Source organism: Lagenorhynchus albirostris, chromosome X, assembly GCF_949774975.1.
Source record: "Lagenorhynchus albirostris chromosome X, mLagAlb1.1, whole genome shotgun sequence".
In the NCBI taxonomy this organism is placed as follows: Eukaryota; Metazoa; Chordata; class Mammalia; order Artiodactyla; family Delphinidae; genus Lagenorhynchus; species Lagenorhynchus albirostris.
Window position 1 is genome coordinate 15372541 of NC_083116.1, and position 144179 is coordinate 15516719.

At 41.3% G+C, this 144179-nt stretch overlaps 3 protein-coding genes across 4 annotated transcripts in view; 2 read left to right on the plus strand and 1 right to left on the minus strand.

The window, feature by feature from the left end:
- Positions 1-30268: 30268 nt before the first annotated feature.
- Positions 30269-82363, minus strand: SLC9A6 (solute carrier family 9 member A6). Its single transcript, XM_060137821.1, has 16 exons — positions 82036-82363; positions 73057-73256; positions 71369-71446; positions 71002-71078; positions 70586-70698; positions 68239-68344; positions 62044-62185; positions 60096-60201; positions 59711-59799; positions 57329-57442; positions 51365-51476; positions 50291-50444; positions 44280-44310; positions 41926-42005; positions 36185-36290; positions 30269-32532 (listed from the first exon to the last, which is right to left on the minus strand). Exons 1-16 carry the CDS (start codon positions 82361-82363, stop codon positions 32260-32262), a joined length of 2109 nt encoding a protein of 702 aa, XP_059993804.1. The 3' UTR covers positions 30269-32259.
- Positions 82364-96610: 14247 nt separating this feature from the next.
- Positions 96611-107676, plus strand: MMGT1 (membrane magnesium transporter 1). Its single transcript, XM_060138360.1, has 4 exons — positions 96611-96744; positions 100534-100586; positions 102923-103026; positions 104632-107676. Exons 1-4 carry the CDS (start codon positions 96666-96668, stop codon positions 104789-104791), a joined length of 396 nt encoding a protein of 131 aa, XP_059994343.1. The 5' UTR covers positions 96611-96665; the 3' UTR covers positions 104792-107676.
- A 28405-nt stretch (positions 107677-136081) lies between these two features.
- The window catches only part of LOC132512961 (integrator complex subunit 6-like), an 11139-nt gene continuing 3041 nt past the window's right edge, over positions 136082-144179 (plus strand). Inside the window, exon 1 of one of the 2 annotated variants that reach the window (XM_060137066.1) lies at positions 136082-136831. In XM_060137066.1, coding sequence (XP_059993049.1) covers positions 136492-136831 — 340 coding nt within the window. In that variant the 5' untranslated portion in view covers positions 136082-136491. The remainder of the gene's footprint in view (positions 136832-144179) is intronic. The other variant, XM_060137065.1, reaches the window with a different exon arrangement.

Here is a 144179-nt window from a genome sequence, read left to right on the forward strand (position 1 = left end):
GAGTTAGGATGGTAATGAGAAGTAACCCTGCCATATACGGAAGAACTTGAGAGAAACAACTAAGGAGGGATGTGGAAGAGTTTTCATTTTGAATATTGGAAGGGCTGGCATTTGGAAGAGGGCATATCTGTTCACGCCCAAGGGCAGAGCTAAACCTGTGGTAGGTGTGATGGTGAAACTGACTTGGGTTCTACTGTATTAAGAAGGAACCTTCTAATGCCAGGGGCTCTGCAAAAGGAGGAGAGCTGGCCATCATGGAAGAGTTTAAGCAGTTGCTAAATGACCTCGGTGTGGAGACGGTGCTCAGAGGAGTCCTGCTGCATTGTGCCTCTTTCCAGATATGAAGAAGCAAAGAATGGCACCAAGGGGAAGGAAGGTGAAATCTCAAAGAAAGGAAAATGTTGACACCTATGTTCAATCCTTGCTATCCATTTGCAATCTCTTGAAAGTAGTCGGTGGGGATGCCTATGAAGGTAAAGCATCACACATTTTTAACTAGAAATGGACCAGAAATAGACGGTAAGGTTGTTGCAACTTCCCTGAGGTGCCTCTGTAAATGACGCTAATATCAACTCCCAGCATTATGTTTTCAGGAGAGAGAGACCAGTTTCAAATGCTGTCTAGCCTCTCCAGTCCATTTACAGGACCACCTGTTAAAAACTTTGCCTTGGGGCTTCCCTGGTGGTGCAGTGGTTAAGAATCTGCCTGCCAATGCAGGCGACACGGGTTCGAGCCCTGGTCTGGGAAGATCTCACAAGCTGCAGAGCAGCTAAGGCCGTGCATCACAACTACTGAGCCTGCACTCTAGAGCCCGTGAGCCACAACTACTGAAGCCCACGAGCCACAACTACTGAGCCCGCGAGCCACAACTACTGAAGCCTGCGTGCCTAGAGCCCGTGCTCCGCAACAGGAGAAGCCACCACAGTGAGCAGCCCGCGCACCGCAACAAAGAGTAGCCCCCGTTCGCCGCAACTAAAGGAAGCCCACATGCAGTAACGAAGACCCAATGCAGCCAAAAATAAAAATAAATAAAATAAATAAATTTATAAAAACCTTGCCTTCATGAAGCAGCGTAGAAGAAAACCCTATTACGACCCTTTTTGTGGACATTCTGTTCAACCTCACTCCTCCTGCCCCTCCCAAACTAAAGTCCACCGATGTAGAAAATCCACTAGATCTTTATACTCACGATAAAGTGATTTTGCTTTCACTGTATTTAATTTAGTAGAGTTGCACCAAACATAAAGGATTATTCCAGCAAGTGTTGGTCAATCTGACCCTGTCCAGAATGCAATTCTTATTTTATTATACGGCTGCAAAAATATTGTCACAAGTATCTGTGACTATCTATAAAGGACATAAAGTTATTAAAACACATTCTCTTACCAGAGCAGTACAAAATATTACATAAACAAATCAAGCTAGAAGCGAGCATATTTCATTTGCTTAAATAGCACGAAGGAAGCCACCGAAGCAAAGCGTCTGATGGGCTAGCAGGCAGCAGGGAGATAATTTCAGTGATGATATGACATGATAAATGGCCTCTGCTGTACACAATTTTCACTCCAGAAAATGATTCACCTCCCACTCCTATCACATTGCTCTTTCCCATTGATGCATATGTCAGTTCTGTCATCTCTGGAGTCTGAACAGGACCAAGTTTGTCCTGTGTGTCTGGAGCTCCAAAGATGTGAAACCATGAAAGAAAAACAAACCCACAAAGCACAGCCTGCTTTTGGACATCTTCTAAAATGTAAATATTATTTGGGTCCCTTTTCTGTGTTTTCGTTGAGAGTCTAAAGATACCCATAGAATAATACTCTTTTGAGACAAGGCAGCTTGAGAGGAGGTGAGAGCAGCCATGCTGTGACCCTGTGGAAGCTAGGTTTGGAGTTCTAGCACTTACCAGATGTGTGAGTTTGAGCAATTCAATTAACTCTTCCTCATCTCCTAAATATGGATATAATATGACTTCCTAGGGTTGTTATGAAAACTAGGTAGTGCCATGCATGTAAGTTGTCTAGCCATACAGTTTGTGTCTATTAAGTGGTACTTGGTATTAGGATTCAGTCATTTAACAAGTATTTATTGAGCACCTATTTGCCCGGCACTGTTCTAGGTGATGGGAACACAGCAGTGAATAAAGAAACCAAAGTTCTTTCATTAATAGATCTTAAATCTAGTGAAGGGAAACAAACAATAAACAGAATAAATAAGTAAAATGTGTAACTTGTCAGAAGGTGATAATTACTGTGGAGAAAAACGTAGCAGGGAAAGAGAATGGGGGAGCTGGGATTGAGTCTGGAGTTGCAGTTTTTGACGGGTGGTCACCTAAGGCTGTGACATGTAAGCAAAGACCTGAAGGAAGTGAAGGAGTGAGCCAGGAGCCAGAAGGCTACCTGGGGGAAGTATGTTTCAGGCAGGTGCAATAGCAACTCCAAAGCCCTGAAACAGAAGCGTGGTGGTGGTGGGGGGTGTTCAGACAGCGGGGAGGCCAGTGTAGAGTGGTATGAACGATGGGGAGAGAAGTAGAAAATGAGGTCAGAGGAGTAATATGGACGAGATCACGTAAGGCCATGAGGGACTCCCTGACAGGGAGTAGGTGCTACATATGTAATAGGTATTCTTATATAAGGCCATCATCGTCACCAGACTCAAATATTTAAAGAATCACCCTTTTCTGGGTTAAAAGCTATAGAAGGCACGAGGGTGGTAGCAGAGAGATTTTTGAAATAACTAGATGAGAGATGATGGCAGTTGAGACAAGAGTAACCGCAGTGGAGGTTGTGAGACACGGTCAGATTCTGGATATATTTTAAGTTAGAGCCAGCAGGATTTCCTGATTTAGTAAATGTGGGGTGTGAGTGAAAGAGAGGATTCAAAGATGACTGCAAGGTTTTGGTGCCCGAGCAACTGGAAGGAGGGGCTTGTCTTAATCCGAGCTGAAGACTATAGAGGTGGGGCACATTCCAGGAGATCAGTAGCTTGTTTTGACCATGTTAAGGTTGAGATGCCTATTAGACACCCACTGCGGGCAGGCTAAGTAGGAAGTTGGATATCCAAGTCTAGAATTCAGGGGGGAGGTCCATGCTGGTGTTAGCAGTGTATGAATTGTGTTAAAAGCCATGGAACTGGAGGAGATCACCAAGGAGTAAGGATAGATAAAGAGAAAGAGGAACTGAGCCCTGGAGCACTCCAATGTTAAGAAGTAAAAGAGAAGAATAGACAAATCCATGGAGATGGAAGGCAGGTTTATGGTTGTCAGGGGCTGGAGGTAGGGATGGAGAGTGACTGTTAATGGATAACGGGTTACTTTTTGGGGTGATGAAAATGTTCTGGAATGAGATCATTGTGATGATTGCCAACTCTGTGACTCTCCTATAAACCACTTAACTGTACACTATAAAAGGGTAAATTTTATGGTATGTGAATTATATCTCACTTAAAAAAAAGAAGTTGGAAAGAAGAGGAGGACTCAACAAGGGAGACTGAGGAGTGGTCAGTGAGGTAGAAAGAAAACCAGGAGAGTGGACTGTCCTGCAAAGAAAGAGAAAAAAAGTTTCAACAGAAGTGTTACCAAATGCTGCTCAGACTTAACCTAGGTTGCAGTTACATCAATGGATTTAGCATCATGAAGGTCACTGATGATCTTGAGAAGAGCCATTTAGGTGGAATGGTGGGGGTGAAGCCTTGACTGGAGTGAGATGGGGAAACAAACCCATTGGTCACTGTTGGAGGATGCCAGGGATCCAACTCATTATTTTGAAAACTGGAAAATAGAAAGAATTAAGCATCCTTCCTGCCTTTCTAGGAAAATGGTACCACTATAAAACCATGTGAGGGGGCATTTCTCTTTATAAAAGTATTTCTAGCTAATAAGTGAAGATGGGATGATAGAATTCTAATATCACCACGTTGCAATCCTCAGTGTAAACCTGTGCATTAGATTAGCAATACTAGCAATAGCTGCTAAAATCACACCAGGAGGCATTATCATACTTCCGTAGCTCCTAATGGAGGCAAATGCCACCACCAATGAAATGGTCTTGCTTTTTTTAAAAAAAAAATCAAACTAAATCTGGTTAAACCTCTAGATTCGACTACCAATGTACAGAAAACACAGGAGACAAAGGAGCATGTTAAATGAAACTACAGGGATGCAGTCAGTGAATTAGAGAATGTGGGGAATTCTACAGGATAAACAACAAGTTCTTTCCAACAAATAAATTCTAAGGGCAAAAAAAGAGATGGAAGTGGAACACTGACAACACAAAATTCTGGCAAGGATTTGGAGAAGCAGGGACTCTCATTCATTGCTGGTGGGAGTATAAAATTGTACAGCCACTTTGGAAGACAGTTTGGTGGTTTCTTACAAAACTAAACACACTCTTACCATATGATCCAACAATCACACTCCTTGGTATTTACCCGAGGGAGCTAAAAACTTATGTCACGTAAAAATCTGCACATGGATATTTATAGCAGCCTTATTCATAATTGGCAAAACTTGGAAGCAACCAAGATGTCTTTCAATAGGTGAGTGGATAAATAAACTGTGGTACATCCAGAAAATGGAATATTATTCAGCACTTAAAAAGAAATGAGCTATCAAGCCATGAAAAGACATGAAAGAACCTTAAATGCATATTAAGTGAAAGAAGCCATTCTTTAAAAAGCTACATACTGTCTGATTCCAACTCTATGACATTCTAGAAAAAGCAAAACTATGGAGACAATGAAAAGATCAGTGGTTGCCAGGGGTTGGGGCAGGGAGTGATGAATAGGCAGAACACAGAAAATTTTTAGGGCAGCGAAAATACTCTGTATGATACTATAATGATGGATACATGTCATACATTTGCCCAAATCCATAGAATGTGCCACACGAAGAATGAACCCTAATGTAAACTATAGACTGTGGTTGATAACGATGTGTCAGTATTCATTTATCAGTTGTAATAAATGTCCCACTCTGGTGGGGATGTTAATAAGGGAGGCTATGCATGTGTGGGTGCAGGAGGTATATGGGAGATCTCTGTGTGTTCCTCTTAATTTGGCTGTGAACCCAGAGCTGCTGTAAAAACATAGTCTTTAAAAAAAATCTAGTAGAAGAATCTCAATATATTGCTTTATACTTTTCTGGATCTATGACGTCTAGAAATTTTTGCTGATACAACTGGAATTCTTATTGTATATCCAGGAAGTCTCGTAGCTTTCATGAAATTACATTTCTAAGGAATTCTCAAGATTAGATTTTTATTACAATGTTTTTCTATTCCTCTTGGACACTAGAACTGATCCACTGTTCAATGGAGGACTCCTTTGGTCTTAACTTTGTATGGTTTCCATTTCCACTGCCCTCTACAATTCTGTGCCTTCCTTGCTAACCATCTTTCTGCCTCTTTTCCATATGTGTATGATAAATTAACGAGGAAGAGACAGACAGATAGACAAACAGACAGACACACACACAGGAATATGAATGGGAGGAGGGAATTTGGAGGCAGTGAGTATAGACAACTCTTTTAAGGAGCTTTAGCATGAAAGGAAAGAGAAAAATGAAAAATGGGGCAGGTGCTAGAGAAGGAAGTGAGTCAAGAGAAATGTTTGTTCACTGAAGGGAATGATGTGGTAGAGCAGAAAAAATGGCTGACTTAGAAGAGAGAGGGGGGAATTGTTATAGCTACATCCTTGAATAGGTAATAGGGGGGTGGGGATCTAGTGAGGAATTGGAAAAGTTGCCCTTAGGTAGAAAACACACCTTTTCCAATGTAACAGATTTGGTTGTGGGAGCTCTGGGAAGTTCTTTTTATCTTCTGCTCACTTATTTTCTCAATAAAATAGGAAACTAGATCACTTACTGAGAGTGAAAATGGGGGAAGAGGTGTCAGAGGCTTTAGGAGAGAGGAGTAGATGTGACGTGGTCTTCCACACGAGTTGGACAGTGAATGTCTAGGAAAATAGTTTGGTTGCCAGGCAACTCCAAGGATGCACTTGTGGCTATTAGTCATGAATTTAAAGTGAGATAGTGTGGTTTTGTATTTTCCTTCAGCCACAGTTCAGCTGCAGGTGCAGAGCAGGGAGAGAGGTGAACTTAACCAGGTTTGGGGTTTTGCCAAGTAAGTATGCAGATGTGAGAAGGGCATTAAGTTGGGGCATACACAAGGGAGTGATTACAATGACTGAGTATGGAGTGCAGGCTCAGTAAGGAGGGGACAGAAGACATCAAGGGGGTAAGGTATGGTGAAAAGGTAGTAGGATCAATGGATGGGAAGTCTCATGGGGTCAAAAGATAGTTGGGAGTGAGCTGGACAGATAGGAGATGCTGGTCCCCCATCTAGCCTTGCAATGAGACATTGAAAGTTTTGGTAGAAAAATTGGTAATGGCCAGGTCTAGGGTATGAATTGAGTGGCTGAGGTGAGGCTGAGGGAGAACAAGATCATTGGAGGAAAGGATGTCAAGGGACTGAGAGGCTGGAGTGGGTACCGAAGTAGCGGTGGTGTTATTAGTGGAAGAGGTCGTGGCTGTGATGGCAGCCCAAGCAGACGTCATTGCTATTGGGAGGAAGGGGACAAGGGCAGCTCTGTAGGGAGTTCCAATGTCTCCCCTTCTGGGAGCTCTTCTTTGACTCTTGTGGTTAAATGAGCCTCTCTCACACCTCTCTCCTCCCCTTCCCGTCACCCATGCATCCCATTACTCTATTTTGTTTTCTTTAATGCACTCATCGCTGTCTGAAAAGATCATGCTTCTTTAGTTATCTTCTTCCCCCTTATTGTCTGCCTTTTCCACTAGAATCCAAGTTCCATGAATTTGTCTTTTCCAGTGCTTTATCCTCAGGGCCCATACAATGCACTTAATAACCGGCAGTTAGAAAATAATGAAAGAGAAGAATGAATGAGTTTGATCATGAGTGTGCTGCCTTCTCAGCATACAGGAGGGCCCTTTACGAAGCCTTTGGAGAGTGGGGTGAACAGGATGCATTCAGGGGAGGGGAAGCCTGTGTCAGCTGGTGATGAGGGTTTCTGTGAAGGGGGTTCCTGCGAAGCGTGGAGGACCAGTGAGGAGTCCTCAATTTCTGTAAAGTGTGGCCACTATTTTTTCCCTTCAGGAGAGTGTAGGCTGTTACATGTTGAGTAAATAAATACAGAATTCATGCGAGTGACTCGCCGTGCACAGCCCACTGTGGGTTCAAGCTGAGTTGTTTCCAGCCAGCGGAGGAGTAACTCGATCTTGGGCTGCCCTCCAACTGCAAAATATTGCCTTTCCTCCGGGGCTCTATCTCCATCTTTTCGCATCCCGTTCTTTTTTATCTCCACTGGCGCCAGTCAGGCTCCACCTCCCCTCGCCTCTACTGAAATAGGCCTGGTCAAGAACACCAGTGACCTCCTGTACCCAGTCATTCCATCGTTTCTGCCTCAATGTTCGGCGGCAGGGTGAGACACATTGACAGCTCTCCCCTCCCTGGAACATTTTCTTCTCTCAGCTGCCGTGAAGATAACCTGGGGTTTCCCCCTATCTCACCAGCTACTCCTGCTCCGCTGCTTGAACTCCCAACGTGGCCGTGAGGGTCTCAGGGCTCAGTCTGTGGTCTTCTTTTCTCTGTCTTCATCCTGCTTCCGGCTATTTCCCTTGGCTTTGCCTCTCCGCTCCCATGGTCTCCGCTGCCAAGACTCCCATCCATCTCCTGACAGCTCTTCCTAGCCAGGACTCTTCTCTGGGCTCTGGACTTCAGTATTTCTGTCCGCCTACTAGACATCGCCTCAAACCCAAACGTCCAGAACAGAGCGCCCTCACCAAATCTCCTCCTCTGTGTCACTCATCTCTTTAAATGGCATCAGCACAGATCCAGTGGCTCTGGCCAAAAACCTGGGCGACATCACCGATTCCTCTTTCTCTTTCACTCACCTCCAGTTACAAATCCCTCATCAAGGCCTGTCGGTCTTACCTTCTAAATAGCTCATGACATGTCTTTGTCTCCACCCATCACCCCATCCAGGCCAGCATCCCCTCCTACCTGGATGGCAGGACTCATGTCCTGACTGATCTTCCTGCCTCTGCTCTTTGCTCCCCCACTGCAGCCAGATCAATAATCTTCTCAAAACATAAATTGGATTATGTCTCTCCCCCACTCAATACCATGTAATGGTTCTTCCATTGTCATCAGAATACAAATCCCCAATCCATGACATGCCCGTGTTGACCTCTCTGGTCTCCCCTGCATGACTCCTTCCCCTTCCTTAAACTCTGAACTTCTCTTGGTCCCTCAGATGTGCATGGTGAGCACGGGCCCTTCACATGTGTTTCCCCTCTTCTCCGCTATTCACCTTCACCCTGTTGACCTGGATAACTTCTCATCTTTCATGTCACAGCTCAAATGCCACTTCCTCCAGGAAGCCCACTCTGATCCTCACGCTCAGCACTTGGGGTCCTTGCTCGATGTTTCCAGAGCTCTCTACATACTCTTCGTGTCATAGCGTCGATCTGACTGCGTTGTAACTGCTGACTTTCTGTCTCTCCATCTAGACTAGAAGCTCTGGAGGGCAGGGACCTCTTGTCTTTTGTTCCCCTCCGGATGCCATGTGTCGAGCTCATAGTAAGCTCTTTGCACCAGCTTATCTTTATACTGGAATATTCCTCACCAGCATCTTTAAAAGTCTGGCTGCTCATCTTTCAGATCTCAGGTCAAAGGTCGTCTCCTCACGGATGCTAGCCCTGACCACCGATCAGAGCTAGTTATCCACTCACTATCACATCACCCTAATTCCATTCTCTGCACTGCACTTGCCTTGCCTGTGTGTTTATTTTTTATCCGTTCATGGCCTATCTTCCCCAGCAGGAATGTACACTCCATGGGATCGGAGACCTTGTCCAGTTTTGCCCCACATTATAACATAGCACCTAGGTTAAAGCTTGGCATGTGGTAGGATGAATGTGGGATGAATATATGTTGGATGAATTGAATGAGTGAACCAATGAATGAATGAATCAATCAATCAATTAATCAAATATAACTCTCAGAGGAGAGCTGACAGTTCTCAAGTGGAAGCTGTAAACTAAGTGAGGAGCTCGTGAAGCCTCCTTCACAAGCTGGGGCCTAAGATGGTCATTGGTGGATGCCTAAGGACCGTGGCCAACATTCGCCCAACATGAATGGCTTCTGGAACTCATGAGAGAAGGACAATTGGGAAGGTTCTTTTTTTAAATTTCCAAATGGGGCAGACCTTTGGTATGGCAAGAAGAAAAAATAGCCCTCAATGTCTCTCCCCGCCATGGCTTCCTAAAGGAAGGGGCTGGCAGAGGGTGGCTTCTCAGAACTTCTGATGGGTGATGGAGGCTGGTTAATTGGTAACAAGTAAGGCCTGGGACACAGATGTCACACGAACACTCATGAAAACCAGTTTACCATTGGCTAGACCCAGGGCAGGACGGAGCTTTTGAACAGTCTCAGCTTTGCTGGAGGGCAGTGAAGAGACATACTGGCCAACAGTCCCTGCATTCCATTGCTGCCCTGCCTCTCCCCATCCCCTACCCTCGCATCCTCCGCCCCCAGTCCTCCAACAGCAAGAACAGAAAGGCATCACTCCACCTCCAGAAGCTCTGGTCTCAGGAACTCGTCCAACTTTACTAAATCGAGCTCTTCGCTTCTGTGAATACTAAGAAGCGAACCTAAATGAGCCCTTTCCAACAGAACTTCTCCCTTGCTCAGCATCAAAATCGAGGTTCTGAGCTTTCCAACAAACATTTCTGAAGCCACCCTCTTTCTTTTTTAAAAACTGAAAACTACACAGCTCTCTCGCAAAGAGCCCTCCTCCCCACTCCCCCTTTGGTGGCCAGCCATGCCAGTTTGGACACCTCCCAAGGACCAGACTTTTTATGCCAGACTTTTTATGAACAAAGTACAAGTTCCCCCAAATGCTGCCTGATTGATGGAAGTCCTGTGGGATTCGACCCTTAGAGGATTGACACTCAAAGGCTGCTTGATTATTAAGTACCTCCAGAATAGACCCTAAGGCCCCCAATATAAGACCAAACTCCCTGAAGTCCCATTTGCTTGCTGTTTCACATATTGCTATAGGCAATTCCACACCTTATGTGCCCTCTGGTCCAAGGGGACCCTGTGTGGTGTTGCTCAAATAATAGAAGACATAATTCCTACCCTTAAAGGGGTCCAGCGGAGCTAGATAATCATACGTGCCAAGGACATACGTGTTAATGAAGACACTTGTAGTACAGACGCATATGGCGTGACCAGCATTCTCTCTTTGTGCCACCTCTGGTGAGTGGGCTGAGCTCTCAGCTGTCCTTTGGGCCCCATGACACAAAAGAGCTGACTCCAGGACATCAGGATCAGGCCGCACCCCGCATCCAGGGCTAGTGATAACAGCTCAAGTTTAAATTCTGGTCCCCGGAACAAGAAAATCTCAGAAGATCCAAAGAGCTTCCCAACCCAAACTACCCCCCAGTGGAGTGTCTGTTAACTGAGTCAACTGGAAATGACCAGCCTTCCCCCCGAGGCCGGGGTGAAGGCTGTGAATCTAGGCGCACAGGGAGGAATTTACACTTGTGGTTCCAGCCTCATCCTCCTTGCTTCTTTTTTTCTTAATTTATTTTACTGAAGTGGAGTTGATTTACAGTGTTGTGTTAATGTCTGCTGTACAGCACAGGGATTCAGTTATACCTATATATTTTTTCCTATTCTTCTCCATTATGGTTTATCACAGGATATTGAATATAGTTCCCTGTGCTGTACAGTAGGACCTTGTTGTTTATCCATTCTGTATACAATAGTTTGCATCTGCTAACCCCAAACTCCCAGTCCATCCCTCCCCCACCCCTCCCTCACCCTTGGCAACCACAATTCTGTTCTCTGTGACTGTGTTTCTGTTTTGTAGATAAGTTCATTTGTGTCATATTTTAGATTCCACATATAAGCGATATAATATGGTATTCGTCTTTCTCTGTCTGATTCACTTCACTTAGTATGATAATCTCCAGGTCCATCCATGTTGCCGCAAATGGCATTATTTCATTCCTTTTTTATGGCTGAGTAGTATCCCATTGTATATATGTGCCACATGTCCTTTATCCATTCCTCTTTTGATGGACACTTAGGTTGCTTCCATGTCTTGGCTATTGTGAATAGTGCTGCTATGAACATAGGGGTGCAGGTATGTTTTTGAATTAGAGTTTTGTCAGGAGATATGCCCAGTAGTGGGATTGCTGGGTCATATGGTAATTCTATTTTTAGTTTTCTGAGGAACCTCCATACTGTTCTCCATAGTGGCTGCACCAGCTTCCATTCCCACCAACAGTGCACCTCTTCGCTTCTTAGTAATCCACTCGATCACACTCCATCACGCAAGCGCATTTACTGTAATGGGAGGTAGAAGTACAGACACGGAGCTGAGGAACTCCCCTCAAAGGACGGCGCCTGAGACTCTGGCAGCGCAGAAATCAGCAAAGCCACTGTGAGCTCAGGAAATGTAGACATTTTGTGTGGGAGGCGGTGGCTCTTGGAAAAACAAAAAAAGAAAGAAAGGACAACCACAGAAAAAGCAACTTGCTGAACTGGTTATCTTTTTGCTTCAGGGCTGGCCACACAATATCCCTGTCACAGAATGAGTTTAAAGGAAAATGAGAAAGCATTTCATGGTCTGCAGAAACCACCAAACTCTAGCCCTGCCCCGGCACAGCAGCCCAGAGCACACAGCACTCTGGGAGACAAGAGGGACCACCAAAGGCTGCCATGCCCACTGTCTCCACTCTCTCCCAGCATCCCACATCCTGGCCCCCAGGGGACTCTTTCCCATCCAGACTTGGCTGTGAGACATGGAACTGGGCAAAGGACTCCCTCAGCCCTTAGCCCAGGCTGTTTTTAGCCGAAAGGGTCCAATGCACCAAGCCACAGTAAAATCCACTGCCAGCAGCCGTAAAGAGATGGGGAAATGCGGGGCGGATGGGAAAGGCCTCTGAAGTAGAGAAGCAGTCCCTAAATAGGGAGGAGAAAGCCACATGCTGAGGGGTCATTTTCTGAGAAATCAAATGGGCCAAGTGCAGAAAACATGCAGCAAAATCCCCCAAAGTGTTTGTAAAATATAACCTCGACTCTCAATTCCTTGGGTGAGGCAAACTTGCCTGTGAAGAATTCGTGTGCGGAGCACCTTTTCGGAAATGACCTTCAGACCCTGCAGCCAATTTCTTGGGATAATCTGAGTGCTAGATGGAATTTTTTAAACACCCGGTCAACATTTGATCCATGGCCACGAGGCACATATTCCAACAAGGCTGTGCTAGCTTTGGGTCCCAATAAAGAAGGTGAAAGGGGTTTTCTCAGGTGTCACATAACTTTCCTCTAAGAGCGCCCCCGTGAGGTCACGCACGCTGGCAGCAGCCTCGGCAGCAGTGTGCAATGTCCCGAGGGAGCCTCTTGGAAGGACAACACTCAGTTAATGAACATAAAAGTTCTGATGTCATTGAAGAAATATGAAAGCTCTGATATGCTTGTTAAAAATCAATCTCTACTTTTTTGTGGTGCCAGGTGTTTGGGGAGGACGGGCAGGGGATGGGGGAGGCCACTAAAGTCACATGCTCTTGTCTTGAGGGGGAGACTTTCTCCATAAGGGCCAGATAGTGGATATTTTTGGCTTCATGGGCCCTGTGGGCTCTGTCACACAGGCTCAATCCTGGCTTTGTGGTGCGAAAGCAGCCGCAGACCATATGCAAACCAATGAGCATGGCTAAGTGCCAATAAAACTTTATTTGCAAAAGCAGCCTGGGCCCGATTGGCTCTGTGGGCTGGATTTGGCCTGCAGTCCATACCTGGTGACCCCTGCCCTCTGCTAAGCAAATGCTCATTTGCAGATTTCTTCTTGTTCAGCATCTCCAAACTTGCTGAAAGGTAAAGGGACAAGCTGAGATCCCTAGACGCCTATAATCACTTTTCTTCAACCATTCTCAGTTTAATCCCATGATGTCATTCTGAAATGCAGTGGGTCATTGACAGGGTCACATTACTCAGAGAAAAACAGGATGCTCGACACCTAAAATATTCAGAACAAGCCCCGAGCTCATCGCTGCAAAAATGCTCTTATATAATGGGAAGCAAGGGAAAAGGGAAGGGAGCCATGGGCGGCTGCCGCTGCCCCCACCCCAGAGCACATAGCCCCTTGCAGCTGTCACTCCAGTGGCCAGATGACTTCATTTCAGCTTTCCCCCGCCCCAAATAAAGGGGGTAATAATCTCTCACTTGGGAGAAATACCATATGGTAGATGCTTTGAAAAGTTGTAAGAAAAGTAGAAATTACTTAGGGGGAAAAAGCTACTTCCAAAAGCATGAAATTTGTCTAGAAAAGGATCAGGCAGTTTCTTTGAAATACCATAGCTTCCTAGAAAATTGAGTCTAAAGCAGTGGATTAGGTAACAAGAGGGGCATTATCAAGGCAAATTGATGGGGAGATCTCTTTCTTGTGTTTACATACCTTTAGTGCAGCCCAAATCCCCAACACTTATTCGCAAAGCCCTCCCGTGACCTGCTCCCGCTGGAATCTCCAACCTCAAGGCCCACCACTCTCTATCTTGTACTCCAGACTCAAAAATACATGACACAGTGACTTCTAATTCCCCAAAGGCCCAGGGCCATGTGGTTTCATGTCTCTGGGCCTTTGCTCATGGGGTTCCTTGTTCTAGAAGGCCCTTCCTGCCCTTCAAAATTCAGCCTCCTTATATGTATAAAATAAATAAGCTACAAGGATATATTGTACGGCACAGGGAATACAGCCAATGTTTTATAGTAATTTTAAATGGAGGATAATCTACAAAAATATTGAAGCACTGTTTTGTACACCTGAAACTAACATAATATTGTAAATCGACTACACTTCAATGAAAAAAGTGAAAATTCAGCCTCCTTTGTCTGTTCCCTGACCCTCCCAAGTATGTTCGGCACCCCGTTTTCTGTGCTACTTAGGGCTCTTTTGTACATATTTCTCCCATGGTATTTACCACACTGTTGAGTCATTTGTTCGATTAAATGACTGATTTCTTCCACCAGATCAAGAGCTCCTTGCTGTCTGATACATCTCTGGATCTCCAGAGCCTAGACAGTGCTGGGTTCGTGGGAAAGAGCTCCATATTGCCCAGGTGTTCTCCTTTGAACCACAGCTATATTTTCCAGGGCTTGCTTAAGTTACGGCTCCAGGTTAAGGTCTCTAGAACACAACAATCTGTAGTCCTGGGTTCCTCAGTGTGAAGCTCCAGTCAACTGAGTCATTGGCATAGTTCCTTCATGAACTTTAACCCAACTCTTCCAGTCCAATTACTGAAAGTCTCCCAGACATCTCCTTCTTATCCTTCGGGTCTCACGCTCAATGTCTCCTCTTCTGAGAGGCTTTCCCTGGACCCACAGTCTCGGGTAGGTCTCCCCATTAGTCTGTCTTGGCTCACCGTTCTTTGGCTTTATGTCACTCATCACAATCTGTAACGATTTGTGATATTTCTTTCTTTGTTTATTGTCTGCCTCTCCCACTAAAGGGTTAGCTCCACGAGGGGCAATGTTATTCAGTGTTGTAGCCCTGGCCTAGAACAGGACTTGGCATTTAGTTGGCATTTAATAAATACTTGTTGAATGAATGAATGCCGTGAGGTCTGAGTAACATAATACACCTCGAATGTCCCACCCGTCACCATCGCCTAGAGGCGTGCCGTAAATGTTTCTTATCGACATCTCTTCAAACACACTAATCCCAGGAAACAGCTAGGATAACGAAGCGGCATTTCCCCCATTACACGGCTTGCAAAAATGCTTCCCTCTGTCTACAGACAAATGAGAAGGGAGATGAAAGCCAGAAAGAAGGCAGTTGTCATCTTTCCTGGACAAATAAGATGTGTGCAGAAGTTGACAGCATTCATGTTTCCTGCAAGGGCAGCAGAAGTTAAATTCCCCACAGCTTAAGCAACTGGGAAAACCAGAAATGTTCACACATCACCTTAAAAGTGGGTCTGACCATACTGCAGAGGGAGACAAGCCCGGAGATTATGCCCATATAAGGCCCTGCAGGCCGCTCCCAGGGGAGCCTGAGATAATTTGGCGCCTCTCAGCAAAGACCAGCAGGACTGCTCTCAGGGCTTTGCTCACCAAGAACCCCAGATCTGCCGTCTCCATTTTCATCTAAACATTTGAGGAAAATTCTATTACTACCCTAAACATTTCAGGCCTCACAGACTTTGAAGGAAGTGCTGAAAATAAATCAAATGCGGCCACGGTGGACATGCTCGCTTGAGGCTCCCTGAGCTGCTAGGAGGCTGGGGTGGGAGGCCAGGGCTCTGGAAGCCACCTGAGTTCAGACAAGGGCTAAGAGCTGCTTCCTTTTCTGCCAGTGACCTATAAGGCCAGGGGATTGGCAAACTCTTCCTGTAAAGAGCCAGATGGCGTTTTTGACTTTGTTAAGGCCTCCGTCATAACTCCTGAACTCTGCCGTTGGGAGTGGAAAAGTCTTAGACCATAGATAAATGAATGTGTGTGGCGGTGTCTCAATAAAACTGTACAGATGGACACCGAGATTTGAACCTCATATAATTTTCCCATGTCATGAAATAGTCTGCTTTTGATTTTTCTCAACCATTTAAAAATGTAAAAGCCATTCTTAGCTCTCAGGCAATATAAAAACAGGCAGGCGGTGGGCCCGATTTGGACTGAGGGCTGCAGCGGACTGCCCCCGGAAGCAGGCAGCCATGCACAAGGAACACAGCCTCAGGCATCTGGCCTCACTTGGATGTTTCAAGCTTACCTCTGCCACTTTCTGGCTAGGTGACCTGGAGCAAGTCGGTGGAATCTGAGCCTCAGTTTTCCGCATCTGTGTAGACTTCCCTGTCATCTGTGGAATGAGGATTTGAAGAGATAAGGAATGGGGAGCACTCAGCATAGCTCTTGGCACATAGTAAGCACTCAGTAAATGTTAGCTACTGTTATCTGAAATGCCCTTTGCTTGGAGCCGGGGTTCTCCCTTCGGATAACCCAAGTGCCTAGCACAGTGTCTGGAATGCGGTAGAGGCTCAGGAATTGTTTGCTGAATGAATGGAACTCAACTGAAATGTAGCAGCTGACATTAACTAACTAACTAGCTAGTTAGCTAGTCGCTAACTAGCTGCCCGGGCTGTCGAGTTTCAGCCTGTCTCACTTCCAGACGTTTAGTTTTGGCCGAATGTCCTGGTTGGGTCATCACTGGGGACAAACGGTTGGTAGCTGCTCAGTAATCACTCGACAGATGAATGAATGAATGAACAGCTACTGCCTAAGCCACGCCTTACGGTGTTTGAAGTCCAAGAAAAGAGATTCCCTTCTCCCCTCCCCTACCAGCCCTGGGGCTCCCGATGTTGCGAGGGGTCATGAGGATGCGGGGGACCCCTCTGAAAGTCTGCTTGGGGAGGCGGTAGGTCATTGTAGGGCGCTACCTGTTTGCCTTCTTCTCTTGCCTCCCTCGGCTGGCCCCCCACGGGGGCTACTGGCCTGCCTACCACCTGCCTCTCTAGGAGACGTGGCTCTCACACAAACTGTTTGGGGCTTTTTCAAGGCAAATTGCTCTCTGCATCTGCATCCTCATCCAGAGGGGCCTTGTTCCAGCTGCTAAGGTAAAAGAGGGGTTAGCCAGTGATTCAGGCCCATGTGCTTCATGGGGGGAAGCCATTTATTTTTCTATAAACAGCATATGGTGCTCATCTACCCCTCCCAAGGAGGCTGTGGGGATTCCTGGCACGTGGGTGATTTTAAGTTTCAAAGATTCTCCTGGGTCCTGGTTAAAAAAAAAAAAACTGCAGAAAAGACGGAAAAGGAAATTATCTTGAGCAGTCCCTAAACCACGAAGAGCATCACGGGTGGATTGGAGGCTCCAGCACAGGCCTCCCTGGAGACAGGAAGGCCCTGGTGAGGCCCAGCCAGGCTGATACGGTGCTGGTTTTCCGGCCGGAGAAGCAGCGCGGGCATCAATGAGCGCACTGTGCTCAGCCTCGGGCGCCACCGAGAAGAGGCCTGTGGGCTACGTGAGCACTGACGAGACCTTTAAAAGCTTCCAGCTTTCCTCTAGAGGAAGTCTTGACTTGGCTCCGGCTACAAATACTGTCAACCACATCATAGCTGTTTCACAAAAGCACTCAGAAAATGGAAAATGTGAAGGGCATTTGTGGGAACCAACAAGGAGCCAAACACAAGCACGGCATCACTTTTCCCACCACCCAAGGAGCCACCTTCCTGAATCTCAAAGAGGCAGAAAGGGGAGTCGGGGGCCTCATGCCCGTTGAGCTGGTGAGCTCCGGAAGGCCCACGAGAGTCGGCATCTCAGAGCCTCCTTTGGACCTCTGAGCCCATGGCACCAGCCATCTCTTCCGATTAAGAGTAGGGATAATATCCGTAACAGCCACCACGGATAGAGTGGTCACTGTCCCCCAGGCACTGGAACTAAGCAGCCCTGTGACCTCGGACATTCACTGAACCTCTCCTAGCCTCAATTTCTTGCTTACCTGTAAAAGAGACACAATAATAGCGCTTACACCAGAGGATGCTTGTGAAGATTCAGCAAAGCAATGCGTGGGAAGGGCTTAACCCTGCCCCTGGCCTATACGAGGTACTCAATAAGCGGCAACTGTTATTATTACTATTCCATGTGAAAAGTATCAAATGATTAGGATCAAAGAGGGAAACGAGAATGGTCTTAACTCTGCCTTCTGTCTCCCCTCACCCTCACTCTTCTCACCTTACCCTAGCTCTTTAACACAGACCCTATCCATTTTCTCCCTATCCCCAGAAGGGCAGCCGGGACGAGGACTGACCTGACCGTCGAAAAGCATGAGCTAATCACTCACAGGTCTGGGTGCCCGTCAACCGCCACTCTGAGCAGACTGCCTCTTTCTTCCTCCCGGCCAGGTCCATTTTCTGCAGTTTACATCTCCTTGACAATGCCACTTTGGCCTGGTTCCACAGGACAACGCACGAGGCACGCCCTGGCAATGTGAAAAGGCGTCAGTTGGCTATCTTGCCAGACTGTGTAGCTGTGAATCAGAAATACCAAGGCAACTGAAAGCAAAAGCCACACCTTCTGTGATGGCCACCAAAAATAATGCCCCCAAAGGTATTTTTTCCCCTTCCTCTTCTGAGTGTAAAGCAGAAGAGAGGGAAAAAGAAAAAATGAGTGGCAGCAACCAGTCCTATGAAGAGAATGTTTCATCTTGGTTCGTGCATTTGTTCATTCATGGCATTCCTAGTGTCTCCTCTAGGCTGAGTAATATGCCACAGGTATGGGGAAAATTAGACGAATAAGACAACGGTGCCTGGGCCCGAGGGGTGCACCATCTACTGGGGGAGATGGACAAAATAAATGAGCAATTGTCATATGGTGTGGAAAGTTCTCTGCTGTTGGGCCCCAGAGGAACGGGCACTGAACTCATCCTGGGAGTATGTTTGTTTTAGTCTGAGAACAAGCCAGCGACAACAACAAAAAATAGGCTTTGATGAAAACAAATGGAACTCAGCAGCCAGGAAACCAAATACAGAGGGCACAGGGCCTGCAAAGGCAGCTCTGGATCTTCTTCCTCTGGGTCATGGTGATTCTGCTGCTATTTCTTGTCCATTCCTGAGCCTGCTGATTGGGCTCTTGCCTCCAACCCTCAAGAAAGAGTTAATCCTTAAGAAAATGCTCACAATACTGTTTTAATTGAAGTATAGTTGATGTACAATGTTTTAGGTATACAGCAAAGTGATTCAGTTATACATATATATTCTTTTTCGGATTCCTTTCCATTATAGGTTATTACAGGATATTGAATATAGTTCCCTGTGCTATACAGTAGGACCCTGTTTATCTATTTTATATATAGTGGTGTGTATCTGTTAATCCCCAATTCTTAGTTTATCCCTCCCCCACCCCCTTTCCCCTTTGGTAACCATAAGTTTGTTTTCTATGTCTGTGAGTCTATTTCTGTTTTGTAAATAAGTTTATTTGTATCACTTTTAAAAATTCTACATATAACTGATATCATATGATATTTGTCCTTCTCTGATTTACTTCACTTAGGATGATAATCTCTAGGTCCATCCATGTTGCTGCAAATGGCATTATTTCATTCTTTTTTACGGCTGAGTAATATTCCAGTGTGTCTGTGTGTATGTGTATATATATATACACATACATACATACCACATCTTTTTTTTAACATCTTTATTGGAGTATAATTGCTTTACAATGGTGTGTTAGTTGCTGCTTTATAACAAAGTGAATCAGCTATACATATACATATATCCCCATATCTCCTCCCTCTTGAGTCTCCCTCCCACCCTCCCTATCCCACCCTTCTAGGTGGTCACAAAGCACCGAGCTGATCTCCCTGTGCTATGCGGCTGCTTCCCACTAGCTGTCTATTTTACGTTTGGTAGTGTATATAAGTCCATGCCACTCTCTCACTTCATTCCAGCTTACCCTTCCCCCTCCCCGTGTCCTCAAGTCCATTCTCTAAGTCTGCGTCTTTATTCCTGTCCTGCCCCTAGGTTCTTCAGAACCTTTTTTTTTTTTTAGATTATATATATATGTGTAGCATACGGTATTTGTATTTCCCTTTCTGACTTACTTCACTCTGTATGACAGACTCTAGGCCCATCCACCTCACTACCAATAACTCAATTTCATTTCTTTTTATGGCTGAGTCATATTCCATTGTATATATGTGCCACATCTTCTTTATCCATTCATCTGTGGATGGACACTTAGGTCGCTTCCATGTCCTGGCTATTGTAAATAGTGCTGCAATGAACATTGTATACCACATCTTCTTTATCCATTTATCTGTTGATGGACATTTAGGTTGCTTCCATGTCTTGGCTACTTTGAATAGTGCTGCTATGAACATTGGGGTGTGTATACCTTTTCGAATTACAGTTTTCATTTTTTTTGGATATATGCCTAGGATATATTTATTTTAAACATATTTATTTTAAACATCCAAAATAAAAATCCCAAATCCTGTATACAGTAGGATTCCAATCTTGTACTTGTTTGTTTCTATATGTGGGAGTTCATAATGCACATACAGAAAAAAGACTGGAAGGAAACACATACAAACATTAACAATAGTTCTCTTTGGGAAGCATTTTTATATCTTCTTGTTTCTTAAATATTTTCATTTTTCTACGATGAACATGTATTAATCTTTGTTACCTGAAAAACAATGTTAATTTTAAAAGCGAAGAGTCTGTCTGCAAAAGGCTGCGTTGCTATGTGATTCTGTTTATATGACCTTCTGGAAAAGGCAAAACTATATAAACAGAAAACAGGTTTGTGGTTGCCAGGAGCCTGAGGTGGGGAAGGGACTACCTACAAAGGGACACATAGGGCTTCCCTGGTGGCGCAGTGGTTGAGAGTCCACCTGCCGATGACGGGGACACGGGTTCGAGCCCTGGTCCGGGAAGATCCCACATGCCGCGGAGTGGCTAGGCCTGTGAGCCATGGCCACTGAGCCTGCGCGTCCGGATCCTGTGCTCCGCAATGGGAGAGGCCACAATGGTGAGAGGCTCGCGTACTGCAAAAAAAAAAAAAAAAAAAAAGGGACACAGGAGGATTTTTTGGAGTGATTAAAATGTTCTGTATCTTGATTGTGGTGACAGTTACATGATCGTATGTGTTTTTCAAAACTCAAAGAACTGCACACTTAAAAGGATAAATTTTATCGTATATAAATTGTTCCTCAATAAATCAGATTTTTTTTGTTAGAGTCTGGATCATTTCTCCAGTTCTATTATTTTTTGAAGAATCTAATGGACCTAGGAAGATAATGACAAATCTGGAGGATATGATCTCAAAAGGAAGATTAAAGAAAGAGATAAAAAAATTTTCATATTCCTCTCAGTCTCTTCAAGTTCAGCCAGAAATGGCTGGGGCTTGAGTTTGGTGTTTTGGTTTTACTCCTTTTTTAAAGTGACTTGAGACCAGGATATATGAAAGACATAGTTTTTCTTGGTATTTAATGAGGTGACTTGAGTATGAATTCAAGTATATGATTTACAACTGGAGTGATAACTTTATGAAACATTTACATCTGTGACAACATCTAATAAAACTTTTTATTATTATTAGAAACATTGCTTGTATGGTTAGAACAGACTGTCAAAATAATCTCCCTTGGACCAGACACATCACAAATTGATCATTTACCTTGTTGCTCTTGCCAGTATCATATCTAAATTCAGGGGACTTCCCTGGCCGTCCAGTGGTTAAGACTTCGCCTTCCAACGCAGGGGGTGCGGGTTCGATCCCTGGTCGGGGAGCTAAGACCCCACATACTTCGTGGCCAAAAAACCAAAACATAAAACAGAAGCAGTATTGTAACAAATTCAATAAAGACTTTAAAGATGATCCACATCAAAAAAAATCTTAAAATTAAATACATAAATCAATAAGTAAATTCAGTCTGATGGAGAATCGAGAAAAGGGCCAGCCACTGACACAATTTTCTTTACAAAGATTGGGGTTTTCATTTACTACAAGGGACACAACATAAAGACTATCTCTGAGTAGGAAACTACATGACCAGAAACTGGCAAGAACATAAGATTATCTGTAGAAGGAGAGAGACATGCCTAGACACAGACCCTCCTTCACACAAAAGGACTTGAGGACCCCCTGTGTGTATGGCATAGGGTTGGGTGCTACAATTCCTGTCCTGAGTGACCAGGGTAGACACTGCTGTTCAAATTCAGTCATATCATTTAAATATTTGAGGCTGCTTTGCCCTTTATTTCATATCGAATCAGATCATTGTCTATAAACACTGACATTAGATGCTGTTATAATTGAGGTAGCATCGAAGCTACTTCCACTTCTTCCTTAGGTAAACAATAACAAGAGGAGATTCTAGAATAAATCAGTGTTATGGAAAGGAGATGGGCAACAGGCTCAATACAGACAGAAGAGCTGTTCCAGTTACTTTTTATTAACCTGTAAATTCTTCTGTTTCTCCTCAGAAGTGGCTTCAGATGTGTGGTACAGAAACTGCATGTACACATGCTCCTGGTTCAGATAAAATCAGTTGAGAAATCACAGAGAAATACCGAAAATTAGAAAATATCTAAGCGATGGGTCCTGGTTAAGGGCAAAATGAAAAGATGGCATGGAGTTTTCTACAGAAAAAAAATTGGCCATGTTAGTCTATTTTATTTACAAACTAGGAAATTCGAGCTCTAGACCCATAAAGCCAGAGGCCCACTGGACATCTCCACTTGGGTATCCCATAGGTACATCATGCTCAATGTGTCCAAACCTGAATTCCTTCCCTTTCCCTGTCTCCCTGCTCTGCTCCTCCTGGGTTCCACATCTTGGTGAATGGAACCACCACTCACCAGTCACTCAGTCCAGAAACCTGACAGTCATCCCTAACCTCCCACTCTTCCTCACCTCCCATATGCAAGCAGTCAAAAGGTCTCCCCTAAACCTGCTTTGTCATTCCCTTACTGTTACCACTGGTCTCCATATTCCTGGACCCAATGGATGCTCTCCTGTCTTTGTATGACTTGATCTCTTTACAGAATTTGACACTATTGGCCATCCTTTCCTAATGAAAACTCTTTCTCCTTTAATATCTGTAACACTGCTTTCGTTTTCTACCAACCTCTCTAGTCTCTTTAAACATCACTGGTTTTGCTTGCTTGTTTGTTGTTGTTTTGTATTTTTTTCTAGGACTCTTCCTATTATATACTTTCTCTTGGGGATCTCATCTGCTCCCAAAGTCCAGATTTTTCTCCTGTGCTCCAGGCTTATATATCTAACTTATCATTTAAGGCTCAATTCAACATGAACTTCCTCAGGAATCACAGAATAGTAATTCATCTAATTACAAGTCTGTCTCTACTACTAGACTGTGAGCTCCCTGAGGGCAGGAACCATGTCTTATTCACCTCTGAATTCCCAATACCTTGCGTAGGCACTCAGATAAAGTTTGTTGAATGAATGAATGGTTAGTAGAATCAAGTCATTGGTCTCCTATGAAAGGTAGAGGTTTGAATCCCCCTACTGACATCCCTACCATTGGGTCAAAAAGAGTAGAGTTCAGCTGGATAGAGTATACTGTAATGAGAGCAAAGTTGCTGGCTACATTATTACCCAGACCAGCCAAATTTGTCCTGGACGGTAACTCTAGGCCAACTGTGAACTCTGACCAGCTGTCTTGAAAACGTAATGTTAGTCATCAAGAGGAGTGGGTGAGAATGCAGCATCACTAACCCAGATGGTGGTAGGGTCTCACCCCAGTAAGTAATCTTCTCCTCTCATTGGTGTCTCCATCTGAGCACCCTTTTGGGGTGGGATTGGTGTCGGCTGAAGAAAACCTTGGGGAGAGGGAGAGGACACTTTTTCTTCCTAGTGTCTCCAGGGGCTACACATCTAACCCCGCCGTCTACAGGGAAAGACTGAGGTAAGCCAATGAAGTTTTCTGTATAGGTTAAGGGCATACTTTGTGAGGTTCTGAGTTTAATATACATTTTTAGATCAGCACATCAGTCCTACAATCTCTGGATGGGGGAATAAAATCCTGCTGAGGAAGGAATGTAATCATGAGTTAACATAAAAGCAATTTTAGGAACTACCTATCGGGATCAACGTTACTTTTTTTTTTTTTTTAATGACAGCTCTCTGTGGATCATCTTTCTCTCAAGGTAGTTCTGAACTGACTTTTCCCAACAACTCCGGAGGCAACGAAGACTTCGTTTTGGAAACATTGGCTGGGTGAGCTGATGACTCACACCTCAGATGAATTAATAAAAGTTAAGAAAACAAAAACCAGATGTTTCCTTCATCTTAATATAGGCCTCTATGCTCTCTTTTGTCAGTTATACTGTCAATTGCTGGTTTCCTTCTCTTGGGGCAAAAATCAATTTTTAAAAAGTTTGAATCTCTCTGCATTTTTTGATGAACTCTGTCCCCACAGTTGCTATTTGGCTCAAATGTCCACAAAGACTGCAGCTCCGGCACCGACGGTTTCAGCAAGCGAATGGCACACAGTGCTTGAGGACAGCATACCAGAGGGCTTTGCACGCTACACTGGATTTGCTAGAGAACGCCTGCAACAGTCTCTGGGGAAAAGCACAAAGTGAAGCAGTCTCCTTGCTCACACATAAACCTCCCCAGAACCAGAAATGGTCTGGCCAACTAGCCGAGGCTTCCTTTCCAGATCCAGGATTCATTCTTTGGCCCTTGACCCTCCCAGAAAATGCTAAGAACTGTATTTTAGAGTGCCCACAACATATATTTTCATTCTCCTGGCCAGACCAGTGGAGGATACACCGAAATCCAGAGTGACGCACTCTTTAAAGTTTCCTAGTAATACCACCCATCATTCCCGGAGAACGTCGGAAGCATTCTGTTTTTTGTGAGGGAAAATCATTTATTTTTTCCTCCATCTATTGTACTTTGCTTAAGGCAATTATTTTCCCCAGACGCCACCCCAAGCAGAAAGCTCCAGGTGTTCTTCGGTCATAATGGGAGAATGGACTGCAAGTCCTGGTGTTTTCCAAGCTTGCATCCTCTCATGCCCTCCCAACTTTCTCATTCGGAGCCCTGAGCTGCTTTCTCTCACTCCTCTTTTCCTGCTTGGGTTCCATCTCCCCTCACCTTCCAGAGGCAAATTTAGATTTGCACCTTTCCTGCCTACATTTCTGAACGTCTTTGTCAAAAAAGGGATTCTCTAAAACTGCAGTACTATCAGTCCACACACCCATTTGCCCAACCCAGATCGCTGGGAATCATCGTAACCCACTTCACCCCTCACTCATTCACCGCATTTAGTCTCCAAGTCCTGTTGAGTCTATTGACATGTCTCCTGCGTTTGTTCCCTCCGCTCCATTCCTCCTGACGTTTCTACAGTCCAGGCCACGCCCTCTTTCACCTGAACCACCATCCCTGTGTTCGCTCCTCCTCTGTCCGGAAAAGCCATCCTTCCCACTGCAGCCACAATGAGAGTGATCCTTCTAGAACCCAAATATGGTCATGTCTTCCACACACTGCCACTCCCTGGTCAGATAGTGGGTGTGGAGGCCTGGGAAAATCCCTTACACCAGTGAGTAACATGGAAGTGTCCGTTAAAGCTAGGCTAAAGCCACAGAAATGGCAGGGCATTCCCCAGCCTCCTGACCCCTCTCCCAGCTGGGCATTTATCATCCGGACTTTCCTCCATCCCAGTGCCATGTTGCTTGCGTACTTGCTAGTCTCCCTCACTGGACGGTGGACTCTGGATCTTGTTCAGTTCTGAACCCGCAGCACCCTGCACAGTGCCTGACACAGAGCAGACATTCAAAACTAAATAAGAGACAAAATACCCTCTCCCTCCAAGGCAATGTGTTAGTTACCTACTGCTGCTATAGCAAATTACCACAAACATAGTGCCTTAAAACAACCTGCACTTGTCCTCTTACGGTTCTGTAGGTCAGAAGTCCGACACAACTTCACTGGGCTAAAATCAAGGTGTCGGCCGGGCTGCTTTCCTTCCAGGGGTTCTGGGGGAAGACTTTGCTTCCTTGCCTTTTCCAGCTTCTAGAGACCGCCTTCCTCTCTTCAAAGCCAGGAATGCAGCATCTGTCTGCCCCTGCTTCTGTTAGCCATCTCTTTTTCTGAACACAGCCAGGAAATGTTCTCCAATGTTGTGGGCCCGTGTGATTGGACTGGGCCCACCTGGATAATCCAGGATACTCTCCCCATCTCCAGGTCAGCTGACTAGCAACCGTAATTCCATCTACAACTGTCTCTTTGCCATGTCACTATTCACAGGTTCCAGGCATTTGGGTGTGGACATCTTTAGGGTTCATTATTCTGCCCACCATAAGCAGTAATGGGTAAGGGCCCTGAATCCCATATAGCGGTCCCTTTCTAATGCTTTTTACATGATTGCAATGCTTTTACCTAATTGGCTGCAGCTGCCTTTATATCAAAACCATGATTTAAGTCACCTCTGTGTTCCTAGTGCCTGGTCCAGGGCTCAGACCCTGTGAGGTGCTCAGTGTTTGCTGACTGGAAGTTAGGAAGTAAAATATTGGTTGGCTGGAATGTTTAAATAGCAGCTTCTTGGTTCCCCTTAGAAAAGGGAGCTTTGATTGTTGGTCCCAAGAAAGTGTTAAAAAAACAATTTTATAGCACAGTCAGGGGGTCCTATCGCCATTATCTTGCTTTCTCACACTAAACCAGCTCTCAGATTGGAAAAACAGTCAGCTTCCATTATCTGACAGAAGTCTTCCAGATTTTTCAGATGAAAAAACAGCTCACATGCTTTCTGCCTAGTCCACATGGGAACACAGCTGTATAGGAAATTCAAGCGAACAAAAGAAAAAAAATCATGCAATAAAGCCTTGTGACTCCCCAGGCAACCAAGAACTGAATACTTCTCAAGCAATTTTGGTAGGATTAGTATTTAAACACACAGTGAACAACCTCAGTTCCAACAAATCTGGAGAAATTAAGCCTTGTTTCCAAGAAGCGCTCACAGAACTTTCAATGCGTTTTTCCATCACGGCGAAAAGAAAGAACTTGCACAGCTAAGCTGCATCTCTCGAGTGGGATCCCACGCCCACTGGACAGCAGCAAGTTTAAAACGAGCAGGACACCGGGGGCAGGGCTCCCAGGCTGCAATGGCGGTACGGGTGCCTGGTAAAGGAGAGGGGCTCTTTCACTCAGCAGACAGAATTGTCCAGAAACTATCAGGTCTCATGGAGTTCAGGCTCCAGCAATGACAGCCCCGGCTAAGCCGGTTCTCAGAGTTCAGCCTTCACCATGGCAACCGCTTGGGAAACCTCCAACTTGCTGAACTGGAGATTCTGAAGGAAAGTCACCCACAGCAGAAGCACGGTCTTCAGAGAGTTTTCCATAGTTTATTCATATAGCACCTCATCAGCAAAACCTGACAGAATACTCAAGCTCAATGTCAAGAGCCTTCTGAACCCCGGTCAAAACGTTTCAAGGTACATCACTTCACCTGGTCCCCCAAACAGGCCTGGCAGCTACTTGCGGCTGGAATCATACTCCAGTACCTACCACAGGGCTGGCACGTGACAGCAGCTCAGTAAATGTTTGCGGGATCCGTGAGCTGTCATCATTTTATAAAGGAAGAAACAGCCTCAGAGAGGCTCAAGCAGCCTCCTCAGCATGCCGAGCAGCAGGCAGGGCTGGCCTCCGGCCTCTGGCTTTCCCACTCCACCATGCTGGCCTTCTAAATCCAACTCAGTAAAGGGCAGGAGGACGTTTCGCTCCTTTTCGACAAACATTCATTGAGCGTCTACCCTAAAGCAGACCTTCCCACCACTCCTCGCTGTCCTCTGCCTGGGCAGTTCCTTCAAGCCTTGGTTTTAGTGTCACCTCCTGAGCAAGGCCTCCTCGATGAGCCCTTCCACAGCCACCGGGCCACCACCGCCTCGCACCCAGTACCCTCTATGCCGTTTCCTGTTTGGTACTCATCCCCGTCTCTAATTACTTGATGTGCGTATTTGTCTATTTATGGTTGGCCTTCCCCGACTGGAAGCTCCGTGATGGCAGGGTGCCGGCTCAGGCTTTCTGGTGACGCCATAAGATGAGGGAGATGAGGCCACTGAAACAAACAGCCAATGTGCTCTCAGGTGCATTCATAAAGATGTCCAGAACAGTGGACTTCCGGCGCGTGTCTGAAAGACAGGGAGGCGATGGGGTTGTCAGCACGGGGCGGAAGGACTCAAGGAAGACACACCAGCTCTTCTTCTCCAACGTCTGAAGGCTGCGACCCAGAAGAGGGCCGTGGACTTGCCTCAGAGGAGCAGTGGGAGACGGCTGGAGGGACAAAGTTGCAGGGGCAGGCTTGGGTTCAAGGTGCTCCTCGTTAGGATTGTTGGGTACTTCCTGTCTTGCACACTGATGTGTGAGTACTAAGAGGGTGGCCGGCATCCATTTTATTCCTCCCGCTATGTAAATAGCGCAGTACCTGGTATGTTTGTCACTCCATAACTATCTGATTGAATGAACGTTGTGTCGAAGATCGGTTACAGGCGGAGGCTGTCACTGTTCACTCTGCCTGGAATGTTCCTCATCCCCCCCGCCACCGCTGCCTGTCATCTGCTTGACCCTCTGGTTACTCTGTGGTCTAACCTTAAATATCCCGTCGTCAGGAAAAGCTTCCCTATCCCCCATCACCGAATTACAGGGCCCTCTCAGAGCCTCCTGTATTTTTCCATCGTGTGATGATTGTATTTGACGTTATTTGCTGGTTATTTGAGGTAGATATTCCCCTACCCGAAGGCACTCAGTCTCTCTTGCCTGAATGATCCCCAACAATGCCGTGAGACAGCTGTTGGCATCCCCTGTAGAGTATGCTCTGTGAGAGCAGGAACTGCTGTTACTTGCTGCTATAGCCATCGCGTGGGGCACAAAGCAAGTACGCAAATATTTCTTGAATGAATTAACTTTACAACTAAGAAATTGCTGAAGGCTCAGCAACATGTAAGTGGTCGACGTTACACAATAAGCCAGCAGTAGAGTCGAGATTTGAACCCAGGTCTGTGTAACTCCAAACCCTGGTTTTTTTCTACTACACCAAACTCTGCGGGTGTAGAGCCATTGTTCAGGACCTCACGGTCTGCCATAAAAGGTGGGCCCCTTGGTGGAAATGTTGGAAGGCAGAGTGTGAAGGCATGGCACCAGCCAGGTTGCCTCACCCATGGGCTCAAAGAGATACAGGAGGGCACTTCACTAAGAATTCGAGAAACTTCCCAACCAGGGGAACTTGTGTCTGGCAGCCAACAGTGAAGCAGACGGAAGGACTGAGCTGAGACTTCATGCCCTACCCTGGCCTGATGGCAAGCAGGTGGTGGATGGGCAGCAGGATGGACGTCTGCAACTCCTTTCATCATCCTTCTAGTTATACTCAAGATGGACTAGCCCATCGCGTGCTATTAGAGCTGGGAGAGTAGCAGGTAACAAATCTAGACTTTGGATTTGAATCCTGGATCTGTCACTTACTAGCACTGTGACAACTTCCCTCCACCTGAGTTCCCTTATCTGTGAAAGGAGAATAACACAAAGCATGATTAAGATTAGATTAAAATGTGGATGAAAAGAACACCTCCTATATACACTGCCTGGATCTAAGGGGGCTCAAAAAAATGAGTACTATTTTTATCATTCCCAGTTTATTTCAAGCCTCATACCCCAATGCTGCATCATCTGTGTGCAGTACTTCCTGGCAAGGACTTTCTGATTAAGTCAAGACATCTACATTTTCATCTCCTTACACCTGTGCACTGAGTCAGGTAAACAAATAGACTTGCTCAAATCTAATGCAGGGTTTTATTTGTGAATTAGGAAACATGCGTTTGTTCAAGAAATGAGCATCAAAGCTGCTGTCACCAAACCCCAACCTACAAAACTTCTTATGTACAAAGAGAAAGACCTGTCTTTAACTTGGAAAAAGGACTATTTGTGTGATCGTGCTCTCAACCCAACTTGCAACTGCCTTTCTACCTAACTGGATACAGAATTTACTCCCCCCATATAATGGAACTAACATTTTCATGACATTATCCACCACTGAGCTAACAGGCTACAAATCAATGTAACAGATTCGACTGCTTTGAGTCGTATTTCTTAAATGGTCCCATAAGCAAATACATCCAGCCTCACACATAAGCACCAGAAATTTGTCACCCCGTAAGTTACGTTCCGTTAGGTTTCTGTTTGTTGCTTTTTAAAACATCAGTCTTCCCCCTTTCCCAGTAGGTATATAGGTAGAAAAATAAATGAAGTCAGCACTCTTCACTTCTCACTAGAATAAACTGTGACTCAAACACTGTGAGTGGTTATTTGCAAGGCTATAATTTTTTTAATGACAGATTTTCCTAAAAGAAACCACTATAACATCTGTCCAAGAACTCCAAGGGAAAACAAAAAATACATAAAAGATTAAAAGTCTATTACTTTAACAGCACATTGCCAAACACGGACAACTAGGATAAAATGTCAAGGAACCTTAAAAAATAACTTGAAAAGATGCAACGTTCAAGTCATTCAAACGTGTAGGGTCCACAAAGAACAGAAAAACAAGTCCGAGAACAGTTCTACTTGTGCATGATGGGAACTCAGACTGTACCTCATCCAAGTTCATTCAGGTGTCTCAAACCAATAGATGTATGAGCAGAGTTTGTTTTTTCTTCTTTGCTTGGAGATGCGCACGCAGATTAGAGAGGAGAATCTTCCAGATGCTGATGTAAGCGCAGCAGACTTGGTTCCCCTCTGATAAAGTACGAAGGCAGATTTAGTTGACTCAAACTTTATCAGTTTCCCTAAGAAAAGGTCTTATGCATGCTGAAACAGACGAGTTACTGAATTTGTCATGCTAAGTATTTACAGCAATTTTCATAAAGTGAGCTCAGTAACTTGACAGGATAAAAAAGGTAGTTGTGAATTTCTTATATAACCTTTTACAACGTGAATGACTTCGTGGGTAAATGACGCTGAAGTTCAAAGCCCCTCAAACACACATTAACAAGAAATTATTGACTGCATGAAGAGGCACACATTGTAGAAAATGCACACTTCACGGGGTTCCTGCATAGCAGGAAAGTCACTACCACTACATAACAAATGGCTATGCCAACAGTTAGAGCTGCCACTCAAGGGTCCAACAGTAGAATTCCCTCAAAATCGCAAGGAGTGTTTGCATCACAGCAAGGAAACCTTTGGGAAGACAAGTACATATTTCGTTTGCAAAGATATTTTGTGTTGGACAATTTGAACATCGCATAAACAAATCCGTTTTTGAATTGGGTACGATTTAAGGCAATGCTACTCAGACCTGAGGGGGAAAAAACCCACAGAAGTTTCTAGTTTTCTTCTGAAACTTTGATGGGTCAGAATCAGTGTCGGAAAGGATCCCCCCGCTAAGATTCAATGCACCATTAGGTATCTGCAGCTTACAAAATAGGATCCACTTGCATACTCTGAATACGAAATGGGCAATGTTATGTACTCTTCCTTGAAAACTGTAAAAAAACAAAACAAACATGGCAGCTTAGGTATTTCATATTAAAATGTCACATGAGCTTGAAGACAACTACACCTGGTGCACACAAAGGAGCAACCGCCCTCACAGCAAGCTCTCCGCAGCGCTGTACTTCTCTCATGACTGGCTGTGGTGTAGTGTGGAACCGTCATGGATTCATAAATTAACTTTTAACATCAACTACAGACTAATGAATGACAATTAGACACAAGTAAGTTCAAAAGTTTTACATTTTGCTCCTGTTTGGCTGCTAAAGAGCAGCGATTTAAATTCATATAAAAACTTCTGACCACAAAGCTTGCTATACACATAAAGTACATAATCAAAAAGAAAGCAGCAATTGAATTTCTTATTTAAACTTATCTGGTATATATTATTTACATATTTGGGGGGAGAGCTCTCTGAAACCACCATGCTCCTTACTCCCCTTCCTGGCCTCTGCCCCCTCTCTGCCTGCCCCAGCCCCTCCAAATCGAAATCAAGTGCTCTGAACTATATACAACTGTACTTTGGCTAAGTGGGCTGGATGGCGCGACTCCTTCCCAGGTCTTGGAGTGGAAGAAAAGAAACAAAGTCTTGGAAGTCATGTGCAGCCTTCTTTTCCGAGTAGCAGTGTACTGTAGCCAACAGATCTGTTCTTTTCATGGCAAGGGGGGCAAAGGGCCCCCGCACTTCACTCCCCAATCTGAATGGGGCAAGATCCAGAGCCACTGGCCTCTTGCACCACAACAGGCCACCGGACAAAAAGGAAAGGAAAAGGTCACGACAGAGGCAGCAGCAATCAACACAAGTTTCCCGACAAAGGAACTTCTCCTGCTAGCACTCCCCCCTCTTCCTCTCCCTCCCCTCCCACAAATTCATTGCCTTAAAATTAATTCATATCACGAGAACTCGGTACTCTGGTTAAGTGTCAAGTAAATATAAGAAAGAGTAAATCTGTCACCTTGTATACTTGAACTGGGACATAAAGCTGGGACACACGACATCACTGAAATTAACTTTCTAAAACAGATCCGGTCTACATAGTGCAGCCAATAAAACGTAAGAGTTTGTTCACAATCTGCCTTGTACAGGGTATTTATAGTCTTTCGATGCCATATAAATAGCATTTATACAGCTTAAACATTCAGAGACATGCACTGGGACTTTTTAGGTAGTACGAATTTCTTCACAATCACATGTGCAAATTTTACAGATCACTAAGTGAGTAATGAGTAAGCTTAGGCTGGACCGTGTCTTGTATTATCTAACAAATTTAACGGGGGTTCAGAGTCATCCATAGGAAGAACCAGGCGTGTTCCCCGAATGACCAGTTCATGGTCCCCGAATGCAAGTTCCCGATCCAGGGCATCTTCAGAACTGTTTCCCATAAATCTCCTAGGGGCACCGGACGATGCTGATTCAGTGTTCACGGTAGAATCTCCATACGTCAAACTAATATCACCATCATTGAGAATAAGATCGGAGTCATCATCTTTCAACTGTTCCTGGTTCTAAATTCAAATAAAATAAGTTTTGCGAATTGTTATGAAATTCAAGAAACATTTCCAATAGCAGAATGTTCAAGGATGCCCTATTTAAAAAGCTTCAGGGGCCGCTCCCTGCCCTCAGGATAAAGTCGAAAGTCCTCACCTTGGCTTAAAAGACACTGTGCGACTTGGGCCCCTCAGCTTCATCTCCCACCACCTTCTGTTTCTCTGACCTCACCCGCCTCACTGTGTGCCCGAAGACTGAAGTGCTGACAGCTGCCCCAAATCTCTCGTGCTTTCTCTTACGTCCTGTCCCCTCTCCCCTCCTTCATGTAACTAGCGCCTACTTATCACTGAGGTCTTGGCTGAAAAGTCACTTTCTCCCAGAAGTCTTCCTTGATCATCCAAGGCTAGCTTAGGGGTCCTCCTGTGTTCTCCCCTAGCGTCCTGTACTTAGTCTTCTCCTTAGAGTGGCACTTACCCCTTTGCGTAACTGCTCAGGCAGTGGTCTGCGCCACACACACACACACACCCCGCACTAGACCCTAAGTCCCTTGTACGCTGTACTTCAATCACCTAACAGTTTAGGGGCACAGAGAAAGTATTCGCTAAATATAAGTTCAATTGATTGTTGAACAGATTTATATAAATGAAGCTTTTACTGCCGTATCAACAATACCTAGAAATACTGAACCCTCACTACACACTTGTCACCCAGCTCAACGGGCGTTGGTTCTAATGGAAACTTTGGGGCCAAAAAGAATATAAATAAAGTTCCAGAAAAGGGAAAAATGTCTAGCATATATAGTGCCACTGTGGCAAAATAAAAAGTGTACATGTGCACAGGAAAGTCTAGAAGGTATTCAACAAAATGATGATAGTTAGCTCTGCATGACAGAATTGCTAGTGGTTTTTATTTTCTTATGTTTTTGTACTATCTGAAATTTTATTATAATGAGTACATATTACTTTTAAAAATCAGAAAGTCATTGTTTAAAATATAGAGTAAGAATTATTCTAAATACTCATATTGATCTAGCAAAAAAAAGTCTGTGACTAATACTCCTTGAGGGAAGTAGAGCTGACAGAAACATCCTACACTCAGCTCTCCTATCCTGTGCGTGTTTAAAATCTTTAAATTTGTCTAAGATGGTCAAATAGACTGAGGGCACGATTGGACAAAAATTTTTCAACTTAAAAAAAATTTGCTGTTGCTAGAAATTTGCCTAAATACTCAAAGACAAAGACATGTGAATTAAAAACCAAACAAACCCATTCCACCAACCAGCCATAATCCCTTCCTGCCCAATCCAGTTATAACAGTTAAGTCTAACAAGCGTGTCTATCGCTTAATTCAGCAATACTCAAAGCTCTGTGGCACCTTCACTCGTCAGCAGGGGCTCTTCAGCACCTTCTAATGACTTTATTAAGTTTCAGGTTTGGGGCAATATCTACCAAATTTTAAAATGCATATGACTTTTGACCCAGCAACTTAACCTTTAAAATCTATTCTTTATAACTTTATATTCTTGGGTAAATTTATATATACAAGGATATTCACTGTAAACATTGTTTGTAATAACAAAAACACAAAAGGAGGAACAATGTAAAGGTCTAGCCACAGGAGACTAATTAAATCAATCTTGGCAAAACCACACTGTGCAGCCACCAATAGAGAGAAGGTAAGGGATCTCATGGACTCTTAGAAACATATCCATGCTGTATCATTAAGTGAAAAAAGCAAGTAGCAGGACAATACTCTTATTATGATCCCATTTGTGTAAAACAATAAAGAGAGCTATATATACACATATAAGTTTGTGTAGATAAACTATAGCAGAGAGTATCCAAAATAAACCCTTAATAAAGACTGCCTCTGGGGGATGGAGGTGGGAGAAAGAGAGCGACTTTTATTTTTCACTTTGTACGTTCCATACTGTTTGACTATCTGGCTGCAAGCATGCTACTTTTATAATTTAATAAGTAGTTAACATAGCAAAAAATAAAATTAAAAAATTAAGTTTTATGGTTGTTACGGGTTACATGGTATCTCCCCCCCGCACCCCCCCCCAAGAGATGTGAAATCCTAACTCCCAGTACCTGTGAATGTGACCTTATCTGGAAATAGAGTCTTTGCAGGTGATCACATTAAGATTAGGTCCTTGGTATGGGCCCTGAGCAAGTATGACTGGTGGGTGTCCTTATAAAAAGGGAAAATTTGGAGACACAGACGCATACGCGCACACAGGGAGAATGCCAGGTACAGATGAAGACAGAGATCTGTGTGATGCATCTTCAAGCCAAAGAATGCCAAAGATGGCCAGCAAACCACGAGAAGCTGGAGAGAGCCCTCGGAAGGCCCCAACCCTACTGGCACCTTGACCTCAGACTTCTAGCCTCCAGAACTTGAAACAGTAAATTTCTGTTGTTAAGCCATTCAGTTCGGGGTACTCTGTTATGGCAGCCCAAGGAAACGAATAGAACAATGCCGTATTTTGCTATCCACAGGACACACAGGCATTGTGGAACTCTTCTGGCTTTTGGTGATGGCGAGTGGGTCTTTGGAATCCCAGAGCCAGACCTCAATGACTTAACTGACAAAGCTGGCTGACCCCTCAGCACAGAGCCACATGGACTAACAGGGTAAAGAGGGAATGGGGGCCGTGCTTGATATGGGAGCCTGGGCAAAGTGGCAGGGAGGGACAAGACAACACGGGGTGTTCCCCCCAGCCCACCAGTAGTCTGTCGGAACTGTGCACTGACTCAACATAACACAACGCTGCAGGGTGCTCCTCCCTGACCCAGGTGCCACCCCTGCTAAGACTCCTCTTCCCCATCCATTCTCTGTGGGATCTGCTCGAAAACACCACAGAGGCGGTCACAGGGAACTGGAGGGTGCATGTCTACACTGCTTTACCACAGCCTCATCTCTCAACTCAAGGTGTTGCATCAGAGTAGTCAAAATTGGTGGGTTTTGTTAACATGGGTACTTTATTTGATGCACCAGATTATTTTTGAAGGGTTGGGTTAGAAGTAAAGGTTTTTAAAAAAGAACTTGAAAAATTAAATGTTCATATTTTAAAATAAAAACTGGTTAGCATTTGTCATTTCTTTCTTTGTGGCAATACCTGCTGAATCACTAATCTTATGTCGGCAGCTAAGGAAAAAATATGGAATCTAGATTATATCTAGATATATCCATGCCTCCCAGCGATACGGTACACAGGTAGATAAACTTTCCCTAATACCCGAAATAAAAGAGCATCTGTTGCACTTTAGGGGCATCAAAAAATGTTTTAGTAATCCTCTCCACATGACTGTGACGACCCTGATTTATAGATTACAATATACGCAGTTAGTACTAAGCTCAGGCCACATGCTGCAAATAAATGAAAACCAGCATGGAAATAGAATTATTTACTAAAATCACTGACAGTAAGATGAGATGCTATTCTGTATCTTTTTTCAAATGACGGCTCAAAGGCGGTGAATTATATTTATAGATTTCAGTGCATTTTCTGGCTGAGCAAAATATGTTTGTATTCCTGCTTGTGGATTTTATACCTTAAACGCAAGCAAAGCAAAACAAAACAAAAAACCAGTAACCCATCCACAGAACAGAGAGTTTTAAATTTAACTTAATGAAGAACTTAGGTTCTGGATAAAACCAACTTACCTCATAAGCCTGGGGGCTGGTTAGGCATCTCGCAACGGGTCCACAGCAGGCAGGGAGGGTTGTCGTGAGAGGAGGCCCACTGTGCGTCAGCAGAGGCTTCAGATAGCTGTGCCAGTTAAGGAAGAGCTGCGTTCCTTTCTTTACCAATTTAAAAGAACAATCTGTTTGATAACAATCACTGTCACAGTGTACCTACCAATTCAGATAGCAAATGTTGTCCCATTTCATGACCCTATTATGCAATGGGAGGGAGATTTTATTATTATCTCTGTTTTACAAATATGGAAACTCAGGCTCATAGAAGTCAATGATCTGCCTAAAGTCACACAATTAAGTAAACGGAGGACCAATACTCGAACCCAGATTGGCTTGATTCCAAATCCTATGCCCTTTCCACTACATCATATTGCCTTTCTGATTTTACTAAAGCCAAAAGGAAGACAAAATCGCTCTCAATTTAGCGCTGAAGGAGACACGGAAGAAACTAAAGAATGGTAAGAGCCTAAAAAGAGATTAAATATTCCAGTAGTAGAATATAGCAATAAAAATGGTTTTAATTATTTATTGTAGACTCAGCTGGCCTCTTCAATGAGTTGAAACCTTAGTATCAAAGGAAACTCAATTCTAAAAACATTAAAAAAATTATGCATCATGAGGTCCTCTGTCATAGACTCTTATTTCAGTATTCATCTATTCTCCAAAAATAAAAATAAAAACAGATGCAACAATATATTTGATACTCAGAAGAAAAAAAGAGGGAATCATGAGAAAAAGCAGAAAAAGGGAGAAAGACACATACATATTTGCTACTTTCTAAAATTACAACTTAAGGTTGTTCTCAATTAAAAATGAGGAGGCCAAAGAAATTTACATAAATTCACGTATTTATAAACTCTAAGATTAAAGTACTTCATATAAACACACTTACATAGCTCATAAAACATCTTGTCACACAAAACCACTGAAAATCTGGAATGATGAATTCTACTAGTGCATTAAGTACAGAAAGTACCAGATCGTAGTTTAGTGGTACTTAACAGACTAGTACAGAGGCTAATAAGTCTTGGTATTTAACTCTATAAAAACAAATTCCCTAAAAACTAAAACTTACCAAGTATTGACAAAAGGAAATCTGAATAGTCCTGTATTTATTAAAGAAACTAAAAACCTCTTCATACAAAAAGTTCCAGGCCCAGAAGGCTTCACTGGTTAAAATCTTCCCAGACTTAAGAAATACACAAACTCCTCCAGAAAAATAGAAAAAGAGAAAAATTCTTCCCTACCTGTTTTACAAAACTAGCACAATCTTCCTATAGAAACTTGACAAGGACATTACAAGAAAAAAAAATCACGACCCAATACCTCTCATGGAAAGACACAAAAATCAGACACAAAATACTAGCATATTAAATCTAGTGACATACACAGTGAATAATATCATAATCAAGTGGGATTTGTTCCAGTAATGTAAAATTGGCTTAACATTCAAACAATTGATGAAAATCAGCAAGATAACACACTAAAGGAGAAAAAATAAATACACGATCGTCTCAGTTGATGTAGAAAAAGCGTCTAATAATATTCAATACCTATTTATGGTAAGAACTCTTAGCAGACTAGAAATAGAAAGGAATTTTCTTACATTGATCAAGGATATCTCAAAAACTGACAGCTAACATCATACTCAATGGTGAAATATTGAAAAATTTCCCCCTTAGGTCAGGAATAAGACAAGAATGCCCGCTATCATCACTTACATTTAACATTGTACTGGGAATGTCCAGCCAATATAATAAGACATAAAAATAAAACATTATTATTCACTTGGTTATGTGCATAGAAAATAGAATCTAAAAACTATTAGAAATGTAAGTAAACTTAACAAGATTGCTGGATACAAGGCCAATATATAAAAATCCAATTGTATACCTATATATTAAGGGCAAAAATGTAGAAAATAAAATAAAATGACATACCATTTACAATAGCACCCAAAATACCAAATATATAGAGATAAATATAATGAAAGATGTGCAAGACCTGTCACTAAAAACTATAAAACATTAATGAGAGAAGTTAAAGAAGATCTAAATGAATGGAGGATATACAGTGTTCATGGATTGGAAGACTCAATATTGTTAAAATGTCAGTTCTCTCCAAATTCATCCACAGATTTAATACAAATTCAATAATTTGCCAGCAGCTTTTTTTCTGTGTGTGTGTGAGCATGAGTGTGCATGTATGTATGGAAAATGACAAGTTGTTTCTAAAATTTAGATGAAAATGCCATGGACCTAAAATAGCTAAGGCAATACTAAAGAATGACAAACCTGTAGAATTTCTCCTATTGGATAGCAAGACTTATTAAAAAGTACAATAATTAAGAGAGTGTGGTATTGATGTAAAAATAGACAAAGAGAAAAGACGGTCCGGAAACAAGAGCCCCCCGACTTATATGGCCAAGTGATTTACAGCAAAATTTCCACTGCAATACAGTGGGTTAAGGATGGCATTTCCAATAAACGGTGCTGGGTCAACTGAATACTCGTATGGGAAAAAATAGGTCTTGACCCACACCTCACACTATACACAAAAATCAATTTGTAATGGATCGAAGACTTAAATGTGATAGTTAAGACAATCATATGTTTAGAAGAAAACATAGGAAAATATCTTCATGACCTTGGGATATAAAAGATCTCTTAAGACACAAAAAGCACTAACCATAAAAGAAAAGATTAATGAAATAAACTTCATTAAAATGAAGAATTTCTGTTCCTCAAAAGACAGGATTACAAAAATGAAAAGGTGAGCTATAGATTGGGAGAAGATAGTCACAATACATATAACTAACAAAGAACTCAATTCAGGAATGTAGAAAGAATTACAAGTAAATAAAAAAAAGATAAGACAGTTCAATTAAATAGTGAGCAAAAGAACCGAACAGACACACTTCATAAAAGAGGATATCCAAATGGCCAATAAACATATGAAAGGAAGCCTCATCAGAGGAATGCAAATTAAACCACATGAGATATCACCACGCACCCACTGAAATGGCTAAAATTTCAAATGCTGGCCAATGCCAAGTTTTGGAGAAGATGTGGAACAACTTAACTTGCTGGTGGGAGTGTAAATTGGTTACAACCACTCTGGAAAACAGGTTGGCAATATCTATTAAAGCTAAACATACACTTGCTCCAAATTCCATTCCTAGGTATATACCCAAGAGAAATGAGTGCCTATGTTCATCAAAAGATGTACAAACAGGGAATTCCCTGGTGGCGCAGTGGTTAAGAATCCACCTGCCAGTGCAGGGGACACGGGTTCAAGCCCTGGTCGGGGAAGATCCCACACGCTGCGGAGCAACTAAGCCTATGCGCCACAACTACTGAGCCTATGCTCTAGAGCCCGCAAGCCACAACTACTGAGCCCACGTGCTGCAACTACTGAGCCCGTGTGCCTAGAGCCCATGTTCCGCAACAAGAGAAGCCACCGCAGTGAGAAGTCCGCGCACCACAATGAAGAGCAGCCCCCGCTCAGCGCAACTAGAGAAAGCCCTCCCGCAGCAACGAAGACCCAACGCAGCCATAAATAAATAAATTAATTAAAAGATTATTTTTTTAAAAAAAGATGTACAAATGTTTAGCTTTATTTATAATCGTCAAAAGCAGGAAACAACCTAAACGTTTATCAACAATAGTTTCTGAGATATCCTTAACCAAAAAAAAAAAAAAAAGAAAACCCCCAAAAACCAAAACCCCGTAGTATATTCATACTATTTATGGAACACTACACAGCAATGATAAAGAATGAATTACTGGTACAGGCAACAATATAGATAAGTTACACAATGTTGACTGAAAGAAGCAAAACATAAAGTAATACATAGTATATAATTCCATTTATATGAAGATCAAAAATAGGTAAAACTAATCCATGTTGCAAGGAATCAGAACAGTGGCCGCCCTTTTGGCTGTAAGGCCTTCAGGGAAGTCATTACTGACTGCAGGGAAAACAGGGAGCCTTCTGGGGTGCTTGAAATGTTCTTCGTATCTTTATATGGGTGGCAGGCACACAGGTGTATACATAAGTCAAAATTCATTAAGCCGTACCCTTAAGATTTGTATACATTACTGTATTTAAGTTATATCTCAATTATAACAAATGAACAAACGGACTGCACAAAGGAACTGAAATCTAGAATGATGAATGATTAATTATACTAGGGCACTAGGTATTAAAATTACCAAGTCTTAGTCTAGTAGTACTGAGTCAAACAATTCTTGGTGGTCACTTCTATAAGAATATAAAAAAATATTATTCTACTCTTTCTCTACATTAGGATCATTTAATTATTTTGTATATTATGCAGAAAATATACAAAACATTTATGAAGGAAAAACTAAACAATTTTTGTTAAATCAGAAGGATGAAAAAAATCCCAAGAGATATGGGAGTGGCTTATACCCAAAATGCTGATAATGGAGCCAAAAGTAATGACATAATCATTAAACAATTTTTTTTTTTTTTTTTGCGGTACGCAGGCCTCTCACTGTTGTGGCCTCTCCCATTGCGGAGCACAGGCTCTGGACGCGCAGGCTCAGCGGCCATGGCTCACAGGCCCAGCTGCTCCGCGGCATGTGGGATCTTCCCGGACCAGGGCATGAACCCGTGTCCCCCGCATCGGCAGGTGGACTCTCAACCACTGTGCCACCAGGGAAGCCCTCATTAAACAATTTTAAGGAGCCAGGATCTCTCTCCCTCTAATAGGAGTCTTAATACCATAGATAAGCGAGTATTCATGTTCCCGTATATTAATTTTGAGTCCTCGTAAAAAGTGAATGTAAAAATCTAGCAAACAGAATATAGTAAATAGTAGCTTCTAATGATAATTGTCAAGCGCATTTTTTGTAAACATAGAAGGTTTTGATCAGAAAGTCAAAAGCAAGGGAAAAACATTTTACATGGTTGTCCCAAATTTGCTTCAATGGAACATAAACCAGGTTTTGATTCCCTTACTGATAAGTCTCAGCCAGAAAGAACTCCATGGTCCCTTTTTCTAGTTCAACTTTCAAATAAGAAATTAATTTTAATAAATAGTGAGTGATAAAATGTTTTTTAAAAGGCATGATTTAAACAGGTTATTATATATAGCCCGACCCAAAGTATAGCTATGAAGAAGACTGTTACGATAGGACAAGAAGGAAATTGGTAAACAATGAAGCACTGGCATTCTGAATGGAGAGGAGAATCTCCCAGTCTGTGGAAAGGTCAGAGAAAAAACGACATCGCTGACTACTGCGGTACCTAGCATCACTGAATTTCTCATTCTCATGTTTTTTCCTAAGGCAGTCTTTCCTCTTTTACTCTAACAAGCACACGGACAAACACCAACAAATCCCTTTTGCGGCATTCACTCGATTAGCTAAAGGACAATAAATATTAAAGTTTGCTCAATAAATAAACCTATATATCAAAACAAGTCTATCATAAGGGCTCCTGAGTCCCTGCATACAGCAAGCTTCTGCAATAACCAGTCCTTACTGGTTCCACGGGTTTTCAGAGGATTCATCTGTGTGGGTTTCCTCTGGTAACCTTCTCTACTACACTGAAGGGGAAAGGGAAGACCAAAGGCAGGTTTTATATTCCAGTTCAGGAAGAGAGTGGTCAAAACCGTTGTTCCATTAAACTCTAGCATCCACGTCCACACTGCCATTTTTTTTCTCAGTTAAGGATACTTATGATCAAAGTTATACCATATCCGGAAAAGCCAGGCACTCTCTGCTTTGGTAGTTCTTCTTTCACTTTCAGGAATACCCTGCAAACAGATTATAAATCAATACATACACAAAGATAAAAACACATTTAGTTAAGAGTCATTTCTTTGTAGAATCAGGAACATAGCCTACCGCATACGAGATACTCTCCAACATGGGTAACATGAGAAATTTAATAGCTTGTACACTGCAGCTTGGGAATAAAAAATTGAAGTGTTTTTCTGAACACTTCTATTACTCAGGCTGCTTACTGATTTATGAGTCTACTGGCATTTAAAAAAATCAGTGTGGGATAATCCATCCCCTAAATCTGAAAGGCTTACACCCATGTGAACTGCACCTTAAGTAGAAAACATCCCATCAACATCCCGATCTCTGGGAGTTGTCATGGGTCCCAAAGTTAACTGGCATTTTCAAAGTTGCTACTATGTTCTTAGAACACTAGCAAAATGTAAGTAAGTAGGGAAATTCCATGTTAAGCCTGACTGGGTAGGAGGGAAAAGTAACAGCAAGCAGCTTCAAAAACAGCTCCCCCAAAACATCAACTGGGTCCTTATGTGTAATATGATGCGGTCGGCCAGCAGTGGCGCTGTTAGGCCACCTGGTTCCTCTCGGCTCTGACACGAACTAGTTGGGCAACTCCCTCTCCCTCCCTCCAGCGGAGTTTTTTCATGTATACAATGTTACTCGAAGGCGCTATCCAGCATGAATGTTCTATGTTTCCGGGACTTTCGAAGAGTACGGAGTTTAGATTCTGGCTTTTGGTTCCTGTTCTTCCTGGTCTTCGAAATAAATGAATCTTCCTCTCAACATGTATCAAAACACAGACAATATAAAAATGTTTGAGAACACTGTATGGGCTTACAAGAGCGGAGAATCACCCATATTTCCTTTCACATCAGGAGGCATTGGTTTGTATGTCTCCGCTTTTTGAAGAGCGACGAATCTGTAAATCTCACATGATCCTCTCACCACATGAGCACCTGTACACCCAACTCCCACACGCTCCGTAGTTACTAAAATCTTCCTCTGGGCTTCCCAGTGGACACTCGAAATACTGAGTAAACAATATACTGAGCCAAGGCATCCATACGGTTTTGAGGGCAAGGTAAAAATGAGATTTTTTTTCCTGGATGTCACAGCTGCTACTCACCTACCTGGCTCTCTCCCTGTCACTCCATTTCCATTTGTCCTCTGTGGCGACAGAGGGGACATAGCAAGTGGAGACTTTCGCAGATGGTGATCAAGCACTTGTCCGAGGGCCTGTTTGGTAACTCTTCTTGTTTGGCCGTGGGGGTGGAGGCACTGAGGAGCTATTGCCCCTTGGAAAGCACCCCAGCAGCTCACCGTCATGGGAATTTATCCAGCCTTGTTGTACAAATAGTGCAAGCCCATGAAATTATACTTTAAGGTTCTGACCACAAAAGGGGCAAGTACTTACTATGTCACGTACACACTCAGCCCTCAATAGCTAGCAAAATTAGCATTCAGGAAATGAATCTGATAAAAAACATTTTTAAACTACACTCTGAAGACAAATAAACCAGGGCTTGTTTCAGACAAGAAAAAGAACTGTGTTTTTAAAGAGATGCTTTCCATCTTCAAAAACCTCATTTCTGTGATTCCCCATCTCATGTCTAGGGCAGAGGCATATAGTCAGTGGTGCTCAGAAAGCATTAACAAGTGGCGGGAAAATACCAGAAAAGGGTGGTCAGTCTAGGGAAGGCACTGAGTCACACTGCATTCAGTCTACCAGGTTCAGGTTCAGAGGAACAACTGAGAAAGTGACACATGGAAGTAAGCAAGGAAACATGGGCAAGGCTGAGGCACGGGGTAAGAAAGCACATTCTCCTGAACAGGCAGGAAACACTGGCTGAAGAGTCCAATGCTTCTGGGCAGTTCTCAAGGGCAGCTGCTGGTCATCCAATTTGAAAGTTACACAGGAAGAGCAGCTGGAGTGGGGCTTACATCAGAGACAAGCCTTCATGCGCAAACCAAAGTGGAAAAAGGCTCCCCGTGCCAGAGCAGTCACTTGAAAACCCAGGAGCACTTAAGGGACTGCTCTCGTCTGTGGCCAAAGCCCAGGTTGGCCCAAAGATAGGAGAGCTGCCACCCTTGATAACCACACGCTGCCTAAAATTCAGTTTTGTCTCTATCGAGCAGTGAGAAAAGCCAGGAATGATGTCAGTTAAAAGCTGATGCAAATAGGACAGGATCTAAATAATAGTGACATGAAGTCTACAGTAGATTTGTTTTCTTTCCAAGCGACTACACATTTGACAGAAATGCCAGAGACAACACAAATGCATATTTACCAAATGTTCTTGGTCTGAATCAACACCAACCCTAAAGGAGAAACACAAAAGGAAAATGAGATCTTGCAGTCAAAAGAAAAATTGTCTATTCACATATGGGCACTGTCAGGCAACTACTTTTCTCAACGCAGAAGCTATGAATGCTTAATATTTTCGTGCTTCTCGATGGCTGGTGACGTAGACTTTTGGCTCCCACCACTCTCCTTAGCACGGCTTGGACCCTAAGGCAAGCAGGGTCTACTAATATTCTCTTCCTGCAATCCAATCCCACTTACCAGTTTCAGAAAAAGAACTTTTTCTTCTGTAAGTCCACTACAAGCAGGAGTCAGGGAAAGCAGCATTGCCCCAGTGGTTGAATAAGAACTACAACGTAGTTCCAAAAACAAGGCTGGCCCAATGCAGTTCCAGGAGGGAGCTGCATGTTTTCGGACCTCTTGGCTCTCACGGCAACATCCTCTTATGACTGCAGAGAGGGTCCAATTACAGGGGTTTTCCCATAGGCTAATGGACAGACATTAGCCTTGGTTCTTCAGAATTCTTTCTTATCTGCTTTCCGTATCCCAGGGAACAGCTTCATTATGAAGAAGCTCTCTTTGACTCCTCTACCCCCTCAGCTCGAGCACTCACCAACCCCGCTCATTCTTCCCCTAAACTGTTTCTCAGGTCTTCTCTCCTTTCCAACTGCTCAAGCTCGGGCCTCATTCTGACTCGTGGGGTCTGGAGCAACTGGCTGTAAGGTTGCCCAGCTGCCAGGCTCTCCTCTAGAGTTAGCCATCTAAAGCAGAGAACTAACTCACTGGCTTGTTCCCTGGACAAAAGACTCTGAGAGCAGCTTGCAACCCAGAGGGTCAAGTCTAAAGTCCTTTGTGTGGCATGCAAGACTCTACAAGCTAGCCTCCCCCGCTGCTCCAGCCTAGCTTTCCCCTCATCCTCGCCCACATACCCGCTGTTAGCCAGACCGACTGCTCCTCTCCCCAAATCCTGTCCTCCCCTGAGCTTCCACGCCTCCGCTCATGGTGTTCCCTCTATCGGAAATGTACTGCCCCTTATTTTTTTTTTTTGTCCTCCTTTTTCAAGTTCCAAAGGAACCATTCTATGGCCCCTTCAGGCGGGACTTTTCCTTTGTGCTTTTACAGCACTTTCTAGATTCCTTTATTATAATACTTAGCACAGTATAGTTATTTACCGGTCAGTCTCCCCCAAAAGACTGTGAGCTCCTTGAGGATAAAGGCCATGTCCCAATTCATCTCCGTATCCCCAGAGTCTAGCACAGTACCTGACACACAATAGGTGCTCAAATGTTTATCGATTAAGGTCACTACTACAGACAACACAGTAAAAATAGCAGTGTGAGAAGCTGTAGCAGGAGCAGCCCAGTAACACCGAAGGGAGGAAAATGATGCACGACCTTATCTGGAAGGCAAGTGAATCAGGGCCAAAGACTTGAAAACAGATGGCCACGACCAGCTTCAGAATTGAAAGAAACGCTCATTTCTTCCTTGTTAAGATGGCCAGAAGCTGTTTAATATCTTCTTAGCCAGATTAAACTCTAATCACATTTGTGTATCTCAAGTGACATCTAGTGGTCTTGAAGACAGCACATTTGGGTTTTTTTGTTTTTCTGGTTTTTTAAATAAATTTTATTTATTTATTTATTTATTGGCTGCATTGGGTCTTCGTTGCTGTGTGCGGGCTTTCTCTAGCTGGGGTGAGCGGGGGCTACTCTGTTGCGGTGCGTGGGCTTCTCATTGTCGTGGCTTCTCTTGCTGTGGAGCACGGGCTCTAGGCGTGTAGGCTTCAGTAGTTGTGGCACGTGGGCTCAGTAGTTGTGGCTTGCGGGCTCTAGAGCTCAGGCTCAGTAGTTGTGGCGCACAGGCTTAGTTGCTCCGCGGCATGTGGGATCTTCCCGAGCCAGGGCTCGAACCTGTGTCCCTTGCATTGGCAGGCAGATTCTTTTTTTTTTTTTTTTTTTTGCAGTATGCGGGCCTCTCACTGCTGTGGCCTCTCCCATTGCGGAGCACAGGCTCCAGACGCCATGGCTCATGGGCCTAGCTGCTCCGCGGCATGTGGGATCTTCCCAGACCGGGGCACGAACCCGTGTCCCCTGCATCGGCAGGCGGACTCTCAACCACTGCGCCACCAGGGAAGCTCGGCAGGCAGATTCTTAATCACTGCACCACCAGGAAAGCCCCCTGAAGACAGCACATTTGTAATTCTCAGATGGAACAGTACTGGAGGCCAATTCAAGGTAATAAAATTTCTCAGAGCAGTTATTATCTGCCAGGCACTGTGCTAAGCACAGGGCATAGACATGAATTAGACACGGCTCTGCCCTCAAGGAGCTCACAGACTAGTGGGGGAGACAGATACAACTAGAGCATAATCCCTAAGGGCTTTGCAATCCAGGAGGGCTGGGTTCCAATCTGACCTCATCTCCTTTCTAGCTGTTTGAATTCAGTCAAGTTATGCAGCCCTATGAACCGCAGTTCGATCACCTGGAAAATGGGGATGACAGACCCCACACAGAGTCGCTGCAAGGATCAAACAAGAAAATGTGTCTAAAGATTTTAAAACAGTGTCCCATACATCACTAACATTCTCTAAATGGCAGCTCTTATAACAATATCATTATTACAAGGCTGACCAAAACACGTACTGTAACAGAGGTACTCCATGCAGACGGAAGAGTGGTGCTGAGAGAAAAGAAGAGGGCAAAAGGAGGAGGCGTTTGAGCTGTGCCATCTCCTGGGAGTGAAAGAGAATTTCAGGCAGAGGCAACAGTGTGAGCAAAGGTTTGGAGATGGAGAAATGCAAAGTATGTGTGGTAAATGACAAGGAGCCAAAGGTGACTGTCACAGACTATGCGAAAGGACCTACGAAGAGCTGGCTGGCTCTCACTCACTGAGGAGCCGTTGTCCACGCAACAGGACAGATCATGTCACTTTCTTGCTTTCAAATCCTACAAGATTGCCAATTTCGATTTTAAAATCCAAACTCCTTACCGTGTCCTACAGGACCCGATAGCAGGGGTCCACAAACTACAGCCCACAGGCCAATTCGGTGCACCTCCCGCTTTTGTGAATAAAGTCTTGTGGGAACACAGCCACGGCAACTGATTCACATATTGTCTATGGGACTTTCATGCTGGAGTTGAGTAGCTGAGACAGAGGCCATACAGCCTTCAAAGCCTAAAATATTACTCTCTGGCCCTTTACAGGACACGTTTGCCAACCCCTGCCCCTAAAGGATCTTGCCCACCTCGTTTCCTACCTACCCTTCAGTCACTGTAGTCCAGCTAGGTGGGCTTTGTTCCTTTCCATTCAATAGGCTACATTTGTGCCTACCTCAGGGCCTTTGCACATGCTCTCCCCTCTGCCTGGACTGCTCTTCCTCCTGCTCACCATTTAACTGGCATCATCTTGTCATTCAGGTAGACTGAGCTCAAATCTAACCTCAGAGAGACCTTTCTTGATCTCCACCTATAAAATACATCTATCCCCAGCTACTATCATAGTACCTTGTTTGCCATCATAGCATTTAACATCATCTAAAATTGTCATCTTCATTTATTTACTTGCTAGCTTACTATCTGTCTTCTTCCACCACAGTATAGACATTATGAGACCAGGGACCTCTTCTATCTTATTACTACCACTGCACCTCTCCAGACCAGGGTCTCTTAACCTTCGCATTACCAACATCTTGGTCCAGATCATTCTTTGTTGTGAGGGCTGCTCTGGGCACTGGAGGACGTTCAGCAGCATCCTTGGCCTCCCCTCTTAGACTGTGACAATCAAAAATGTCTCCAGGCACTGCCAAATGTCCCTGGCGGGGGGGATCACCCCCAGTTGAGAACCACTAAGTTAGAGAACCATGGCACATAGTTGGTTCTCAATCAGTATTTATCGAATGAATGAATAAAAGGCTTTACAGACATTAATTAGCTCACTGAATCCTTACAACAACCCTGGGAGGGAGGTACTGTTACACACGTCACAAACAGGGAACCTGAGGCTGAGAAAGGTTAAAGAACTTGCTCAAGATCACAGAATTACTAAACACGTCACAAACAGGGAACCTGAGGCTGAGAAAGGTTAAAGAACTTGCTCAAGATCACAGAATTACTAAACGAAGGGGCAAGAACTCAAAGTCAGGTCTGATCCTGCATGAATTTTAAACCTGGAGCACTTTTTAGTATCCTCACAGTTGTACTAGACAAATTTGGGGGGAGGTAAGAAAAACTTAAATTCCAGTCTCTGTCTGAAAAGAGGCCAAAAAAACCCCCCCAAACAGCAACAACAGTAACAAGAGTTAACCTAAGACTGTAAAGTAATGGATACAACTGAATGCCAAACTATGCTACAGGACAGGCAAGATGGAGCCAAAAAGCTTGCAAAGCTGGTGAGGTAAATTCGACTTTATGTGAATAGGTAGGTTTTTGTGGGGTTTTTTTTGGCGGGGGGTAAGCGTGGGTATTTGGTTTGGTTTACGTGGAAGGCAGTTAGGGAAGAGAACTGATTCTACTTAAACACTGAGACTCCACTTAAGACTGTTATTTTTCCTAAATTATCTCACATTTAATTTTGTTGTTCTTAGTAGAATAAGGAAGAGCCTTCATTTACAAGCTCTTGAGGAAAAAAAGGAGTTTAATCCTTCAAAAATGGACCACTCTCATTTCTTGATGCAGCATTCTAGGAGAAATTAAGTGAGACTGGAGGCTCCTCTGTCCACCACTTAATGATATGTATGACCTTGAATAACTTAGAAACTTTCTAAGCCTCTATTTCCTCACTTGTAAATGGAGCGATTGTCATTAGACAAATACGTAAAATGTACCTAGCACAATGCCTAGCACATAGTAGGTGCTCAACAAATGCCAGGTCCTCCCTGAAGTAATAATCAGGGTTACAAGAACATTATTTTGGTGTATTTTCAATTATCTACAATAACAGCACAGGAATTGTAAGAAAGGGATTTGAACAGTAAAGGGAGAGAAAGGCAGTAACAACGTTCAAAGTCTGAGCGCCGGCTGCAATTTAGAGTGTTAAGAGAAAGGCATAATAGAATGAAAAAAAATGGAGAACAGATTCTGTAAGATGTGAAATACTGTTTTTTCTAATGAACCTTACACATGCTGGAAGCTCAGTAGCTCTTAAGGTCTATGAAGTTACAGCCAAACACAGAAGTAAAATCTACGAAGGCTTTAGCAACATACACTGCTATACCCATGGAAACAAAGGCAGAACTCTTGAGCTACAAGGGAGCTTTCCAATTGAATACATTAACTAGTGTACATTCAAGACTAAGACGTCACAACCTTGGCCTTGGATTGTCAGGTCAGGAACCATGCTGATCATGAAGATGAGAAAGAATGACAATATCCAGTTGTGATTGGGGTTGGGATAAACCGGACTGCCTCATATACTGCAAATATAAGAAGATTTTTGATCCGGTCTGGTAATACGGATCATAAACCTTAAATAGAGGCATATCCCTTGACCAAGCAATTCCACTTTTTAGGAATGCATCCTAAGGAAATTGATAAGTGCACAATGGTGTATGCATTTACAAACGTTCACACTCAGTAAGAGCAAAATCCTCAATTGTTAGCCATAACAGCAAAATCCTAGAAACAATACAAAAGTCCAATGGTAGGGATTTGGTTAATAAATTATAATATATGCAGCCACTAAAATAATGATATTTACTAACATAAATGTCTATGCTATATTACATTTAAAAATCAGTTTACAAGAGTACCTGAAGTGTTGCCCCTTTTTGTTAAAAAAATATGTAAAGCACAGCAAGAGGTCTAGCAAGACATCCCTCAAAAGTGTTAACAACAGTTTTTATTCTTCTTTTGCATGTTTTCCATTTTTTTCTGTGCTACATGTTATATACTTTTTAAAAGAAACGAAATATTAGAGACCTGTCAAAGCTCAAAATTGTCTCATGATTAAAACAACCCATATTATATTTTAATATTAAAATGAGGGCCCCTCACTACTTACCTTATATGCAAGCATGACAGCATGGCGGTGGTACCACCACCAAACACCCACACAGTAAAAAACACAATCAGAAGTGTGGTGCTGAACATCATTTGGCGGGCGTAAGTGGCAGTATCTCGAATGGCCAAGGCAAATGCCATTGCACCACGAAGGCCTACAAGGGAATGGAAGGACAATGCGAGCTTCATAAATTCAGAGAAATAGGGCACATTCTGAGACCTTAGAAGAGCATGAACAAATACGTAATATATTTTAACATACAAAAGTATACACAAACAAATACAAAAAGAATTAGCAGATGATACAGGCATTGATCGTTTAACAATTTTTTGAAATCTGTTTTAAAATTTACTTACACTAAAGTTCACTCTTTTGGGTGTACAGTTCCATGAATTTTGACAAATGTATAGAGGTGTGTGACCACTACTACAAGTGAGACACAGAGTGGTTTCATCGCCCCTCTCCCAAATTCATTTGTGCTACCCTCATTTTAGTCTAACCTCTCGTCACCCTATCAAACCCTAGCAACCACTGATCTGCTCTGCATCGCTGGGCTTTTGTCTTTTTGAGAATGTTGCGTAAATGGAACATATGGTATGTAACTATTTGAGCCTGGCTTCTTTCACTCAGCATAATGCCTCTGACGTCCATGCATGTTGTTGTGTGTATCACTAGTTTGTTCTTTTTAGTGCTGAGGAGCATTCCATGGCATGGATGTACCAGTTTGCTTATTCCCTCACTCACTGGAAGACAGACAGTTGGGCTGTTTCCAGGTTTTGGCAATTACAAATTGCCGTAAACATTCACATACAGGTTTTTGTGTGAAAATGCATCATCTTTACCTCCTCCACTACACGTGACATAGTTCCGAACTGGGAATTTGGAACCAGAACATGAAAAAATCCCCATAGAAGGGAATGGCACACTTTTAAAAAGAATTTTCTACTGGAGGTTGCAACTTTAATATTTAAGGGAGTCTCACATTATCAGCATATCATTTCCGTCCGAAATCAAGTTGGTGTATACACTGTGAGTTGTTTCTTGGAGTAAGCAAGAGAGGGAATTATAACTTACCAGCAAACATCATCATGTGTTGAAAATTTGATCCAATCTTACTTCTTCTACCCAAATTAAGTAGGAGGGACAAGGGATAAATATTGGCAGCTCTTCCCAAGAAAATAGCAATCTAAAATTATTAATAGGTTAAGGATAATTCTTTTCATTATTAACATTCTTTACACTATACCTTCAAGATGGTGAAACACTATCTTAGGGAGCTCAGTTTCTAACACACAGTCTTTACTTATTTTTTTAATTTAAAAATTTTTTTAACATCTTTACAAGAGTATAATTGCTTTACAATGGTATGTTAGTTTCTGCTGTATAACAAAGTGAATCAGTTATATGTATACATATATCCCCATATCCCCTCCCTCTTGTACCTCCCTCCCAGCCTCCCTATCTCACCTCTCTAGGTGGTCACAAAGCACCGAGCTTTTATCCCCCTGTGCTATGCAGCTGCTTCCCACTAGCTATGTATTTGACGTTAGGTAGTGTATATATGTCAATGCCACTCTCTCACTTCATCTCAGCTTACCCTTCCCCCTCCCTGTAACAGTCTTTAGATTCCACTGTCTGACTCAGCAACGTCCAATGGAACTTTCTGCCACGATAGTATTATAGCTGCACTGTCCAACATGATGAGTGCCTGAAGTGTGGCTAGTGTGACTGAAATTTTCATTTAATTTCATTAACTTAAATTTAAATAATTACATGTGGTTAGTTGCTACCAAAATTGGACAGTGCAGGTCTAAGATATAGGATATTCATTAGATGAATAGGAACATGTTTAAAAACAGAGCTTCTTTGGCATAACCTTAAGATTACTAATATAACAGTCTAGTTCATCTTAACTGACAGTGTTGGTAGGGGGAAGAGTAATACTGGCTAAACTTGCCCTTGCTTCCTCAGAACAAAGGGCAGCTCAAACACCTCATACCACTGAAATTCCTGCTAACCTTGATGTACTTCTCTGAGTTTACACTTTCACCCTGCTTCAAAGGGAAGGCTTAATTGGAATTAAGAATGGTTTTAACTAGAAACCAATTTTAGTGTCTTTTTCTCCAGTTTGCTCTCTATAGAGACTCTTGCTTTAAAATACAATTTTGGTTTCAGGGGTTACAATACAGTCTCCACCTCATTTTCTGAAAGGAATATAAAGGAAAATCTAAGATTAAAAACAAAAGAAGGTGGGGGAAAAAAAAGAAGGTGGGGGAAAACAGTGCTGACCTAAGTAACTTTGGAAATGCGTGGAGTTTGTAGGACTAAAGGCAAAAGGAACTGCAGATAAGCATTACATGCTCATTGATAAAGTTGCTTCCCATGGGAGCACTGGGTAACAATCCTGATATTACTATGCATGCTGGAATGGAACAGTTAAGTAATGGATGGTAGAAGGTGGGAGCCAGGTTTCCCACTATTGGAATGGGGATTCACAGATCAGCAGGGGAGGAGGCTAGAATGACCCATTTGGTAACGGATTAGAGTTGGAGACATTGGTATCTGGCTTAATAGAAATACAGATGGCTACCTATGTAAATATTTATAGATACACATATATTCAGGAGCTAATATATACATATATATTCCTCCTCTGTCAGCTGGAAGGGCTTAGAAACCAGGACACCCAGTAGCACTGAGCATACCTAGAGCCCAGATCTTGGTTTCTAACACCATTCCCCAATAAAAGGAACCAGGGCTCCTTGGAGAAATGGCTGATTCTAGGGCTGGGGCAGAAAATATATAAGATGAGCCTGAAGCACCTTATAGTTCCAGAAAGTGAGGAAGCACTCACAGAAATTTAAACAAAAACAAAACAAAACAAAACAAACACAAGGGACACCGGAGCCCACTGAAAGAGCTTCTAGTGGCCAAAGCTGGAACAGGTCAAGCAACACAATTTTAAAAGAAGTACTGTATTATAACCTGAAGTATAAAATAAATATCAATGAGTTCGTACTGATATAAATACGTGATAGCTTCAAACAATAAATGGGGGAGAATAGAAAAATCTCCCGTGGAAAGAATTTCAAATAATTTTCTAGATACTCTGTCTTCGAGGCGGTGGAACTGAACTCCCCAGTCCCTAAGTGTGGCTCCCTGTAGTGACTCCCTTCTAAGCAGTACAACATAGAAAGGGGGGAAATTGAGGAACTTTACAATGGAGCAACCTGACAAACACTATCTAGGCTAAGTGATTAAGATCCAACACAGCCAAAAATAAATAAATAAATTAATTAATTAAAAAAAAAACGAACAAGAAGTAGTGAGGCATAAACTTAGGGGGAGTTTTCCTGGCACATTCCAGGCTAACTTACAACCTAGGAACACGACTTCCGGGAAGGCTCTGCTGCCCTAGTAACCAGACTTGGGAATGGAGAAACGCTGCAGCCTTTTGGCCGTTTCCTGCAACAGCAGATTTAAACACAGTGCTAATGGTCACTTAATATTCACAATAATTGCAGACCCATGAATGACACCTCCCCTCAAAAAAATTGGGGGGTCAAAAATCGACCAAAAATTTCCAAAGAAGGCAACCTTTCAAGAAGACAATTTCAAGAGGCATATTTTACTCACATGTTTTCTTTTCCTTTTTTTTTTTTTTAACAATAAAGGGCATGGAAAATGCTCAATATCATGAATTAAGAAAGACAGGCAAATCCCACATTATTAACATGCTGATAAGTATGTGCCCTTACCATGATGTGATGAGAATGGTACATTACTTCTGTGGTCTTCCTCCCAAAGAACACACAAGCCTGGTCTAAACACGGGGAAAACATCAGGCAAATTCCAGTTGTGGGACACCCTGAAAAATACCTGACCAGTACCCCATCAAAATTGTCAAAGGTCATCAAAAACAAGGAATGTCTGAGAAACTGTCACAGTCAACTGGAACCTCCAGAGGCATGATGACTCGACAAAATGTGGCAGCCTGGATGGGACTTTGGATGAGAACAAGGACATTAGGGAAAAACTCTGGGGATCTGAATAAAGTATGAACTTCAGTTAATAATAATGTCTCAAGGGCTTCCCTGGTGGCGCAGTGGTTGAGAGTCCGCCTGCCGATGCAGGGGATACTGGTTCGTGCCCCGGTCCGGGAAGATCCCACATGCCGTGGAGTGGCTGGGCCCGTGAGCCATGGCCGCTGAGCCTGCACGTCCGGAGCCTGTGCTCCGCAACGGGAGAGGCCACAACAGCGAGAGGCCCGCGTACCGCAAAAATAAATAAAAAAAAATAAAATAATGTATCAATATTGGTTTATTAATTGTGACAAGCATGCCATGCTAATGTAAGATGTTAACAATAGGGGAAACTGGGTGTGGGGTATATGAGAACTTTCTGTATTCACAATTTTTCTGTAAATCTAAAACTAGTTTAGAATCCAAAGGTTATTAAAAGTAGTGCTTCTCTGAAAAAAAAACAATAAACAAGAAAATAAAACAGTAACAACAAAACATGTGGGTCAATGTGGCAGTGACCGCTAGTTATATCCCCAATATCTATTTTTTCTTCCCTCAATAGTAGTAGATACTCCTCCCCATCACCTCCAATTTTCATCTGAGTATATAGACACCCAGCCTCCTCTGCTGGGAGGTGTAGCCCATGGGTGTTAGGTGGAAGTGATGTGTGCATGTTCTGCTGGGGGTGAGCCACCTGGGACCCTAAGAACAAGGGCAACTCCCTAAGGATGCTCGTAAGGCTGCTTGGGTCCCTACTGACTTTGTGGAGCAGAGCTTGCCACATCACTCCAGACTTTCCCATGAGAAAGAAACACATTTCTATCCTCTTTAAACCTTGGTTAACTTGGGTCATTGCCACATGAAACCAAACCTATATCCTAACAGACATAGCCAGCAAGAGAGCAACTCTCTCCTGGTAAGAGTCAATTTCCATGGTAGGATTCTGTATTGAGGAACTTCAATTCCTAACAGACTCAGAAACCTATAGAGAATATTTAGCCTTGTTTCTGGATAAGTATAGTGGATCAAACCACTTGACTGCTCAAAAAATTTCTCATAGACTAGCAGGATATGAAGTTACTGATCTCATGGGAGTCTTCCAGCTAAGGTTCTTCTCTTATGAATAAGGCTTTATCATTTTTTGCCTGAAGTTAATTCTCAGAAGACTAAGACTGCAGAATGGCATTTCAGTAATACTTCACTTTCTAACACAGATCCTACTTAGAGCTTTAATTAAAGAAATATTTCTGCCAATCTCTTTTGGCAGAATCTTCATTCTGAGGTGTTTTTTTAAAAACAGTACTTCTTTTGAAAATCACTAATTCGAACATCTCTCTCTCTGACCACAATGTTTCATGTTCACCTATCCCGGATAATTCTTCCACCTCACTGGGACCTCCAGTCCAAAGATCTTGCTACTTTTCCATCAGTCAGTCCGCTCCCTTCTTCACTTCCTTTTTTAGCCACATCTTAATAAAACTCATTCCAATACCTTGCATTCACTTACCCCTCTGTTTTCATTGCACCGACCTGACAAAACACCAAACTCAGACGGACTCAGCTATCTATTTTCTCCACGCTTACAGCTAAATTCTCCTGGACAAAGTCATACAACGGGGCAGATTGATTCTACTGTTAATACTTATTCCTCAAACTCAAATGGGTCCCTAACACTGCTCAGCGATTCTACTGCATTCCTTTGGTCAACTCACTTTCCCACTCTTGCAACCACTATTTCCAAACCTTCTTCTCAAAACTCCTATCACCTATGGGAGCCAGCCTCCTAGAGGGTTCCCTAGTATTCACACCCTTGTATAGCCTCTGCTAACACTGTACCAGGTTTTGTCTGTGTGACCAATAGAAAATGGCAGAAGGGGTGATGGTACATCACCTCCAAGATTAGGTCATAAAAGGCACTTTGGCCTCCATCTTGGTGCTCTCTCAGCTCACCCACTCTGGGGAAAGCTATGTTGTGCGCTGCCCCATGGAGAGGTCCACGCGGAGAAGAACTGAAGCCTCCAGCTAACAGCCATGTCAGTGAGGTTGGGGTGGCTCCTCCATCCCCAGTCAAGTCTCGAGAGAGTGAAGCCCCAGCCCAGAGCATGACTACAACCTCAGGAGGGATCCTGGAGCCAGAACCAGCCAGTGAAGCTGCTCCTAGATTTCTGACTCTCAGAAACCATGTGAAATAAGGCATGTTTGTTGTTTTAAGCTGCTAAGTTTTAGGGTAATTTGTTATATAATAGATAACTGATAGGCCACCTGCTCCTATCTCACTTTCAGCAGATGATCTCACCTCCTACTTTACAGATAAAAATAGAAGTAATCAGACAGGAACGCCATCTTGCAAATGTACCCTCATCTCTTCATACCCTACCCTTTCCTGGAACAATGGCGGAGCTGTGCTCCCTCCCACTGAAGGCCCGTCCCTCCCCACATGCTTTGGGTTCCATCTCCTCCTGCCTTCTCATGAGGCTGGCACTATTGATTGCTGTCTTTCATGTAATCAGCTTCTCCTTTTCAGCTGGGTTTTAAAAACTCAACGAGAGAGAGAGAGAGAGAGAGAGAGAGAGAGAGAGAGAGAGAGAGAGAGAGAGAGAGAGAGAGAGAGATGGGGGGAGGGAGGGAGGGAAGGAAGGAGGGAGGGGTGGGTGATCCTCCTTCCATCTTTCATCATCTTTCAACTACTGCCCTGTGGCAGACTGCAAACTTCTCCCCACCAGCCAATCTCTCTTTCTTCCCTTCAGTAATCAAGGACAAACAGTTTTATCTTTTGGGGTTGGCAGAATGGCAGGAGACTTTTTTTCTGTCATTTCAATCTGTTAGTATTATTTGTGTGATAAACAAAAAATGGAAATAGAATAGAATAGATAAAAAAGTTGAAATCCTGATTTGCTTTACTCAGAGGAAAATTTTATATATTTAACTGTATTCTTATCAATCACCCCTCCAGAAAACCCATGCAAATCTCAATTTAAAAAGAAGTTTCCAAAATGGAACACATAATAAAGGATACAAATGCTCCTACCACAAATGTTGGGTTAAAGACATGATTCTGGAATGTGAACAGTGTCAGTCCCATGTAGGAGAAGATGAAATTCTCTGCCAAGAAATTGAGAAGCTCAAACAACTGAAACGAAATTTTAAAAGGTTAGTCCAGTAAATAAAGTTACATAATTTGAAAACATGAGTACTACTAAGATATTGAAACAGATACTTCAAATATGTAACGTTCATGTATATCCCCCCAAACTCATGATTCAGAGGGGAGCAAATGTAGAGATGACATTTTTCTGGGCCCACAGAAAAAGCCAGAAATGTTACCCCTTCACTTCCCCAGTCAGCTTCCCTTCTTCAATCCCCATATTCAGTCATTCTTGTCCTCATCCTGCAAACCCTGCCAATTTTTCTTTTGCAATGTTCTTTGCTGTCCCTGCCATTGCCTTAGTCTAACTTTCATCAGTTCCCACCCATAATGCTGTGAAAGAGCCCTAACTGGTAACCCTGCAATCCCTAAAAATATGGCAGTTCCAAGACACGTCCCTCTTTACGGGCTGTAAGATCCAGTTCAAATCCTTTTATCCTGGCACAGAATGCTTCATGACGACTCTCACAACAGCACCTTGCCATGTGATTTCACTTTTTACATGGGTCTCAGCCCTCACTGAGGGAGTAGGGCTTACACATTATAGCCTGGTGCTCTGTACCCTCCCCTGCTGCCTGCCCACCTCCACCTGTTCACATCACTGTGATGAAAAGGCCACAACTAGAAGCATGAAAATTACAAAAGAAGAAATCTCATTGGTAAAGGCAAATATACAATAAAGGTAATAAATCAACCATATATAAAGCTAGTAGGGGGCTTCCCTGGTGGCTCAGTGGTTGAGAGTCCGCCTGCCGATGCATGGGATGCGGGTTCGTGCCCCGGTCTGGGAAGATCCCACATGCCGCGGAGCGCCTGGGCCCGTGAGCCATGTCTGCTGAGCCTGCGCGCCCGGAGCCTGTGCTCCGCAACGGGAGAGGCCACAACAGTGAGAGGCCCGCATACCGCAAAAATAAAATAAAATAAAATAAACATGGTGGGGGTAAAATGCATTTGAACTTAAGAGCTCAGCAAATATATGCACCCCACTGTTCACTGCAGCATTATTTACGATAGCCAAGATACAGAAGCAACCTAACTGCCTATCAATAGATGAATGAATAAAGAAGATGTGGGGTGTGTGTGTGTGTGTGTGTGTGTGTGTGTGTGTGTGTGTGTGTGTGTGTACCCAATGGAATATCACTCAACCATGAAAAGGAATGAATTCTTCCCATTTGCAACGACACGGATGGACTTAGAGGGTATTATGCTAAGTATAATAAGTCAGAGAAAGACAAATACTATATGATTTCACTTATATGTGGAATCTAAAAACCAAAAAAAAGAAGAAATATAACAAAACAGAAAAAGAGTTACAGATACAGAGAACAAACAGGTGGTGGCCAGAGGAGTTGGGGGTGGGGGAAGGAAAGAAATAGGTGATGGAGACTAAGAGGTACAAATTTCAAATTGCAAAATAAATGAGTCATGGGGATGAAATGTACAGTGTGAGGAATACAGTCAATAACTATGTAATATCTTTGTACAGTAACAGATGGTAATTAGACTTATGGTCATCATTTTGAAATGTATAGGAAAACCAAATTGCTATGTTGTATAACAGGAACTAACATAGTGTTGTAGGTCAATTATACTTCAAAACAAACAAAAAAACTCATAGAAAAGAGATCAGATTTGTGGTTACCAAAGGCAAGTTGTGGGGAGAGGGGGAATTGGATGAAGGTGGTCAAAAGGTACAAGCTTGCAGTTATAAGATAAATAAGTACTAGGGATGTAATGTACAACACAATAAATAGAATCAACACTGCTGTATGTTACATATGAAAATAGTTAGGACAGTAAATCCTAAGAGTTCTCATCACAAGAAAAAAATTTTTTTCTATTTCTTTAATTTTGTATCTATATGAGATGATGTGGTCGTCATTTCATGACGTATGTAAGTCAAATCCTTATGCTGTACACCTTAAACTTAGACAGTGCTGTATTCCAATTATATCTCAATAAAACTGGAAGGATAAAAAGCCGTAAGACAAGGGAAACAAGGAAAGGAAGCTAACTGACTGACCACTGGAGCCACAATAATAACAGCCCCTGGCTATTCTGCTGACCTATCTATACCCTAAAAGCTGTCACCCTTCAATCTGACAATCCCATCTATCTCTGGAGTCAACAGAAGAGGAGTTGAAATGAGCAGACATCACTTTGAACAGAACAAAGATTATTTTTCAGTAAAGAAAAAATTTGTTTTGCTGCAAGGAGGAAAAGTTTATTCACAAACTATAAAGTTTCTCTTACCTGTTTAGTTCTATGCTGAGACTCCGTAGACAAATTATTGTATGTATAATGGGCCTGTGTGATGCCACAAAACAATACTGCAACCACACCTATAAATACAACAAGTTCCAAGTTCACATAAAAGGAGAGTTCCCAACTTCTATACGGAGGCTCTTATTTTATAGAAGTAAATTAGATGCTTAGTGTTAAAATTTTCGGTTGTGACTTACTTTGTTGAGAGGAACCGCTTCCATTGAAAATCTTTTACATTCTAAAGTGACAGCATAAATCCCAACCCTAACAAGTGTGTTCAAACACTACAGGGGTTGGTCCACACACAGAAAAAAAATCACTGGCTAAGTCCCTCCTTGTAAGGGTTTACAATTAAAAGGAAAAAGTAACCTACCTGTGAAACCCCATGCTTCAGCCAAGAGGAAGGTACTCCAGGACATCAAGAAGAACAGGCCTGTCTCCAACAACTGGAACTCTCGTAATTTGGTGAACTTTGTCACGTAAGACTGTCAAGGTTGATAACAAGATCTCATAATACAGAAGTGTGACTAGAAAAAATAGTAGTCGAAGCAAGGCAAGCATAAAAGCAAAAGAAGGGTTCTCCAGTCTCTAACACAAAAGTCACAGAATAAGGAGGTACCAAAGCAAAGAAACTCTGAATACAAGCATTGTACTAAGGAGTCAGCAGCCTTCCCTTCCACGAGAAAGTCCTATAGCTTAGTCCATCCAATTGTTTTACGGGTATCACATGCCTTGCTAGAAACCACACAGTAAAGAATAGACATGACAGTAAAGGACAGGAGTGACAGATCAGATACACAACATGCCAACTCTATTAATTTGTGACCCAAAGCGAGACGGCTTCCATAATGATAGCAATTTATATCTATTAAGAAATATGTCATTTCCATGAGATTTCATGTTCATTTAATCCTCTAACACCTCTGTGATGTGGAGTATTCCATGATGAAGAAACCGAGGCACGTCCCTCACTCATACTAGTCTAACAAGTATATGTTACTTGCCAGTGGAAGGGCCCGTGTCAAGCTGTGGCGAATCTCAGGCTGGAGTCTACATTCTCTTCAACAACTGTGTACTACAACACAAAGATTAAGTTCCTCAAGGAACTTATGCTAGGGAAGAAATCCTGGTCCTTCTTCAGAACCCTTTTCACTGTCCTTTTATGCCTCAGTTCGTCTGTAAAAAGCCCGAAGACAAGTTTCTTCCACCACAAAACTGAAGTATAGAAAATGAATATATTCTCAGAAAAAGTACTTGTTTTATATGAAAGTACCTTAGAAGTTTTAGAGCTGGAAGCCCTTTAGAGATCAAGCCCCACTCATCTTCCCTGCTGTCCCAGCCCTCTACCTTCCTACACTGAGGTCCCATGAGGTGAAGTGTCAATGCTTCTATATCAGAAGCTCCAAAAGGCAGAGGCCACGTCTGTCTTGTTTATCTTTGATACACAGGGCATAGCATGTGGCATGTAGCAGGCAATCAAGAAATTTTTTTGAAGAATGAAACACTGATATAAAAAGGAAAACTGAAGTTCCAGAATTTTAGGGATATTTGCACTTAAAGAATCCAATAACAAAATTTAGATCCATTTATTAAACTATCATTTTCTATTATATTTTAACTTATTATATTTTAACTTAAAACTACAATGAGTAAAAAAAAGAGGGTTGTTTTTGAATGAATACAAGATTGACTTACTCAATATTTCTAACAGCAAATTAGTGGCAGTGCATAGGACTCGAGAGCAGAAGGTTAAAATCGGTGACAGCTGAGATGAACTCCCAGCTATCCTAACCTGGGAAACTTATTTTGTTCAACTGGCATCGAGGTCATACATTCCTATTTGTCCTATTAAACGAAGAGCAAAATACTGCCAGGATGAACAGCCGTACAGAACAAGCAGAGGCTCTTTGGAATATATCTACCTTTATATCAATTTAGTCTACAACCTTAAAGTTCACCCCCATATAAAGCAGAAACTAACACACCATTGTAAAGCAATTATACTCCAATAAAGATGTTAAAAAATAAATAAATAAATAAAGTGGATGGATCTTAAAAAAAAAAAGTTCACCCCCAAAGGGTCACTGTGTCCAATTAGAATTCTGTAGTGAGTGTTTGAGGGCATGAAGTCCTACACAAAACAATGAAATTCTTTTATTTATTGGTAAAGATGATTGCCTAATGTTTTCAAACCAAGTACTTGTTTATAAGGTTCATAATTATAACACTATGTCAATTATGGAACTAGTGGAGACCATGGAACACAGTATTCAATGACTCTGTGAGGTTAACAAGAAAAGATAAATAGAATAAAAGGATATTAAAGCTGTCACCACTCCAGTAGCAGCACCCATCGCGAAAGAGCCACTGAAGATTCCAAGGAAAATCCCGATAGACTTGAACATGGCTGTGACATCAAAGGTGTGGCTGTTGTCTCCAGCTGGCTGGTATGCTACTATTGAGCTACGAAAGAGAGGTGGTTCTTACTTCTAGAGGCAACTTTTACTTTTAAAACATTATCTAAAAAAAGAGTAAAATAAATTTTAAAAAATTACCTACTGTAGAGCTTGAAGATGAAATCAGAGGGCGTAAAAACCAAAAACTTTGGATTTGAATTGCCAAAATAAGGTTGGACCAAGCCTTTTCCTCCAGCCTCAAGATACTGTGCAGTACTATTCTTTTGTGACTCTGTTTATGACTTACCGGTACTGAGTGCCTGAAAGCCCTAATGTACTAATGTGAACAAACTAATGAAAAATTCCCCGTATTTCCAACAGAGGCATAAGAATATAAAGAATATTGTTCAATACTCAACCCGGTCACATTTTGTTTTTCCTGTGGGAAAAAAAAAGATGACTAAAGTACCCTTTCAACTTTTAGAATACCAGAATGGGCCCAATGCCTCCTATCTATTCATTCACTGAAATGGACTTTTATAGATAAAAGGGCTTGAAAGGCCTGCCAAGGAATTAGAATCCACTTGACAGTACTTTTAGCATACCCAGCTGGATCCTCCACCTCGAACTTCTGAAAGAAAGCCACTCTGTAAGAGGCCAAGACAAGCAATTAGAAGGGACACTCTCCATCTTGAACTCACAGTTCAAACCTAGTCTAAAAATACTTCTTTTAGAACAGTCGCCCCAGGAAGTAAATACAGCGGAGAAAATCACTGTTGCTAGTGGGTCTCTGGCAAGAGCACCTACCATTACTAAATCAGTTCTCATCTCAGTTAATTGAGGTGCCAGTGTTTTTATAATAAATCCAGACTCAAAGACATCATGCAAGTCATGTCGAAGAAAAGAAGCAGAAAAAACACATTCCGAAGAATATAATGAATTCTCCCTGTGGTTACTGCAATGTTTTTTATGGTTCAAGGCTAAAAAATGGCCTTGCTATATACCATGTTTACCAAGTTCTCTTCATACCTCGCTGGTTAAACTAAAAAACAGAACAAAACAAAATAAAATCTAAGACCAAGCTAAAATTTCCTAATTTTACCTATTTTATTGAAGTATGACTCTAACATGAATTTCTGGTAATGGCATCTAGAAATTTCTGAGACTCAATCTGAATTGAAAAATTTAAACATTTGCATTTAAATCTTCAAAGTGACCAGATCATTTTGGGACTGGTAGATTTGATATTATTTCAGTGAATAGGAAATGGCCTTTAATGTCATGCTATCTTACCTACATATAAAGGGCTCCACCACTGTAAATGAGATTTGACTACATTATAGCATGAAAATATAGTGGCTGGCTGGAGAAAAGAAAGGATATTGCTACAATAACCTTCCTCCCTGGCGATAGTTTTCAAAATGCCGGCAAGAACAAAATATCGATGCCATGCCTCCTGAGACTGCTTTCCCTGGATTGGTTCATGGAAATTCAAGATTCACACTAATCATTATTTTATTCTTTAATCACTAAAATGTATAAGAACACAGGAAAAGCATGGTGGGCTGAGAAGAGATGACAGGTTTGTTTTCTTCCTTTTCAGTCAAATGTTGGCCTCTGGATTGAAATCTTAATTCATCTTTTCTACATCAGTCAACATTTTATCTTGAGGCAGTAGCATTTTTATGAATACTTAAAAAAAATCCTGAGAGTAATACAATGTACAATTTAGGGGGGAAAAATCACCCCATCATTCCACTACCCTGACAGATCTATTATTTTCCTTTTGTATTTCTTTCCCCTCTTTTTGTTACATGCATGCTATTTCATGTTTAGTTGTAATCATAGTGAACATATGGTTTTGAATTCTGCTTCTTCAACTGACAATGACATAAGAATTATTACAGTCTAACCATGGTTTTTTAAGACTTCAAAAATGATCCAAATGGACATAACATAATTTATTTAACCATTTCCTCTCTGTCGGACATTTAAAAGTTTTGCTTCTATTATTTTTGCTACTATAAATAACAGTGTGAAAGAACTTATTTGTGCTTTCTACAAATTTTGGACGATTTTCCTGTGCTACATTCCTAGAAATAGGGTATTACTATACCTATGGCTCCTTTTACATGTTGAACAATGGCTTTCAAATAGATGTGTATTACATTTCAGGAGGGAAATATGACTACATCTCTCAATGTTTTAGTGATCATATCCATTGGCCTAGAAATTCTACTTCTAAAAAATATCCTACAGAAATACTCTCAAGGATTCACACAGATTTACACATAAATATGTTCACTGCAGTGCTATTCGCAATAGTACAATATTAGAAAACATCAAATATTAATCAACAGGGGGTTGGAGAGGTAAATTTGTAGTGCATTCATACAATGGGATAATGGAGGTATTAATACAGTACAATGTCTATGTGAAAAAAGCAAGTTACAGAAAAGCATGTATAGTGCTATGCCTCTTTCTGTTTAAAAGTTAATATATTTATATGTATGCTAATATCCTAATGGAAAAAATCTGGATTAAAAACCTTAATAGTGGTTATTTCTGAGAGCTGAAATTTCAGGAATTTTCTACTTTCTAAGTCAACTACTTTGAATATTAATTTTATTATCATAATGATAAAATATAAAAGAGTAGGTAATACCAATTTCAATGTCAACAACAATGTACAAGTGATATAGTTTTACAACTCCAGAGTGTCTCAATCCTGGCATTATTGATATTTGGGGCCAGATAATCATTTGTTGGGTGGTGGGTGCTATCCTGTGTATTGAAGGATATTTAGCAGCACCCCTGGCTTCTACCCACTAGATGCCAGTAGCAACCTCCTCCCATTCATGATAACCAAAATGTCCCCAGACATTGCCAAATATCCCCTGGTTGGGGGGCGGGGGGCTGCAAAACTGTCCCCGGTTAAGAATGACTGTACTAGACCATTACCAGCAGTAACTATTTTCACTAACAATTTTTTTTCTTGTTAACTGAATAGGTAAAAATGGCCACTAATTTAATATGTATATCTCTGATAACCAGTAAAGTTAAAGAGTTTGTCAGCCATGTTTGTTTACTCACACTTATATTCTATAAAATGTAAATGACCCTAAAAACATATTTTAAAGTAGTATGAATTTAGGTCTATAGGGTAATCATGGTATATCCATTCAGAGGTATGCTATGCAACTTAGACTTCATCTCTAACTAGGTATGTATGACACTGTATCAGTACACACAGCTCTACCTCATACAGCAATATATGAGGGAACCAGTTTCACTCCACCCTCACCAGATTAAAAGCATTAACGTTAACAAAAAAAAAAAGTCACTGCTAACCTAACAGGTCAAAAAGCAAACAAAAACAACTTCCAACATAAATTTCAAGAACAGATGTCTTAACCTGTTAATTGCCAAGCAGAAGTCCTTCAGAAAGGGGCCCCCCTCTTTGTAAAAGGCTGTTTCTATAGAATATACACATTAGAAAATCATCAAACAGAAATCAACACAAGGTAGACTATTTCTATCTAACGTACTTTTAGAGGCAAATGAAAGATGATGAAAAACATAACGCCGAGCACTCCAGCTAGTGACCTCCCATAGCCAGCAACATCACTGGTTTCCCTTCATCTTTTGGGCAGGAACTCATTTGCTCACTTCTATTAAGATACTTACACAGCTAATGATTCCCCGGGTATGATACTCTTTAGATACAGTCCTTCTCCACCACACTTCCAGCAGACTATGGAATGAGTTAACTCATCGCCTGTGAATCTAGAATAGTACTAGCTATGTACCATCCTTAGGAAAATTGAGGAAAGAATCACTTGAATCGTTCTCTACAAGGCTTAAATTCTCTCACACGACCCTGTTTGAGAAAGGTTGCAACAGAAGGACAAGAAGTCCTTTCCTCTTTGTGAGAAGTGTAACGGAAAGGGCATTCTCTTTCTAACACATTTATTCTTCACCAACACTGATACGTACACCCCCAAGCTCAAAATTTTCCCATGAGTTTTCTTCTTTTAATACTATTCAACTGTTCTTAAAGTTGCAGGAAATAAGTTACTTTATTAATGGAAAAACTAAGGCACAGGGCACATCAGCTTAAGATAGGACCAGAAAGGAGATTTTTCTGACTCTTAATCCATTAGGGCAATGAGGAAGGAACACGTATTAGTAAATGATTAAGTAGCAGAATAATTATCTAGGATGGCGAATTGATGCTAAAAGTAACTGCCTGTACCCTATTCTCTTCGTCTGGTAGCACTGGTGATCTTACATGTTCTTATGTGCTGAAAACTTCAACAATCTTTGTAGCTTCATTTTTTTTTATAACATATAAGTTATAACCACACTATCCATTTCTTCCTCCCTTCAAACAATAGAAAACTTTTACTTTGCACCTGTCATCCTTGAAGGTACATACATTTAGTATCAATATTAGTTCTAGCCTTTGGGCTTTATTTCTTAAATTAAATTTACATTAGTTGTAGACAGCTGCAAAAAATCTGGCAATAAATATGGTGGAGGGGGTAGAATTTATATACATTACATTCACAAAAGAAGATTTGATCTTTTGCACATCTTCATAAACAACATTTAAGGGATTAGTGTTACATCTCAGAAAGGATAATTTTCACTTTGCTGTTAGACAATGGGGGCAATCAAGCTGTGTAAACCAGAGTCAGTGACTGATTACTCTTTTATAGTTAATGAAGTGGAAATTAAGGAGAGAAATAAAAGTAAGGAGGAAAGGTGAAGGGGTTTTACTTCTCTCTTGTAGAAAGTTCTGGTGTGGAGTAAAGGCAACTGTCTATAGGGTTAGATATTTGCTTAGCAGGACTGAGTTGGCAGGACTGAGTTCCTCAGAGGTTCAGACCCATTCTTTCACCTGCAAACACCTTCTGGTAGCATGTATAGTAATTTCTATAACTAGATTAAAATATTGCTCATTTTCATTATCTTTAAAAAGTGTATTATTTAATACTTCTAAAAATTAAAAAGTTTCTGAAATGATTATGTTAAATAAGAGAAATATGAATTAAACTATGAGGTATTTCTCAATCATCAAATTGGCAAAGATACCAAAGTCTGACAAATACTCTGTTGGTGAAGCTATGAGGAAACAGGCACTCCCACAATTTGGTGGTTAAAATGCAAAATAGCATAATACCTTTGACCGGCAATTTAGCAATGTAACAAAATTACAAATGTATTTACCCTTTAAGCCACTCATCTCACTTCTGGGAATTTATCCTACCAATATACCCGTGCATATATAAAACAGGTTAAGTTCAAGGTTAATCACTGCAGCATTATTTGGGATAGCAAAGAATTGAAAACCCTTTATGATTCCACCAATAGGAGACTGATTAAATAAACTATAGTACAGTTCATAGAATACTATGCACCTGCAAACAAAGAATGAGAAAATTCCTTGTTTTGATACAGAAAGATCTCCAGAATATAGTTATGTGAGAGAAAGTCAGGTAGGTATAGAACATATACAGCATGCTACTTTTAAAATAAGAAATAAGAGGCAAATAAGAATATTTATTCATATGTGTGCTTACATTTGAATAAAGAAATACTAGGATACACAAGAAACTAATAAAATGGTTACCTATGTAAGGGGCTACGGGGACAGGTGGATGAGGACAGGAGTAAGAACGTGACTTTTCAATGTATACCCTTCTATATCGTTGTGATTTTTGAACCATGCGAATATATATGTACGCCAAAAATTTAATTTGATGAAAAACTAAAACGTCCATGTTATAATATTAAAACAGAATACAAAATTATACATACACTACAATCACAACTATGTAAAAATACTATGCATAGAAAAAAAAGAATTTTAAAAAATGTCCTAGAATGTTTACAGTAATTGTCTTTAGGTGTCAGGAGTACATATCATTTTTTTCCCTTCCTTTTCTTCCGTGCATTTTCCACGTTATTTATAAGTATATATTTCTTCAAGAGGAAAAAAATGCTTCAGTTTTTCAAATGTTTCCATTCATAATGCACTTCACTCAATAAGTGACTTTTGGTTCTTAGAACCCTAACATTCAATATACAGAATATAATAAGAAAACAAACACTTACGAAGACAGCACTATGGCAACAGCATCATTGAGGACACTTTCACCAAAAAGAAGTGCATAGAGTTCAACATCAACTTGAAGCTCGTGGAATATGGCAAGAACAGTCACTAGCAAGTAGAAAGAGTCAGAGGAATATTAAGACATTACAAATATAACATTTTTCCCTTCACAGATGATCGTAATAGCTATTTAGAAATTCATTCTTCATCTCAGAATTCAATCCTAATAAACATTCTCTTACCATATCAAAGATTCAGTAATTTTATGTCAATATTTTTCTTTTCCATAACTGTGTACCTGTAATATCTCCCTTCTCTCTCTTACAAACACCTGAAAATAACCTTGGAGGACTGAGTTGACCTACATTCTTCATGCAAATGCTAATAATCTTGTCTTGTACATTTCTTTTCCATAAAAAATACATGCAGAATTTCTTACAGACCAGGTGATCATTAATCTTTGATGAAGAAAACTATTATGAAAAGCATTTCCTGCTGCAAACTTCATTTTTTCCTCGGAGCCTTACAACTCACTTCTATTTGACTTACAAATTTCAAGCACACCAGTTTAGCAAAGACAGTAGGAAATGAAAACACAAGTTTGGTTTTCGGTTGGGATAAAATTTATGACCAGAATTACAGCTGCTATATTTAACTTAATAAGAATCCAATCATCAGGCTATTACAGCTTGAGAAGAAAAAAAACTTTCTCTTAGGAAACAATTACATGAGAATTCTTAGAAAATCAGAAGAGACTGAAGTTGCATTATAACTTTAATTGCTGAGTCACGTACAGCTCGCTTGCTAAATAAACCCAAGCAGACATGAAAGATTATTATAACCAGAGTTGGGAGAGCCTCTTCAAATGCCAACCAAAAAACAGGAAGCTTGTATTTTAAAAGATAGAGTTTCTACTGCAAAGCATTTCATCTGGAATATCCTGATATCAAAGCTAACCAAGAGAAGGAGAAAAGGAGGGCAGGAGCAATGCTGTAGAATTTTAAAAAGAGAACCTATGGCTCATCCTTCTATCAAGTGAACAACTGCAAAATAATAGAATTATTATATGGGCAAATACCTATATAATTCAGAAGAAATATAACTATCCAGCTTTATATAAGCAGGACAGTTTTGCTTGAGCCATCCAGGCAATACTCCCACCAAAACAAAACCAGTTTTAAGTAATGTAGCCAGTCCAACTGACTCAGGTTTCTCATAGATTTTGAAAAGTCGAGGACCTTGCTTCTAGTAAGAGAACACGGAAAACAGAGACCACTGGCTTCCTGCAAAAACCATCCCAACTTCATACTGATAATGGGAACAGCTACAAACAGTAAGGGGGCAGCCCTGACTATCTTTAAGGAGGCGATTTGCTTTTCAGTTCTAAAAATGCCAAACTATACAAATACCTCTCTAAAATGTCCTCTGAGCTTCTAAAATCATCTCTTATAGAGTACAGAGCATATTTTCCTACTTTCTATAACACCCTGTGTTATCAGAGTTAACATAGGAATTCAGAGATAACCTTTGACTATGCTGGATGATAATTAAAGATTATTAACTTACAAGGTCCAAGGGTAAAAGAGAACAAACCTCTACCAAGGATCTAAAATCTAGCATCAGTAAAAGAAAACTTGCATCTTTAGTTCAAAAAATGCAGTCTCTGCTCTTCAGCCTATATATTCTCTAAGTTCTTAATCTGAATGTAGCTGTGAAGCTCACCAATACTATATTAGAAAAACTACAATCTAACTTATCTAACTCAATACAATTAAATTCATTCTCTAGTCATGCTAATATCAAAACTATTTTATAATCCAAAAGCCAATTTTAAAAACAATTCTTTAATGTATATTACTGCCCACCAATGACCCCAAATCACACTTGTTCTAGCACAACAGCCTTCTAACAATCATTTTAAAACTTTTTTTCTTACTCTTAAATGCAGATAGCTGAATGTAAACAGATTTTTAGGGATCTGTTTTCTAGAGGCTTGAAAGGAAATGTATAGTTATTACCCATCTTAACTAATATAGTTCATCTTCTATACCCAGTCACTAGGGATAGAGACCAACCTGAATTTCTGAAGAAAATACCTTACGGCCCTCATTTAAACATCATCAAATTGTGGACTAGTAATAGGAAATACAGTAAAAAGAAACAAATGTGTGCTTAAGCCAAAAGGAGCCATTAATTTTGTTTTTTTCCTCCACAGTTGGAAAGTATAGTAAGATGGGGAGTACCTAATCCTGAATTCTACACCTCAAAGGAAGAAATACGTACATGTGTGTTGATGGAAAACCACTGTACAACTTAAGTACTTAAGCTCCACACTCATGTAAAACATACCTGGATCAGTTGCTGATACGATAGCACCAAACAGCAGGCAATCTGTAAAGTAAAAATCTCCCGCAAGTTGTCCAGTTACTTTCATCAGTGTTACACAGCCATACATTATTGATCTGTTCAATAAACATATGTCTACTTTAGAAAAAAAATCAACTGTTAAAGAAGTTACAATACAGTAAGAACAGAAAGATGGGTCTACTGTAGTACTTTGTGTCTAATCCCAAATTTACTGCATGTCATTTAAATATGGTAACACCTTAGCCTTAAGGAAAATTCAAACAACTTATCTGTGTGAATACATTTTACTGCAAAAGTTCTTGGACACATTCGAGAATACAATACTGCAGAAGTCAAATATGTATTATTGTAAAATGATAATTTGAAGGCTAAAAGTGTTTTAAGCTTCAAGTACTTACCCAATTACGAAACAAGAAATTGCGGTTCCAAGAAAAGCATACGCTAAGATAGACCCAAGGTTTCGAAAGAAATGTCTCTGACGGAAAAAAAAAAAGTTACACCGTGTTAGAATACTCACCAATTATTTAAAAAAGAAAAGGTTTTCTATTCTAGTGTGCTATGCTAATATTAAATGCATTATTCATTCAAGGAAATAAGTAAGAGAAAGAATTTTTGTATGGGCATAAACTTCAGCATGTCAAAAGGATAGGAGAGGGAGGAGGGAGAGGAACCTGGAAGGAACTGCCTGTTTCTGAAGGTGTCGAAGATGATAAAGTCCATGGAGTTTAAGGCTGTTCAAAGTATATGAAATACAAAAGCACTTACTCTTTTCAGACTATATCCCGCATAAAATATGATAGGAGGAAGTAATATGTTGAAAAATACTTCTGGATCAAAAGTAACCTGTTAAAATAAAGAGTTCTTTTAGATGAATTCCCTCAGGAGATTTCTTATTACATTATCAAATGAGCAAAAAGAAAAAAAGATTAAATGTTAAACTGGCAAAAGGCAAGAATATTACCACTGTGGTAAGTGAAAAATATTTCATATAGGATAGCTGTTATTCCACTTCTCAACCAAATGACAAGGAGATGATGGCGTTGGAACAATCAGTTAAGTCCTATCTGTGCAAAGTATCTTAAAATACTATGATAGCAAAAATTTTTTAAATAAGAGAAAGTATGAACATGTCTGCTTTAAATAAGAGACCCAAAACTGGCAACATAAAATTTGGGGGTACAGCATTGTTGTTGGCAAGAGGAAACAGACTTCTTGCATAGGTAACATCTCTAAAGGTATATAACATAATATTGTGGTAAAAAGTTTCTGCACAAGTCAGATTTCTAGTCCTGACAGCCCATTCCTTTTTTTTTTTTTTTGCGGTATGCGGGCCTCTCACAGTTGTGGCCTCTCCCGTTGCGGAGCACAGGCTCCGAACGCGCAGGCTCAGCGGCCATGGCTCACGGGCCCAGCCGCTCCGCGGCATGTGGGATCTTCCCGGACCGGGGCACAAACCCGTGTCCCCTGCATCGGCAGGCGTACTCTCAACCACTGCGCCACCAGGGAAGCCCCAGCCCATTCCTTTTAATACCTATTTCCTATAATAATACAGACGCCCCCTTCTGTTCATAAGGCTGTAGTATTTGACATGAACACAGAGCAGCTACACATACTCATGCTAAAATTTCATTTCCTAGAACTCTTAAGGAACTGGAATTTTCCACAGGTGGAAAAAAACCTCTTGCTGCAAAGTAAACTGTAAGTTCGTATGAAATTTTTAAAAGCATTAAAGATGGTCAGGAACACAACCAAGTAGCTATAAAAGCCAAGTCCTGCCAATGTAGAAGGCAGAAGTGGAGGCAAATGGCCAAGGGTGGGCGAAAACAGAGACATGAGCAAAGAGGCCCTGAGAAGCTTCAGGATGGCAACTATGGGGAGGACAGGAGAAAGCAGCTCCAGGAATGTCTGGAAGCCAGTAAGACTGCAACCCAACCTACATCAAGCTTCACGCACACCATGGTACAGTACCTGATACTCAGGCTGAGGCCCCTGAAGTTGTGCCAGATTATGAATCAAAGAAAGATTAACTTGTGCTCAGCACAGAACACAATCAAGGCAAGAAAGAATTCAAAAAAATATTAATGGAATATTTTAGGTATTATCAAATAAACTCAATGTGCTAAAGTACTATAAAACTCTAAGGGCCATAAGCCAATTGAAAGAAACACTTATAAATTCTGCTTCACTCAATACTGGTCACCATTTATTACAACTGTAAACACTACAGAGTGAAACAAAAAGGGTTGTAGTACTTAGCCTCAATCAGAAAAGCAAACTATAGACATGTCAATTTCCTTAGCCTTGCATTACATTCGTTAATTGAGGTTTTACTCCATTTGAAAAGACTGATTATTCTAAATATCATTAAAAATGCATTATTTTTCTCCTGAATCACTTTGCTGCTATTATATACCTTAAAAAAATCCAAAGATTCCCTTTAACGAAGAACTTACCTTTCTAAGCATTTCATTATCTTGAACGTTATTGAGCTCATGTGAACTGATCTCTCCTTTCAGCGTATACTCATAAAATTTTCCACTAACATTTACCAATAAGGTAGTTGGGCTTGACTGCACTTCACAGCTCAGGGTCACATTATTCACATCACTTGGAACATGAATGCCATATCGAAGCACAAGGCCCACCAAAAGACCTGGAAATAATAAAAGAATAATATAAGCTCTTCTTTCAGACAGAGACTACTTCTTTTGTACCCCACACATACCTTTGAATTGATAACAGAAAACCTCTTATGATAGTCCCTTGTGATTCTAAACTCATTTTTAGACCAAATGAAGTTACATTTTAAAGTATTACTAAATTCACAAATCTAAGAGTTCGATATTCATATAAGCCAGTGGGACAGGAAGGGAAAACATTCCCTAGGGTAACAACGTGTATCATTGCGTCCCTAGATCAAGATATAAATAAGTGATTAGGAAGGTAACAAAATGAGGAAATACCTTCAAGTCATCTGTACACAGAATATGCTCCAAGGTGTCCCAACCTAACTGTGTAATCATGTTAGAAATGTGTTTACCACCTCCATCCATCAATTCACAAGACTTAAACACATGCATTTTTCAAGTTATTCCTAAATCACATGGCTGGCCAAATAACACAAATTTTACAAATGGGAAAGTCAATAATTTTTCTAGATTGAGTTCTTCTAATACTAAAAGGTGAGATTTTAATTTTAAAATATGTTTCAAAATCAAAACATGGAACAGAAGTCCTGACTTTGACACTATGATGTCAATGTATTGCTGGAATTTTACTTAGATCATCATATTGACATTCAAATATGCACAATGATCTAGGTACTATAAACCTATACTGATCAAAATGTTTAATAATGATTTTATTGAGATATAATTCTATACAAAGTTTACCCTTTTAAACTGTACAATTCAGTGGCTTTTAGTATATTCACAAAGTTGGATATTGATCACTACTATCCAATTCCAAAACATTTTCATTGCTCCACAAAGAAACCCTAGACCTATTAGCAGTCACTCTCCATTTCCCCCACCCTGACTCCCATCCCCTGGCAACCACGAATCTACTTTTTCTCTATGCCTATTCTGGACATTTCATATAAGTAGAATCCTACAATATGTGACCTTTTATGTCTGGCTTCTTTTACTTAGCATAATGTTTTCAGGGTTTATCCATATTGCAGCATGTATCAGCGCTTCATTCCTTTTTACGGTCAAATAATGTTCCAGTGTATAGATATACCTCAACTGCAAATTGAACTCAAACGTCTGGAACTTTCCTTAACTCCACTATTAGTGGCATTTTACCTTCCTGTCTCCTTTCTCCTTTCTCTTTCACCCTAACCAGTCAGCCTTTCTTTTAATATATATGATTGGACTACTATGCTAAGTAGGCCCCCAGGGTTCACAGATGAAAACAAGGTCCCGCCTTCAAGCAGCTCTCAGTCCAGTTGGTGAAAACAGACTGAATAAACAATTATAACACGATATGTGTGTGTGTGTGTGTGTGTGTATATATACACACACACACACACACACACACACACACACACACACACACACACACACACACACACACACACACACATATATACAAGGTATTATAAAAACAGAAAAGATGTACCTAAGGAAGCCTGAGGGAGTGGGACATTAGGAAAGTCTTTCCAGAGGTGTCACCTAAGCAAGTAACAAAGTAAGAGAAAATGGTTGTCCAGGTAGGAGGAATAGTAGTACATACCCAGTCAAGGAAGAGTGAGAAAACACAGCCCGTTTAGGGGATCATAAATAGTTCAGTATGGCTGGGATATAAAGTGGCAAGAGTTGAGGTGTGAAACAAGAGACCTCGCATGTTGGGGAAGGGAGTGTAGACTTTGTCCTGAAAGCAAAAGGAAGCCACAGAACCATAGATGTCAAAGGGCTTGACATCAGATTTTTATTTTAGCAAGACTGGTCTAGACTACAGAGGTTCAGAAAGGCCAGATAGAAGGCCACTGAGGTCATTCACGCACTAAGAGTGCAGGGCCTAATCTAAGAGAGCAGAGATAGGGAGAGAGGGGGATTTTTTTTAGAAAGTATTATCTTGTAGAAGGATGTGGTGACTGACTGGACTGGGAGGAAGGGAGATGAAAAACTAAGAGGAACCTAAATTGACTTGGCAACTAGGTGGGTAAGCTGGCCTAGGCAATCGGGGGGTAGGAGGGCCAGTCAGTGGGACAGGGAACAGACTTACAGGGGGAAATGCGCAGCTCCGTTTTGGACATGTTGAGTTTGATGTACCTGTGACACATGCACAGTTGAGTATGTGGGATCCGGACCTCAAGGAAGGGGGTGGATCTGGACTGGAGATATACACTTAGCAGTCATAAGATGGTTGAAGTGAAGCACAGATGGGATTACTTAGGGAGCAAACAAAGCGGGAAGAGGACTATGGATATATGCTCGGAGTTTTATGCCAAAATTAAGGGGTTGGTAGAGGAGAAGGAGATGATGAAGGAGTCTAAGAAAGAAAAGCCACAGGAGTAGGAAGAACAGAGGAGGAAGTGGTGAAAACTAGTAAATGCTGCAGCAAAGTCGAGGAAGACAGGCATTAAGAAGTGTCCATTGGGTTTGGCAACAAGGAGGTCATAGGTGACCTTGCTAAGAGCAGTTTGAGTGAAGAGGTGGGAGCAGAAGCCAGAGTGGGAAGCGATAAAGCAGAAACGGGGAGTGTAAGAGCAGTAGTTGGCTGAGAAGGGAGGAGGAAGCAGAGATGAAGGATCCTTCTGGTCAACTTACAGTCACATGTATTTTTTTTAAGTGAGCAGCAACGAGTAACTGGTAAACAGTACAATGACATCGACTCTAAAAAACGTTTTAACAAAGGTTCAGATTTAAAATAAATGAAAGATAAAATATTTGCAAATCATATCCTGATAAGGGGCTAATATCCAAAATATATAAAGAACTCATACAACTCAAAACCAAAATAACAATCTGATTAAAAAATGGGCAGAGGATCTAAATAGACATTTTTCCAAAAAAGACACACAGATGGCCAATGGTACATAAAAAGATGCTCAATATCACTAATCATCAGGGAAATGCAAATCAAAAGCACAATGAGATATCACTTCACACCTGTTAGAATGGCAATTATAAAAAAGACAAAAAATGGCAAGTGTTGGCAAGGATGTGGAGAAAAGAGAACCCTTATGTGCTGTTGGTGGGAATGTAAACTGGTGCAGCCAGTATGGAAAACAGTATGGAGGTTCCACAACAAATTAAAAAAAGAGCTACTATATGATCCAGCAATTGCACTTTTGGGTATTTACCCAAGGAAAATGAAAACATTGACTCAAAAAGATATATGCACCCATATGTTCATTGTAGCATTATTTACGATAGCCAGGATATGGAAACAACCTAAGTGTCCACTGATGGATGAATGGATAAGATATGGTACATATACACCATGGAATGTTATTTAGCCATGAAAAAGAATGGAATCTTGCCATTTGAAACAACATGGATGGAGCTCAAGGGCATTATGCTAAGTGAAATTAGTTAGACAAAGAAACACAAATACCGTATTCTCTCTCTTATATGTGGAATCTAAAAAAAAAATAAAAAACAAAGCTCAATAGATACAGAGAACAGATTGGCGGTTGCCAGAGACATGGGGATGGGGATGGGGATGGGAGGTGGTAGAAATGGGTGAAGGGGGTATAAATTCATTTAAAATTTAAAAATAATAAATGAAAGATACACTTTGAAAATATCTCACCTCCAAAAAAAGAAACAAAATTAAAAAGTGATGGCTGGATATCAACCGTGTTTGATAAACATAACCTGGGAGAGAAAAGGCTATCAATCCATAGTCATCCTGCCTATATGATATAGGGACAGCTCTTTTCTCTACTATCTCACAAGACCTTCTAATTAAGATGTTCAGTAGTAGTAAGTTGTCCCATTACATTTATGTGTAAAAATCACAGTTAAGCTACTACAAACAGTAAAAATATCAGCATAAATTCTTTCCATATCCCCAAGCTTGACTGTGTAAGGAAGAGTACCCACTGGTTCTACCACGCCCTGACCCAATGCTGAAATGTCACTGGGTGCCCTGAGGAGGGCTCAGCACTTGGACAAATCTGAAACACACACCTTGGCAGTTAGAACACCAGCAAGGAGAATAATTACTTAGGTTGGAAAAAATCAAGATCCTTTTATAAAAGCATCAGACAGCTGAAAAATTGGAATTTCCTTGAATACAGTTGACAGATCAAGTTAACTTGGGTTCTGTGAAAGGTCAAATCCTAATCACAGAGTTAAAGCAATTCTCACTAAACAGAAAGTACACAAAAGGAGTGCTTTGTTAAGGGGATAAGGCAGAAAATTCTAGCCTCCTACATAGATAGAGGCACAAAAACTACTGATATCATGAAATTTAAAATTATCACTAACAGGCAACAAAGAGTACAACCACAAAGAGATATCTTTCACAAAACAGAGAAGTCCCATTCCTCCTACACATTCCTGACCCTCTTGTGCTGGAGACCCTCCCAGGGATACAGAACTCAGTATCACCCAAGGCCACAACACTGTATGAGCAACACTGTATGAGCCTCACAGTGGAAATTGGTTTTCTAATGGATTTCAGCACATTCTTCCAGATTATCACACTAGAAGCCTCTAATAGTCAAAAATATGGAAGGAATATCACTGGGGTATTGAGTGTGGCCAAAATTGATAAGATTTCTACAGATTAAAAAGTACATGTATGTGTGTGTGTATTTATTTATGTGTGTGTGTATATTGTGTGTATGTACATATATAACACTTATCTACTTCTTGAAGAATGCTGTTAGATTCTGTCTGAAAAGCTAATTGAACTACTACAAATCTCTCAGTCATTATTTTCTCATCTATAAAATGGGGATAAATGACTTGCCCAACATTACTTGGCATTAAGTGGCAAAACCAGAACTGAAATCTGGGTTTTCTATTTCCAAAGTCTCTATAATTTTCTAATCACCTCCTTGCTCTCTCATCACTACTAACTTGCTCTCTGGTGGTTATGTCTCCATTCTCTCATAAGCTTCCCTCACAACTCACCTCCAAAACCCTTGTAACTTTAAGTGTTAACTCCCTTCATATCCAACCTTATTAAATTTACAGTAGAGTGTAGGAGAAAAAGCACAAGTTTGGAAGGCAGACAGAAGTATGAATTCTGGCTCTATCAAGTTCTAGTCTGTGATCCTAGGGTACATAACTTCTCACTGAACCTCAGTTTCCTCATATGTAGTGATGATAATACTAACCTGTTTTGTCTTTATAGATAAGTTTTATCTCTTCAACATGAGGCAATATGGTTTAAGGGGCTAAGAGAATGGGGCTCCTGAGGCCGATTGACTGTGTTTGAATCCTGCCTTAATACTTACAAGTTATGTGACTTCGGGCAGGTCATTTAACCTCCCTGTGCCCCAATTTCCTCATCTGTAAAATGGGAAAGATAATAGTACCCGTCTCACAGGGTCGTTATGAGGTTTAAATGAGATGATATTTGTTGAGCACCTAAGCAGTATCTAACACATTATAATGCTCAGTAAACACTACCTATTCAGTCACTAGATTGTAAGTGCTTTGAGGACACGGATGATGACTCATATCTGTATTTCTCATCATATCGCATACATCAAAGACACTTAATAAATATTTATTGATAAATCGCATTAGTTAAACCTAGGGCTCTGGATGCTGTAGTTTAAGGCATAATAAATATTGCTTCCCTGTCTTCTGATTTTTATACCATCTGTAAGCATACTGCAGTGAGTGATCACTTTTCAGACTTACTAACGGTGACTCACTTTTAAGCTTCTTAAGCAAGCTAGCCCAATGAACAGAACACTTGGGTGCTTCGACATTGTAACTGGGGCAATTAGGCTATATTACAATCTAGAAACTGACCACATTGGCAACTTAATCTCGCTCTCTCTTTTTACCCCAGCTTCTCAAAAAAATAAAGGAGAAGCTTATTTTAAGTAGCATTTTTCTGGGATTTAGATAGCTAAATCATCAGTGGGCTGAATCCTGGAGGTCTGGACATTCCCAGAGTAAGAAGCCCTTTCATCTGGAAGTCAAGCTGAAAAATAAAGGTCTTAAAATAATACATTAACGTAACAGCTATAATGGTACAAGAGTCGTAAAAATAGGTAAATGGCAGATGGTAATTAGGATTAGAAAATGTCCATTTCCATGGCAGTAAAAATACTTTGACCCAGCCCCATCTTTTCTCAAACTGGACTTGGGAGTTGGTCAGGAGGCTGTTCATCCACAGCCCCCATCACCCATATTGAGAAAATGAGACAGGCTAAAGAATGCCAAGTCGTGGCAAATCAACCCAAATCGACTCACAGATAACACTCTTTCTCTTTATATTCCACAAGAGATACCCTTGCTTTTCCTTCACAAAATACCAACACTAAGGTACTCCATCACTTTTCATTAACTTAGAAACATCAGAGAAAGCAATCAGTAATCCCATTTTTCTCCTTTAGCCCAAGAGTTAGAGGAGGTTAATGATTATCAACTACCAAAGAGCAAATATTTTCAGGGAAATTCTAAGTCCCTATTTGACTTTTATAAAAAATACTATATCTGCCTCTTAACTTACAAGACTGAATAATTAAAAGAAATATTCTGAGCCTAATCTGAGAAAATGCAGTTATAACAGCAATAATAATAATAGTATTGCAGCTCTCATTTAATGAGCATTTACTTAGGGGTCAGGTACTAAGCTAAAAACATTTCTTCCTCACAATAATGCTACTATCATTGTTCCTAACTTATAGATGACAGTGTAAGAAGGTAAGGGACTTGCCTAAGATCACACAGAGTTATTGGCATAGTAAGGCAGGAACCCAGGTCTGACTCTAAAGCAGGGGTTGGAAATCACAGTGATGGTCTGTTTTTGTATGGTCCAAGAGCTAAGAATGGCTTTTAAATTTTTAAAGGTTTACAGAAAGGAAAAAAACAAAACAAAGAAAAAAATGCAACACATTTTCACAACACAGAGATTGATGTGATCCACAAAGCCGACAATATTTACTCTCTGGCCCTTTACAGAAAAAATCTGCAGACCTCTGGTCTAAAGCCTTACATCTTTAACCACTTCATCACACTATATCTCTCTACAGGAAAGAGGTTTCTGTGATCAGTTCCTTCTTTTAACACCGTAATACTTACTTGGCATTTAATGGAATTTAAGATGCCTTTATTTTCTTTATATGACCTGTCTACCCAAGAAGGATAAGTTCCTTGAAGGTGGGGATCATATACTTCTTTGTATTTTCTGTGCATAACATAGTAGGCTGAGTAGCAAAGGTTTGTTGAGGATAGTAAATAAATCACAGGTATACAGAGAAATTATATAGAGATATATAGCTTATCTGGCTAATTTAGCTTAAGGAGCACTGCAAATAGAATGCAAAAAAACCCCCATGAAATATGAAAACCACCCAATATGTCTAAAAACTAAGAATCCTAGGGAGCAAAGGTATCTTGCACACAGGCTTAGAATTTTATTACCTTACAAATGAAAAATAAGCCTGAGTTCCTGCATTTTCCTGATGGACACAACTACCTTTCCTTGCTATGCTACCCTTGAGCTGCACGTTCCAGAAGCCTGTATTTACTGGAAAGGGGCGGGGGGGGGGCATGTGTGGAGAAAGGTCCTTTTGTGCCAAGGCTTCTCCCACCTATCTGCAAGCCTGAGACACAAAGCTCAACAAGCTCATCAGTTTAAGCCTGTTCCAAATGAAGATAATCTTCGCTCGTGTACTGCACAGAAAGGATTGTTTGTCTGCCCTCATCTCTCCAGCCATATATGCCTCCGCGGTCATCTTAGATTAAGACAGTCAGCAATATGCATCTTTTCCTCTCATGAGGCCAAAATGCCTCCGAGTCCATGGTTTGATTTGCCCTTCTCTCCTCATGACCAAAAAATAAAGATAAATAAGAAACCTCGCAAAGAAAGCACACTAAGACACAAGAACTGAAGCCATTTACTCAACGATCTGTCAATAATCTTATGCTACCAGCAAGTCACCCATAATACCGCATATGCGTGGTGTTCCTAATTACTGTTTGGCCGAACTGTCCTGATCATCCTACAGTACAACATGCTGCTGGAAGATCTTTACCTCTTGTCCTCACCGCGGCACGGCCTGAATTAGAAGAGGCAACCATACGTATCCATATCAGATATTACAGGCATAGTACAATACATCAGGACGTCATCAAAAATGCCCTAAGCTTTCTTCGGCTTCTTTCCTGTTCAGGTTTTTACTTGGGGTACACGGGAGTCAGCTTTTCATTCTCAGCCTCCAAAGGACAGGGCGTAGCAAGATCTGGGTGATGGGGACAGGTGGACTCTGGCTCCAAAAGAACGTCAGATGCTGAGCAGCAGAGATACTACTGCAGCTTCAATGGACCTTAAACGAACTGACACCCAGAGAAATGGATCGCTATGCTGGCTTCCCCTCCCCCAGTCCTCAGCCTAATCTGAGACACCGCACCCACTCCCTTCCCATCCTCAGTCCCAGGTCCCGAGCTCGGTAGGCAGAGGCGGAGGGGGTGGCGGGTGCGGAAGAAAAAGGGGGTGGGGTCGGAGGAAAAAAAGGTGCGGACCGGCAGAGGAAAGGGGGGCGCGAAGCGGAGAAAACGGGGGGCGACGCTGAGGAGGAAACGGGGTAAGGCAGAGAAACGAGGGGCGTAGCAGAAAAAAGGGGCGCGAGGGAGAGAAACGGGGGTGGGGGAGAAAGGCGAGACGGAAAATGGAAGGAATTGGAAGGGGAGCCGAACGTAGGCCGTGCAGGGCCAGGAGAGGAGGCGAGGCAGCCGGGTAGCAGAGAAGGGGGGGAGCGCCAGGGGCGGACACGGGCTTGAGGCACTTGCCATAAATCATAGCCAGGCCGGTTTCGTGCAGGAAGCGGGCCCGGCGGTGCTTGAAGAGCCAGATCGTGAGAATGGTGAGCGTGAGCAGCAGGATGAAGATGAGCAGATTGGCGCTGTCCTGCCGGTGGCTCTCCTCCGCCTGCTTCTCTGACACGATCTCCTCGTCCATGGCTCTCGCTTCTCCGCCAGCGCCGTCCGAAGCCCCGGCCCAGCGAAAGACTCCCACTGCGAGGAGCAACCAGAGCGGCAGCGTGAGCCGGCGGGCCCGGGGGCCACCGCCGCCGACGCCGCGGCGGAGGGGCGCCCGCAGCCAGCCGCGCCGAGACATAACTCCCCCCGCCCCCGGCCCCGCTCCTCACCCGCAATCGCCGGCTGTCGGACCACTCCCCGAGGCCTCACGGGAAAGGGGCGGGGCCCCAGGGAAGCCGTCGGAGCGCGCGCCGCCGCCGCCGCCGCCGCTGCCGCTCTTAAAGGGGACGCGACACTCCCAGCGCGCTGGGCCCCAAGCCTTTGGCCTTCTGTCCCCCACTGCACCAGCTCCCCGCTCAGGCTCCGCTGCCAGGCAATGAAAGACCGTCGAATCTAGCCCACTGCCTTCTGGAAAAGAAACCTGGGCTCAGCGTAATCAAAGCGTGGCAAATTGCGCTCTGTCTAGTTCGATCCTATTTTTAGAGCTCTCAGGGAAATCGATCTTTCATAACCCATCTCAATATTGTCCCCCAGTGTCTCTTAACAGGATAAGAAGTTGTCCTCTTGGGAAGGGCCTAAATCTCCATCTGTAATTTAAATCGGATTCTGCTTGTTCTGTCCTCGTAGGGAAAAAAAACAACAGCACTGTAGTAGTTCACAAATAATTGACTCAAAGGTAAGGATTATGTGTGTGTCTGTATGCTCGGTTTTCTCTACACGTAAATTACCTGGTGTGAGTCATCTCTTGCAGATAAACTCTTCAATCTCACAAAGATTCAATCGGTTTGTGCTCAAATTCACCCATGCTCCAAACACTCCCCTCCCTCCCCAGGAAGAAATCTTTTGTGCTGTGATCAGTTTCTCCTTCCCCTCTTGCTCCTTTTCCCTTCTATCTTAAAGCAGATTTCCCCAGCTCAGAAGCCACCTTTGACACCATATCTCATCTCTCTTCCTCAAAGGGTATTTTCCCTGTTCTCAGCCTCTCAACCTTGCACACCAGAATTTTCACAGTCCTCACCTCTTTGAGAACAGCGGATTTCTATTTTCTCCATTCTCCTCAGATCACTCATTAGTCTTTGTGGGCTTTTTGTTCCCTCTAGACTTTCTCTAGAATGTTTCATTTCTACCTCTGCAGGAATGAACTCCAGATCCCAAGTCCTGACCTGCCACCCTCCCTTCAGGCCTCTACCTGTTGGATGCTGAGCATATCCTGCTGAGGCTCCTACCAATCTCCAAAACTAAAAATGTTTTTAAATGAGCTCATTTTACCCCTACCGATATATAGTCTTTCTCAATTCTTTCATACCATTGATGATACTAGCTATCAATCCAATTCCTATCATTCTGCCTAAAAGTCATGACTCTCAAACGTTTTGGCCACATTACGGCCATATAACCTCTTTGCTAAGGCAAACAACATCCAGGCAACTCCCAGCTGTCCCAGTGTGGATTCACTCCCATTAACCAGCTCATTAAGTTCTGTGAGGATGGTGAGCTAAAAAAAAAAAAAAAAAAAAGTGCTGGAATGGTGCTTAAGTCCGAATTCTATCCCTGTTGGGTCAGGAGCTGTGCCAGTGACTGAGCCCAGTCTCTCCTCTTAGTACCTGGGTCTGCCTGTCCCTTCCCAACCTCATGGCTGCCCGTCCCCTATACCCTGCCTCCAGCCTAACCTCACTGCCCTGTGTGAACAGGGCTGGGCTGTGTAGAGACAAGAAACCCAAGTGAGGATCCTTCCCAGTCTCCCCACTGCCCCCCCGCCCCAGACCTATCTCTGTCACACCAGAAGACCTAGCAAAGAAGTATCCCCGCTTCTTCAGGCCTAACCACCCAACCCAAGGCTGTTTTGCCCCGGCACAAAACCATTTTTCATTCTCCTAGTGTTTGGAGCTCAAGAAAAAACCAAAACAAAACGAAAGTCACAGATTGCTTGCCTGGCGGGAGTTAACAAACGTCTCCAAGCTCCAGACTCTACCTCTGTTTACTGGCCCCAGCGATTTAGTATCCCCACTCTCACCCTTTCCCCAGCAACCTCGTTAGAGCAGAGTTCCAGGAGGAATCTTGAGAGGCCGATAATTTTATCAGGCAGGCCAACTCCATGAGCCCTTGGCTCCCCTCAGAATGTACTTCTTTCTCAACCCAACAGTGCCCTGTGTGCCTCTCGCCCTCCAGTTTCTCCTCTCACTACTGCTGCCCCCTGCCAAGCCTTGTCATGTGCTTTCTGGAGTACCCTCCACTAGGAACAAACTGCCCAGCCCTCTCAGTTGCTGCACGGATGCCCTCTCCATCTCCTCCTTTTCCCGGTACCTGAATCTTGCTCAGGACATCACAAGCTCTGCCGCTGTTTCAAGTGGAGGCTGCTTATTTCCTCACCACTCCACTGTCCTACACACCCACACACACACACTCACGCTCACGCCCTGTATCAGGTGGCCTGAAGGAGGAGCGGGAACTCCGCTCACTCCCCATTGATTGTTGTTCCAGGCTCCTTACTGCTCCACCCTGCCTCGAAGCGCTAACACCCTCTCCTTTCCCGGTCTTCTAACGACTTCCTGGTCTCTCTTGCACTTTCACCAAGCACTTGGGTATATGCTTCACAGCTTCCTCTCCCCTCCCCCCCACCGCCCCGCACCTACACACCTCAGCCCCGCCTTCGATGCTCGTACAGGTAAGTCACACGGAGTTCGAGACTTGCCTCCTTTTTTACTGGGAAAATCAAGATCCTCAGGAAAACAGTCCTCACCGTCCTCACCGTCCTCAGCCTGCGGTCTCCCTTCAATATACCAACAGTGCCCACGCGTTCCTCCTGCCCTCCAGCCTCAGTGCTAGCGCTGTTCCCTCCTCCCTTATGAAACGTAAGCCCCAGTCTACGCTCCGCATCCCGCCACCTCCTTCCTGCCTCTTCTAGGACCTACTCCAACTGTCATCTCCCTCCACCATCTTCAGCGGCTCCTTCTCCACCCCCTTCCTGTTCTCTAAAACCGCCTTCAGGTCTCTTTTAAGAAACAGCACCCCGCCCGCGCCCCTCCAGTCCACACGCCCCTCTTCTACCGCACCATTTCTCTCCTCCCATTTCTCTCCTCCCGTTCAGACCGAGCTTCTCAAAAGAGTCGTCTGCACTGCCGCCTGTTTTGGTATGGCATGCTTTTGACATTTTTTAGTGGTTGAAAAGTAAAATCGAAAGAAGACTGTTTTCTGACACGTGAAAATCCTGTGCGATTCATATCGCAGTGTCCACCAGTAAAAGTTGACTGGACACAGCTATGCCCATTTGTTCACTGATTGTCTGTGGTAGCTTTGGGACTACAAGGCAGAGTGAGTGGTTGCAAAGGAGACTGTGTATTAATCTCCAAAATTTACAAGCAGCTCATGCAGCTCAATATCAAGAAAACATAAAACCCAATCCAAAAATGGGCAGAAGACCTAAATAGACATTTCTCCAAAGAAGATATACAGATTGCCAACAAACATATGAAAGGATGCTCAACATCACTAATCATTAGAGAAATGCAAATCAAAACTACAATGAGGTATCATCTCACACCAGTCAGAATGGCCATCATCAAAAAATCTAGAAACAATAAATGCTGGAGAGGGTGTGGAGAAAAAGGAACACTCTTGCACTGTTGGTGGGAACGTAAATTGATACAGCCACTATGGAGAGCAGTATGGAGGTTCCTTAAAAAAAACTAAAAATAGAGCTACCATTCGACCCAGCAATCCCACTACTGGGCATATACCCTGAGAAAACCATAATTCAAAAAGAGTCATGGACCACAATGTTCATTGCAGCTCTATTTACAATAGCCAGGACATGGAAGTAACCTAAGTGTCCATCCACAGATGAATGGATAAAGAAGATGTGGCACATATATACAATGGAATATTACTCAGCCATAAAAAGACAGGAAATTGAGTTATTTGTAGTGAGGTGGGTGGACCTAGAGTCTGTCATACAGAGTGAAGTCAGTCAGAAAGAGAAAAACAAATGCCGTATGCTAACACATATATATGGAATAAAAAAAAATGGTTCTGATGAACCTAGGGGCAGGACAAGAATAAAGACACAGACATAGAGAATGGAATTTAGGACACGGGGAGGGGGAAGGGTAAGCTGGGATGAAGTGAGTGAGTGGCATGGACATATCTACACTACCAAATGTAAAATAGACAGCTAGTGGGAAGCAGCCACATAGCACGGGGAGATCAGCTCGGTTCTTTGTGACCACCTAGAGGGGCGGGATAGGGAGGGTGGGAGGGAGACGCAAGAGAGAGGAGATATGGGGATATATGTATATGTATAGCTGATTCACTATAAAGCAAAAACTAACACACCATTGTAAAGCAATTATACTCCAATAAAGATGTTAAAAAAAAAGAAAATATGAGGGGAAAAAAAAAGAGAGAGAGAGAGACTGTATAGCCTGCAAAGCCTCCAGTATTTCCTGCCTGGTCCTTTACAGGAAAGGTTTGCTGACCTTTGCCTCGGCCTCTGCCAATCATTACTCTACACTTTTACCAGAGGGATCTTTCTGAAGCACAAGTCTGATTATATATATCACAGCCCTGCTCCAAACCCTCCACTGACCCCATGGCCTTCAGTTCTGGCTCCTTAGCTTGGCACATGGAGCTCCACACATCCTGACTCCAGACTGTTTCTTCACCATATATCCTGTGTTTCTCCCCCAAATATATTGTGCTTCAGCCTTTCTGAACTCCTTGTAGTTTCCTGAAAGCTTCATGTGCTCTCATGTGTCTATGTACCTTGCCATGTTCTTCCTCTGCTTGAAGAGTCCTTCAACGCATTCCTCACCTAACTAGCTTCTCATCTGACAAAACTCAGTTTAAAGGTCACCAAGATTTCCAGGATACCCTCAGGCTGAGTTAGGGGCTCCTTTTATGGGTTTCCAGAGCCCCGCCCTCTCCCCAGGCAAATCTCTCTCTTAGCCCTCCTGAAATATTATGTTTGATTGAAATGTTTCTGATGCCACAGGTCATGGGTATCTTGAGGGCAGGAACCAGGCGTTACTTATTTCTTTACTGACAGCCTCTAGCCGAAGGCCTAACCAAAACAGGTACTCAATACAACATATCTGAGCATCAGTGAATGTCTCTTCAATTTCACTGAGTACCAAGGAAATCTCCATGTTTGTAGATGACATTAAATTCCCCTAGGTACCTAGGTTCAGTTCAAGGATAAAAGAAAGAGGACTTTACTGTACTGGGTACATAGTAAGTGCTCAGGAAGGACTTAATAATTGAAAAGTGTACATAAGTTTAGGCCAGCGTTTGCTGCAGTCCTTGGTTCTTTGGAGGTGCGTGATAAACATTGAATTAATTAATTCATATGTTGGGGGAAAGGCTGAAAAAGCTAAGTTGAGGCCGTATTGTGGAAGGTCTTAATGCCGCAAATCATTTTAACTCATTCATTTCCCTGCTCAAAACCTCTCCAGTATTAATTTGGCAACAGAAAGGGGGATAAATGAAATGCAGAGTGATGGGCGATGGGGGAGGCCAGTTAAGAGGTTGGAAAGGTAGTCTTGCTGAAAAGCAGTGAGGCCTTAATTTTTGGGATGCAGTAGGAATGGAAACGGGAGGCTGGGTGAGAAAGCCAACATGGAGGGTGGTAGGATAACCTGTTTTAGCAGCTGATTTGGTGAGTGGATGGGGAGCGCTTGAGGAAGAAGGATTGAAAGATGACTCCAAGGTTTTGAACCTGGACAACTGGAAAGCATAAGACTACTAATAGCATTAAAATGGGAGTCAGAAGGTAGAGCTCAGCTCTGGACAGGTTGGATTTAAGGGACTGGTGGGATATCCAAGTGGAGGTATCGAAATGGGTGATTAAAAGCTGGGGTCTGGAGTTCAGGAGTGAAGTCAGGACCAGTGACAGAAATTGGAGCTATGTGCACAATATTGAAGCGTGGGAGTCATGTGTTCTCCAAAGAAGAGGGAGTAGAAAGAGAGCCAGTACTAGGACAGTAGTATAGGGAAAGCCTATATTCAAAGAGTAGAAGGAAGAATAGAAGGTCACACATATCAGTTAGAACTCAACATAATTATGCTGGAGTTTTCAGTTTATTTCCTGAACATACCAGCCCAATGTGCTAAAAAAGCAAATAAGATTTTTGGTGTCATTTTCAGTGTCAAGGCTATTTGAAATGAATACTCGTATTAACCTCAGACAAGTAACCTAGGATACTTTATGCAGATGTACTAATGAAACCCCATGAGAAATATTAGTGGATCTGGAAACAGTCCAGAGAATAGCAATTAAAATAATCAGGGCTTCCCTGGTGGCGCAGTGGTTGAGAGTCCGCCTGCCGATGCAGGGGACACGGCTTCGTGCCCCGGTCCGGGAAGATCCCACGTGCCGCAGAGCGGCTGGGCCCGTGAGCCATGGCCGCTGAGCCGGCGCGTCTGGAGCCTGTGCTCCCCAACAGGAGAGGCCACGACAGGGAGAGGCCCGCGTACCGCAAAAAAAAAACAACAAAAAAAACAGAGGGGTGGAGCAACTGATGTTTTAGGAAAGACTAAAGGGATACAGAGCCTGTTCAGCCTGGAAAAATAGCTAGAAGAGTCAACAGGAGCATCAACAACAATAACAATGGCTAAAATTTATTGAGTGCTCCCTGTGTGTGAGATTATTGTAAACAACTTGTAGGCATCATCTCACTCGATTCTGACAACAATCTTAACAGGTAAGTACTATTATTATTCCCACTTTACAGATGAGGAAACTGAGGCACAGTGAAGTTAAGTAACTTGTCCAATCTGCCACAGGTAGTAAAGGAGAAGCCAGGATTTCAACCCAATCTGATTCTAGGGGGAGTGGCCAAGATGGCAGAGTAGGAAGACCCTGAGCTCACTCCTCCCATGGGCACACCAAAATTACAGTTATTTGTGGAGCAACTATTGATGAGAAAGACCAGAAGACTAGCAGAAAAGATTTTCTACAACTAAAGATATAAAGACGGAACCCCCATGAGACAGGTAGGAGGAACAGAGACCCAGTATACTCAAGACCTGTACTCCTGGGTGGGCAACCCACAAACAGAAGGATAATTACAATTGCAGAGGTTCTCCCCAAGGAGCAATGGGTCTGAGCCACACATCAGGCTCCCCAGCCCGGGGGTCCTGCACCAGGAAGAGAAGCTCTCAGAATGTTTGGCTTTGAAGGCCAGCAGGCTTACTTTTGGCAGAGCCAGAGGGCTATGCGAAACGGAGACTCCACTCTTAAACGGCACACACAAAATCTCACACACTCCGGCACCCAGGGCAGAAGCAGTAATGTGAAATGAGCCTGGGTCAGACCCGCCTGCTGATTTTGGAGAGTCTCCCGGAGAGGCGGGAGGCAACTGCAGCTCACCCTGGGGACACAGACACTGGCGACAGCCATTTTTGGGAGCTCGTTCTACCACGTGGACACTGGTGCTATCAAGTGCCATTTCGGAATTCTCCTTCTAGCTTATTAGTGCAGGGACCTGGCCCTGCCCCTGCTCACCAGCTTGTTGGCACCAGTACTGGGACACCTCAGGCCAAGCAACTGGCTGAGAGGAGATATAGACCCACTCACCAGCAGGCCTGCTGCCTTAAGAACCCCTGAGCCCACAGCTGCCCCGGGACCCAGCCCTGTTCACCAGAGGGCTCAGGAGCTGGCCTTGCACACCAGTGCACTGGCACCATCCCTGGGACGCCCAGGGCCCTGCTCCCAGAGACCCTGGGACCTGGCTGCACCTACCAGTGGACTGGCAGTAGCCCTGGGATCAACTTCACCCACCAGTGGGTGGGCACCAATCCTGGGATTCCCCAGGGCCCTGGCCCCACCCACCAGGCTGACACAGTCCTCAGGACCTGGCCCTGTACACCAGCAGGCCAACACCAGCTCTGGGACACTCTGGGCCCCTTAGCCAGTGGCCTGGGATCTGGTCCCACCCACCCGTGGGCTGACACCAGCTTTGGGACTTCCAAGGCCCTGCAGCCAGATATCCGAGGAATTGGCTCTGCCCAACCAGCAAGCTGGCAGTAGCCCTGGGATCCTCTGGGCCCTAGCCCTTCCCAGCAGCAGGCCAACACAAGCTGTGAGACGCCTTGGACTGCTCAGCTAGCCACCCCGGGTTTTGGCCCAACTCATCAGCGGGCCAGTGCCAGCTTTGGGACACCTTGGACACCACAGCCAACCTTGTCAGGAGCCAGCCCCACCCACCAGCAGGCCAACAGCAGATCTGGGAGCCTCGGCCCTCCAACCACCCAACCCAGAACCTGGTTCTGCCCACCAGTGGGCCAGCACTAGCCCTGGGACCCACTGGGGCTCTCAAGCCAGCAACCTTGTGACCTGACCACACCCACCAGTAGCCTGCAGTCTCTGCACAAGTCAGGACCTGGCAACCAATCAGACTGGGGGCCAGCCGTGCCTACCAGACTACCAACCACAATAGAAGGACCCACACATCTCACATAGGGGGCACCCCTAGAGCATATAGCTCTGGTGACCAGAGGGGAGTGTGCTGCTGGGACGCATAGGATATCTCCTACAAATGGCCACTTATGCAAGGTCAGGAAATGTAACCAACTTACCAGATACATAAAAATAAATACAGCAAATTAGGTAAAATGAGGTGACAAAGAAACATGTTCCAAACAAAGGAACAAGATAAAACCTCAGAAGAACTAAGTGAAGTGGAGATAGGCCATCTACCCAATAAAGAGTTCAAGGTAATGATTGTAAATATATTCAAAGAATTTGCGAGAAGATTGGATGAACAGAGTGAGAAGTTAGAAGTTTTTAACAGAGTTAGAAAATATAAAGACCTAAACAGAGATGAAGAATACAATAATTGACATTAAAAATACACTAGAAGGAATCAACAGTAAATTAGATGATACTGAGGAACGGATCAGCGAGCTGGAAGACAGAGTAGTGGAAATCACTGAAGCTCAGCATATAAAATAAAAAAGAATAAAAAGCAATGAGGACAGGGACTTCCCTGGTGGTCCAGTGGTAAAGAATCTGCCTTACAATGCAGGGGTCACGGGTTCGATCCCTGGTCAGGGAACTAAGATCCCACATGCTGCGGGGCAACTAACCCCCATGCCACAACTACTGAGCTTGTGGGCCTCAACTAGAGAGCCCACATGCTGCAAACTCCAGAGCCCACGCACTCTGGAACCTGCACACCACAACTAGAGAGAAGCCCGTGTGCCGCAACAAAGAGCCCGCACACCTCAGCGAAAGATCCTGCATGCCTCAACGAAGATCCCTCGTGCCGCAACTAAGACCCAACGCAGCCAAAAAAAAAAAAAATCTTAAAAAAAAGCAATGAGAACAGCTTAAGAGACCTCTGGAACAACATCAAGCTACTAACATTCACATTAAAGGGGTCCCAGAAGGAGAAGAGAGAGCGAAAGGGACTGAGAACATATTTGAAGATATAATAGCTGATAACTCCCCTGACCTGGGAAAGGAAACAGACAACCAAGTCCAGAAAGCACAGAGAATCCCAAAAAGGAACCCAAAGAGGACCACACCAAGATATACTGTAATTAAAATGGCAAAAATTGTACATAAAGGGAGACTATTAGAAGCAACAAGGGAAAAGCAACGTTACGTACAAAGGAACTCCCATAAGGTTATCATCTCACTTTTCAGCAGAAACTCTACAGGCCAGAAGGGAGTGGAATGATATATTTAAAGTGATGAAAGGGAAGAACCTACAACCAAGAATACTCTACCCAGCAAGGCTTTCATTCAGATTTGATGGAGAGATCAAAAGTTTTACACACAAACAAAAGCTAAAAAAGTTCAGCACCGGACTTCCCTGGTGGTGCAGTGGTTAAGAATCCGCCTGCCAATGCAGGGGACACGGGTTCAATCCCTGGTCTGGGAAGATCCCACATGCTGCGCAGCAACTAAGCCCATGCGCCATAACTACTGAGCCTGCGCTCTAGAGCCCGCAAGCCACAACTACTGAGCCTGCGTGCCACAACTACTGAAGCCCTCGCGCCTAGAGCCCGTGCTCCGCAACAAGAGAAGCCATCGCAATGAGAAGCCAGTGCACTACAACGAAGAGTAGCTCCCACTCGCCGCAACTAGAGAAAGCCCACGTGCAGCAATGAAGACCCAAGGCAGCCAAAAATAAATAAATAAATAAATAATAATTTTCGTCTCTCAAACCTCTAAAAAAAAAAAAAGTGTTCAGCACCACTAAACCAGCTTTACAACAAATGCTAAAGGAACTTCTTGAGGTAGAAAAGAAAAGGCCACAACTAGAAACATGAATATTATGAAAGGAAAAATATCATTAGTAAAGGCAAAAACACATTAAAGTAGTAAATCAACCATGTATAAAGCTAGTAGGAAAGTTGAAAGACAAAAGTTATAAAATTATCTATATTTGCAATAATTAGTTAAGGGATACAGAAAACCAAAAGATGTAAAATATGATATCAAAACAGTAAATATGGGGGGAGGGGAGTAAAAAATGCAGGGTTGTTAAAATGTGTTTGAACTTAAGAGATCAGAAGCCTAAAATAATCACATATATAGATTAAGAGGTACAAACTTCCAGTTGCAAAAATAAATGAGTCATGTATATGAAATGTACAGTGTGGGGAATCTAGTCAATAACTATGTAAAATCTTTGAATGGTGACATCATAACTAGACTTACCATGGTGATCCTTTTGAAATTTATAGAAATGCCAAATCACTATGTTGTATAACAGGAACTAACATAGTGTTGTAGGTCAATTATACTTCAAAACAAACAAACAAGGTCATAGAAAAAGAGATCAGATTTGTGGTTACCAGAGATGGGGGCTAGGGGGAGGGGGAATTGGATGAAGGTGGTCAAATGGTACAAACTTTCACTTATAAAAGATAAATACGTACTAGGGATGTGATGTACAACATGATAAATATAATTAACACTGCTAGGTGTTATATATGAAAGCTGTTGAGAGTATCCTAAGAGTTCTCATCATAAGAAAAAATTTTTTTCTATTTCTTTAATTTTGCGTCTACATGAGATGATAGATGTTCACTAAACTTACCGTGGTCATCATTTCATGACGTATGGAAGTCAAATCATTACACTGTACACCTTAAACTTATACAGTGCTGTATGTCAGTTATATCTCAATAAAACTGGAAGAAAAAAAAATAATAAAATAAAAAATAAACCCAATCTGATTCTTGAGCATATGTTCTTAACCACAGTAGTATATACCTTCCAGCAAAATAATCTTAAAGATATGAATCAAGTAACCAGTCTTTTAACTAAGATTCAAAACTCAAAATACCAACACACCACTTAATGTTTTAAGAGGAAGACACATTGCTTTGTTGTTTGAATTTCTTAGACTAAGCAGAAGAATAAAAAAATATATATATATATATAAACACTAGTTTATATAGTAGTAAACCTCTAGAATTTGTGATCCAGGGGGGTTGTAATAAATAGCTTGAAGAAAGGTTTAGCATCTACAATAGATATATGGCTCCTATAGATACCTATAATAGTCAGGAATATATTTCTAGGGAAGGTGGGTTTTTGAACTAAGTAGGAAAGGACAGAGCGTGCTAGGTAGAGGGAGAATCTGCTTGGGAAATGGGTACATGGATGTGGTGTATGAAGTTACTCCTCCAGTTGGGTGGCATGTAACAAAGTTAATTAACTTGAAGACAATTCTGGGATTGCAGTGCTTTCTCTATTCAACCAACTATCCTGGGGAAACAGTGATGAGCCTTCATAAACAACATCTCCATCTCCATAGGAAACGCTTTAGAGATGGTTATCCCCACCTTTAATAACATCCACATCATTTATCCACTGTGCATGTGGACGACGGCTGTTTCTTTGGGAAAACTAAAGGCACTTCTTGGGTCACCCAGGAATTTAAATGCTCTTTCTCATGAAGTTTGACTTTTGTTCTAAGAGCTCGTGAAAACACTGCTGCCATTAGCTGTAACTTGCACCTTTGGGATTAACTCTAACGTAGAGAACACTGCATGAGTGGACCCAAGGTACTTAGTAACTGTGACTTAGTAAATTCCTTAGTAATTGTGACTATGAATATCTTGGCCTCCTTTCAGGGTGGAATCTATAGATGAAACAAAATCCTACCTCATGAATATGAGTTAACCATTTATTTCTAGAAAATGTAAAACTAGGTAGCTTGCACTCAGTATGTATTGGTGGCTTATACAAATACCAGATTCCTTTCTGGCTCTCTCTTTTTTCTATAACCTCATCTTTTTAAAAGAAAATCACCAGATCTCAGCTCCTTTAAGAAACCTCCTAATCATTTTCTGCTTCAGATAAATTAACAGAAGTAATTTAATAGGGTACCTGAAAAAACTAATTTCAATTTGACTATTATCAAAGCCAAAACAAAGTTTTAAGATTTTTTTTGGATCACCTATGTTTTCAACCTTGTCACCTCCCAGCGGTGGAGAAGGAAGCACTTTCCTGTTAAGTGCAGAGAGATTATTTCCTGGTTCGTCCTGATTGTGAGGTCTATAAATAGGGCTACATTTGTAAGGAATACAATATACTGCACTTGACATTGATCAAGTACCGTGTCAACTCTCGGCTTAGAGGTGAAGAAATTGGAGAGGGCCCAGAGAAAAATAATGACTATAATTAAAGGTTTGGAAAATGGGATCCAGGACAAAAACTATATAGGTAAAGTTGAGGAAATCTGATGACTCTTGGATGCCTTCTTTATTTTCTCAACGTTTTCAGCTTTGAGGAAGCTCAAGTATATCGGAAAATGCTTATCATCAATCAAAGTGCTACCAAAATCTAAGGGTGTGTACAAGTCCACAGGGATTTTTGAATCCACTTCAAAAATAATGGACGGACTCTCTATAGAGATTCTTTCAAAGGAGGATACATCCCTCTCTACTTCTTTCCCATAATTCATTCATTCATTCAGCAAACACTGAATGCCTATCATGTGACAGGCAACGTTCTAAGTATAGACAGAAATCTGTCTTCTTGGAACTTACATTCCTGGAGGAAGAGAGCTGGTAAACAATAGTAACACAACAAACATAAAAAATAGGTAAATTATAGAGTATGTTAGAAGGTGATATAAAAATAGAGCAGGTGAGGGAGATCAGGAATGGAAAGAATGCAAATTTAAAAGGGTGGAGAGGATACGTGTCTAGTAGCCAGTAAGAGTGAGCAAATTGATGCAGCTAAAACGAATTCTGGCAGGGCTAAGGGCAAAGGATGGTGGTCACACTTTGCATTTACCTTGTGATATGCAGTTTACAACATTGTGCCAACCAGTCAGGAGGCACTGGAGGAGTTGGTGGAGTTTGGAAAAAGGGGTGAATTCTGTTTTGGCCATAGTAAGTGTTAAAGGCCACAGGATAGAAATAAATGATCAGCAGGGAGTTGGAAATGCAGGTCTGGAGCGCAGGAAAGACATTTGAGATAGAGATGTCGACTTGGAATCACTAATATTGACGATGGCTGAAAGCAGTGGGTATGAATAGGTGAGCTGGCCAAAGGAGAATAGAGTGGAAAGAGGTCAATGTAAAATGTCTATAGTGTAGTGGATGAAGACAAAGAAAAAAATCGAGAAAGGAGAGTATATTTTATCCTGATCAGAGAGACAGAAGATGGATGGGCCTTTGTTGTTAGCATCACTTTATTCCTCTCCTTTCATTTCTCCCTAGTGTAAACTGGTTCTCTTCGTGACGAAAACACTCCCGCCGCGCTACACCCTTTTGGGCGTGAATCTTTCTCATAGACCTTTTGAAGGTAAGGAGAAGGGAACTAACTTTTACTGAGTGTCCCCCGCGTGCGACGTGTTTGCGGCTCCAAATGCCGGGTGGTTTTCCTCTACACCCCACCCGCCCCCTCGCTTTCACACCCTTGCCTCCTTCCGCGGTTCCCAGTAGTCTGAAGTACAGGAAAGGTCCACAGAAAACAAAGGGCACAGCTTGAGGGAAAAACAAAACAAACAAACAAAAATTCCCAGCCCCGGGGTAGGGAGCCAGCACTGACCGCCTCTAACCACCACCTGCAGTGCCCAGGGTCTCTCTGCCCCGCCCGGAACTCTCCACAGGCCCCACCCCCTGCCCCGCGGCCCGCGTTCATTTGCTGGCGCCCTTCCACTCCACTTCCCCATTGATCCGCTTGCGCCTCTTCTTTTACGCCGTCCGCTCAGCTCCGCCCCTCGCAAAGCGGCAGCGCGGCGGAGGCCCTGCCCCTCGGTACTCGCGGACTGTTTTCCGTGTCGCTTCCCCTTCTTCCCGGCATCCCCGTTTCCGCTTTCTCACGGCTCTTTGGTTTTCCCACCTCTCAGCCGCTTCGCGCCCAGGGGTTCACTGACGTCATCTCTCTGCGCTGCGCGGACACCCGCCGGTGGAGGAAGGAATAGCTCCGCCGCCCTTCGCTTCTTTTGTTGGGCTGCTACTCCTCCGGAGTCATGGCGCCGTCGCTGTGGAAGGGGCTGGTGGGCATCGGCCTCTTTGCCCTAGCCCACGCGGCCTTTTCCGCCGCGCAGCGTAAGTGCCTGAGGGACGGCGATCGCTTCCGTGCGGGACTCCGGGGGCGGCGTGTGGGCGCACCCTTGAGGGAGTGTAGGACCGCGTGTCCCGGGAACGGTCATTTGAGACCTTAGAGTTTGGGGTGGCTGTGAGAAGCAGTGCGGGGCTCCCCGGTGGAAGGCTTGGAGTCTGAGTTTGAGAAGAGTGGGGCACCTGGGGTTGCAGCAGGGTTGGAAGTGGGTGTTGGGGAGAGGGCTCAGTACGGGACCGGTGGGCTGCAGGGTAGGCAGAGAGGGGATCTATCCGGGAATCCGGGACAAGTGATGTCAGATCCAGCGTGGGGCTGGCAAAGTTTCAGATCGAGGACCTCGGATGCTCATGGTCCCATGACAACTAGGTGGACAACGTCTTGGGCACTCCTGGGTTGTCCAGGCGGACTGACAAGTTAAATGACCATTTGCCTCAGGGAGGCACTGTGATCCGGGGCAAAGAGCACTGGACTGAGGGGCTGGTTCTTAAAAACTTGCTTTACCGCTAAATCTGTGACCTTGGGCACACCATGCCCCTTCTCTGAGGCTTCACTGAGGTGGATTTTAATTCTTGCACTTTCTATGTCAGAGAGTGATTGGGAAGTTTAAATGAAAAAAAAACAAAAGTGCTTTATCACACATATACAATTGTATTGTCAAGAGGAAACTTGGAGTCCAGCAGAGGATGCAGTGCAGTGAGACAGCTGATCTGTTTTGAGGTCTACCTTCTCTCCGAGACCAGGAGTTAGCAAACTCTGGCATGTGGGCCAAATGCAGCCTCCCTCCTGTTTTTGCCATGAGCTAAGAATGTTTTTAGATTTTTAATTTGTTGGGGGAAAAAAGCAAAAGAATATAATTTTATGATCCATGACAATTATATAAAATCCAAGTTTCAGTGTCCATCAGTGAAGTTTTATTGGCACACACCCACGCCCATTCGTTTAGGTATTGTCTGGCTGCTTTCTAAGGGCAAAGTTGAGTAGTTACAATGGAGATAGTAAGGCCTGCAAAGGCTAAAATATTTATTATCTGGCCCTTTACAGGAAAAGTTTGCTGAGCTCTTTCCTAACCTATAGAGCCCATAAGGGCAGGGACAATGTGTATTTTGTTCATTGCTGTAATGTCAGTGCCCAGCACAATGTTCCCAACTAGGTACTCAATAAATTTGTTGAATGAAGGAAAGAAATTCAGAGTTGAACTTTATTCCATTACTTGCTACATTACTTTCCATCTTCAGGAATAAAGTAGCAAATGAAATGTGAATTCCTCAAAGCTCCAATTGTTTTCAAGATAAAACGTTTCGTTCTATTTATTGTACATAATTAAATGATCCAATTATTAAAATTACTCTTTACATACAGGTATTATGACAACATTTGTCTGGCAGAAATTCAGCTTTATTTTTTTTTAATTTATTTTGAAATTTTAGATTTACAGAAAGGTTGCGAAGATAGTACGGAGAGTTACTGTATACCCCTCACTCAGTTTCCCCCATTGGTAACACCTTACATTACTATGTTATAATGTAACAACTAGGAAACTGACATTGGTATACTACTATTAAGTAAAGTCTAGCTTTTATTTGGATTTCACCAGTTTTCCCATTAATGTCTTCTTTCTATTCCAGGAATCAATCCAGGATATCATATTACATTTAGTTGTCATGTTTCCTCAGGCTCCTCTTTCTGTGACAGTTTCTCCAAAGCTCCAATCTTGAATGACAACAATAATAATAGCTAACATTTATTAAGTGCTTACCATGTGCCAGGCACTGAACTAAGCATTTTACGTGTATTATGTAATTCAATACTACCAAAAATCCTGGAAGGTAGATATGATTGTTATTATCGTCTTTGAAAGATGAAGAAATTGAGACATACTGCTAGGAAACTTGTGCAAAATTACAGAGATGATAAATGGTGGGGCTGGGTTTCAAAGACAAGCAGTTGGATTCTAGAGCCTGTGTGCTACACTGCTTGGTAAAATTCAGTCTTGAGTAATTGCTTGAAATTGCGCTGTGCTTAGGTGCTAGAAGGTGCAGTGATGTCCTGAGGGAGTTCAAAGTCAAGTGGAGAAAGAAGTGCATCAAGCAACAATCACCATAAAGTAATATAGATGCTATGCTAAAAGTATGTAAAAATACATGGAGATGGGAGTAGTCATTTTTCAGGGGGTGGGGGGAAGGGGTTAAGAAAGGTACCTAGAGTCTGGCTGATCAAGTGTGGTCTTTAGCCCAGCATCTTGGAAATCATCTGGGAGCTGGTCAGAAATGCAGAAATTCAGACACCGCCACCCCAGATCTATGGAATCAAATCTGCTTTTTAATAAGATCCCCAGGTGATTTGTATGTACATTCATTTTAGAATAGCTTCCCTAGAGGAGATTAGGATACAGTGGTACTGCGTCATTTTCTACAATAGACTTTAGCTGTAAAATCTTACTGTCCTAGAGCAAGGAGATAGATGACTGAAGTCCAACCCCTTCATTTTACAGATGAGGAAATGCCCTGCTAAAGCTGGAGTTAGAGTCAGATTAGGCTTCATGCAAAGAAGAAAGGTAGCTGGGAATTGAACAGGCAGTAGGAAGTTAGCCAAAACCTATTTGGGTATTGGTTTGATTTTTCTTTTACACCTGTCCTTATGATGAAACCTGTGAGATAAAGCTTCAGAAATGTCTCTAAACACATTCTCTTTTAAGAGTCAGTGCATGCTCACTCACAATAATTTGAGATTTTAAGCATGTTATTAAGTAGGGATTGTGCAAGATTCCTCTAGAATTAGGATTTTGTGTTTTTATGTGAGGTGAGCATGCCTTGTGGCATTTGTCACTGCAGTGGGACCTCTTTATAATCCTCATGTTGGAAAGAGACCAATATTTACCTTTGAGGCTAATTGTGTCCTGTCAGATTGTGGCAGCAGGTAGCACCCTGGGGTGCTGTGCCATGCTGGTCTTTGCCGTGACGAACTTTGTTATGGCAGAGCTTCTATCCTGTGTCTCATTTGATCCTCATATTCCCAATTTACAGTTGCAGAAATTTAGGCAGTGAAAAGATAGATACTATATTTTTTTGATTCTCAGGCACATTCCACCTCCCACTCCTACATTTTAACACTCTGAAATTGAGATACATGTTACAATCCACGAGAGTGTCTTACATTGAATGAGATTACGATAAATTGAAGAGCTGGTATTATGATCTCGGCTTTTCAGCTTCCAAATCCTGATCCTTTTCCTTCATACCTTGCTGCCTCCTGAGGCTAAGGCAGTAGCAGAATTATAGTTAAATAATATAAGCAGCAATTGATGTCCCGGAATTTCTCCTATTCCAACACCCCCCAGCATATTGTCTCAGGAAAAACATTTCCATAACAATATTACTTTGTCCATATTATGTGATGGTGGTGCTATTTCAGAGTTGAGATTTTTTGTAGACTTAATTTTTAAATAATTGTGATTTCTTTGACCAGTTAGTGAAAGAATTTCAGAGAATTCTAGTTTTCCTGTAGTAATGAAAGAAAAATTATGTTTAGGTATTTCTTCCTCATATTTGCTCACTTTTCACTCTTCTCCTGTTTTATAAGGTGACAAAGCAGGTCATGATGGGAATAAAGTAGTTCAAGATCAGACTGACTGCCTTAGAAGATAGAGGTTTTTGAGGAATCCGAGATTAGCATTACTTTTTGTAGCACATGTCAGTTGCTTCTTTGGTATATAGATTTGCTTGCATTTTAAGAAAAATGGGCTACAGTTTCTTTAATGGTATGCTTCTGGTTTATAGATCGTTCTTATATGCGATTAACAGAAAAAGAAGATGAATCACTGCCAATAGATGTAAGTTGGTCATTTATATTCCATTAAAATATATATAACCGAATCACTTTGCCATATACCTAAAACTAACACGATATTGTAAATCAACTATACTTCAATAAAAAATATATATGTATATATATTTTAAAAATCAGCCACATAGCTTAACATATATTTTAAATTTGTTTTGGTTTTTTATTCTCTTAATTTTCCAGAGATGAAATAGCATATCTGTTATCTACATTTTGTCACTCATTATAAAACCCAAAGATTTGGAAACAAAAGATTTCTGTTTGGTTTCTAGAACTTAGTTTATTTTTTTGGCCATGCCGCGCAGCTTGCAGGATCTCAGTTCCCTGACCAGGGGTCCAACCCGGGCCCCCTGCAGGGGAAGTGTGGAGTCCTAACCACTGGACAGCCAGGGAACTCCCTAGAACTTAGTTTATAATAGTCTTTCTAGAAGTTGCTCTGTCTGTAGTCTGAGATGGACTTAAGTTGATTATTTGACTTTATTTTTTTTTTAGAAAATTCCTTTTATACATAAAGTTTAAAAACAAGTAAAACTAACAAAACATTGTTTAGGGACAGATACATAGGTGGTAAAACTAAAGAAAAATAGGAAGTGCTTTTTTTTAAAGCTGAAATAATATGTGAACTTCACTCACAGTTTTTTATCTTTATTGGATTTTTGTTTTGTTTTTTTGCCTGCGCCGTGTGGCTTGCGGGATCTTAGTTCCCTGACCAGGGATTGAACCCGTACCCCCTGCAGCGGAAGCATAGAGTCCTAGCCACTGGACTGCCGGGGAATTTCCCCTCCCCCCTTTTAAAAATCTTTATTAGATTTTAAAGAACAAAAGTAGTAAGTTCTTTGTAATAGAATCAACCAGTAAGTGTCAAAAGTAAAACTGACCCCATACAATTAAAAAAAAAAAAAAACTGACCCCGTTGCTCACAATTCTACCTCTACTCCCAACAGTTTGGAGTATATCAGTAGTTTAGTTTTCTTCTATGCATAAACAACATTATCTTTGTGTATGTATAGTTTTACGTAATCAAAACACAGAGTGTTTCTTTTAAAAAAGTTATGTGTATATATGTATACTTTCATAACTAGCTTTTTATTACTTAACAATTTATCTTGACGTATTTTCATGACAACTCATAGATTTACCACATCCTTGTTAATGATGCCTATGATTGCATTGTATGAAATGGGTCTTGGTACACTGGTGGTGGGGATGTAAACCAGTATAACAGATGACATTAGATTTTAGTTTAGAAAGAGTAATAGCTTGTGGCTAATTTTGACTTTAATTGTCATAATTAAAGACATGGTGGATGTGGCTATTAACTCATTCTCCCATCACCTTTGTTTTGTGGTAGATGCGTGCACACACACACACATATACACACTCATTTATATCTGTTTAAAATAACTTTCTTGTGTTTACAAATGGGAAAATTTGAAAAATACAGAAAATCACAATCAAGAAAATAAAATATGCCTGTAATCCCATGTTGGTTAATATCAAACATTGCAAGTTTTTGCTTGCAGAACCTCTTTGGAAAGCAGTTTCGTATTACCTAATAAAGTTGAATTTGTGTATACTCTACACCAGTGGTTGCACTCCCGTGTGCCAGGAGACATACACAGAGATATCCATCCTGATGTTGTAGAAGTCACAGACAGGAAACAGCCCACATAGCCATCAACAGTAGAATGTATAAATTGTGGGATTTTCGTGTAATGAAATACAATGAAAATGAATGGACTACAACTATGTACTTCAACAGGGAGGAATCTCACCAAAAAAAAAAGCTCAAATGGGCAAAAGTAAGCAGTGTATGTATTAGAGGTACATACAGAGCTGGTAAAATTATAAATAAAAGCAAGGAACTGATTAATAAACAATTGGGGACAATAGTTAACTGGGAGGGAGGGTGAAGGATATAATTGGAGAGGGGTACCTGGGCCTTGAAAGGTACTGGTAATGTTCTATTCCTTAAGCTAGGTGGTGGCTGAGGGGTGTTCTTTTTATACTCTGTGATATTTAACAATAATACATTAAAACATTCATAGTTGCTCTTAGAAGCTGGTAATAGTTGATAACTGAGTTCTGAATGGCTTGGTACCTGTTTTTGCTATTTGCGCAAAACCCAGAAGTATCTTTGCAGCCGATTCACAGAACTTATAGAAGATACTGTTTTGTCTGAGTCCAAATCATTTAAAGTGAGACTCCTTGATAAGATCTAGAAGAAATACCTGTTAAGAGGCTAGAAAGAGATGGAGAGAAAATTGTAAATTTTTATAATAATATTTGTATGTTGTTTAGTAATTTCAATCTTTATACTCACAGATAGTTCTTCAGACACTTCTGGCCTTTGCAGTTACCTGTTATGGTATAGTTCATATTGCAGGGGAGTTTAAAGACATGGATGCCACTTCAGAACTAAAAAATAAGTAAGTCTTTTTCTTTTCATAGGCATTTAATTTCATGGGGGTTTTGCTTCATTTACATAATTTAAAATCTATGTTTTTTATGGTACATAAAAGTCGGTTTTGTTTTTACATTTCGATTATGCAGTTTGTATGAGTAACGAGGTAAAAAAATTGAGGCAGTGTTTGATGTGACAGGAAAAATGGAAGTTGAATGACAGATTATTGACATTAGAATAAGATGTTATGTTATGGTTTCTTAAATTACTTGTTGGCTGGTTGGATAGATAGGTGGATGGAAATAGATATATAGGAAGATATTCCCTCAGGAATTTTTTCCTTCTTTCTTCCCCACCCGCCTTGCTTCCCCCTCTCCTTCCTCCCTCCCTTCCCTCCCTTCCCTTTTCCTCTTCTTATCCTCTTGACCCAGCTTAATCTTTGGAAGATTAAGAGGTTTTCTGTTTCCTCTATCACTTGAACCTAGTCTGTGACATAAACTCTGCTCTTAGGCCCTTTTCTATCCTTGGACTAAAGTATATTTGTTATTCTGCTTTCTTTTTTTCTCCTATACTACTTCTAAGCTATTTTCATGAGCTTTGCTTGCTTTTCTTTTCTGTATTTCTGAATTGCATAAAATCATCCTTTAGCTTTATTCAATTCCGTCTCTGGACTTTACCCACCTTCTTGATCCTAGAAATTTTAACACAGTATTTCCTTAGAAGAATTCACAATAAACATTTATGTGTTAGAGGAAATTCATCCTCTTTTTACTTTTACTTTTTAATTTACATTTTAAATAGTCACATCTCAGGCTTCCCATTTTATGTTGGGGTATGCTTGGATTTTCAGGCGGGCTGACTTTGAGATTTGAGTTTTTATCAAAAGAAAAGTTCTCTTTCCTTCCAGGAAATTAATATTTAAAAACAAACCAATACCAAAAGCCATACACTTAGGTGTTTGTGAACTTTTTTTTAGACTGCATGTATCTCACTGGAAAGATGAAAGGATACTCCACTATCACTACCCACTACAGTTCTTACAAAGAGTCTACCAAGAATCACAGGCAAGGGGCTTAGAAAGAAAGAAGTAAAACAGAATGGCATTAAGTAGGTGGTAGCAAAATACATGAATTTAGTAGGTGGTAGCAAAATATACGAGTTTGGACAACAGCAGGTACAGAAGGGCCAAAAGGAATTTTCCGTTGTACTTGATTCTTGGAAGACAGATCTGTACAATTATCAGATGGCTTGAATAGTGAGGGCCAGGTGAGAATAATCAAAGTTATAATCTATGTACTGTTTTTTTTTAAGGACTATTTGGCATGGGCTAGTGTTAGATTTATAGAGGTGATTAAAGTTGAGCGATTATTTGTGTTTTCATAGGCATCTTGGAAGGAATGCCTGAATTAAAAAATTTGAGGGTTTTATGTTGCATTTCCGGGTTTCTTATTTTCCTTGTACAGGAAGAAAGTGAGATACAGTATGTTTACCAATTATAGTCTGATTTTATGGATTTAAACTTAGTTAAAACTATAATCCATAGCAAATTCATAATTTATTAGAAGCCTGCTTATTTTCAAATAAGCTTTTATAAAGGTTTATCTAAAATTGATGCTTTTTTTCTTTTAAGGACATTTGACACATTAAGGAATCACCCATCATTTTATGTATTTAATCATCGCGGTCGAGTACTGTTCCGGCCTTCGGATACAACAAATTCTTCAAACCAAGATGCATTGTCCTCTAACACATCATTGAAGTTACGAAAACTTGAATCACTGCGTCGTTAAGATTTTTACAAATTATAATAACAGAATAGGACAGGACACAGAGCTGGAATATTGGAGTTTGGGGTACAAAACACTCCCCCCCATCAGTATTTATATTGATCTTTCAGACCTAATTAAGAAAGTCTATGACCCTTGTTTATACACTGTTAATCAAATCATTAATGCAATATAAGTTATCTGTGAAATGAGTCTTTGATCTTTCATAGAGAGAGAATTCTTTTTTCATCTAAAACAAATTCACATGTTTTGTAAAAGTCACTGTTTTGAACACATTTCTTTGAAAAATGATGGTTTTGTAATTATTTATTTTCTTAGATTTCTTTTCTTTTGCACTACAGTTTTTAGGATCCTTTTGGAGATAGTGTGACTACTGCATTTTGCAGCGTGAATGATAGTAAAATGGTCTTAAGTTCTTAACAACAAATGGACTTCTCTAAAGAGACCAAAATGGTGACTTATCAGTTTTTCTTATGCCCCCTAAAAAGTGGCTCTGCTTCAGCAGATACTTGCCAGTTTTTAATTTACCCATTACTTCTCACCCTACCCCGCTCCCATATACCTCCTAAAATCAGTCTTGTTTCATCCCTTCTCTGGGGTTCTGTGTGCAGCAAGCAATTTTTGTGTCAGAAATCCTTTGTCGTAACAGATATACTTAACGAACTCAGCTTGCTGTAAAGCTACTTGTGTTCTCTTCATTTATTGGTAAAAAATGTCCCGAATTGATCATGTAGTGTAAGAATAGTTGAAGATAGACCAAAAAGACCATCCATGAATTAATTATCCTGCCTGTGTAGAATAATAGTAATCACTGAGGAAAACTGATTACTTGTCATTAGCCAGTTTAACTTATTCAAAATCTGTTATTTTATTGCATACTAATGAATTACTAAAAATAAAGGAAACCTCATTAAAGGTAGACTTCAACAGAATTGGGCCAAATATGTTTTAAATATTTGGAACTCATGTCTTTAAAAATAATTAAGGTCATTGAAGAAATTGTTTCATAGCTTCTGATTTGTTTTCCATCTTCATTGTATGTTGCTGAAGGTGAGGATGAGAGTACAGAGAAGAATTTTTTTAGAAACAATAATTTCAGTTTTAGGGGAATTTGGCTAGCTCTTTGATCTGCAGGAAGCTTAACATTTCTACATTTCTTCGTAGAAAACATTGCTTTTGTTGAATCATACAGGTATGGAAACATTGCTTTTGTTGAATTGTATAGGTATAAAGGGAATAACTGTATGCAGATTTGAAAAGGAAATGTGCTTTAGGCAAGAGTCATGAGATGTCCTTATCCTTGAAGGCATTTTTTCCTATTAGTAATGAACCTCAGCTCTTCTCTTCTGCCTGGTAACACAGCCTGAAGTACAAGATTATTTTGTCATCGGGTTTTTATTCATTGTTTAATTTTGTTTTGCCAACCCAATCTGTCTGTGGAACACTGACTCTGCTCTCTAAGGAGAACAAAGTTAGAAATCTGTTGAAAACCTAAAATAATTTAGAAATGAGTTTAAAATGTGAAGTCAGGGGTTAAAGTGGTTGTATTTAAATCAGAACAGTGTATGAGAAACAAGCTCCTTACATCAGGCCTGTGTACCGTTTCCTCAGGTATGACTTGATTCGCAAGAGCGTCTTATTTTCTTCTCTTTGGGGGCCTGTCTTCCTTTCCTAATATGTTTTAATAATAACTTTACTGAGATATAATTCACATACCTTACCATTCACCCATTTAAAGGGTACAATTCACTGGTGTAATATATTCATGAAGTTGTGCAACCATGATCGCAGTGAATTTGAGAACATTGCCATCAGCCCAGAAAGAAACCCTGTGCCCTTTAGCGGTTACCTGTCTTTTTCCCCCAATGCCTCCCAGCCACTAATCTACTTTCTGTCTCTGTAGATGTGTCTATTCTGGTCACTTAATATGAATGGATTCCTGCAGTATCTGGGCTTTCATGACTGGCTTCCCAAATATGGTTTTGTTCTATGTGGAGTGAGAACTTCTCTTGAGAACTGATTGCTGTAAAAGGAAGTGGTTTGTAAAAATCAGTAGATGTAAGGAGGGAGGGTCACATACCTAACAGGTTTCTCAGTCCGTCTTATGCTGAATAGTTTTTTCTCAGAACCAAGCATTCATGATATGTTACTACTTATAATATTTTTGTCTAGTCTCTAGAATGGGTATTGATATGGATAGCCCAGTCAGGAAAGTCCTGCTAAATATGATGCCAAATAACGTGGCAAATAATTGACATAGCAGTCTTCAGTTGTGTCTAATTTTGCTAGGAGCTTGTATACCTCTGATCAGGTGAGCTTCCCAAATTTTTTCTTTAATTTCCTCCAATGAATTTATGCTGTCTTTTAAAAGTAGGTACCATAGGATTTGGGTGATTTGGGTGCTTCATAACAGCGCTAAATGGATTAAGTTCAGAATTCTATTTATACTACTATGAGGCAGTACTAAGGTAGCCAAAAATGTAGTCATGCGAGCTAGTTAAGCCTGCAGTTGACTGTGATTTCAGTGACATTCAGAAGTGTGTACTGTTGAAGGCTCTCTAGAATATCGGAAGACTTAATGACCAGGGAACCAGCCAAATGCTATGGCCCTAGTGGGCCAGCTGCAGAAAATGCAGATTGGTGAATTAGAGACTGTGATGCTCTGTAACTCCCTAATGATTGTTTTCTAAGCATTGTGGCTTATTTTTGAGTGGCATGACAGCATCCCCCTGGTTGTATGTGGCCTGTTTCCATGATGTACTGAGTAGTGTTGTTTGTTGTGAGCATCGATGCCTGTAACACCAAGCTAAACACAGTCTTTTGGATATGTTTCCTCTCTTTAAATGACCTTGCCCTGTCCAATAAATAAATGATTGTCTCACCCTGTTTTTGGTAGTGGTTTTTTTTTGTTTTGTTTTGTTTGTTTGTTTGTTCGTTTTACTTTTAATCTCATTTTCTTCTGTTTCTCTGTCCCCAGAAAAACGTAAGATCTAATTTTAATGACTGTATTTTTTCCAGTGTGATGCTGTTTTACTAAATTCAGTGGATACTTTACTTTTCATTGTACATGTAAAGTCTTACTGCAATTTTATGTTTTTTTAGAGTTGAAATAGAATGTGTAATCTCATTTATATTTATATTTATGAATTATCGAATGCCCTTTGGAGTATAAGAATATTGGTCTTTGAGTAGCAGTGTCTAATCATTCTAGCACAAATGTGTTGTATAGCCAAACTGCCATGACAAAATGGGAATTTATACTTAACAGGAAATCATTATGATTAAAGCATCAGGGGACAAATCTAAAGTTTAATGGAAATCCAAGAGGAAGTTCTGGTTCACAAAGCTTGGCGTTTATCTGCAGTATTTTGAAAGATAGCACTACTAGTATTCAAATCTACACAGGAATATCTCAAACTAACCTACTAATCAAGTATTCTTTTAAAAGGAAAAAAAGAAAGATAATATATGCACATGGCAAAAACCCCAGATGGTACAGAAAGGCATGAGGTTAAAACCTGCTCCCTTCCCTCCTCCTAATACCTCTCTCCAAAGGTCACCAGCTTTAAGTGTCTTGTATATTCTTTCAGGAAAAACGTTATTTGCCAGCAAATATATACTTAAAAAGTTTTTACATTAATGGAATCAGACTGTATACACTCTTCTGTACCTTGCTTTTTTTGCTACCTGTGTCTTATAAGATCTTTCTGTATAAGTATGTACAGAAATACCTCATTCTTTTTAATGACTATGTGGTATTCTAATATATGATGTGTAATAAATGTTCAAACATTTATGGGCTTTCAGGTTGTTGGCAATGTTTTACTATTGCTAAACCATATTGCAGTGAACTTACTTGTACATATAATGAGATTAAACTAACAAGGTTACTTCCTAGCAATAGAATTGCTGGGTCAAAGGATAGTTTTCATTTTCAGGTCAGTAGTTGTTGCCAAACTGATCTCCAGAAATCTTTGCCCAATTATGCTTCCACATATAATGTATAAGAATAATTATTTATGAGGCTTTTGCCAATACTGGGCCCTCAACTTTTTAAAATTTGATCATGTGAAAGTGAATAAATGGTATTTTGCATCTTAATGAAGTTATAATGCATTTTAACGAAGGAGATGGAACACATTTTCATGTTTATTGGTTACTTATATTTCATTTCCTGTGAACTGTGTGGTCATGTTCTGTTTTCTATTAGATGATTTGTTTTTTATTAGTTTGTATGAGCTCTTTGTAAGCTAAGAAAATTGGTCCGTTGTCATATGTTTAATAATATTTTCCTGAGTTTTATTTATTTATGTAGTTAAACTTATCAGTCTTTATGACTTCTGGGATTTGTGCCTTGCTTTAGAAAGGCCTTCTTTACATTTAAGAATAAATTTAATGTATTTTTCCAGTACTTTTAAGGTTTTTTTTTAACCTTTAAATCTTTGCTTCATTTGGAATTTATTTAGGTGGAAGGAGTGAGGTAAGAATTCAAGATTTTTCTCTTCCAAATAGCTATCTGGTTATCCCAACCCTATTTGTTGACTTTTTTCCACATTGATTTGAAAAACCATCCCTCATACATTGTTTCCATATACATTTAGATTTGTTTCTGAACTCTGCAGTCTTTTGCAAAAATTACCAGTCTTTTAAGTTATTACGCATTTTCATATTTGGCATAGCTAGTCCATACCACAATATTATTTCAGGATTTTTTTCCCAGTTATTCTTGCATGTTTATATTTCTAGATGAACTTTAGTATCATTTTATCCAATTCTAAAATCCTATTGATATTTTTCCTAAAATTTTATTTTGAAAAATTTCAAACTTACAGAAAGTGTGAAAGAATAGTTTGATGAGTGCCAAAATACTTTTCATTTAGATTCACCATTCCTAACATTTTGTTACTTTTGCTTTTGTTCTCTCCAAATGTGCCTCTTTCAAAACCCTCCTGAATTGTTTGTGGTGAGTTACAGACTTCATCATCACACTTCATCACATCATGACGTTCCTAAATATGTGAGCATGCCTCTCCTATGAGAGTGAAGACATTTTCCCATTTAACCACAATACCATTCTCACACTTAAGGAAAGGATGAACCATCTAATCTATTCAAATTTACCCATGCATCCCCAGAATGACTTTTATAGCTGCCCCCACCAAGGTTCACAAATTACATTGGTTAGTTTGTCTCTCTAGTCTCTTTTAAATAGTCCTTCTACCTCCTTTTTAAAATGGTATTTTCTAAATAAACTTATTTTTTAAAACTGTTTTAGATTTACAGAAAAATTGGGAAGATGGTGCAGAAAATTCCCACATAGCCCGCCTCAGTTTCACCACTGGTTAACATGTTAGCATGGTACATTTGATAGCAATCCTTGAACAGATATTGCTACATTATTTTTAACTGGAGTTAATGTTCGGATTTCCTTAGTTTTTACCAAATGCCCTTTTTGTGTTCCAGGATTCCATCCAGGATACCACATTGCATTTTTAAATTTCATTTTAAAATATTTATTTATTTATTTGGCTGTGCCGGGTCATTTAGCTGTGATGTCTTCTTAGGCTTCTCCTTGGCTGTGACAGTTTTTTAGACTTTCCTTATTTCTGGTGACCTTGACAGTTTTGAGGAATACTGGTCAGGTATTTTGTACAATGTGCCTCTACTGGGATTTGTCCAGTGTTTTTTTACCATTATTAGACCTGGATTAGGTGTGCCATTGTTATCATACCCAGGGCATACATTTATTAACATGAATTATAAATGTTGATTTTTTTTTTTTTTTTGGCTGCGCCACGCAGCTTGCAGGATCTTAATTCCCCAACCAGGGATTGAACCTGGGCCATGGCAGTGAAAGCGCGGAGTTCAAACCGATGGACTGCCAGGGAATTCCCTGTTGATGTTATTCTTGATCACCTAAAGCAGTGTTTGTCAGGTTTCTCCATTGTAGAGTTACCCTTTCCATACTGTCCTCTTTGGAAAGAAGTCGCTGTGCACAGCCCACACTTAGGGAGTAGGGAGTTATGCTTCATCTTCTTGAGGATGGAGTATCTACATCAATTATTTGGAATTCTGCACGGGAGGTATGTCTCTTCTCCCCCACTTGTTAATTTATTCAATATTTTATTTATATGAGTTTGGCTCATGGATATTAATTTATTTTGTACTCTGGGTTATCATGTAATACTACTTCATTTTGTTGCTGAAATTGTTCCAGTTTTGAACATTGGTAGCCGTTTCATTTGACTCTTGTGTCCCTTTGACATCACTCCCTTTGACACCACTCCCATTACTGTGGATTTTTTCCCCAGCATTTCTTACTTTCTGGCACTACGAGATGTTCCAGGCTCATCTTGTATATTTCCTTCCCCAGTCCTAGAGTCAGCCTTTTCTCCAAGGAACCTGGTTCTTTTTATTGGAGAATGGTATTAGAAACCAAGATCTGGGCCCTAGTTGTGCTCAGTTGCTCCTGGGGTTTTGTCTCTTCAAGGCCCTTCCAGCTGACAGAGCAAGGAAATATATGGGTGTGTACTAACCTGTACCTATACACATATGTATAAATATTCCTATATGTAACATCTGTATTTCTATTAAGTGAAACACAAGTTCTTACTGATGTTTGATCCACCACCACATGTATCATTCTAACCTCCTCCCCTTGCTTATCTGTAAACCACCCCAACACTGAGAGACCTGGTTCCCACCGTCTGCTACCCACTTACTTGAATTGTTTAATTCCAGTATACAAGTGCAGTGTTTTCAGAATTGTTAACACGTATTCCCATGGGAAACAACTTTTTCAACCAAAGCACAGTGATTGTGTAAGGTTTTTTTTGCCATTCGTTTTATAGACTCCACTCGTTTCCAAAGTTACTTAGGTCAGCACATTTCCTGCCCACTCTCTTCAGTACGTTTGTTTCAAAAATTTGTAATATAGTTAGATTGTTTTGTCACATTCTGCATTCTATCCTGGGATTCCCCTGACCTAAATGATTTTTTAAAATATACATCAAGTTTCACTTTTTGTGATCTAAAGTTCAGTGGGTTTTGACAAATCCATGTGTTATGTATCCACAATTGCATTATCATATAGAATAAATTCACAGCCCTAAAAATCCCTTGTGCTTCACACGTTCAACGTCCTCCTTCCCCTGAGCCCCTGTTCACCACTGATCTTTTTATTGTCTCCATGGTTTTGCCTTTTCCATAGTGTCATATAGTTGGAGTTATACCGTATGTAGCCTTTTCAGACTGGCTTCTTTCACTTAGCAATATGCATTCAAGTTTCCTCCATGTCTCTCTGTGGCTTGATAATTCATTTTTTAAATCTCTGAATAATAGTTTCTTGTATAGATGTTCCACAGTTTGTTTATCCATCACCTATTGAAAGACATTTCCAGGTTTTGATGATTACGAATAAACACTCACATGCAGGTTTTTTGTGTGGACCTATTTTTTCAAATTAGTTGGGTAAATACCAAGGTGCATGACTGCTAGATCATATGGTAAGATTATGTTCAGCTTTATAAGAAGTTGCCAAGCTGTCTTCCAAAGTGGCCTTACCAATTTTGCATTCCCATCAGCAATGAATGACTTCCTGTTACTCTGCATCCACGCCAGCAATTGGTATTGTCAGGTTTCAAATTTTAGCTATTGTAATAGATGTGTAGTGATATCTCATTTTAATTTACAGTTCCCTAATGACAAAGGATGTTGAGCATCTTTCATATGTTTATTTGCCATCTGTATTTCTCTTTTGGAGAAGTATCTGTTTAGATCTTTTGCTTAATTTTGAAATCCGGTTGTTTTCTTACTGTTGCATTTTAACAGTTCTTTGTATATTTTGAATACAAGTCCTTTACAGATACGTGTTTCGCAAATATTTTCTCCCAGTCCATGGTTTGCCTTTTCATTCTCATAACAATGTCTATCACAGAGAAATTTTTATTTTACTACAGTCCAACTTATCAATTTTCTCTTTCATGTATCATGCTTTTGGTATTAAATTTAAAAGCTCATTTCCAAACCCAAAGCCATCTAGATTTTCTCTTATGTTTTCTTACAGAAGTTTTATTGTTTTTTATTTTCAATTTAGGTCTATGATTCCTTTCTAGCTAATGTTTGTGAAAGATATAAGATGTGTCTAGGTTCTTTTTTTCATACGGACGCCCAATTGTTACAACACCATTTGTTGAAAAGACTCTGCTTTCTCCATTGAATTGCCTTTGCTCCTTTGTCAAAAATAGGTCAACTATATATGTGTGGGTCTATTTCTGGGCTGTCTACTCTATTCCGTTAATCTACATGTCTACTCTTTTACCAATACCACACTGTCTTGATTACCGTAGCTTTACACTAAGTCTTAAATTTGGGTAGTGTGAGCCCTCCATCTTTGTCCTTATTTGTCAGTATTACATTGGCTATTCAGGATCTTTCATCTTTTTCTATAATCTTTAGAGTCAGTTTGTCGATATCTACAAAACAATTTGCTGGGATTTTGATTGGGATTGCTTTGAATCTATAGATCACATTGGAAAGAATTGACATCTTAATAATATTGAATCTTCCATTTTGTGAACATGGAATATCTCTACATTTATATGGATCTTGTAGTTTTTCACATAGAGATCCTGTACATATTTTGTTTGATTTATATGTATTTCATTATCTTGGTGCTATTGTAAATGGTATTCTTTTTTAAATTTCAAATTCCAGTAGTCATTGTTGGCATTTAGGAAAGCAACTGACTTTTGTATATTAACCTTGTATCTTACTCCTTTTTATCATTATTTTAAAAATTCAGGAATGGATCTTGAATTTTGTCAAATGTAATTTTGGTATTTATTGAGATAGTCGTGTTGTTTTCTTCTTTTACCTATTACAATGGTGAATTATAAGAATAGACTTTCAAATGTTGACCCAGTTTTGCATTCATGGGATGAAACGAATATCCATTAAAGATAACAGCTTGCTAGGATTTTTGGTTTTTATGATTTTCTTTAATGTTAACCCTGCCTTTATAATACTTTCTTTAAACCACATGTTCACTACTGAAACTAGATTTCTGCTAAAAGTTGGGTTATTTCTTCCTTTGTTATTAAGGGTACTGACTTCTTTCTCTGCCGTAATTTATATGCCTTTTTTTTGCAGTCAAACATTTTATAATGTAGTATTTGGTTCATACAAAAATGTATGGAGCATATATGTAAGCTGAAACTTAACAAAAGGGACTTGTGTAAACTCACATCAAACTTAAGAACAAGAGCATTACCAATACTATTGCATCAACCTTTTCTGTTATGTTTAGTGGGCTTTTTTGTGTGTCCTCTTTAAGAAATATTTTCCTATTTTTGAAGTCTTAAAGATATTCTTTTCTAACTTCTTCTAAAGTCTTAATTTTTCTTTCACATTTAAGTACTTAATCAATCTGAAATTTTTTTTGTATATGGTGTGAGGAAGAGATCCAATTGTATTATTTTTCACATAGATTGCCAATTGTCTCAGCACCATATGCTGCAAAAAGAAAGTCTAGTCTTTCCCCAGCGATCTTCAATGACACCTCTGAAATGTATCACATTCCCATATATGCATGAGACTATTTCTGGGCTCTGCTATTCTATATCATTGTTCAGCTTGTGTACCTCTGCATCTATATCACACTGTCTTTATTACTAAAGGTTAATAATAATAAGTCTTGAGATAGTAAGGCAGATCCCCCTAATTTGTTCTTCTTTGTGTTTGTCTTGGCTATTCTTGGGCATTTACTTTTCCATATAGATTTTAGAATCAGCTTGTCAAGTTCCATGAAAAACTATTGGAATTTTGATTGTAAGTGTGTTAGATTTATACATTAAATTGAGAGGCAGAGGAAGTGGACACTGAGTCTTCCTACCTATGTGTAGACCTTGCTTTAAGTCTTCTCTGGTATCTTTCAATAAAATTTTATAATTGTCTGCTGTTATTAGACATGTTTAGTTATATTCATTCCATACATACACACACATTCTCTCTATATTTCATATATGCTATATATATTCCTATATATATATATCTTTAATATTTATTTATTATATAATCTTGCTAATTTTAGTAATAGCTTAAAAAACTTACATTTCCTGAATTTCTTGTTGCTGTTATATAGAAATACAGTTAATTTTTATGTGTTGATTTTATATCTATTCTCTTTGTCAAATTCTTTGTCTGTAGACAACTTTGAGTTTTAAGTTTAGCCAAATAACTTATTTACCTTTTATTGTCTTAGGGTGCAAGCTAGGGATTCTTGGAGTGCAGTGTTGAATAGAAGTGGTTGACATCCCTGTCTTGATCTTGCAAGGAGTACTTCTAATTTTTCACAACTAGGAATAATGTACACTATAGATTTCTGGTAGATTCACTTCTTAACAAATGCTTTTAATTTTGTCCTCATGAATAGTTGTTGCATTTTATCGCTTGTGTTTTCTGCATTGATTAAGATGATTGTATGACTCTCCTCCTTTATTTGTCAATACAGTGTGCTGGTTATTCATTTCTTGCCTCTCAGCTCCAAATTAATCTGTTTGGTCTGATCTGTGGAAATGGTGGGTTCCTTTAATTTTTGTTTTTTCTTCTTCTTGTAACAGTTGTCACAGAAGTTTGTCTGTAGAGGGCGCCAGAGACATTGTAAGGGGAAAGTTTTGCTTCTGGGTCCTGGGTTGCTGGCACAGAGGGTTCCTGCTGGGCACCAGGCTTCTCCAATGCCAGGCCCCGCACTGCACAGAGCTTCTCCACTGCCAGGCTGGTGCAGGGCATAGTGGCCAGCAGCACTCGATGGCCAGCAGCTTCCCTTGAAACCCTCTCAGGCAGTAGTATACATCAGACTGCTTCTGGTGAGACATCTCTGTATACAACATTCTCAGATACCCCAGAGGCAGATTTCTAGAAATTTCCACTGGTGTGGTACCACAACTTTACTGCCATTCTCTGAGTTGCTTCTAGTTTCCTTCAACAAGGTCAGGATTTCAACCCTTGGGTGGGGGTAATACTTTTCCTTGGGTGCTTTACCCTGCAAGGGGGCTCTTTCTTGTGTGTTCTCAGTCTAGGGGGTGGTACTATTCCTTGGGCGATCTATCTCAACCCTGGGAGGGGGAACTGTTCCTTCGATACTATAGATCAGCCATGGGGTGGGGGGACTCTTCTTGGGTGACTATCTCTCTCACTGTGGGAGAACTTTCCCTCGGGCACTGTCTCTCAGCCATGTTGATGAGGGGGCTTTCCTTGAGCGCTCTCTTTCAGTCCATTGAGGAGGACCTCTTCCTTGGGTGATTATCTCAGTGCTGCGGGAGGACTTTCCTGCAGGTGCTCCCCATCTCAGCTATGCTGGGGGAAAGGGTTTTCCTTGCTTGCTTATCAGCCATGTAGTGGGGAGTCTCTTCCTTGATTGCTCCATCTCAGCCCTGGGTTTGGGGCTGTTTCTTAGATTTGGGGAGGAACTCTACTTTGGGTGCTTTATATTAGCCCTGGGGCGGGGGCTCTTCCTTGGATGCTCTATCTTGGCCATGGGTGGGAGGTGCTTGAGTGCCCTGTCTCAGCCCCATGGCAGGGAGGAGCTCTTCCTAGGGCCTTCTATCTCAGTAGTGTTAAAGGAGGGGCTTGCCCTTGGGTGTTTGATCTCAGCTCCAGCCAAAGGGATTCTTCCTTGGGTGCTTCATCTCTAATCCCAGAGGGTGGGTTTATGGCACCACAAAAATTCTTTGCCACACATTGAGTCACAGCTGGGTCTCTCCAACAAGAACTGGATTTCAGCCCTTTTGGAGGGGAGTATTTTCCCCTTACGTTCCCTCTAAGCCCTGGAGAGGACTTTTCATTGGGTACTCTATTTCAGCCAAGTTATGGCACTCTTTCTTGGGTGTTTATGTCAGTACTGGAGGAGGAAGTTTCCTTGGGGACCCTATCTCAGCTATGCAGTAGCAGAGCTTTCCTTGGGAGCTGTTATCTCAGCCCTGGTGGGGGCATTTCTTTGGGTGCTCTAACTGTCCTGGGAGTGGTACTTTCCCTTGAGTGTTCTTTCTAAGCCCTAAGGGTGGCTCTTCTTTGGAGCTCTATCTCAGTCCTGGCAGGGATGGGAGAGGCACATTATATCTGTACTCATGGAAGAGAGCATTGGTATTAAGGTACAGAACATGCAATAATGCTTGTCTAACAAAAACTAGATATAATTGTATTCCATCTACCCCAATCCTTAGTTAATAGATTTTTTCTTAATCTTTCTGTGCCTTGGTTTCCTCATTTATAACAATGAAGATGGTAATCACGCCTAACTCATAGGGTTCTGCAGAGGATTAAGTGAGTTAATAGATGTAAAACATTTAGAATTGTACCTGGCAGGTAGTAAGTGCTCAATGAAATGTTTTCACCCTCTTTGGACTCTTCTATTATGGGAAATGCAAACATTCTTTATCATGACTCTATTCAAATAATGGCGGGGGGGGACATAGTCTTTGTTATCCTTGGATGATAACAGCTTAAGGATGGCCTTCTATACTTCTGATCCTTATCCCCCAACATTGAAAAGTACCCCCCACCGATCCAGCACCTAGGTGGACATATTTGAATCTCCTTGTGTTTGGGGGTGAGGGGACTTACATTTTCAAACCACCCGACCCTTCACCATCTATGTGTAGCACTGGGTAAAGTGGTAATCAGTATTTGTTACTGATGAGTTTAAAGTATAAAAGGACACACACACAAAAGAATGACTTTCTCTAAAAAGGGTTGATGCAGAATGAGTTGTACTTCTTCAATGGGTAATTATGCGTTTGTTCCCTTTTGGTTGATGAGAGCTGCTGTTTCCGCAAACATTCTGATTAATCATGGTTGTACCATGTTTGGCTTTGGTCAACACCTTGCATTTTAACTTCCTTATTTTACTTAAACTGGATTAAAATCAAGTTGCATTTCTGAGAACAGAGTGTTTCTTGGGGGATGGCAAATTTTTGCCCCATGATTAAAATCATATTAATGGTGCAAACGCATGGTTGTATACACATTTGAAGACTTTGAATTTTGTGATGGTTGAATTTTGTGATGGTTGTATTAATGGAATATGTTGATTGATTTTTTTCAGTGAATGATGACTGATGAAGCTGATGACTTTGCTGCAGGACTTGAAAACAAAATGAAAGGTCCTAAAGAACCCAGTAGTCTTTCCTCATCTAAGAGAAGGTAGAGTATGGCCTTGCTGTTAATGAAATAGGAAGGAAAATGGTAATTATGTCTTTGAGGAACAGAGAGATATGAACATGTTTGCAAGTGGAAGAGAAAGAATCTAATAAGGTGCAACAATTTGGAGTTGCTGCAAGTGTTAGGAGGATGGAGCAGGTTCCTGAAGCAGTAGGAGAGGATGGGCTCAACAAGAGGATGGGTCTGCATGTTGTCACCTCCTGTTCATATTCTAATCCAGAGGAGTCTGGCTTCTGCAACCTCCACTCCACTGAAACTGTCATGTCAAGTCCCCAGTGTCTGCTCCATGTTGCTTTTAACTTCTCAGCAGTATTTGATATAGTTTTTCACTCACTCGTCCCTGGAAATCTTCTTGGGTTTCCAGAAACCACATCTCCCTGATTTCTTCCCTGTTTGCCGATACTCTTTTCATTCTCCTTTTCGAGTTGTTTCTTTTCATTCCCACCACTAAATATTGTAGGGCCCCAAATCTGGATCCTGGGCCTTCTTCCCTTGAATATACTCTCTCCCTAGATGATCCCACATAGTCTTAGAGCTTTAAATATGATGTGTATTTCAAAATTCCTAAGTTTATACCTCTAGACTACAACTTACTCCTGAACTCCAGACTTAAATTCAAATACGTACATGTTATCTCCACTGGCATGTCTAAGAGACATTTAAAACTCAATGCATTCCATGTGTTTAAACTGAACTTCTGAACTCATTCCCCTGCAAAAGCCTTTTCTGCATTACAGCGTTTGTTTATTTTTGCTTTTGTTGTCTGTGCTTTTAGTGTCATATCTAAGAAATTATTGCCAAGTCCAATATCATGAAGCTTCTTCCCTATGTTTTCTTCCAGGAGTTTTATAGTTTAGGTCTTACATTTAGGTCTTTAATCCACTCTGAGTTAATTTTTGTTTATGGTGTAAGATAAGAATCCAACTTCATTCTTTTTTTTTCTTAATATTTATTTACTTATTTGGCTGTGCCAGGTCTTAATTTCTGCATGTGGGATCTTCGTTGCGGTATGTGGGATCTTTAGTTGCGGCATGTGAACTCTTAGTTGCAGCATGTGGGATCTAGTTCCCTGACCAGGTATCAAACTTGGGTCCTCTGCATTGGGAGCACAGAGTCTTAGCCACTGGAGCACCAGGGAAGTCCCTTCATTCTTTTTATGTGGATAAGCAGTTTTCCCAACACCATTTTTAAAATTTTTTTTTATTTTTTGGCCATGCTGCGTGGCATGCGGGATCTTAGTTCCCTGACCAGGGGGTCAAAACTGCGCCCCCTGCAGTGGAAGCGTGGAGTCTTAACCACTGGACCACCAGGTAAGTCCCATTTTTTTGAAGACACTCTTTTCTCCATTGAGTAGTCTTTTTCTTTTTCTTTTTAAAGATTTTTTTTGATGTGGACCATTTTTTTAAGTCTATTGAATTTGTTATAATATTGCTTCTGTTTTATGTTTTGGGTTTTTGGCTGTGAGACATGTGGGATCTTAGCTCCCTGACCAGGGATCGAACCCACACTCCCTGCATTGGAAGGCAAAGTCTTAACCACTGGAATGCCAGGGAGGTCCCTCCATTGAGTAGTCTTGACACCCATATAGAAGAGCATTTGACCATATATGTGAGGGTTTATTTCTAGGATCTCTATTCTATTCCATTGGTCTATTTGTGTGCCTTTATGCCAGTAACACACTGTTTTTTTTGTTTTGTTTTGTTTTAACATCTTTATTGGGGTATAATTGCTTTACAATGGCATGTTAGTTTCTGCTTTATAACAAAGTGAATCAGTTATACATATACATATGTTCCCATATCTCTTCCCTCTTGCGTCTCCCTCCCTCCCACCCTCCCTAAACACACTGTTTTAATTACTATAGCTTTGTAATATGCTTTGAAATCAGGAATGTACGCCTTCCAATTTTATTCTTTTTCAATTTTTTTTGTCTATTCAGTATCCCTTGAGATTCTACAAGAATTTTCAGATCAATTTTTCTATTTATGTAAAAAATGACATTGGGATTTTGATAGGGATTACATTGTAGATTGCTTTGGTTAGTATGGGCATCTTAACAATACTAAATCTTCCAATCCATGAACATGGGATGCCTTTCCATTTATTTGTGTCTTCTCAAATTTCTTTCAGCGATGTTTTGTAGTTTTCAGTGTACAAATCTTTCACCTTCTTTGTTAGGTTTATTTCTAAGTATTTTATTCTTTTTGATGCTCTTATAGATGGAATTGTTTTCTTAATTTCCATTTCAGTTTGTTCACTGTTAGTGTATAGAAATGCAAGTGCTTTATCTGTGTTGATTTTGTATCCTGAAACTTTCCATGGGGTTTCATTTTATAATCCCAGGTAGATTGTAAGCTCCTTTTTGTATCCCTCACAATGTCTTATACAACAGAGGTGTTTTAGGCATCTTTTGGTTAGTGAAATACCTGTTTATTTTCAGATTTAAAAGAAGATTCAGCACCTTGAGAAGGTACTAGAAAAATAAATTCCCACCATCTTCACAACAAAGTTAATTACATCAAAACATAATCCTATTACAACCATCAGTGAGAAACAAAGAAAAGCTTGCTGTGCTGTAGGATGGTGCTGGATATTGCTGAAGTTTCCTAGAATATGGCATTCAAGGGAATTGCCTTCCAGAAAGAAAAAGCAGTGGAGCTTTTTATTGCTATGATTCTATGTCAGTAAAATCTGGCGTTGGCCCTAAGAATTTTCTTTGAAAATATAGTTTGCTTTCCTATTTATTTGTTTTCCCTTTGAGGAGGGGTATGTTATTAACTCATCAGGCTAAATACTATTACAGTCCTGGTTTGTGCAGCAGGTCACATTGCTGGTATTTATAACTACCTTCTTTTAATACCATTGTCCTCAGCCAGCACTCAGCTCTTCATGGTTCTTTCCCTGGGGAGGTGACTCAACGTTCATTCTTTTTTTTTCTTGCGGTACGCGGGCCTCTCATTGTTGTGGCCTCTCCCATTGCGGAGCACAGGCTCCGGAAGTGCAGGCCCAGCGGCCATGGCTCACGGGCCCAGCCGCTCCGCGGCATGCGGGATCTTCCCGGACCGGGGCACGAACCCGTGTCCCCTGCCTCGGCAGGTGGACTCTCAACCACTGCGCCACCAGGGAAGCCCCTCAGCGTTCATTCTTGAATGCTTTGGCCATTAGACGTTCTGCCTCAATTAGGTTATTATAATTATTCATTGACTTTTCTCCCCAGCTTTATTGACAAATAAAATTGTAAGGTATTTAAAGTGTACACTGTGATGATTTGATATTACATACACTGTCTGCTGACTTTAATCACAAAACGTGGGAGTATCAAGCAGCTCTCTAGATATATCATAGTCCTCCATAGCCCCTTTAGTAGTAGGTAATCAACTTGCCTTTGATAGTCAGGTTAAATCACTCAGGCCAGGACAGTATAGCCCTTCTTCGCCTGTTGCTTGAGAGGGATGGGGAGTCCAAAGTGGTCAGCTGGAAGTTCCAACTTCCCATTCGATGAAGTCATTGTTGTATCCCATGGTGAAAGCACTTCTTTCTTTGGAACTCAGATCTCTACCTCAGAAGAGCTACAGCTCTTGTTGTGGGGACAAGACACAACGTTTTTCTATTGTATCTCCAGGGTTAATAGTGAGGAGAGGCACTCCCATTTACATACCTTGATTGCAGGACCCATGAATCCATTTTATGGGAGAAATAGCACCATATATCTATGCATATAAATACCTAGATAGAGCATTACCATCTCCTAGAGGTTGTTGCCCCAGCCCCTCAAGTTTTTACCACCTACCTAAAAACATATGTGAGTCTTCCAAAGGTCATTTCACTTCAGGATGAGGGGAAACACAATAAGACCAATGACTTCCATGAACACTGCTCCATTGCTGCACTAGTTTCCTGTGAAATGGGTTCCTTATTTAGAAGTGATGCTGATTGGAATACCATGATGGTGAATAAGGCATTTTTCAAGTCTATAAATATTCGTTTCTCCAAAGCACTTCAGGTGGGAAGGAAAATCCATATCTAGAGTGTCTATTTGAGTGTGGACAAAGCACTGCCCCTTCCTTAATAGAAGTGGTCCAGTGTAATCACCTGCCACCTGGTAACTGGCCCATCACTCTGGAGACTGATGCCATATCAAGGGCTCATTGTTGGTCTCTGCTTCTTGCAGATCGGGCCCTCAGCAGTGATTATAGTGACATCAGCCTTGGCGAGTGGAAGCCCATGTTGCTGAGAAGAACCTCCATTCTTGCCACTTGGCCACTTGGTTCTTGAGCCCATTGGGTTGTGACCTGAATGCTGGGGAAAGAGGCTGATTGATGTCTAGATAATGAATATCCTATCCATCAGATTATTAAAATTCTGCTCTGCTAAGCTTATTTGCTGTGAACTCTCGTAAGACACAAGTACCTTCATATCATCTATCGATTTGGACAGGTGTATCCACATACTTTTTCCCTGGGCCTCCTTGTCCCAAATGTTCAATCATGCATCCCCAAAGTCCCTGACCCTTCAGCCAATAATTCGGACATGACCTATGCATGGATATGCACTCATACTTGTGGCCGTCTCTCCTCCAGGCAGAATGAACAACCAGGTGCACTGCTCAAAGTTCTTCCCTCTGGGAGGCTTACCCTTCACCATATCCTTCCGGGCTGTCCCAGAGTGTACTGGAGTGCTGCAGCTGTCCGCTTTTGGCCTGTGTGATAGGCAGGGTTCGAAAGGTGTCCCTTCAAGATTCCAGTCTTCCGGATATTCAGTCAAACACTAATATAAGTACTGCTGTAGTGGGATTTTTTAAATGGAAAATGAGTTTTATTTTAGTAGCATTGAAAGAAGAACAAAACAATGGTATTTCTACACTGAGGTGAAAGCAATGTTTAAACTTTCTTAGCAATGAAATATATTCCAAAAGAAAGTATGTTTCATGAACATTCCAAAGCACAGGTGAATCTTAACAGTATAGGAGTCTGTAATAATGAAAATGACTCTCTTCTGACAGAATGTTTAACAAACATATTTTTAAAATTATAGAACCAGTAAAGCAATCCCTTCCAAATAACTGTGTCAAGAGTGAAATGGCTTCTTACATTAACACTCTAACAATTTCATTTTAATACTTTTTACTGCTATGACAATTTTACATAAATTCTGCTGTACTGAAAGTAAGCTTTGCAATTACACTTAAAAGCTTTTGCACAGCAAAGGAAACCATAAACAAAATGAAAAGACAACCTACAGAATGGGAGAGAATATTTGCAAATGATGCGACCAACAGGAATCAATTTCCAAAATATACAAACAGCTCATATAGCTCAATGCCAAAAATTCCACCCCCAAACCCAACCCAATCAAAAAATGGGCAGAAGACCTAAATAGACATTTCTCCAAAGAAGACATACAGATGGCCAAGAAGCACATGAAAAGCTGCTCAACATCACTAATTATTAGAGAAATGCAAATCAAAACTACGATGAGTTATCAACTCACACCAGTCAATGGCCGTCAACAAAAAGTCTACAAATAATAAATGCTAGAGAGGGTGTGGAGAAAAGGGAACCCTCCTACACTGTTCGAATGTAAATTGGTGCAATATCTATGGAGAACAGTATGGAGCTTCTTTAAAAAACTGAAAATATAGTTACCATGTGTCCAGCAATCCCACTCCTGGGCATATATCTTGAAAAGATGAGAACTCTAACTCAGAAATATACATGCACCCCAATGTTCATAGCAGCACTATTTACAGTAGTCAAGACATGGAAGCAACCTAAGTGTCCACCAACAGATGAATGGATAAAGAAGATGTGGTATATTTATACAACGGAATATTACTCAGCCATAAAAAAGAATGAAATAATGCCATTTGCAGCAAAATGGATGGACCTAGAGATTGTCATACTAAGTGAAGTAAGTCAGGCAGAGAAAGACAAATATCATATGATATCGCTTATATGTGGAATCTAAAAAAAAATGATACAAATGAACTTATATACAAAACCGAAATAGACACACAGACACAGAAAACAAACTTATGGTTACCAAAGGGGAAAGGATGGGGAGATAGATTGGGTATTCAGGATTAACAGATACACACTACTATACATAAAACAGATAAGCAACAAAGATCTACTGTATAGCACAGGGAACTATACTCAATATTTTGTAATAACCTATAAGGGAAAAGAATCTGAAAAAAATAGATATAGATGTATGTATAACTGAATCACTTTGCTGTACACCTGAAACTAATACAATATTGTAAATCAACTATACTTCAAAAAAATGTGGTATATACGTACAATAGAATAGTACTCAGCCATAAAAAGAATGAAATTCTGCCATTTGCAGCAACATGGCTGGACCTAGAGATTATCATACTAAGTGATGTAAGTCATACAGAGAAAGACAAATATCATATATCACTTATACATGGAATCTAAAAAAATGATACAAATGAACTTATTTACAAAACAGAAATAGACTCACAGACATAGTAAACAAACTTATGGTTACCAAAGGGGAAAGTCGGGGGGAGGTAAATCGGGAATTTGGGATTAACAGATACACACTACTATACATAAAGCAGATAAACAACAAGGACCTACTGTGTAGCACAGGGAACTATATTCAATAGCTCGTAATAACCTGTAAGGGAAAAGAATCTGAAAAAGAATTATCTATCTATCTATCTATCTATCTATCTATTTATCTATCTATCTGTATATCTGAATCACCTTGCTGTATACACCTGAAACTAACACAGCATTGTAAAACAACTATACTTCAATTAAAAGAAAAACTATTTTCCATACACACAAAAAAATAAGCTTTGAATTCTGGAAGGATGTTGGTGTTGAGGAGAATAACTACCATGGCTTCCAGTTCTTTGACAAAACCTCAGATGCGTGGCTTTCTGGCCAAGCATCTGTGATTTCACATTGTTGGAGCATTCTTTATATCCCTGGGGGCTGCAGCTTTCTATAATTTTGCTGTGGCTTAATCAAGTAAAAAATAAGCTTTGAAAGTGAAAATGTGTATAAAATTCCAGATCAAAAGATTAATAGATGCAACTTAATAAGGTTTCTTCTCCCCTATCTATCAATTAACAATAATGATTAGCTTTAGCAGACAGGGGTTGAACTTTTAAATACAATCCCCCAAACAAAAAGTTAAGTTTTGAATCTTATTCAGATATCACTAGAAATCTTTAGTCTATTCAGACACTTTTTACAAGAATGGTTTCTTTTTTTTTTGTATTAAAACAGAAACCAATTTCTAAACCCTTTTATTCAATTGTATATCCTGATTGGACAAATATGAAAAATAGAAGACTGTCTCTTTTGCTTTTGTAATTGTGATTTTCACTGCAGTCTTAGCTTATTAGGGGAAGAGAAATACTCCAATTTCTCTAGGATTATAGGACCCCAGCTCTGAACTTGCACTAATTTCCTGGAGGCAAACATCATTCTAGTACATGTGAGAAACATTTGCCCTACTTCTGGGCCTTAGTAGAGACTGAATGCTTGACCACGGGACACCAAGTTCCCATGCCACCTGAGCTGCCCATCCTAACGCGGGTGTTTTATTACCCACCAAGTCACAGTGGAGGGTATGCACAGAAGCAGCGTGCTATCAAATGGAAGAGGTATGTACAAGAGTGGATTCAAGTAGGTCCTGAAGCCACAAGTACTTTGCATGAGCAAGTGGCCACAAACTCATGGCTCTGCCTCCTGCTACATTAACTCCTCTCTCTTGCTTGGAAGAACTTTAAGATTAAAGCAGCAGGTTCTCATTAGTTATCTATTTTGTACATAGTATCAATAGTGTATATATGTCAATCCCAGTCTCCTAATTCCTCCCACCCACCCCCTTCCCCTTGGTATCCTTAAGTTTGTTCTCTATGTCTGTGTCTCTATTTCTGCTTTGCAAATCATCTCTACCATTTTCTAGATTCCACATATATGTGCTAATATACGTTATTTTCTGAGTTACTTCACTCTGCATGACAGACTCAAGGTCCATCCACATCTCTACAAATGACCCAATTTCATTCCTTTTTATTGGTGAGTAATATTTCATTGTATATATGTACAACATCTTCTTTATCCATTCCTCAGTTGATGGACATTTAGGTTGCTTCCATGTTCTGGCTATTGTAAATAGTGCTGCTATGAACATTGGGATGTGCGTGTCTTTTTGTTTATTTATTTATTTATTTTTGGCTGTGTTGGGTCTTCATTTCTGTGCGAGGGCTTTCTCTAGTTGTGGCAAGCGGGGGGCCACTCTTCATCGCAGTTCAGGATACTATGAAGTGCCCCTGGGGAAGTAAATTTGACAAAAAGGAATCCAAGAGAACTGGATATTCTGTTTTTTTTAACATCTTTATTGGAGTATAATTGCTTTACAATGGTGTGTTAGTTTCTGCTTTATAACAAAGTGAATCAGTTATACATATGTCCCCATATCTCTTCCCTCTTGCGTCTCCCTCCCTCCCACCCTCCCTGTCCCACCCCTCCAGGCGGTCACAAAGCACCGAGCTGATCTCCCTGTGCTGTGCGGCTGCTTCCCGCTAGCTATCTGTTTTACGTTTGGTAGTGTATATATGTCCATGCCACTCTCTCACCTCAATCAAGCTTACCCTTCCCCCTCCCCGTGTCCTCAAGTCCATTCTCTAGTAGGTCTGTCTTGCTTTGATTTTAAGTTGAATACTTCCGTTTCTCCCCTAGGAATAAAGTGGGTTGTAGATTTCCGGTAGACACCTGTCTTAACAAATGCTTTTAATTTATCCTTATGAATATCTGTTGCGTTTTTGATGATATAACTTTCCTCTTTCTCTGTACTATAGTGTGCCAGTTTTGGAGTTTTTACCTCTCAGCTCTGAAGTCACCCTTTTGGCCTGATCTGTGAAAGTGGTTCTGGTCCCTTTATTTTTTTTCTTCTTGCTGAAGTGAACACAGAAGTCAGCCTGTAGAGGGAGCCAGAGGCAACGCCGGCGGAAGCTGGCTCTGGGTTTTGGGCGGCTACCTCTCTAGGCGGAAGCGTCCCCAGTGCGCAGTGGTGAGGAGCTCGTGCCGGCAGCAACTGTGGCCAGAGGCTTCCCTCGAGCCCCCTCAGGCAATAACACATCGGCTTCTGGTGAGACACTTACTCGTGTACTTCACTCCCAGGGACCCTAGAGGGTGTATGTCCAGCAACTACCTCAGGGCACACTCCAGAAAGTTCCACCCGTGAGGCTCCACCCATTTATCGCCATTTTGTGAGTTGCTTCCAGGCTCCTCCGTTAAGGTCAGGATGGACAGTGGGAGTGTGGACTCTTTTCCCCAGGGGCCTTCTCTCTGCCCCAGAAGGTGTCAGTCCCTGTGTGTTTTCCGTCCAGGGTGGGACCCCCTCAGCTCTGGGGAGACGCTGCCTTGGGGGCTGGCCTCAGCCCCGGGGAGGCCATTCCTCGGGTGCCTTAGCTCAGCCTTGTCGGGGACAGGCCACTCCTGGCACTCCTGCTCAGGTCCGGGAGGGTTTATCTGGTGTGATTCTCCCCACGCGGGTGAGGGGGCACTCCCGCTGGGGCCCATGGCAGGCCCGGGGGCCGAGCGCTTCTTGGTGTCTGTCCCAGCCCTGAGAGGGGAGGTTTCCTGGGTGGGTCACCCCAGGGCTGTGGCTCCCTCTCCCTTGGCTCTCCCTCATTTGTGAGAGCCTCTCCTCAGGTGCCCAGCTCAGCATGGGGGGCACTTGTCCTTTGACCCTCTGTGTCCACTCTGATTGGGTGGCTTTTGCTTGTGATCTGCTCGTGGCCCGTGGGGACTGTTAGTGGGAGCGCTGTTCTCCATCCTGAGAGGACTTAGCATTGGTGCTGTCACAGCCGACAGGGTGCCATTCCAAGGATGCTCTGAGACTAGGGTGGACCTCTCCCTTGGGGGCTGTGGCTCAGCCGTTGCGGGAGAGAACTTTCCCTTGGGCACTTTCTCAGCACTGGGGGTTTGGGCTCGTTCTTGGGGCTTCCTGTGGGATCCGAGGCAACTGAGACTGTTCCTTGGAAGGTTGGCCCCTGCCCAGGACGGGGACTCTGTCTTGAGTGCCGTTTCTTAGACCGAGGTGAGGACGTTTTCTTGGGCACTTTATCTCGCTTATGTAGGGGTGGCTCCTGGTTCTTGGGTCCTCTGTTTCAGCCATGGCTGAGGACTCTTCTTTGGGCTCTTGTGTCCGCCTCATGGGGTGGATTCTGCTTGATGTGGTGTCTCAGCCTTTGGGGGGACATCTTAGTTGGGTGCTCTAACGCTATTACTTGGATGCTGTGTCTCAGCCCTGGGGTGGTGAGGTACTTCTAGATTTCTGGGGTTTTGGTGTGTTTTTTTCTTTTCTTTTAGTTGCATACTTTTATGCTGATTTTAAAAACAAAACTTCTATTGGGAGAAAATAAAATTGTATATTTACAAACAGAAAACAGTAAAACATTTGTTATCTTTCCTTCTAGCCATTTTTTACCTCTGCTTATTTTTTCCTTTTTTTAAATTGAAGTATAATCGATGTACAGTAATATATAAATTACAGGTGTACAATATAGTGACCTGCAGTTTTTAAAGGTTATACTCCATTTATAGTTATAGAATATTGGCTATACTCCCTGTGTTGTATAACACAGTATATCCTTGTAGTTTATTTTATACGTACTAGTTTGTACTTCTTAGTCCCCTACCCCTATATTGCCCCTCCCTGTTCCCTCTCCCCACTGGTAACCACTGATTTGTTCTCTGTTATCAGTGAATCTCTTTTTTCTTGTTACATTCGCTTGTTTGTTGTATGTTTTAGATTCCACATATAAGTGATATCATACACTATTTGTCTTTCTCTGTGTGACTTAGTTCTCTTAGTATAATACCCTCCAGGTCCATCCATGTTGCTGCAAATGGCAAAATGTCATCCTTTTTTATGGCTGAGCAGTATTCCATTGTATATATATACCACATCTCCTTTATCCATTCATCAGTTGATGGAAACGTGGCTTGCTTTTTATATCTTGGCAATTGTAAATAATGGTGTTATGAACATTGGAGTGCATGTATCTTTTCGAATTAGTGTTTCTGCTTTTTTCGGATATATATCCAGGGGTGGAATTGCTGGGCTTTTAGCAGTTTTTTAATGTGCAAATATTTATGCTTTTTACCCCAAGTTGAGATCATACTACATATCTTAGAATTTGCTACCTTTTTGTCTAACTTATGTCAGAAGCCTTTTCTCTAGATCATAAATGTTATTCTGAAACTTGTGTTTTAATGGTTGCAAAGTATTTAATCATATAGCTATATAATGATTTTTATTTACATCTGCATTGTTAAGCATCCAATTTATTTGTGATTTTTCAATTTTATAAATCTTTATGTATAATACAATATTTATATGTAAGCATTTATAAAATTCATCTCTATAAATTAGTAGAAGTAGTATCTCATGGGAAGAAATCATGAAAGATGCACCTCCAGAAAAATTGCAGCAATTTAGAAGTTTGTGTGAAGGCATATGTTCTTATCATCTTGACCATAAGAACTCCCGGTTATTATTTAATTTTAACATTTATAGGGAAAGTTGTGTTGTCTTGCCTTCCTTTTAACTTCTTTCCTTATTTTCTGTATTAGGTTTATTTCATTCCAAATATCTTAAACAGCAAAAATTTTTTTAAGAAAAGAATACTGCATAGCTTGCAACGAGCTAGGGGAAAAATTTACAATGAATAATAGAGATATGAGGTATATGTTCTCAACATATAAAAAGATATAACTCAGTATGAAAAGGGCAAACATAGTAGCTGGGAAAGTCAAGAGCATTTCAAGAAGAAGCAATTCACTAAAGGAGAAGTAACAATAGCCAACATTTGGGGATACGCTTTTTCTTCACTAGCAAGGTTGATGTCTGTTGTTTTGGTCTATTTTTTCCTTTGAGAGGAATATGCCTACTCCCTCTCACAGGGTCTTATTAAAACTGTTCTCCTGAAACAGACTAGGGCACTTCCCACTTTTTGCAGAGAGAACTCAAGGCTGAGTTGTTCACACAGCAACACCTTAAAGAAACTCTCCATTAGTTCACGCTTTCTATTGCTCCAAGAATTACCTTGCTGCAACTCAAAGCAGATTGCTCAATAGTATTTTCTTGACTTCTTTATCTCAGCCTTAAGAGAGTTCTAGCTAACCTTTCAACTATGTCCTTGAGCTTCTAGGTGGAAATCTGGGTTCAGCAAGCAATGTATGAGAGTTCCAGTTGGACCACATATTCACAAACACTTGCTCTACAGGCAGTCTTTCATTTCATTCTGGTGGGTGTGCAGTGACTTCTCATTATGTCTAAACTTGCATTCCTCTGCTGATTAATGAAACTGAACACCTTTTAGATATGGATTGGCCATGTGAGTATGTCTTATACGAAGTGCCTTTTCAGGTCTTTTGCCCATATTTTATTAGGATGTTTGTAAGTTTTAAATTGATTTACAGTTCTGCATATATTCTGGATTTCACTGATTTTTTGGAGAGAGGGATATATCCAGTTATATATACATACATAAATATGCACAAATATTTATATACATTGTTTAAATTGATTATATAATACATAGATATATATGAATAATTAAATGTATAAATGTTTATCCAATTTATATATCTACAAAATTTTGAGTATCTTCTATATACATGTTTTGCTTTTTCATTCTCTTAATCATGTCTTTTTGGTAAACAGAAGTTTCAAATTTAATTATGTCTAATTAGACAGTCTATTATTTTTGGTTAGTCCTTTTTTATCCTCAAAAATAAATTTTTGCCTACCTTAAAGCCATGAAGATAATATTCTGAATTTTCCACCAGATCTCCCATTCATCTCTAATAAAGTTTTGTGGAATGGGATGATGTAAGAAGCAAGCTTTATTTTTTCCCGTGTACATAACTGGACATATTAAAAACACTATCTTATCCACAGTGGTTGGCCGGGGACCTTGTGTCATAAATTCAGCTGTTTAGCATATTTCCAGATCTGTGTCTAGATTCTCTGTCCTCTTCCATTCGTGTATTGGCCTATTCTTGCTCCATTACTAGACTGTTTTAATTACAGTACTTTTGTAGCAAGTCTTCAAATCTGGTAGTGCGTGTCCTCCAACTTTGTTTTTCTTAAAGATTGTCTTAGCTATTCTAAGCCCTTTAATTTCCATACACTTTTTACTATCAGCTTGTCAATTTTCACCAAAATGCAACATGGTGGGATTTTATTTTCTTTTTCCTTCTTTTTCTTCTTAATCTTTATTGGAGTATATTTGCTTTACAATGTTGTGTTAGTTTCTGCTGTAAAACAAAGTGAATCAGCTATACATATACATATATCCTCATATCTCCTCCCTCTTGAGGCTCCCTCCCACCCTCCTTATCCCACCCCTCTAGGTGGTCACAAAGCATGGAGCTGATCTCCCTGTGCTATGCAGCAGCTTCCCACCAGCCATCCATTTTACATTTGATAGTGTATGTATGTCAGTGCTACTCTCTCACTTTGCCCCAGCCTCCCCTTCTCCCCTGTGTCCTCAAGTCCGTTCTCAACATCTGCATCTTTACTCCTGCCCTACCACTAGGTTCATCAGTACCATTTTTCTAGATTCCATATATATGCATATGGTATTTTCTTTTCTCTTTCTAACTTACTTCACTCTGTATGACAGACTTCAGGTCCATCCACCTCACTACAAATAACTCAATTTTGTTCCTTTTTATGGCTGAGTAATATTCCATTGTGTATGTGTGCCCCGTCTTCTTTATCCATTCATCTGTCAGTGGACATTTAGCTTGCTTCCACGTCCTGGCTATTGTAAATACTGCTGCAGTGAACATTGTGGTACATGTATCTTTTTGAATTATGGTTTTCTCAGGGTATATGCCCAGTAGTGGGATTGCTGGGTCATATGGTAGTTCTATTTTTAGTTTTTTAAGGAACCTCCATACTGTTCTCCGTAATGGCTGTATCAATTTACATTCCCACCAACAGTGCAAGAGAGTTCCCTTTTCTCCACACCCTCTCCAGCATTTATTGTTTCTAGATTTTTTGATGATGGCCATTCTGACTGGTGTGAGGTGATATCTCATTGTAGTTTTGATTTGCATTTCTCTAATGATTAGTGATGTTGAGCATCCTTTCCTGTGTTTGTTGGCAATCTGTATATCTTCTTTGGAGAAATGTCTATTTAGGTCTTCCGCCCATTTTTGAATTGGGTTTTTTGTTTTTTTGATATTGAGCTGCATGAGCTGCTTGTATATTTGGGAGATTAATCCTTTGCCAGTTTGCAAATATCTTCTCCCATTCTGGGGGTTGTCTTTTCGTCCTTTCGTCTTTTTTATGGTTTCCTTTGCTGTGAAAAAGCTTTTAAGTTTCATTAGGTCCCATTTGTTTATTTTTGTTTTTATTTCCATTTCTCTAGGAGGTGGGTCAAAAAGGATCTTGCTGTGATTTATGTCATAGAATGTTCTGCGTATGTTTTCCTCTAAGAGTTTGATAGTGTCTGGCCTTACATTTAGGTCTCTAATCCATTTTGAGTTTATTTTTGTGTATGGTGTTAGGGAGTGTTCTAATTTCATACTTTTACATGTAGCTGTCCAGTTTTCCCAGCACCACTTATTGAAGAGGCCGTCTTTTCTCATGGTGGGATTTTAAATTGGATTAGTAGAGATCATTTTTGAGAGAATTGACAGTAACAACTCAATAATGAATCTTGCAATCCATGCAAAAAGTATTTCTTTCTGTTTCCTGAGGTCTTTACTTTCTCTCAGTGATGTTTTATACTTTTTGTGTTGTGCTCTAGCACTATTTACTTAGATATTTGATGTTTTTGATACTATTATCAATGGTATTTAAAATTTCATATTCTAATTATTTGTTGCTATTATATGGGAATAGAAAACTGGTAATAATAATAACCACAAAGTGGTTTTTATTATAACTGATAAGTTGATTAAGTGCACTTATTAACTCTAATGATTTTATATTCTTTTGCATATTCTATGTAATGCCATCTGTGAATAATGACAGTTTTACTTTTTCCTTTCCAAACTTTACAACTATTATAATTTCCTGGTTATACTTCACTTTTTAGAACCATCAGTAAATTGTTGATGGATAGTGAACATCCTATTTTCCAAACGCAGGGAGAAATGTTTGATATTTCATCATTAAGTGTGACATTTGCTATAGATTTTTAGGGGGTAGATACACTTTATCAGATTAAGGAAGTTGCCTTCTATTCTAGATTGTGGATAGTTTTTTATCATGAATAGGTGCTGAAACTTAACCCATCTATAGAAGTGATCATAAGGTTTTCCCTTGGTTTGTTGTTGTTGTTAAGTGTTGTTAAGCATTACATTGATTTTTGAATTTTAAACCAATCTTACCTCCCTGCAGTATACCCTCATCAAGACAGGATGTATATCCTTTTTATATATTATTGTATTTTATTATTCGTTGGTTTAGGATTATTGGGTTTAAGTTCAGGAGAGATATTAGTATAAAGACCTATAGTTTTCTTTTCTTCAAATGTCCTTGTGAGATGTTGTTATCAGTTTATATTGGCCTTCTAAAATGAGGACAAAGAAGCACAGTGGATGAGAATCCGCCTGCCAATGCAGGAGACACGGGTTTGATCCATGGTCTGGGAAGATCCCACATGCCGCGGAGCAATTAAGCCCGTGCACCACAACTACTGAGCCTGTGCTCTACAGGCTGCGAGCCACAACTACTGAGCCCGTGTGCTGCAATTACTGAAGCCCACATGCCTAGAAGCCCGTGCTCTGCAACAAGAGAAGCCCTCGCTCGTCGCAACTAGAGAAAGCCCGGTCGCAGCAGCGAAGACACAACACAGCCAAAAAATAAATAAAAAGGAAAAAAAACCTGTAAACTGATTTGAAAAATAAATAAAATGAGGACAAAGAAAGGGAATTATTTCCCCTTAGAAAAGTAATGCCCTTTTTTGTTGAGAGTTGCCCATTCCCCAAGCATTCTGATTACTCATGGTTACACCGTGTTTGGCTTTGGACAGCACCTTGTGTATTAGCTTCATCCTTTGAAAATTTGTATTTATTTACTTATTTAAAAATATTTATTTATTTACTTATTCATTCATTCATTTTTGGCGGCATCGGGTCTTAACTGCGGGACGTGGGATCTTTCGTTGTGGTGCATGGGCTCTTCATTGCGGCGCTCGGGCTTCTCCCTAGTTGTGGTGCATGGGCTTCAGGGTGCGCAGGCTCAGTAGTTGTAGTATGCGGGCTCTCTAGTTGTGGCGCATGGGCTCCAGAGCACATGGGCTCTGTAGTTGCAGCATGCGGGCTCTCAGGTTGTGGTGCGTGGGGCTCAGTAGTTGTGGTGCATGGGCTTAGTTGCCCCAAAGCATGTGGCATCTTAGTCCCTGACCAGGGATCGAACCTGTACTCCCTGCTTTGGAAGGCGGGGTCTTAACCACAGGACCACCAGGGAAGTCCCAGCTTCCTCCTTTTTTAAACTATAGACTGGATTAAAATTCAGTTGCATTTTCTGAAAAGAGTATTTGTTGAGGTATGGTAAATATTGGACCATGGTGAAAACTCAAATTAATGATTCAACTTCTTGGTTATATATACATATGCAAACTGTTTGCAACTTTGTGATTGTTGGAGTTTTGTTGCAAATGGAACATGTGCATTGATGTTTCTCAGTAAATGATGAGTGATGAAGCGGAGTTTACTGTAGGGCCTGAAAACCAAATGGAACTTTGTGGAGAACCCGAGAATCCTTCTTCATCTAAGGAAAAACTGAGTATGGACCTGCTGTCCGTGAAACAGGAACAAGAAGGAGGATCCTCTGTTTGGGCCTCATCCATGTCCATGGAAGATGGTAAGAATGACTGTTCTCACCTCCTCTTCATGGTCTTAGCCAGTAGAGTCTGGATTCTGCCTCCTACATTTTACTGGAGCTGTTCTCATCAATCTCACTAGTTTTGGCTGAGATTGCTATTAATTTCTCAGCCATATTTGACGCAGTTGTTTACTCTCTCCTTCATGGAAACTTTCTGGGATTGCTATACTCTGTGACCTACTGGTTTTCCTCTCATATTCGTAACCCGCTTTCATTCTTTTTTTCTGCTTACCCTTGTCATTTTCCCTGTAAATATTATTGTAAAGATTCCTGAATCCCACCATTTTTTCTCTGTCTACTCCCCTCTGACATGATCTTTCAACAAGATACTACAATAGCTTCTTATCTGATCTGATTGCTATTCTTGCTAGAGTGTGACCCTCACTGTCTAACCCTGTAGCCGGAGTGATCATGTCAACACAGAAATGAGATCACGCCACATCCATGCTGAAGACCCATCATCACCTTTCCTAGGCACTCAGAACACAATCTGAGCTCCCGACCCTGGTCTCCCAGCTGTGCACGACCTGGCCCCGCCATCCTCTCCTAACACGTGGCCTGTCGTCTCCTCCTTGCTCTCTCTGCTTCTGTCCTTTGCTCTGTGCTCCCTGGCCAGTCCCCTCCCCGGGGCTCTGCACGTGCCCTTGCCGCAGCCTGGAGCTCTTCCTCTGCATGTGCACAGGCCGGCTCTCTCTCCTCCTCCAGGCTCTGCCCAAAGGACACCTCCTCAGGAGGGCCTTCCCGACCACGTGGTCCGCTGAGGCTCCCCTCCTGCTCTCTGTCCCATCCCTGCTTGCCTCTTCCCTAACACGAATTCCAACCGTAATAATTCTGTTGGATCGTTGTACACTTACTGCCTGGCGTCCCCATGAGCATGGAAGCTCCATAAGGGCGGGGATTGCTGGCGTCTGTCCTGTTGGCTGCCGCTCCCCGGCTCCTGGCACGGCGCCCGGCACAGAGCAGGACGAGTCAATGGAGAAGAGGTGTCAGACCTGGAGTAAAAAGAAACTCAGGTTTCTGAGAGAGAAAAGATGCATGAGGAAGATCTTATACTGACAGGGATTTGGGGTGGGGTGACGGGGGCCATACAGAGCCTTCAGGTCTAGTGGCCACCACCTGTGTTTCCTCAGAACTTTGGAGGGAGAGAGGCGGGAGTTTGGCGGGGGGGGGCATGTAATCTGATGTCAAGCTCGGTAGAGCATGGCATTTCATAGGTAAAGGACAGGAATCATGCCACCAAGTGAGACTTGCTGCTTTTCAGCTTGTAAAGCACGAGCTGCAGCTCAACCCTCAGCACCAGGGACCTGAGCCTCTTTATTCGTTGTACTGTCTTACGTGGTTTCCATATGTGTTCATGGTGCCATGAAGAGAAGAAAGTGCGTTTGTCGTATTACTTCCTGAGCCCAATTTGAGGGGTCTCAGGCTCCATCTGGTACATCCTCTTGCTTTATGAAACAATTTCCTCAAAACTGAGGAGCACCGGGTGGTCCCTGTGGGGTTGCCATAATGCACCTACGTCACAGCTCCACTTGTTAATTTGGCTTCCAGATGTTACCGTCACTCACGATGTTCATGAGAAGATGGAAAATCGTCAAATCTCACCCGATGGCTTCTTGTCAAAATCTGCTGCCCCAGAGCTTATGAATATGGCAGGAGATAGTATCCCGCCCGACCAAGTGGATTGCCTGTCTGATGATTTCACTAGTCTCAGGAAAGATGACCTGATGCACAATCCTGGTAGTAATGCAGTCATAGGAGGAACCAAGAACTGCAGCGTCTCTGTAGATGATCGAAAAGTCTCGGTAACATCTGCTTTGGAAACTGGGCCAAATACATCGCAAATAACTCCTGCTATGGCACAAGGAATCAATGCTGATATAAAACACCAGTTAATGAAGGAAGTTCGAAAATTTGGGCGAAGTAAGTAGTGAAAGACCATCTATCAATAATATAATGGAGGTCCCTTTCCGTTTAGGATTCAGAATAGATTCAAGGTATCTCTTTTTTTTTTAATTGGAGTTTAATTGCTTTGTAATGGTATGTTAGTTTCAGCTTCACAACAAAATGAATCAGTTATATATATACATATGTTCCCATATCACTTCCCGCTTGCGTCTCCCTCCCTCTCACCCTCCCTATCCCACCCCTCCAGGCGGTCACAGAGCACCGAGCTGATCTCCCTGTGCTATGCGGCTGCTTCCCACTAGCTATCTACCTTACGTTTGGTAGTGTATATATGTCCATGCCTCTCTCTCGATTTGTCACAGTTTACCCTTCCCCCTCCCCATAACCTCAAGTCCATTCTCCAGTAAGTCTGTGTCTTTATTCCTGTTTTACCCCTAGGTTCTCCATGACATTTTTTTCCTTAAATTCCATATATATGTGTTAGCATACAGTACTTGTCTCTCTCTTTCTGACTTACTTCACTCTGTATGACAGACTCTAGGTCTATCCACCTCATTACAAATAGCTCAATTTCATTTCTTTTTATGGCTGAGTAATATTCCATTGTATATATGTGACACATCTTCTTTATCCATTCATCCGATGATGGACACTTAGGTTGTTTCCATCTCTGGACTATTGTAAATAGAGCTGCAACGAACATTTTGGTACATGATTCTTTTTGAATTATGGTTTTCTCAGGCTATATGCCCAGTAGTGAGAGTGCTGGGTCATATGGTAGTTCTATTTTTAGTTTTTTAAGGAACCTCCATACTGTTCTCCACAGTGGCTGTATCAATTTACATTCCCACCAACAGTGTAAGAGAGTTCCCTTTTCTCCACACCCTCTCCAGCATTTATTGTTTCTAGATTTTTTGATGATGGCCATTCTGACTGGTGTGAGATGATATCTCATTGTAGTTTTAATTTGCATTTCTCTAATGATTAGTGATGTTGAGCATTCTTTCATGTGTGTGTTGGCAGTCTGTATATTTTCTTTGGAGAAATGTCTATTTAGGTCTTCCGCCCATTTTTGGATTGTGTTGTTTGTTTTTTTCTTATTAAGCTGCATGAGCTGCTTATAAATTTTGGAGATTAATCCTTTGTCAGTTGCTTCATTTGCAAATATTTTCTCCCATTCTGAGGGTTGTCTTTTGGTCTTGTTTATGGTTTCCTTTGCTGTGCAAAAGCTTTGAAGTTTCATTAGGTCCCATTTGTTTATTTTTGTTTTTATTTCCATTTCTCTAGCAGTTGGGTCAAAAAGGACCTTGCTGTGATTTATGTCATAGAGTGTCCTGCCTGTTTTCCTCTAAGAGTTTGATAGTTTCTGGCCTTACATTTAGGTCTTTAATCCATTTGAGCTTATTTTTGTATATGGTGTTAGGGAGTGATCTAATCTCATACTTTTACATGTACCTGTCCAGTTTTCCCAGCACCACTTATTGAAGAGGCTGTCCTTTCTCCACTGTACATTCCTGCCCCCTTTATCTAAGATAAGGTGACCATATGTGCGTGGGTTTATCTCTGGGCTTTCTATCCTGTTCCATTGATCTATCTTTCTGTTTTTGTGCCAGTACCATACTGTCTTGATTACTGTAGCTTTGTAGTATAGTCTGAAGTCAGGAAGCCTGATTCCTCCAGCTCCATTTTTCGTTCTCAAGATTGCTTTAGCTATTCGGGGTCTTTTGTGTTTCCATACAAATTGTGAAATTTTTTGTTCTAGCTCTGTGAAAAATGCCAGTGGTAGTTTGATAGGGATTGCATTGAATCTGTAGATTGCTTTGGGTAGCAGAGTCCTTTTCACAATGTTGATTCTTCCAATCCAAGAACATGGTATATCTCTCCATCTATGTATCGTCTTTAATTTCTTTCATCAGTGTCTTATAATTTTCTGCATACAGGTCTTTTGTCTCCTTAGGTAGGTTTATTCCTAGATATTTTATTCTTTTTGTTGCAATGGTAAATGGGAGTGTTTTCTTGATTTCACTTTCAGATTTTTCATCATCAGTGTACAGGAATGCCAGAGATTTCTGTGCATTAATTTTGTATCCTGCCACTTTACCAAATTCATTGATTAGCTCCAGCAGTTTTCTGGTAGCATCTTTAGGATTCTCTATGTATAGTATCATGTCATCTGCAAACAGTGACAGCTTTACTTCTTCTTTTCCAATTTGGATTCCTTTTATTTCCTTTCCTTCTCTGATTGCTGTGGCTAAAACTTCCAAAACTATGTTGAATAAGAGTGGTGAGAGTGGGCAACCTTGTCTTGTTCCTGATCTTAGTGGAAATGCTTTCAGTTTTTCCCCATTGAGGACGATGTTGGCTGTGGGTTTGTCATATATGGCCTTTATTATGTTGAGGAAAGTTCCTTCTATGCCTACTTTCTGCAGGGTTTTTATCATAAATGGGTGTTGAATTTTGTCAAAGGCTTTCTCTGCATCTATTGAGATGATCATGTGGTTTTTCTCCTTCAATTTGTTAATATGGTGTATCACGTTGATTGATTTGCATATATTGAAGAATCCTTGCATTCCTGGAATAAACCCCACTTGATCATGGTGTATGATCCGTTTAATGTGCTGTTGGATTCTGTTTGCTAGTATTTTGTTGTGGATTTTTGCATCTATGTTCATCAGTGATATTGGCCTATAGATTTCTTTCTCTGTGACATCCTTGTCTGGTTTTGGTATCAGGGTGATGGTGGCCTCGTAGAATGAGTTTGGGAGTGTTCCTCCCTCTGCGATATTTTGGAAGAGTTTGAGAAGGATAGGTGTTAGCTCTTCTCTAAATGTTTGATAGAATTCGCCTGTGAAGCCATCTGGTCCTGGGCTTTTGTTTGTTGGAAGATTTTTAATCACAGTTTCAATTTCAGTGCTTGTGATTGGTCTGTTCATATTTTCTATTTATTCCTGATTCAGTCTTGGCAGGTTGTGCCTTTCTAAGGATTTGTCTATTTCTTCCAGGTTGTCCATTTTATTGGCATAGAGTTGCTTGTAGTAATCTCTCATGATCTTTTGTATTTCTGCAATGTCAGTTGTTACTTCTCCTTTTTCATTTCTAATTCTATTGATTTGAGTCTTCTCCCTTTTTTCTTGATGAGTCTGGCTAATGGTTTATCAATTTTGTTTATCTTCTCAAAGAACCAGCTTTTAGTTTTGTTGATCTTTGCTATCGTTTCCTTCATTTCTTTTTCATTTATTTCTGATCTGATTTTTATGATTTCTTTCCTTCTGCTAACTTTGGGCTTTTTTTGTTCTTCTTTCTCTAATTGCTTTAGGTGCAAGGTTAGGTTGTTTATTCGAGATGTTTCCTGTTTCTTAAGGTAGGCTTGTATTGCTACAAACTTCCCTCTTAGAACTGCTTTTGCTGCATCCCATAGATTTTGAGTCGTCGTGTGTCCATTGTCATTTGTTTCTAGGTATTTTTTGATTTCCTCTTTGATTTCTTCAGTGATCACTTCGTTATTCAGTAGTGTATTGTTTAGCCTCCATGTGTTTGTGTATTTTACAGATCTTTTCCTGTAATTGATATCTAGTCTCATAGCGTTGTAGTCGGAAAAGATACTTGATACAACTTCGATTTTCTTAAATTTACCAAGGCTTGATTTGTGACCCAAGATATGATCTATCCTGGAGAATGTTCCATGAGCACTAGAGAAAAATGTGTATTCTGTTTTACGATGGAATGTCCTATAAATATCAGTTAAGTCCATCTTGTTTAATGTATCATTTAAAGCTTGTGTTTCCTTATTTATTTTCATTTTGGATGATCTGTCCATTGGTGAAAGTGGGGTGTTAAAGTCCCCTACTATGAATGTGTTACTGTCGATTTCCCCTTTTATGGCTGTTAGTATTTGCCTTATGTATTGAGGGGCTCCGATGTTGGGTGCATAAATACTTACAATTGTTATATCTTCTTCTTGGATCGATCCCTTGATCATTATGTAGTGTCCTTCTTTGTCTCTTCTAATAGTCTTTATTTTAAAGTCTATTTTGTCTGATATGAGAATTGCTACTCCAGCTTTCTTTTGGTTTCTATTTGCATGAAATATCTTTTTCCATCCCCTTACTTTCAGTCTGTATGTGTCTCTAGGTCTGAAGTGGGTCTCTTGTAGACAGCAAATATATGGGTCCTGTTTTTGTATCCATTCAGCCAATCTGTGTCTTTTGGTAGGAGCATTTAGTCCATTTACATTTAAGGTAATTATCGATATGTATGTTCCTATTCCCATTTTCTTAATTGTTTTGGGTTCGTTATTGTAGGTCTTTTCCTTCTCTTGTGTTTCTTGCCTAGAGAAGTTCCTTTAGCAGTTGTTGTAGAGCTGGTTTGGTGGTGCTGAACTCTCTCAGCTTTTGCTTATCTGTAAAGGTTTTAATTTCTCCATCAAGTCTGAATGAGATCCTTGCTGGGTAGAGTAATGTTGGTTGCAGGTTTTTCTCCTTCATCACTTTCAATATGTCCTGACACTCCCTTCTGGCTTGCAGAGTTTCTGCTGAACGATCAGCTGTTAACCTTATGGGGATTCCCTTGTGTGTTATTTGCTGTTTTTCCCTTGCTGCTTTTAATATGTTTTCTTTGTATTTAATTTTTGACAGTTTGATTAATATGTGTCTTGGTGTATTTCTCCTTGGATTTATCCTGTATGGGACTCTGTGCTTCCTGGACTTGACTAACTATTTCCTTTCCCATATTAGGGAAGTTTTCAACTACAATCTCTTCAAATATCTTCTCAGTCCCTTTCTTTTTCTCTTCTTCTTCTGTAACCCCTATAATTCGAATGTTGGTGCGTTTCATGTTGTCCCAGAGGTCTCTGTGACTGTCCTCAGTTCTTTTCATTCTTTTTCCTTTATTCTGCTCTGCAGTAGTTATTTCCACTCTTTTATCTTCCAGGTCACTTATCCGTTCTTCTGCCTCAGTTATTCTGCTATTGATCCCATCTAGAGTGTTTTTCATTTCATTTATTGTGTTGTTCATCATTGTTTGTTTCATCGTTAGTTCTTCTAGGTCCTTGTTAAATGTTTCTTGCATTTTGTCTATTCTATTTCCAAGATTTTGGATCATCTTTACTATCATTATTCTGAATTCTTTTTCAGCTAGACTGCCTATTTCCTCTTCATTTGTTAGGTCTGGTGGTTTTTTCCCTTGCTCCTTCATCTGCTGTGTGTTTTTCTGTCTTCTCATTTTGCTGATCTTACTGTGTTTGGGGTCTCCTTTTTGCAGACTGCAGGTTTGTATTTCCGTTGTTTTTGGTGTCTGTCTCCAGTGGCCAAGGTTGGTTCTGGGTTGTGTAGGCCTTCTGGTGGAGGGGACTAGTGCCTGTGTTCTGGTGGATGGGGCCCGATCTTGTCTTTCTGGTGGGCAGGTCCACGTCTGGTGGTGTGTTTTGGGGTGTCTGTCGACTTATTATGATTTTAGGCAGCCTCTCTGCTAATGGGTGGGGTTGTGTTCCTGTTTTGCTAGTTGTTTTGCCTAGGGTGTCCAGCACTGTAGCTTGCTGGTCGTTGAGTGAAGCTGGGTGTTGGTGTTGAGATGGAGATCTCTGGGAGATTTTCACCGTCTGATATTATGTGCAGCTGGGAGGTCTCCTGTGGCCCACGGTCCTGAAGTTGGCTCTCCCACCTCAGAGGCACAGCACGAACTCCTGGCTGCAGCACCAAGAGCCTTTCACCCACACGGCTCAGAAGAAAAGGGAGAAAAAGTAGAAAGAAAGATTTAGTAGAAGTAGAAAGAAAGAAAGAAAGGAGGGAGGGAGGGAGCAAGGAAGGAAGGAGGGAAGGAAGGAAAATAAAGACGATAAAGTAAAATTAAGATAAAATATAATAAAGTTATTAAAATAATTATTAAGAGCAAAATAAACCCAAAAAACAAAAAAATGGATGGATAGAACCCAGGAACAAATGGTGGAAGCAAAGCTATATGGACAAAATCTCACACAGAAGCATACACATACACACTCACAAAAAGAGGAAAAGAATAAAAAATCATAAATATTGCTCTCAAAGTCCACCTCCTCAATTTGGGATGATTTGTTGTCTAAAGGAGGGAAGGAAGGAAAGAAAGAACGAAGATAAAGTAAAATAGAATAAAGTTATTAAAATAAAAAGTAATTATTAAGAGAAAAATTTTTAAAAAAAGGGACGGATAGAACCCTCGGACAAATGGTGGAAGCAAAGCTATACAGACAAAATCTCACACAGAAGCATACACATACACACAAAAAAAGGAAAAGGGGAAGAATCATAAATCTTGCTTTCAAAGTCCACCTCCTTAATTTGGGATGATTCGTTGTCTATTCAGGTATTCCACAGATGCAGGTACATCAAGTTGATTGTGGAGCTTTAATCCGCTGCTCCTGAGGCTGCTGGGAGAGATTTCCCTTTCTCTTCTTTGTTCTCACAGCTCCCGGGGCTCAGCTTTGGATTTGGCCCCGCCTCCGCGTGTAGGTCGCTGGAGGGCGTCTGTTCTTCGCTCAGACAGGACGGGGTTAAAGGAGCAGCTGATTCGGGGGCTCTGGCTCACTCAGGCCGGGGGGAGGGAGGGGCACGGAGTGCAGGGCGGGCCTGCGGCGGCAGAGGCCGGCGTGACGTTGCAGCAGCCTGAGGCGCGCCGTGCGTTCTCCCGGGGGAGTTGTCCCTGGATCCCGGGACCCTGGCAGTGGCGGGCTGCACAGGCTCCCGGAAGGGGGGTGTGGATAGTGTCCTGTGCTCACACACAGGCTTCTTGGTGGCGGCAGCAGCAGCCTTGGCGTCTCATGCCCGTCTCTGGGGTCCGCGCTTTTAGCCGTGGCTCGCGCCCGTCTCTGGAGCTCCTTTAAGCGGCGCTCTTTATCCCCTCTCCTCACGCACCAGGAAACAAAGAGGTAAGAAAAAGTCTCTTGCCTCTTCGGCAGGTCCAGACTTTTCCCCGGTCTCCCTCCCGGCTAGCCGTGGTGCACTAACCCCTTCAGGCTGTGTTCACGCCGCCAACCCCAGTCCTCTCCCTGCGCTCCGACCGAAGCCTGAGCCTCAGCTCCCAGCCCCGCCCGCCCCGGCGGGGCAGCAGACAAGCCTCTCGGGCTGGTGAGTGCCGGTCGGCCCTGATCCTCTGTGCAGGAATCTCCCTGCTTTGCCCTCCGCACCCCTGTGGCTGCGCTCTCCTCCGCGGCTCCGAAGCTGCCCCCGTCTGCCACCCGCAGTCTCCGCCCGCGAAGGGGCTTCCTAGTGTGTGGACACTTTTCATCCGTCACACCTCCCTCCCATTGGTGCAGGTCCCGTCCCTATCGTTTTGTCTCTGTTTGTTCTTTTTTATTTTGCCCTACCCAGGTACGTGGGGAGTTTCTTGCCTT

What these genes read in the sequence shown, in the direction of transcription:
- SLC9A6 (XM_060137821.1), bottom strand. Translation starts at nt 82,363, where the DNA reads ATGTCTCGGCGCGGCTGGCTGCGGGCGCCCCTCCGCCGCGGCGTCGGC. An exon ending in CTGGAGTGGTGACAGCTTTA is followed by an intron (nt 60,202 to 62,043) that starts ATATCCTTTTAT and finishes TGACAGTCTTAC; the next exon opens with GTGACAAAGTTCACCAAATT. An exon ending in CCAGCCCCCAGGCTTATGAG is followed by an intron (nt 32,533 to 36,184) that starts GTAAGTTGGTTT and finishes ATTTGAATTTAG; the next exon opens with AACCAGGAACAGTTGAAAGA.
- MMGT1 (XM_060138360.1), top strand. Translation starts at nt 96,666, where the DNA reads ATGGCGCCGTCGCTGTGGAAGGGGCTGGTGGGCATCGGCCTCTTTGCC. An exon ending in GGCCTTTTCCGCCGCGCAGC is followed by an intron (nt 96,745 to 100,533) that starts GTAAGTGCCTGA and finishes TCTGGTTTATAG; the next exon opens with ATCGTTCTTATATGCGATTA. An exon ending in ATGAATCACTGCCAATAGAT is followed by an intron (nt 100,587 to 102,922) that starts GTAAGTTGGTCA and finishes TTATACTCACAG; the next exon opens with ATAGTTCTTCAGACACTTCT.